The sequence below is a fragment of the Vidua chalybeata genome, chromosome 19 (assembly GCF_026979565.1).
Source record: "Vidua chalybeata isolate OUT-0048 chromosome 19, bVidCha1 merged haplotype, whole genome shotgun sequence".
Lineage (NCBI taxonomy): Eukaryota > Metazoa > Chordata > Aves > Passeriformes > Viduidae > Vidua > Vidua chalybeata.
This window is the reverse complement of record NC_071548.1, coordinates 7,162,421-7,296,008: the sequence shown is the minus strand read 5'-3', so window position 1 is coordinate 7,296,008 and position 133,588 is coordinate 7,162,421. Positions and strand designations below refer to the sequence as shown.

The window sequence follows — 133,588 nt, the reverse complement described above, 5'->3', positions numbered from 1 at the left end:
GTGGAATTAGATCCTTTTAGATCAATTTGTCATCACATAACAAGCTGTAAAAATTCCTTTGCTGCTCATCACTTTCTCCTTTTCGAGGTAGAGAAATTCCAAGAGCCCTTCCCTCCACAGGATCCAGATTCCACCCTTCTATTTTTATCCCGTTCGATTCTAGCTTTCTGGGAATCAGGGAGTCATTTCTCAGCAGCTTCTTGAGCCCTGGGACCAGGACCTGTGTGTGGACATGTTATCCTTGCTTTCAAAACCGAGGAATTTTAAGCAGCTCCCTGGATTGGTTGGGGGCTGTAACCAGGCCAGGTTCCTCTGTGCTCAGCCAGACCTGATTTCATGGAGTTCTCATGCTGGGAATACCAGGAAATGAGTCTTTGCAGTAGGACTCGTCTGCCACATGCATTTTCCTATCCCTGGGTCCTGCCCACTCACTTCACTCACTTTTGAGCCTTTCCAAAGCCTTTCCAACAGCTTCCAGCCTCTGAAACAGCTTCCATTCCCATGGCTCTACACCCAAATATGAACCTCAGCCAGGAGGAACTGGTTTTCCTGTTTCTCTCTGACATTTCTCTCCCTAACACGTGTCACTATGCTGAGCTTGGAATTCTGTGGGAATGCCGTGGGGAGCAGCCCCCTTGGATTTCCTGTGCTCACTGTCCCTCTGGTACTCTGTGCAGATTATCCTGTGGATTGGGCTGGGAATGCTGGTGATCAGCACCTACACCACCCTGTCTGCCACCGAGGACACCCCTGTGAGGACGGAAGCAGTGGGCTTGGAGCACCTGGACAGAGAGGAGAACAGAATTGACCAGGATTCGGTCAAACTTCCAGGTATGTGCTTGCTGGAGTTGGGTTTCCCAGCCCTGTTCCCAGGTCACCTCTTAAAAAGAAGAAGTTTGTTTTTTTTTTAAAGTGTGGCGGAAGCAGGGTCATTTCCAGGCAGCTCCATGCATCTTCCCAGCTTCCTGGGGCATTTTCCCAAGAAAAGCTGCACTTCTGTCAGCTGGAAAAGCCGCTGTGACCTCCAGTGGTACGTTGTGGGAGTTGTTCCTTTGGGAAGGGAAAGGTGCAGGCCTGTCATCCCCTGGAGGGACAGAGCAGGGATCCCTCTTTGGGATGAGCACAGTGCCCACCTGGCCCACGGGACTGTTCTCGCCCTGTGCCAGCCCAAGGACCAGCCATCCATCACCCTCGAAGGCAGGGAAATTTATGGGGACTGCCTCTTTTTTTTGGCGCCGAGGGTATAAATTTGGCCTCGGCTTTCGCTCTGACAAAGCCTGTGATTATGCCTCAGCTTTGTTTACTGGTTCTTGTTATTTATTATTTGTTTGCTGGGGCTGCTGATGGAATTACGGCCGCTCCTCCCTTTCCCAGCTGCTCCGGAGCAAGGCCGTGGCGCGCAGGTGCCGCCTGACCCCGCGCTGCCCCTCGGCCCTGTTCCTTCGCTTCAGTTTTGTTTCCTTCTGCTCTCCTGTGGGGTTTTTTTTATTTTTTTGTTCTTTGGAGGCCTTGAAATATCCTCGCAGAGATTGAGAGCGGAAGGGAGAAAGGGGCTGGCTCTTCTGGAGATTATCCTCCCTCCTGGTTCTTGGCTGGGTTCCTGCCCGGCAGCTTGGAGCGTCTCCCACACCGGTGCTGCTGCTGATAACATTCGCTCTGGGGTTGCTCCGTGGTGGAGTTTACTTGTGGTTTACTCGTGGCTTACTCAAGGCTGCGTGTGCCTTGCCGGGCACGCGGATGCCGGTGAACTCCGAGCAAAAGACGCTCCCAATCCCTTAATGGAGCCCTCAGCAGGGCCTGGAGGAGGGATGCGATTGAATTCTTCCGTCTTGGTTAATTTTGGAGCAGTAATGGCCAAAGAACAGCTGCTCCTTTCAGGAGGAATCGCTAATGACACGTGTTCTGACTGGGAAAATAAAAAATCCCATAAAACACGGTGTCTGCAGGAGTTTGCTGAATCTTCTCCCCTTCTCGGCGTGAGCCGGGGCGGTGGAGCGGGATGCCAGGCTCTGATCATCCGAGCGATCCCGGGGCCCGCCGGCAGCAGCTCTGAGTGCTGCTGGATTAAATAATCCCACCCGGGAGGAAGGCGGGCTTAGTGCTCCCGGGTCATAAACTTCCCCGGGAGGAGCCCTGCGGTTCCGAGGGAAAGCTCAGCTGTCCCCTGAGGTCCCTTTGCCAGTGGGGGCTCCCTCCCCGGGGAGGAGGAAGAGGGGGGGGGAGATGGAGCCGAGCAGAGAAGGGGGACAAGGACCTGCAGGGTGGACGTGGGGCTGCCCCGGGAGAGCCACCTCTGCGATTCCTTGGATCTGTGCCTCCCTGTGCCTTTGCAGGATGTCGGCTTGACTAGCAATGAGAGGCGTTAAATGGTGCCCTTCATCCCCCCGCCGCGGCTCCCCCTGGCCCGCCTTGTTTTGCAGAGCAGGAGCTGCCGCCTGGAACGCGCCGCAGCAGCTGCATCCTGTCCTTCCAGGGGCGCAGGATGCGGGCTGGGCCGCCCCCGGCACCTGGGTGCCCTCCGGATGGGCCGGATTCCGCGCCCGCCGCTGCAGCAGGATCCCACGGCTTCTCCCTGGGCAGCGCTGCCGGGAGCTCAGCCCCTTCCCCAGGGCACACGGTGCCTTGTGCCCCTTCCCTGGCTGCAGGGTGCTGCTCCAGGCTCCTTCCCTGGCTGGAGGGTGCTGCTCCCAGCCCTTTTCCTGGCTGGAGGGTTCTTCCAGACCCCCTTCTTCCAGGCACAAGGTGCATCTGTGCCTCTGGGTCAGAGGGTGCTCAGCCCCTTCCCTGGGCACAGGCTTGCTCCGTGCCCTTTCCCATGCTGCCCCATCCAAGGCAAACCACAGGGCCTTTCCCCAGCGCTGCCTTCCCCGTCTGCCTCCCGCCTGTCAGCGTGTGAGAGGAGTTTTATTGGCCTCTTTGATGTTGTGGAGCCCAGAACTGGAGAGACTTTCATTAAAGCCCTGCCCCGTGGGCCCAGGGATTATGAATATTAGAACATTGGCCTTTTATGTGAACACGTATTGACCAGCGGCCTCGGAATCGTGTTTTTCCTAACGACACCCAAGTGCCCATTACAGCCCCAGCCTGTGGTGCTGGAGGTTTTACTGTCAGCAGCTCTTCGGGAAAGGGATAAAAACCCCTTCCAGCCCCGTCCTGCCGCTCCGCGCCGCGGCTGCGCCTCTGTTAAAAGGTTGCTAAGCTGCCTCTGAAAGCTCAGGAAGGCAATTATCCATTAAAAAAAAAAAAAAAAGAAAAAAAAAAAAGAAAAAAAAAAGCTAATTAGGCAATTTCTCTCCGTATTTAAAGCACCCTCGAGGGTCTCGGGGGGGATTAAGATTTTGTAATATTTTTCAGCTCCTTACTTGATCGTTGCTGCTTCATCTTCTCCCTGCTGTTGTGCAACGTTGGGTAACAAAGCCCTGATCCAGGCTCCTTGTGCAAGAGCCCTTTTCCCAGTGTGCCGGGCCCCGTGCTCCGGCCATCCCGGTGTCCTGGGGCATGGGGTGGGCTCTGTTACTTCAACTGGGGCAAAATTTGGGGTTGTGTTTGGCGCGCGGCATCCCTGCACCCTCCACCCCTGCCATCCGTGTGCTTTGCCCCCCAGAAGGAACCTGCCCGAGGCAGGCTGGGTCCCCGCCGGCATTCCCAGCCCCGGAGATGTGTGGAACGTGGCTCCTGCATCCTGCAGGAACAGCTTGGCTCCGCGGCGGCTCTCCCTGGTGCTTTGTGCGAGCGAGCTTTTAATAGTGCCTGTGACACAGAAAAGGAACCAGCAGCCTCTGGTAATTTGGGTTGGTTTTTTACTGCTGGTGCGTCAGGAGACAACTGTGAACTAATTTCAGGGATGCCATTCCATAACCTTGTGAAATCTGGACCCGTTTCGGGGGGAGGGAGGGCTCCTGGAGGCGCAGCTGGGCTGGGGGCTCCCCGGGGAGGGCCTGGCTCCCGGTGCGGGGCTGCTCGGCACGTCCGAGGGCAGCGTTTGCCCCCGGCCCTCTGCCCCGCTTGTTGGGCTCCGTTTTCCTTGGCACAGGCTCCTGGATCTTGCTCCATATGGCGCGATGAAGGAATTTCGGCAGATCTGGAGCTGCACTGGCACAAGCAGGTCCTGAACCCCGTGTCCCTGGTCAGCCCTGGGGTGACACCCTGGAGTGGGAGGTGTGTCCTGGAGGTCCTTGTGCTGTCCCTAAGGCTCCCTCTGGAATGGGGGCGAGCACAGCAGGGCCCATCCCGCTGCCTCTGCCCAGGGCAGGGGCTGTGGAAGCACATTTCAACTCCGGGGCTGTGGAAGCACATTTCAACTCCGGGGCTGTGGAAGCATGTTTCGGCTCCGAGAGGCTGGAAAAACGCGTGAGGAGGGATTTAGTGCCTGCCTGGGACCATTGCAACGATCCGAACCAGGAGCAGGGGGAGAAGGGAAGCTTTTAGGTTGCTAATCATGAAATTTTATGGCAGCCTGGAGAGGCTGTTGCCAAACCACAACACACCCAGGCACGCACACACACAGAAATCAGCTGCAGGACGCCCCGGCTTCCCCTCATGTGAGCAGAGCTGCTGGAGAGCCTGGGGGTCAGAGCGAACCCTCTCGCTGCTGCCTCACACCCCGGCCTCTCCTTGGGAGCCAAAAAGCTTTTACAGCCTCTCAGACCTTGCCTGTGATGTCCAAGGCCACTCATAAAACACGACGAGGCGCAGCGTTACTGGAGGACGCTCCAAAGGGACCTGGAGGGCAAGAAGACAGGCAGAGCCCCAGCAAAACTCTTCCCTGCAAAGCAGCCGGAGCCCTGGATGGATTTCCAGGCAGCCTGAGAGGTTGTTAATTCACGCCCTGATGATGAACTTAATTTTGTCTCCCGCTGAGCAAATGATGGCTTCGAGGCAGCTTGGTCTTATTGCGGCGTGGAGACTTTTGGGCTTGTGTTTTGTTTGTGTTTTGGGCTTTTCCTGCATTGTTTGCAGAGCGGGGAACGTGCCTCTGCCTGATTTATGATGGAAGCTGCCAGGGACACTCCTGGAGCAGAGCAGGGCCTCCCCCGGCCCCTCGGGCTGCCCTGGGCCCGCGGGGGGTTCACCTGCTGCTCTGGGCAGGGGAACTGCTGCGTTTAACTCCTCCGCTTCCTGCTGGCAAGGAAAGCTTCCCCCAGTCTTCCTTCTTATTTCCTCCTCTCTTCCTTCTTATTTCCCCTCCTTCCTTCTTATTTCCTCCTCTCTTCCTTTTTATTTCCCCTACTTCCTTCTTATTTCCTCCTCTCTTCCTTTTTATTTCCCCTCCTTCCTTCTTATTTCCTCCTCTCTTCCTTTTTATTTCCCCTCCTTCCTTCTTATTTCCTCCTCTCTTCCTTTTTATTTCCCCTACTTCCTTCTTATTTCCTCCTCTCTTCCTTTTTATTTCCCCTCCTTCCTTCTTATTTCCTCCTCTCTTCCTTTTTATTTCCCCTACTTCCTTCTTATTTCCCCTCCTTATTTCCTCCTCTCTTCATTTTTATTTCCCCCTCCTTCCTTTTTATTTCCTCCTCTCTTCCTTTTTATTTCCCCCTGAACCTCATCTCGCTGCTCAGCTCATCGCTCCCATCCGCTGTGGGAACAGCCCTGCCTGTGTTGGATCCTCCGGTCCTCTCCGACCGGAGCCATCTCCCGCCTCCATGAACCAATTAACAAGAAAACTTTCCTCCAGTAGAGTAAATAATTTCTTGCACTGGGGCCAGGATTGAGCTGGGAACATCCGCAGCCGTGCCGAGCGCTCCCCTCCCCGGCCTCGGCCTCCCGCTTCCCAGGGCCCCTGGCCAGGGCTGGGCACTGGTTCCTGCAGCCCAGTTCTTCCTGCAAAGGAGGAGTGTCCTGCCCTGACTTGCTGAACCCTGGGAAGTCCCTCAATGGAGAGGGGGACCCTTGGGTACTAGACTCGAATTTCTCAGAAAATCCAAGTCCTTTTCCCCTCCCACCATCGCTCCCGAAGCGAAGGAACGTGGAAAGCCGGCCAGCCCCGCACACGTCCCTCCTCTGGGTGTGGAGCTCCGGGCTGGACTCCGGGTTTCTGGAGAGGCTCAAGGTCCTGCTGGCACAGATCCCTCTGGGCCAGGAGTTTGTACTTAATTTTTTGTGAATTTTTGTTGTTCCCCTCCCGCCTCTCCCCAGCTCAGGCAAGGCCCACGCAGCTGAAGTTGTGGCAATCCCTTCTTTCCCATGAGTTCATCTCGTAATAAATCGCACCAGCCCTGCGGAGGGGGAGGAGAAAATGGAAAGATGTTTATAGAATTAATTCCCCAAAGGAAATCACATGGGGGAGGGCAAAGGGGGAAAGAGTTGGGAATTTTTTTTTGTTACAGAAAGATAGATTTTTTTTTTTTTTTAAGAGTTTGTTGGATGGAAAAAAATCTGCAGAACAACTTCACTGCTGGGAAACAATTTGATTTCCTTCTCTGCTGCTCTCCAAAGGAAGAGTTCACTCCCTGTGTGGGTTTCTGCCATGCTGGGGGTGGAAGGGACCCTTCCCATCCCGTGGAATGTGCAAAAGATTCCATGTGGAATATGCTGGTCATAACAGTGCTGAGCACAGAGGCTGGTTTGACTGGGATGTGTCTTCCAAAAACATTCCATCTCTTTGAGGGCAAGGTGGGGGGAAACTCCCCCGTCTCCCTCAGGAGTTTCCCCTAATTAATGCCTGTTTAATCCTCCTCCGAGAGGCATCTGAAGGGCTGTGGGAACACTTGGGCACTAAAAAGCAGGAGGAAAAAATCAAAATAAAGGAGGTTTTAAGATGTTTCACAGCAAGCAGCAGCGGGGGGGTGGGAGCTGGGCTGGAGCCCAGCTCGGTTCTGGTGTTGGGGGGTTCGGGGCTGGATCACAGCTTTATCTCTTCCAGTGCCGGGGATCCGGGTCTGGATTCCAGCTCGGTCTCTCCCGGAGCTGGGGGTCTGGGGCAGGGAGCTGGGGGGATGCTACCATCTGGTGGTACTGGCTCGCAGCAGCAGCCCGTTCCATCCCTGCTCCATCTCCGCTCCATCCCGGCTCCATCCATGTTCCATCTGCGCTCCATCCCGGCTCTATCCCTGCTCCATCCCGGCTCCATCCCTGCTCCATCCATGCTCCATCTCCTCTCTATCCCAGTTCCATCCCTGCTCCATCCCTGCTCCATCCCTGCTCCATCCCCTCTCCATCCCTGCTCCATCCCGGCTCCATCCCTGCTCCATCCCTGCTCCATTCTTGCTCCATCCCGGCTCCATCCATGTTCCATCTGCGCTCCATCCCGGCTCTATCCCAGCTCCATCCCTGCTCCATCCCGGCTTCATCCCGGCTCCATCCCTGCTCCATCCATGCTCCATCTCCTCTCTATCCCAGCTCCATCCCTGCTCCATCCCTGCTCCATTCTTGCTCCATCCCAGCTCCATCCCTGCTCCATCTCCGCTCCATCCCGGCTCCATCCATGTTCCATCTGCGCTCCATCCCAGCTCCATCCCTGCTCCATCCCTGCTCCATTCTTCCTCCATCCCGGCTCCATCCCCTCTCCATCCCCTCTCCATCCTGGCTCCATCCCCTCTCCATCCTGGATCCATCCATGCTCCATCCCCTCTCCTTCCTCACTCCATCCCTGCTCCATCCCCTCTCCATCCTGGATCCATCACAGCCACGCTTCCCTGCCGGCAGCTCCATAAAAGCCCACAACAGGGAAAACAACAAAGTAACCCCAGAAGAAAATCTCCCCCAGCCCCACCATGCTAAGGCTGGAGGGAAATCAGCGGCTGGGCTGGGTGGGTGAAGGGGACTGGGACAGACACAGCAATTCCCAGATCCCACACCTCATCCCTGTCCCCATCCTGTGTTTGCAGAGCAGAACCCGGTGGTGGAGGAGCCCGAGGATGACCGTGACAAACCCAAAGTGCCTGAGGAGAAGGAGGAGATGGAGCAGCCACAGATCAAGGTGCCCGTGCAGGTGCCCAAGAGGGAGGAGGAGAGAGGAAAGGTGGAAGAGAAAGTGCAGCTGGACCGTCCTGATCAAGGTAAAGGTGATCCTGGGAAAGGGAGCTGGACTGGGAGCTGGGGGTGTGTGTTGTGGGACTCTGAGACAGAGATCCTGAACTCTTCTCTTTACCCTCCCCTCATCCACCGTGGTGGTAGTGGTGGATTGAAGGTGATTTAGTGTTTGATGCTCTGGAGGCTTGTTGGGACTGTGGCCACCAGATGAGGGAGAGAAGGCAGGACTGGACAAGGGCAGCATGGAGCTGGGTGTACTGGGTGTACTGGGAGCCTGCTGCCTCTGACCCTGCCTGTCTCCCCAGGGATTGCCCTGCCCGTGGGGGAGGCTCATCGCCACGAGCCCCCAGTCCCACATGATGAGGTGGTCGTGGACATGGGGCGGGAACGGGAGGAATCCAGCGAGAACAAAGCGGCTCCCGGAGGAGCCAACGACCATCTGCTGGAGGAGCCAGCCAGGCTGAAGCCCCAGAAGGAGGCACTGGGCCCAAAACAAGGGAAGGAAGTGGCTGCCGAGAACCAGCAGCGGGGAGGGACTGGTGGGCCCGTCCCAAATGTGGAGAAGGTCCCAGAGGCAGCGGTGCAGCAGGGGGGAAGGCCACCCTACAAGGAGCCAGGGGAAGCCAAGCTGGAAGCCAAGGCACCGGCGGCCGTGCTGGATGGTGACACTGCCGAGGGGGACAAGTCACAGCTCCAGCTCCCCAGGAAAGCAGAGGAGGCTGCAAAGTCCGTGGAGAAGGAAGCAGACCCTGGTAAGCTCCTTTCAGAGCAGCTCAACTGAGCAAGCTCTTCTGGGCCTGTAATGCCCCTCGAGGCGGGACAGTTTGGTCATTCCCATCCTCATCCTGGTGCTTCCTTTTAACTCCACGAGTGGAGCACGTGAGTGAGCACAGCCCCTCCGGCAGCTGCTGCGGGAAGGGAGGAATCTGGTGGCTTTGACAGCTACTGCAAGAGCTGTCAAACAGTTGTTCGCCACCCGCCAAAATGTCAGGTGCCGTGCTGTTCCTGTACGGCTCCCAAATCACCGGGGACACGGAGCCGGGAGATCTTGACAGGGAACACATTGCCAAGTGCCCGTCTAAAAGCCAGTTAGAGCTGTTCTTGCATGTTAATTGGCCGAGGTAGTTAGTGCTGGCTCGCTGCCACCAGGCATGGGATTGTTAAATATTGGGTTTATTACTTCCCTCGCAGCCGTCGGGTTGGATACAATCGGTGCTGGGACGACGTGGAGGCGTTTTAGGGAACATCTGCACTCACAGCAAAGCTCTGTCGTCCTTTGCAGGTGAAAAGCAGGAGCTGCCCCTCCCAGAGAAAGCAGAACTGCTGGAGAACCGGAACACTGAGGAGAAACAGGAGAAGGCAGGGGGTGAGTGTGTGTCCCCGGGGCGTGCGGGGATGGAGCCAGTTCTCCCCGGATCCCTCTCTGTGGGAGGACGGTGTCTTGAGGCCACGGCCCCTGCAGAGCATCAGGTGGTGCCTGTCCCGTCTCTGGCACACCTGGCAGGGCCACCTGGGGACCTGAGCCATGCTGGCACCTGGGCCTGGCTGCTCCCCGGTGTCAGAGCCCTGGGAAGAGGGAGACAGGAGTGAAACTGCTCCAGCAGCACGGCAGGAGGGCGTGGGCAGGGCACACAGAGACACCTGAACACATCACAGGGGAAGCTCCTTCCCCTCAAGGCCCCGGCTGCTCTGTCCCTGGGGCATCAGAGCTGGAGCTGCAAAGCCCTTCCCAGGCTGAGCTCCTCCCTCCAACCTCTGCCTGGCAAGGGAGGGTCAGAGCCTGAGCTTGGACTTGTGTGCAGGTCCCTTGCTCTCATCCCATCCTCTTCCAGCTTCCTTCTCTCTCTCTCCTGGCAGGGTTTGTGGAGTTGGATCTTCCTGCCAAGGAGAGCCCTTGCAGCCCATCCAGAGCTGACATGATTTCTGAGGGCTTTGGGTCACAGGGGTTTTATTTCCTCTGTCTTTTTCCCCTTTTCCAGAAGCAGGGCCAGCAAAACTGCTGGACCACAACGTGCTGCTGCAGGTGATCAAGGAGCAGCAGGTGCAGCACAAGCAGCTCCTGGACCAGCAGGCAAAGCTGCTGGCAGTGATCGAGGAGCAGCACAAGGAGATCCACCAGCAGCGGCAGGAGGAGGGGGCAGAGGAGAAGCCAAAGCCAGGTAAGGACGTGGCCAGGGAGCAGGACCCCTCCAGGCTCAGAGCAGCTCTAAAATCAAACTGGGAGCGATCTGAGCTCCTTTGGCACGTGGCAAAGTCCACTTGCACAGCCATTTCTGTGGGGATAACCCACAGCTCTGCTCTTCCTCCCGTGCGGCCTCGTCTCGTGTCCCACACAATGTGGTGGCAGGGGAAGGGAATGTCCTGATGAAACCTTTTCCATGTGGGTTTTGTCCTGCAGCAGAAGCGCAGCCGGAGCCTGCCATGCCCCTCTCCAGGAGCAGGGAGGACGAGGGCCTCGGAGCCAAGGGAGACACGGCCGGGAAGGTGCTGAGCAAGGAGCAGCTGGGGCAGCGCCCGGGCCAGCAGCCCCCCGATTCCACCAAGCAGCACAGGGACATCGTGGGGAAGCTGGAAGAGGCTGGGCAAAGGCGTGACATTCCTGTGGCTGCTCCCAAGGAGTGGAAGGTGCCGCTGCAAGAGAATGACAGAGCTGTTAAGAATCCCGTGGAGATCCGGGATCCCCTCCATGGGGATGCCCAGCGTGTTCCAGCAGCCAGAAACCACCTGGAGAAAAAGGCCTTGGCAGAGGATTTGGGAGGAGAACGTGAAGCCAAAGCTGGAAGAGATGTCCACCAGAAGAAGAATTTCCTGAAAGCTGTGGAAGCAGCTACAGCTCCCATCCAAAGAGAACAGCCGGGGGCTGCCAAAGTTCAGGGAGTAGCAGGAAAGAGTTTGGAAAGAGACTCAGGAACAGACCTTAAAGCCAAAACTCTGAGTCAGGTGGAGCCCAAGGACCTGGCAGTGGTGCCGGACTCTTCCAGTAACAGGAATGTGGCAGTGAGGGAGCAGCACCCCCGGGAGAGGGAGTGGCAGAGAGGGGCGCAGGCCGAGGGAGCGGGCGGGCGGCAGCGGGACCCGCCTGGCCTGGGGCACAGGAAGGAGGAGGATCCCCGGGAAGAGCCGGGGGGCCGGCAGGGCCACGGGGGTGGGGGTCCCTCCAACGGGGCCGAGAGGAAAGCCGGCCCTCAGGATGCTCCAGCAGGGAAGCCTGAGAACGGAGCGGCCGCCCCCAGGGATGCGCAGCAGCCGGAGCGCGACGTCAAACCCAACCGGGAGCTGAAGCTGCAGGGGGGGCTGGACCTGCGGCGCAGGAGACGGGACCTGCTGCCCCCCGACCAGGAGGAGGACGGGGAGGAGGAGGACGGGGAGGAGGAGGCGGCTGCAGCAGGAGCCGGGGGGGTCCTGATCGGCCTGAACCCCCTTCCCGATGTGAAGGTGAACGACCTGCGGAGCGCGCTGGAGACGCGGCTGAGCGGGGTGGCCGAGGGCGCGCAGCACCTGGGGCGCAGCCGCCACATCCAGCAGGTGACACAGGACAGGAGCCCGTGACGGGGCTGCGGCCGTGCTCCGCAGGGAAGGCTCGGCCTCACCGGAGATCCAAGCCACTCTGCTGGACGCGGTGCTCGGATCCACAGGATCTCCTTGGATCCCTGAGCGCCACCCTGGGGGCTTCCAGCAGCACCCCCAGCGTGTGCCGGCGGGTGGCCAAGGAGATGGTGGCACTGGGAGCGACATTCCTGCTGTCCCCTGCCTTCCAGAGCTGCCATCCACCTCGGCTCCCTGCCAGGCCACTGCTCCAAGGACCTTTTCCAGCATCTCATTCACATCAAATTGCCTTCTCCAACCATCTCCCAACTCCTCTCAGAACCAGGAAGGGGCTGTGCCGAGGGGACCTGGGATCCACACCTCGGGAAGGGCTTTACCCCAGAGAAGCCGTGAGCTGAGGACCAGCAGAGCCAGTGCTCCAGTGCTGGGTCGGGAGCAGAGCCTCATTTGTTTGGGACACAGTGGTGGTTCAGGAACCTCATTTAGTAGAAACGCTGCCTTAACCGGGCACAACTCCTGTTGTGCTGCCTCTCTCCCAGGGATGGGATTCCTTGGCCACTCACTGGGATCACACGGAGCTCTGCCCCCTCCACCCTCCCTGGGTGCTCCTCTCTGTGCTCTCCAGCTCCACTTCCCCTCTCAAAAGTGCATTAAGAGGCTCAACTTCCCCCCAGCCCTTCCCAACCCAGCTTGATTCCTCTGCCGGAGGTGGGAGAAAGCACGGCAGAGCCAGGTGGAGCCAGGGGTTCCACCTACCTCTTCCTGTGTTCCGTGTGCTCTTCCCAGCCTGCCCCAGCCCTGTTCTGCATCCAGACAGGTCCCTGCTCCACTGGGAATTTGTTTGGTGAGTGAGGAAGGGAAGAGCTTCCCCAAGAGCTCTGTGTTGTTTCAGGCTCCCAGTGATTCATCCCTTGGGGTTTTTTTTTGGGGGGTTTTGTGTTTTTACATCCAGACCTGCGAATGTACGGAATTCGATCCCAAAGTTCTCCCTAGAGCGGCTGAGAATTCCCAGCCTGGAGCCCTCAGACCTCATCACTGTGGTGGGTTTTATATTCCCGACCTCCAGATGTCTTTGGCGACCTCGAGTCTGTGTCCAGTGGGACCCTGCAGAGTTGGGACAGGGTGGGACTGTCCCTGCCTGGTGCTCCCGGGGTGTCACAACCCAGAGCGACAGGGAAGCGACCTCGGGAGTCCTTTGGGAAGACCCCCCCCGCGGAACACTGTGGCCTTAAACCCCCCTGAACCCAACGAGCTTCTCCATTAACGCTGTCGTCAAGCACAAGCACGGCGCCCCGGGGCCGCTCCGAGAGGCAGGGACGGGCTCTGGAGCACGGCTCCAGGGCTGCCCCGGGGACGGGGATCCGGGCTGTGGCACCAAGCAGCCTTCCCGAGGCGCCAGGGAGCCGGGTGGGCTCCTTCGTGCCCCGCGCTGCCGGCTCCGGCCCCTGTTGTTGTTCTCTGTGTGAACGGAAGGGACCAAAGATGCTCCTGGCATTCCTGCTCCTGGCATTCCTGCTCCTGGGAATGGCCCGGGCACCCCGAGCTGGGCTGGAAGCTGGCGGGAGCTGCCTTGTCCCGCCGGGAACGGCTCCCCCCGGGGGCGGGTGGAACGCTGGCACGGAGAGCCCGGAGCGCGGGCTGAGCCCATCAATAAAATAAGCTGAAGCATTCTGATCTGGATTCTTGTTTTAATAAATAAAAATAGATCTGTGACCTTCACGGGGCCGCACCTCCTCCAGGCCGGGGAGCGGGTGGGCAGCTCCGGGACCGGTGGGGTTCCGTCATTTGAGGACAAACCGGCGGCCCGAGGGTTTTGCTCCCCACGAGCATCTCCAGGCGGGGGCGGCTCCGGGGTCACTTCGGCGTCGCCTTTGCCTGCAAAGAGCCGCGGTCAGGACGGGCCGAGGCCGCCTCCCTCCGCCAGCACCGGGACCGGATCTGGCACGGGGACCGGGACAGCGCCGTACCGCCCGGGCGAAGCACTCCCGCAGCGCCTGGAACTCCCGCAGGCACGCGTCCCGCCGCAGCTCCGCCGGCCCCGCCGCCGCCGCCGCCACGCACCGCCCGTAGGCCGCGGCCTGCGGGAATCACACGGGACGGGAGCGGGGGCCGCCGGGACCCGCCCCGGCCCCGCGGCCGCCCCCCGGTGCCTCCCCCCCGGGCCCCACCTGGTCCCCGCAGGCCGCCAGCGCCGCCGGGAAGCGCCGCAGCCGCGCCCGCGCCCGCAGCCACGCTCCGCGCCCCGACATCGCCTCACCGCACGGGCGCCGCCATGCCCGGGCGGCCGCGATTGGCTGCCCGCCCCGCTCGTCACACGCCCGCGCTCTCCTATTGGGCGGGACCACGCCAAGCCACGCCCCTTCTGATTGGTTATTCAGCGCGGGCGGCTCTGATTGGTGAAAATGCCGGTTGTTTACTTCCCGCCTCCTTCAGGCGTCAACTCCACGGAGCGCTTCCGCCTGGAGTCCTGCCCTCTCTCTCCGATGATTGGTTAAGCAGGAGAGCTTTGCCCTCTCATTGGTGGAAAATAACTTCCGGGGGGCGGTTCCCTGACGCCGCCGGGGGACCGGGCAGGGCCGGTGCCGGCAGTGTCATGGCGGCGCCGCTGCGGGACCGGCTGAGTTTCCTGAGCCGGGTACGGACCGGGGCTTTTTGGGGGGTGGGCTGCCGGGGCGTGACGTCACTGCTTACCCGCGACGTCATCGCTGCACCCCCCACTCGCTTCTGCAGCGGCCTCGCACAGCCCTGGCCGGGCCGGGCCTGCCCCGGAGCCCCGGTCCGGTCCCCAGCACCGGGGTCCGGGGCGGGTCCGCTCCCTCTCACGCCGCCCCCTCCTCCTCCAGCTGCCGGTGTTGCTGCGGGGCACGGCCGACGACGACACCCCGTGCCCCGGGTACCTGTTCGAGGAGATCGCCAGTATCCTTCAGGGAGCCGGGGGGGCACGGGGCAGGGGGTTCCCCGGGACGGGGTGGGATCCCCGGGGCTGCTCCAGGCCGTGGTGGGCTCGGGAGGCCTGCGGGGCTGGCTGGGGGCAGCCGTGGGACTGTGGGCCCTGGCTGGGACCCTGTGGAGGGGCCGAATTCCTGGCACGGGGGGGCTGCTGCTGCCCTCCGATCCCGGCTGGATCCCGGCTGGATCCCTAACCCGTCCCTAGAGATCTCCCACGAGTCCCCCGGGAGCAGCCAGTGCCTGCTGGAGCATCTCCTCACACGGCTGCAGAGCAGCTCCTGCCACGTCAAGTTGAAGGTGGGAGCACTGGGGGGGGTGATGGGATGGAACCCCCCCCCCCTCTGCTCCAGGGAGGGCAGCTGTGACTTGTCCTTGTCCCCCGAGCCAGGTGCTGAAGATCCTGCTGCACACCTGCTCTCAGGGCTCCCCCCAGTTTGTCCTGCAGCTGAAGAGGAACGCCAGCTTCATCCGGGAGGCCGCGGGTAACGGCAGCAGCCCCATGGGGGGCTGGAGACCCCAGAAGGGCTCCTGCTGCCGGGGCTGTGCCAGGAGCAGGGTCCTACCCCGCCTGGGAGCGTCCCCCACCCTCCCCTCTGTGTGTCTGCAGTGTTCTCCGGGCCCCCAGACCCCCTCCACGGCAACAGCTTGAACCAGAAGGTGCGGGCGGCCGCACAGGTGGGTGCTGGAGGGACAGGGCAGCCCCCAGCCCCCTGCTCTGGGGACCCTGGGGTTCCCAGCACTGCCAACGCTCCTCTCTGTGTCTCAATCCCACAGGACCTGGCCAGCGTTCTGTTCTCGGATGCGCCGCTGCCGCAGCCCCTGGCGCTGCCCGCCCGGCCCCCGGCCCCCGCCGGTGAGCGCAGCCCCCCGGGCCGGGCCCTCGCCCGGGGGGGCAGGGACACAGCAGGAAAGGGGAGCCCTGAGCGCCTGAGCCCCCCCCTGACATTCCCTGTGCCTCCCCAGGGATGGGCTCCAGCCCCAGCCCCTGTGGCTCCCTGCAGGGATTCGGCTTCAGCAGTGACAGGAGCAGCCCCGGTGAGTCCTGGCCGGGCCCTCACCGGGTCCTTTCCTGCTGGGAGCCGGGGCAGGGCCACGGGGGTCGCTCTGTGCCTCGTCCTCTGAGCTCCCAGCGTTCCCTCACCCCCCCTTTCCCAGCCTGGAGCTCGGTGTTGGGGTGATCCCATGGGGCCGGGCTCCCAGGCTGCTCCCAACATCCGCGCCTCTGGCAGCTTCCCCGGGAGAGGCCCTGCTGAGCAGCCTCCAGCGGGCGGCCGAGGCCGTGGCCCAGGCCGTGCTCCCGGCGCCGGGGGGGCCCCGGCGGCTCCGTGGGGACCTCCCCGAGGACACCTACGAGCCCGTCCGAGCTCCGTCCCCGGCCGGCAGCCCGGCCGTGCCGCCCCCGACCCCTCCCGCGCCGCGCGCGTCCCGAGGTGGGTCCTGCCGGGGCAGTTTGGGGGGGTCCCCGCCCCGTCCTGGGGAGTGTGGGGACCCCATCTCAGCAGCGCTGTCCCTGCAGTGAGCCACCAGGCGGGGCTGGCCGGGGGCGGCTGGGAGGAGGCAGACAGCGGGCACAGCTCCCGGGAATCCTCGCAGGGCAACGAGCGGAGCCGCGCCTCCGACTCGGGCAGCAAATCCGGCAGCGACAGCCGCTCCGGGGCCAGCCGGGAGCTGAGCCACGGCGCCGACAGGTGAGAGGGGCCCGGGGGGCTCCCCTGCCCCCGGACTGTCCCGGGTGCATCCCCAGGAGCGCTGCCCTCATTTTCCACACCCGTGATCCAGAGTGCCCCGGCACTGCTGGCTGTGTTCCGCCCGGCGCCTTCGTCCTGCCAGCCGTGGGTGGGCAGAGCTGCTCAGGGTGGGGGGTCCCTGTCTGCCAGGGGGTGTGCAGGGACCCCGGGAGGAGTAAGCAGCTGGCTCCTGTCCCCATGAGGTGTGTCCCCAGCAGGGTGGACGCTGACAGCCCGGGCGACTGCCGGAGGGAGCTGAGCCTGGTGTCGGGACTGACGCGCGGGGCCAGGGTCTTCCTCACCAGGGAGGAAGCTCAGCACTTCCTCAAGGAGTAGGTGGCAGAGCGGGGTGCTCCCGGGGCAACCTGAGCCCTCCCCTGGCTGCCTGGGCCTGGACTCTGGGGATGGGAAGGCGCTGCAGGTGACTGTGACCCCCGTCCCTGCGCAGGTGTGGGCTCCTGAACTGTGAGGTGGTGCTGGAGCTGCTGGGCCGGGCGCTGGAGGATCCCAGTGACAGCGTGCGCATGGTGAGCACAGGGGGCTCCCCTGGGAGGGCTGGGGGGTGTCTGGGGGCCTGCCAGGCTCAGCTCCCCTTTCCCACAGAGGTCCATGTGTGCCATCTCTGCCCTCGGCTGCTCCGACCTGCTCTCCCCAGAGCAGATCTTTGCCGTGACCCGGCAGCGCCTGCAGCACCTCAGCCAAGGCAGCCCTGGGCCTGTGGCCAACCGAGCAACAAAGGTGACCCTGGGGACGTCCCTGTGCCCGGTCCCTCGGGTAGGGGCTCCTGGCACAGGTTTGACAGCCCTTGGGGACACGCAGCCCTTGGGAATGGCTCTGTGTATGTCCCAGAGGGGTGGTTTGGCTGCCTTCCCCGGGGCGGGGTGATGCTCCCTCCGAGCCCTGGGAGGCGACCTTGGGGACAGTCCCTGTGCCTGGGCAAAGGTGCCAGGGCCAAGCCCCTTTGCCGATGCCGCTCTCACTGTGCCCACCCCCTGTCCCAGATGCTGCGGCAGTTCGAGGCCCTGTGCCGGGCCCAGCCCTCCCCGAAGGCCCCGCGCCCACCCTCGGCCCCCTCGGCGGGCTCGGCCGGGGACCTGCTCATGGACATCCCGGCCGTGGCCAGCCAGAGCTTCCTGACCCCCCTGAGCCCGGCGCCGGCCCCCGCAGCCCCCGCTGAGGAGCCGGGGGTGGCAGCGGAGCCCCCCGGGCAGCCCGGGGCCGCGGTGCCGGCCTGTCCCTGCCAGCAGGACGGGGGGAGCAGGCTGGCAGGGGACACGGCGGCCCCCGGCCTGGCGCTGTTCGCCGGCATGGAGCTGGTGGCCTGGCCCGGCGCGGTGCTCCGGCCGCGCTCGCCGCCCGTGGAGCCGCCGGCCCGGCCCCAGGACGGGGGGACGGACACGGAGGGCGCCCTGCAGCCGTCGGCCTTCGCCTTCCTCAACATGTAGCTGCTGTCGGGCCCCGGGGGCTGCGGGGGCTCTGCCCCACTCCCTGCGGGGCCTGCGCTGTCCTGGTGCCTCGGGGGACACGGTCTGAAGTGGCCACAAGGGCCAGGGCTTCCAGCAGGTGACAGTGGCAAGTCCGTGGTGGTCCAGGGCAGGCAGAGGGACACGACCCCTTGCTCCTCTGAGCTGGACAGGGGTGTGGGAGCCGCTGGGTCTGAGCTGGGGCTGCTTTGGGGACCCCAGCATGGCCATGGGTGCTCGTGGGTGGCCCCCAGCTGCAGGCTGGGCTCTGTGGGGGTGGGTGGGAGCAGGCGCCGTCCCCATGGGGCCGGGACCCACCAATAAACCCCCACTCGGGTCTGGCAACGTGTGACTTCTTCCTGCGCCGCTGACGGAGCCTGGCCCGTGGCTCCTCCTGGCCCGCAGCCCCATATTTTCCTATAGCCCCACGCCCCCCCAAACAGCCCCAAAGCTTCGCCCCTGCCGCACTGCTCTCCTCCATGCTACAGCCCCCCTAATAGCCCCATGGTTCCCCCCCTTCCTCAGAGCTCACCCCCTGCCCCAGAACCCCCTGATAGCTCCCACTTTTTCCCATGCCCCCCAATAATCCCCAGCCTGCCCCCCCCCCCCAGAGCTATGACTCCCCCATCTTCCTCACGGCTCCCCTCATTCATAGCTCCCCAGCAGCCCCAGTCCCCTTCTCAGGTCCCCAAAATCCCCATTTTCCCCCCAAAAACCCCATGGGGACCCTGCCCACGTGGGCCAGGCCACGCCCCTTTCCCCGCCCTCAAAGCCGCGCCCATCTCAATACTCTCGTCCCATTGGTTCGCTCCTAATAAGCCGCGCCCCCGACGCGGCCACGCCTTCCTCCTCCATCCCTCCTTATTCCCGCCCCCTTCCTCCGCCTCAACCAATCGCGTCTCTTCCCCCCGCCCTCTTCTCCCTTCCCATTGGCCGCTCGCCGGCAGCCCCGCCCAATGGCTGTGGCCGGAGGTGAGGGGATGGGGGCGTTTAATGGCGGCTGAGGGGGTCCAGGGGAGCAGAGGGAGTTCCAGGGGGAGCGGGGGCAGGGCCAGGGCCCCACTCTCGACATCACCCCCGGGGCGCGGGGGTCTCACCCGCCTGTGGGTGCGTGGGGCCCATTACCGTGGTCGTGAGGGGTTGGGGTCTGGGCTGGGGGTCTGCGGGGATTGGGAGTTGGGGGTCCTGGAGGGATCTGGGTCATGAGGGCCTGGGTCATGGGCTGGGGTCATGGGGGGGCTTGGGACTGGGTTTTCTGGGCTTGGGGGCCACGGAGGATTTGGGGTTGGGTGCCCTGTGGCTCTTGGTGGGGGTCTGGGACTTGGGGGACTCGGGAGCCGGGGATGGGGGTCCTGGGGGGTCCTGGGGGCATCTGGGGACTGGGAGCTTGGGCTTGGAGCTGTGGCTGGGGTCCCGCACCTTGGGAGTGGGGGAATTTGAGGGGTCTGGGTTTTGGGAGCTTAGAGGAAGGTGTGGGACCTGGGTGATCCTGAGGGGCTCAGGGATTTGGGAGCTTCAGGCCAGGGCTTGTCTCTGGGTCATAATGGGGTTGGGGGCCATGGGGGCCTGGGGCTTCAGAGCTGAGGGGTCTGAGCTTCAGGGGTTTGAGGGGCTGGGAGCTCGGGGGGCTGTGCTGGCCTGTGCTCCTGAGCCTGTTTTCCTGCCCTGAGCCCAGCGGTTTCCATGAGAGCCGTTTGTTTCCCCGGGCTGTGGAGCCCGCGGCATTGCCAAGGGCTGTGGTGGAGCCCTGAGAGGGGAAGCCAGGGCTGCCGGGGGAGAGGGTTTAGGGACGGTGTGGGTAATAAATGTAAAGAGATAAAGGAATCTGGTCTTTTCCTGGATCAGCACTGGGGCTGGGAGGATGCAAAGGGGAAAAGGTGGGAATGTGCTGCCCCGAGCTGGGAGGGGGGCCCAGCTCTTCCTGTGACCCCTGAGAGGGCACGGACACTTCTGAAGGAACTCTTGGCAGGGGGAGGATCCCTCGGGAGCTGCTCAGGGGGTTCTTCAGCATCCCAGCCCCGTGTGGGATGTGGGGTGAGCTGAACCTCCAGCCTGCACAGATGGGGCCGTTCTGGGCCCGTGTGATCCTCTGGCAGCCACGGGCTGTGTCCAGTGAAGCCGCCTGGGATGGGGAGCAGGGCTTTTCCCTCCCTTTAGTCCTCTGCTGGAATCCCGGCCCATAAATGTGACAGCAGCCCGTGGGCAGCCGTAGGGTTGGGTGAAAGCAGTGAGGAGCTCTCCTGGAGCCTCTCCAGGGCCGTGCTGGGGTTGTTTGCCATGTGGCAATTCGGAGGAAGGTGTTTTGTCCTGCTGGGCAGCAGTTCCAGCTCCGAGTGCCGGTGTTTGCCGCGGCGCCTGGTTCCAGGCTGGCTGCTCCATGCCTTCCCCCCTCTCTGTGCTGTGCTTGCAGGGCTCCTTCCTGCTGCTCCAGCATGAAGAGCACGCGGAGCTGCTGCTCCGTCCAGAGCCCCGACGTGGCAGACCTGATCCTGACGGGGCTCCCGGCGCCGGTGTCGCGGCGCCCCGGCAGCGCCTCTCCTGCCAGGCTCGTGGCACGCTCCGTGTCCGTGGCTGCCGATGGTAAAGCCAAGAGGAACGCCCCGGTGAGCCCCTGTCCTTCCCCTCCTGTGCCTGGTAGATGGGATGGCTCCAGGCATGGCCACGTCCCTCTCACCCTGGTGAGCCCCTGTCCTTCCCTCCTGTGCCTGGCGTGTGGGATGGCTCCAGGCACAGCCACATCCCCCTCACCCTGGTGTGTCCCTGTCCTTCCCTCCTGTGCCTGGTAGATGGGATGGCTCCAGGCACGGCCACATCCCTCTCACCCTGGTGTGTCCCTGTCCTTCCCTCCTGTGCCTGGCTTGTGGGATGGCTCCAGGCACAGCCACATCCCTCTCACCCTGGTGTGTCCCTGTCCTTCCCTCCTGTGCCTGTTGATGGGATGGCTCCAGGCACGGCCATGTCCCTCTCACCCTGGTGAGCCCTGTCCTTCCCTCCTGTGCCTGGTAGATGGGATGGCTCCAGGCACAGCCACGTCCCTCTCGCCGTGGTTCCCCCAGCACCATCCCGGCTTTGTTCTGGCGCCTCCCTCAGCAATCACTGCTCGTGGCTCTCTGCTGGGTGCAGAAGAGCAAGCATCAGGATTGCCTCTTTTCCCTTCCTCGCCCTTCACCTCCCTGTGCCAGTTTCCATCTGGAAACTCCCGATTTCCTGGTGTCTCCTGCTGGGCTGTCAGGCCCAGCCTGCCCCTCATGGAGCACCCCCTGTTCCCACCGCGCCGGGGGCTCCGGAGTGGGGGTTCCACAGAGGCAGCGAGCCCCAGGTGCTTGCTGGGCTCTGTCAGGATCCAGCAGCAGACAGCCTGTGCTCCGTGCTGAGTAATCCCTTGGCAGCATTCCCACGCCCTTGTTCCCGGGAGCTGGTGCTAAGGAATGTGTTCCTGCTGGCTCAGCAGCGCCCGAGCGAGGTGTCATTGCCCGCTGCCTCAAGGAGAGCCTGGCAGCCCTGGGGTAGTGGGAACTCCGTGTCCCGCTGGCTGAGAGGGTGGGGGAGCCTGCCTGTGCTCCCCCTGAACGTGGCTGCTGGATTTATCCCTGCTCTCCACAGGAAGATGCGGGATCCCGGGCCATGAACAACCTGCGCAGGTCCAACAGCACCACCCAGGTGAACCAGCGGGCGAACAGCTCACACAGGTACAGCTCCCTGTGTCTGTCTGTCCTGTGCCTGGCACTGGGGGACACCCCACCCGTGTGTCCTGGTCCTGGGGGGGAACAGGAGCCTTTCCAAAATACCCTGAGCTCTGTCATGCACTTCAGGAGTTAAAACCTGGCCCTGGAAAACCAAGGTCTGGCACTTGGGTTATTTTTTTGAAGAGGAAGTCCCTTGTTTAGGGTTCCAAAGGATCACGCAACAGCCTGGCCTTAAAGTCCCATGCAGGATCACCTTCCACGAGACCAGGTTGCTCCAAGCCCCATCCAATCTGGCCTGGGACACTTCTCTGTCAGAGTATTGCCCAGATTCTGTGGGCAACATGTGCCAAGGCCTCTGCACCATCACAGGGAAGAATTTCTATTTGGGGAAATGGAGTGTGTTTCTGTGGCTGTGACAAAAAACATTCCATTTGATTCCAACAGCCCTCATGGACCCTCCAGGCCATAACTGGGCTGTGTGAGGAGACAAAGTTCTCTGTTCCCAGTGCCCTCTGAGTTGGGATTTTCCATTCTCCTGTTGGTCTGTGCCCGTCCCTATCACCACACACCAGCCTGGAACCCAAAGCTCTGAATCATTGGTGGATTTTGTGGCCATGTAACAATTCTCCAGCCCCTTTCTCCTGTGTCACACTGGAGTTTCCAAGTGCCCTGTGTAGCCAGAGTGTGTCCTGTGGCTGTGAGTTATTCCAGAACCTCTGTTCTCTCCTCTCTGCCTTCCCTGGGTCTGGATGAAGCTCGGAGCAGACAGGAGACTTCCTGGCCTTCTTTGAGGGCGATCCAGTAGGAAGGAAGAAACTGGCAGCTCTGAGCAAAACGTCCCCGGAAAAGAAAACCACATGGAATATCTTGGTGAGGATGGCAGGCTCTGGGAGTGGGTGGCTCTGTGCTCCTGGTGGTGTTTGAGGAGGTGGGTTTGGTGTCCTTACCCCTGCTGACTCCCTGGCAGGATGACCAGCCCCGAGTGTTCCCAGGCCCCTCTGGCTCCCACGGCCTCGAGCCGCCCGCGGGCATGAGGAGGAAGGAAGCCACGGTGCTCCTGGCTGCCAACTTCACCGCCAACAACAGGTAGGACAGAGGGTCCTGAAGGGGAGAGTGGGTGCAACTGCACGGAGAAAACACCTGGAGGGGGGAAGCTGCTGTTTCTGACGCTCCTGGTCTCCCCACACAAGGAGCAACAAAGGCGCAATGGGCAACTGCGTCACCACCATGGTGCACAACAACTACTCCACTGCTGAGAAGGGCCCTGCTCCTCCCAAGAGCTCCAACCAGGCTCCCAGTTCCCTCAAGTGAGTGTGGGGGTGTCCTGGCTCTGCAGCTGGGCTGGCCCCGGGGTCGTGTGTGGCGCAGGACAGGGCTGAGTGGCTTCATCTTCTGTCCCAGCAATGTTGTCAAAGCGGCCTCGAACGAGGACGGGGAAGGCAGCAGCAGCCTCGTGAAGTCTCAGAAGAATTTCTCCAGCAACAACATCATGACCCACAACAACAACAGCAGCAGCAGCAGCAGCAGTGTTCCCCGGAGGAGGGAGGTGACCGAGGAGGAGGCCGAGAGGTGAGGGAAGGAGCAGGAGGACGCTGCCAGGAGGTGTGAGGAGCTCCAGGGGAGCTTGTTCTTCTCCTGTGGGATTTCACACTGGGGAAAGGCCCCTGCAGGTCCTGGTGCTGTGGGGACGCCATCTGCTGCTCCTGGGGCTGTGCTGACCCTCCCTCCCTGTCCCCACAGGTTCATCCAGCAGGTGAACCTGGCTGCTGTCACCATCCAGCGCTGGTACCGGCGGCACGCGCAGCGGCACAGGACGGCGGCCGCGGCTCTGGGGCGCCTGATGGCTGCCAAGAGGGAGGTTGGTCCTGTCCCCTGCTCTGTAGCCCAGACCACCCGACACCCATGTCCCACTGGCCACCCAGTTGGGGTCCCTTTAGTCCCCAGACTTGAGCTGTCAAAGTCAAGGGGGTTCTGGCTTCACATCCAACCAGCCCCTCCATGGTCCAGAGAGCTGGGGAGGGTCCAGTTCCCTCAGAGTTGTGCTGGGATTTTTTTGAGATGAGTTGTGTGTGTTTTTTGAGATGAGTTGTGTGTCCAGGGATTAGCCTGGGCTGGGTTCCAGCAGGAGCTGAGACCCAAAGGCTCAGCACCACACGGCTCCAGTTCCCCCAGCCCCCTGACGGGGAGCAGTCAGACCCTGGCAGTAGCAGCACAAGTCTCCCTGAATTGCCACACTGGTGGCCAGAGGAGGGATGCCCCATATCGGCTCATCCTAATGAATCCCTAATGAGGTGGCTTGTTAGAGTGACGAGGTTTCACAGCTATTTGTGTTTCCTTGTGTTCAATTATTTATCCCAGTAATGAAAAGCTCCGTTGCTCTTGCATGTGAGTCTATTTTTAAGCCTTGTCTCCTCCGTGGTTGCAGACCCAGAGGATGAAATAATAATTATAATAATAATAATAATAACAATAATAATAATAATAATAATAATAATAATAATAGCAGCATTAAGAATCTGAAGAAAATGAGCTGCTCCAAAGTGGAGTTGTGCCGAGAGCTCCTCACCTGCACAGAGGAGAGGATGGAAAGCCTGGATATGGGGTGACCCAGGTGTGGGTGCCCCTCCCACTTCTTAGTGCTGGGTGCTGGAGAGCTCTCAGTAACATTTTTGACCCTCGTCTCTGGAAGGAAAGGCAGCAGCGGATGGAGGAGGGGAATATCCTGGATTTGCAGGAGAGGAAGGACGAGGAGCGACGGAAGATCCGAGAGGAGAAGGCGCGCCTGGCCCGGCACGCTGCCATCCAGGTAGGGCCAGGGCCAGGCCCGTGTGACACCATTTGTTGGCATCATCCAACAGCCTCTCTGCATCTCCAGAGCCTTGGCATGGGGCAGGGGCAGGGCCAGCCTTGGAAATGGAGTGTTCCCTCCGGAGATGGAAGCTCCACGGAGCAGTTTCCTGCTGCACTCCTGCCAAGCCTTGGCAGCTCATGCTGAGCTTGTGAAGACAGTGCTGGTTTCTGTGTAGTTCTCAGGAAAATGGTGACCACGTTGAGATAGGGAGACTCCAAGCTCTGTGGAATGGCCAAGGATGTCTGTGCCCTGGGAATGGAACTCTCCTCAGGAGCAGGGTCCCTCCAGAGAGGGCCGAGTACCGCTCCATGTCCCCTGGCAGGAAGCAACACGTCGTTGTCACCCTGCTCTTGCAGCTGGTGGTGCAGATGGGGTTGGCACAGGCTGCAGGAGTTGGCAGTAAAGCTGGGGATGTTTTAAACCCCAAATTTTCTTTGCCCTAATTGGAAACATGTTCCATCGGGGGAGGGGGTTGGGGGAAACAATCAGTGAGCAGCTGGAGGATGCAAAAACACTGCCACAGCCTTGCAAACACAGGCTTGTGCCTTTCCAAAGCTTCAGGACATCGATGGCTCCTCTGTCCCTGCAGGAGCTGCAGCAGAAAAGGGCCCAAAAGGCCTCGGAGGCGAAGCGCTCGGCAGAAGAGCAGGTGCTGGTGAAGGAGAGCAGGAGGGTGCCCAAGAAGAAGCCTGGTGCCAAACCTGCCTCAGCCAGGAATGCCAGCCCGGCCAGCAGCCTCACCAAAGCCAACAACACCGGTGAGTCCCTCTGGCGTGTCCCCAGAGCTGTGGGAGTGAGGGGTTTGCTCTGAGGAGCTGCTTCCCAGGGGCTGGCTGGGGCAAGTACCTGAGAACAGCCTGGTTCCTGCAGAGGCCAATTCCCCCTCGGCAGCCTCGGAGCCAGAAGGAAGCGGCCTGGGAGTTCTTGGCTCTGTGCCCTTGCAGGACCCTGGGGCAGAGGACAAACTGCAGGTGGGTCTGGCTGTGCTTCCTGAGGACCCTGGCAGCAGCTGCTCTGCCAGGGCGACATCAGAGCCTTTCCTGGCTTCGGGGGAGACCCAGAAAACTCTCTCTCATCTTCTCCCTTAGGATGTGAGCTCCAGGGAGACAGGTAACGAGGACCTGGAGACAGCAGTGGCTGCTGGCAGCAGGGCTCCATCCAAGGTCACGCTCAACGAGCTGCTGGACACGCTGCGGCTGCTGGAGGAGGAGCCGGAGCTGCTGCCCCCTCCCAAGCTCCTCAAGAAGGACAGACATGCCTGGATGGACAGGGTGAGCTGGGGAATGAGATTGCTGTGTGGGGAATGGCTGCCTGGTGAGAAACAGCCGGGCACTGCCAGGGAAGGTGGTGGAGGAGCTTGGAGTGGGTGATGGAGGAATTTGGAGCAGGAGGTGGAGGAGCGTGGAGGTGGTAGAGGAATTGTTTGGTGCTTTGAGGGCTTGGATGTTTGCAAGGAGCAGCAACCCATGCAAAGGCTGGTGGTGGGACAGGGTTTAGCCCAGAGGATCAGGCTGGGTGCAGTGGGAGGACTGGGCTCCAGTGATGGAGGCAAACCAGCACCTCTTCTCCCGAGCCTTTCCCTGGGTGCTCACTCACCACGGTGAATTCCCAGCAGGAGCCCAGCTCCAACTCCCTGACTGCTGATAACTTGGAGAAGTTTGGGAAGCTGAACCACCCTCCAGGGGTCCCAGAGGACGGGGCTCTGCTCTCGGAGGCCAAGCTCCAAAGCATCATCAGTTTCCTGGATGAGATGGAGAAGTCGGAGCAGGAGAGGCCCAGGTCGGCCGCCTCAGCCACGCAGCGGGAGGTGAGTCCACCTGTGGTGTGGGAATCCATTCCTGGTGGGAATCATCCCCCATCTCCCTGCCCTCATTCCAGGTGGTTCCACCTCCTTTTCATCATGTTTTTTCTGCTGTGGCAGGGCTTCCTTTTGGAAGAGGAGCTGGCTCACGTGGAGCAGGTGTCAGCGGTTGCTACAGAGGTGACAAGTTCCATGATGAGGCTGAAGCTGGAAGTGGAGGAGAAGAAGAGAGCCATCAGCCTGCTGCAGACTGCTCTGGTGTGTCAGCCTCACACGTGGTTCTTGGGACTATGAAGCACATGATCAGGACTATCCCTTGATTTTACAGAATCATGGAATTGTTTGGGTTGGAGGGGACCTTAAAGATCATCTAGCCGGGACCTGGGCTGAGCTCCCTTCTCCTCTGTCCTGGGGGGCTGGGTGTTCCTGCTGACAGGGGTGGGAGATGTGAGCACCAGGGCTTTGCTTTAGCTCTGTCCCTCGTTCTCCTGGCCTGATGGTGATTTCCATGTCGTGGCTGTTTGACCCCACAGACTCAGCAGCGGGAACTGACCGACCGACACATCAAACAGACCGAGCAGGAGCTTGGCCAGCAGCTCAGGCTGCAGAGGGAGCAGTATGAGGCAGCTATCCAGAGGCACCTGGCCTTCATTGACCAGGTAACCCCTCATCCCAGCTCCTGAAGGCAGAGGCTGAGGTGGCTGCACCTGCCTGATGCCGGCTCCTCGCTCTGCCCAGCTCCTCGATGACAAGAAGGTGCTGAGTGAGAAGTGTGAGGCCGTGGTGGCAGAGCTGAAACAAGTGGACCACAAGTACGGCCAGAAGATCACCCAGATGCAGGAGCAGCACGAGCTGGTGAGGGGGCAGGGAAGATGGGGGGACACGTGCGTGCTGATTTTGCTCAAATGGGGCCTCTGCCTGGAGCAGTACAGTCTCTGCCACCTCGGTGGGACCTGGACACTCCAAGGAGCTCTTCCCTGTGCACAGAAGGTCCCTGTGACCACAGAGCTTTGTCCTGGCTCCCCAAAAGGCTCCTGTTCTTTGCTGCTCAGGGCCGGGAGCATGGCACTGACCAAGGGACAGTGTAAGCTCCCAGGCTCTGCTTGGAGAGACCCTTCCCACACACCTGGCACAGGTTGCCCAGAGAAACTGTGGCTGCCCCATCCCTGGAAGTGTCCAAGGCCAGCTTGGACAGGACTTGGAGCAGCCTGGGATAGTGGAAGATGTCCCTGCTATGGGCAGGGGTTGGAACTGGATGAACTTTAAGGTCCCTTCCAACCCAAACCATTCTGTGATTCCATGATCCCCTTGAAGGCAGAGCTCTCCCAGGCTGGGGGTGCCCAGGGTGCAGTGCTGGCACAAACCCAAATGCCGTGGAGCAATTTTGCTTCTCCTGTGGATGGAGACAGCTCAGCTCGCCCTGTGCCAGGCCTGGCAGGAGGGCAGCACCACTGGGCTCATCCCAGCTCTGCTGTCCCAGTCCCTGCTTGTCCTTGACCTTGGAGCTGAGCTCATGCCTGGCCAGACCATGGGGGTCCCTTGGTGTCTGGAGCAGCTCCAACCACACAGGCTCCTGGCCAGTCCTTCAGTTTGTCCCCGTCCTTGTCCCTTGTGCTGTCTCCCCTTGCCCCCTTGGCCTCCTGCCCTGCCCGTGGCTCCCGCAGACACGCCTGTGTGGATTTGCCTCTTGCCCACCATTCCCCTTCTCTCTCCATCCCCTCCTTTCTTTCTCCCCAGGTCTGGCGCACTTTGGGCCCCTTTTGTGAGGTAAATGTGGTCTTTGCTCTCTTTTGTGCCTTGCCCTCTGCTCTCGTGCCCTGACCTGCTCTGGCCCTGCTCCACCCCCTGCCAGAGGGTTTTCCATGGCAGCGAGAGGGAAGGCTGGAGAGGAAAGCACCATCACACAGGGACAGATGGGCTGCCCTGCATGCAGAGACCCTCGGCAGCCCCCAGTTCCCCTTCCCTCTCCATCGGTGCTCTCGTGTCTTGGCAGTGAGCACTTTCCCAAGGGGATGGAGGAGAAGGCTCTGGGAGAGTGTGTGGCCACTTCTCTGGGCTGGAAGAGCACACCTGGCCAGGGCTGTGCGAGTATCCATGTGCAGCCCCACAGCTTCCTTCCCAACAGCCTGCCTCCCAGGGCTTTTCTCTCCCAGCTTCTCTGAGGTTTTCCCATTTGCTTCCAAACAGGAGATTAAGAAACTGAAGGAACTCATGAGCGCAACTGAGAAAATCCGGCGGGAGAAGTGGATTGAGGAGAAAACCAAAAAGATCAAAGAAATCACGGTGAAAGGTACGGGCAGGTTCCCTCAGCAGCAGCTGGAGCCAGGGCAGTGCCAGGCAGATTGGGAAGAGCTCCTTGGTGTGGGCGGCGTTTGCTCCCTGTTTCTGGTGGAGCAGATGCCAAAGGGCAAGAAAAACCCCTCTGTGCTCATCCCCCCCTTCCTGCCAGCCCCTTTGAGCCGGCCGAGGGCACCGGGTGGGATCCAGGCCGAGCCGTGCCCGTCCTTCCCGCTGTCCCAGGGCTGGAGCCGGAGATCCAGAAGCTCATGGCCAAGCACCGCGAGGACATCCGGCAGCTGAAGCTGCTGCACGAGGCCGAGCTGCTGCAGTCGGACGAGCGGGCGGCGCTGCACTACGGGCGGCAGGCGCAGGAGCTGCGGGGGCTGCTGGAGCGGGAGAAGGAGGAGCAGAGCCAGCGGGAGCGGGAGCGGGCCCGCCAGAGGTGCGTCACCCCGGGCTCGGCGCCGGCTTGGCGCTCACAGGTCTGGGGTGCTGTCCAGCACCAGTCTGCTGCTGGCATCCCAATATTTGCAGCTCCACGGGGAGCAGCCCCTTCCTCTCCACCGGCCTCAGGTGGGCGATGCTGCTGAGCTGGGAGCGTCCTCTGGCACCATGAAGGGCGGCGTGAAGAGGCCGAGTGCTCGAAGGCACATCCCTGGAGTGTCTGTGCCCCACAGGTGTGAGCAGCAGCTGGAGCAGGAGGAGCAGGCACTGGAGCTGCAGCGGCGCCGGCTCTATGCCGAGGTGGCCGAGGAGAAGGAGCGGCTGAGCCAGCAAGCAGCCAGGTGGGCAGGCTGGGGGCAGCCCTGAGCTGTGGGGCCGGGCTCCCTGGGCCAGATTTCCGTGGGAAGAGGGGCTGGTGTGGATGCTGGGAGCTGTGTCTGTGCAGGCAGCGAGCAGAGGCAGAGGAGCTGCGGCGGCAGCTGGAGGCCAACAGCTCGGCCCTCACCCGGGCGCTGCGGGACGACTATGCCAAGGAGAAGGAGGAGCAGGAGAGGCGGCACCAGGTCTGGTTCCCCCTCACCTCCAGCCCTTTGGGTGCTGGCACCACCAAGCCTTGGACCCCACAGGAGCAGCCCCAGCAGCTGCTCCCAGCCAGCACGGGAGAGTCCCAGGGCTGAGCTGTTGTTTTCCCTTCTCCTCACAGACAGAACTGAAGGTGCTGAAGGACCAGCTGGAGCTGGAGAAGCAGGCTTGGGAGGCCAACTACGTGAAGAAGGAGGTAATGGCAAGAGCTGTCCTCCAAAGATGCCGCCCATGGGCTCTAAGAGGAATTTGAGGCCACATTTGCTGTCTCCATTCCAGGAAGCCTGGCTGCTCTCTCGGGAGCGGGAGCTGCGGGAGGAGATGAGGAAGGAGAGGGACAAAGAGATCGAGCTGGTGATCCAGCGCCTGGAGGCCGACACGTCCTTGGCCAAGGAGGAGTGCGAGAGGGCAGCAGAGAACAGGTGAGGAGGAAAGGGAGGTCCCAGGTCCTCCAGAGGCTGGTCTGTTTTCCCTGTCCCCTGGGCATCTCTCCAGTGAGCTCTGGAGCAGTGGTAGTGCAGGAAGGAGCAGCTCACAGACACAAAGCTTACCTCTCACCTGAGGAAACAGCCCCAGGTCTCTTGTGGGGCAGCGCTGCCCTTGCTGCTGTGTCCTGATCCCTCCTGCAGCAGGAGTGGGGCTGGGATGAGCCAGGCAGCAGTGGGATGAGCCAGGCTGCCTGTCCTTCCTGCCCGTAGGATCAAGAGGATCCGAGACAAGTACGAGGTGGAGCTGCAGGAGCTGGAGCGGTCGGAGCGGAAGCTGCAGGAGCGCTGCAATGAGCTCAAGGGGCGGCTGGCCGAGCTGGAAGGGGACAGCATCCGGCTGCAGGGCCTGCTGAAGCACAAGGAGCAGGAGCTGGAGGAGATCCGGAAGGTGAGCGAGGAGCAGAGCCAGGGCCCTGCCTGGCCCATGCCTTGGGTGTGTGGGACCGGCTGTCCCAGGGGCACAGAGGCCTGACTGAGGTGATCTGGCAGGAGTTTGCCGACAGGCTGGTGGGGATGGAGGAGGAGAACGCGCGGCTGAAGGCAGAGATGGCGGAGCTGAGGGCCCGGCAGCACCTGGAGCTGGACAGGCTGGTGCGGGAGAAGGACCAGGAGCTGGAGGAGGTTCACAGGAGGTGAGGAGCCCAGGCAGAGTGCAGGAGCTCAGTGCTGCATCCTTGGGAATGGCTTCCAGCCCTGTCCAGGCAAACCAGGCAGAGGAGTCTTGTCTGAACTGACTGCTGCTCGGCCACCCTGAATCCTCTGTCCCTTGTCACTGCTGGCCTGCTCTGCGCCATCGTGCCCCCAGGGCTGCTCCTCTGCCTGCATGGAGGACACGAGTGCCAGGAGAGGCCAGTGGAGCACAGCTCTGTCTGCGTTCCTCCCTGGCAGGAGCCCTGGCCAGGATCACTGTCACCTCCTGGGGGCTCTCTGTGGCTCACACATGATACCTGTGACTGCAGCCACGTGATCTTCTCCAGAGGGACAGGGCCCAGGGTCAGGGCACAGCCACAGAGGCTGAGGGCAGCCGGGACATCCCCAAAATGCTATGATAATTAAACCTTAGGAAGCTAATGTGCCTTTCTTCCTGTAGACAAGTCAGTCCACACTACACAGCACCCACCAATGGGATAAAGGTGCTGCCAGCGTGTGATGGCACCTGGAGCCCAGCTGTGGCTGGGGAGAGGGGCTGAGCTCCCCCCTGGGGCAGGGCCCAGCCCCGTGTGGGGCACTGGGGTGCTCAGCCCCCCATGTCCGTGTCCAGGGTGAAGGCGGCGGTGCTGAGGAAGGAGGAGAGCATGAGCAGCCTGCGGAAGCAGTACGAGGTGAGTGAGGGCTCCTGGGCCTGCCCTGGCTGTGGCTGGGCGGGCACTGCGAGCTCCCTGTGCCCTGTGCTCGGTGCAGGCGGCCGTGCAGAGAGCCAGCCTGCTGGAATCGCTGCTGCAGCGGCAGCGGCAGCTGGCCGCGGAGTGACCGTCCTGCCGGGCAGGGAGCGGGGCTGGCGCCGGGCTCGGGCCCTCCCCTCCCTCCTCCCTCCTTCTCCACAGCCTGGGCCCAATGCCCTGGCCGTGCTGGGACACCTGGTGGCCTTTAGATGGTTGGGAGTTTTGTTCTGGTAATAAATCTCTGCTGGTTTCTACAGGTGTTTCTGTACTTGTGCACGTCCGTGCCAGAGCACTTCCACGAGGTCTGTGTCCACTCCCACCTTCCCAACCCCATTCCTGTATCCCTCCCTTTGCTCTGAGGGTGCCCAGCACCCCAATCCACGCCTTGCTTCCCATTCTAAACTGAAATATCCAGATGCAGGGAGGCAGAGCCAGGGCAGGATGTGATCCCACAGCCTCTGCTACCTGCAGATTCCTCAACACCCCCTGACAGGGCCGGGAAATGCCTGGGCTGGGCCGGTGGCATCTGTTTCCTCTGGGCCGGGGTGTGCAGCCGCTCTGGTCCCTCCCCCAGGCCGGGACTCGGAGCGGCAGCCGGCAGATGTTTTCTCAGCAGAGTCCCTGGTGTTTCCCCTCCGTCCTTCTGGTCCCTGTGCCGGGACAGGGACACAGAGGGTGGCTGGGCCCTGCACGGCGGAGCCGTGGCCGTGCCGGTCTCTGTTCCCCTCTCCCCACTGTGCCAGGCAGGAGAGCTCATCCCAGTGTGCCAGGAAAGGCCGGGCACGGCACTTGTTCCGCTGTTGTTTCTTTTCCTCAGGAGTTTCCTGAGCGCCGCTTCCGATTCCAGCTCTGCCCAGCCCCCGCTCGGGCCAGCGGCTCTGGGAATCTGCCGTGGGAGAAGGGGGCTCGGCCCCCTCGCTGCCCGGCCAGGGGGTCCTGTGCCTGTGCCCAGCCCTGCGGCTCCGGTGTAGGACCCCGAGCCCCGTGCGGCATCGCCGCTGTGCGGTGGGCACCCACCCACGGTCCCCGGCGTGTGCCCGGCCCTGCTCCCGCCGCTCCGCGGGGGCTCCCGGCATCGCCCGGGCTGATTTCTAGGCCAGTGCCCGGTTCAGGCATGAATAAATCAGCGCCGTTGCATAACGGGGATGCGGATTTTCACCGGCTGGCTGCCCGTGCCTGCGCCGGCGCCCCCCGCCCGCAGCCCGGGGGTCCCGCGGGACCGGCGGCCGCGTGGCAGGAGCGTGTCCCTGTCCCTGTCCCTGTCCCTGTCCCTGTCCCTGCCGAGCCCGGCGCTCAGCCACGCTGGCGGCGCTGCGGGCTCTGCCGAAGATCCCGCAGGTTCAGGAGCCCCTGTCCCCCCGGCTGCCCCGGGATTAGGCGGTGAGCGGAGCCCGCTGGCCGCCGCGGGGCCGGGAAGGAGGTCAGGAGCACAGGGGGCTTTGGCAGCCGCCGCGCGGGAATCGCGGCTCAATCTGGTGTCTGCCCGGGAGGGGATTAGCTGCAGCCCCAGACAAATCAGCCGAGAAGCCGGAGCAAGTGGCAGGATCCGAGCAGGGTAATCTCCCCTTGGGAAAGATCTGTAATCTCCCCTGCTAATTGACCGCGAGGGGATGTCAGGGGACCGGTGCCACCCCGTGCCTCTGCCGGGGTTGGACCAGCGTTGCCACAGCCCCGACCTCAGAGCTGCACCTGAGGGGCTCCCTGGGGCTTTGGCCCTCGATTCTCCTTTGGGTCTTTCCCTTTTACAGCCACGTTGGAAATCTGGTGGGAAGCGGGACAAGCGGCAGGGGGCACAGGGCAGGGGGTGGGTTTGGGTGGCCACAACAGAGCTCATCCCTCCTCCTGGATGTGTCAAATGGGGCTGCTGGGGGTGTCACCTGGGCACGGAGGGTGCTGGGGCATGGGGCTGCTGTGCTTGGTGTCCCAGCTGAGCTGGGGATTCCAGGTTTTCCCAAGGTGGGCAGGGTGGCACAGCGGGGCTGGGCTGGCACACATTCCTTTCTCATGACCCTAACCCATCCCTATCCCAGTGTCATCCCCAGTCCATCTCTGTCCTTGTCTTCTTTCCTGTCTCATTCTCACTTCCATCCCCTCCAGTCCTAATTCTCATCCCCATCCCATCCATCCTCATCCTCATTCTCCTCCCCATCCCACCCTTTCCCAGACACAGGAGGGAAGGGACACTGGGCACCGGGGCTGCCACCCCCAGCACAACACCGGGTGATTTTTATCGCCTCCCACTCACCGAAGCCCCCCTGCCTTTTCCCAGTGCCAGGAAGGCCTCAGCTCGTCCTTGTCCCACCCACTCTGGGACCAGCTGAGTGTGCTGGGGGTGGCTGGGCCCGGTGGGTGCCCGGTGTTGGTGGGTGGGTGCCCGGTGTGGGCTCGGCACAGCCGCCCACCCCATCCCACCTGGCTGTGACTCAGCCAGTGCCAGCTCAGCCGCACAGGGAGTGAGGCTGGCCCTGAAAACCACCCCGGTGGCAAGTGGCCACCCACTCCCACGGGACCATGGCTGGTCCAGAGGGCACCAATGGCACCAAAGCTCCGAGAGACTCCAAATGCTTCTGCACCAGGTGAATGTGACTGTACCAGGTCAGTGCCACCTTTGTTCAGCTGCTCTGAGGCCCAGGAAGGCTCATGGAGGAGCTCCGGGTGTCCCACATGTGGGGTCACGGCCATTTGCACATCCAGAAAGGACCAGGGACCCAGTGGGGAGGGGGACAATGGGAGCAATGGGGTGCCCATGAGCTGCACCCCAGCCAGGGGTCTCCAAAATGACTGATGGGGCATCAGCAGTCACCTGTTACCCCTGGCAGAGGGACTGGGGGTCCTGTGGGACAGAGCTGCTCCAGAGCAGAGAAATGTGGAGGCAAGGGAGAAGGGAGAAACTGGCTCCAACGTGTTTATTCTCCTAGCAGCCGGTAATTTTTCCAGGCCTGTATCTATTTGTGGCAGCGTGACATGTGCAGCGTGGTGCTGTTCTGTGCAGGCTTGAAGGCTTGTAAAAAATTAATCGTGTACGCAAAATTTGGCTTTAAATATTCAAACTGGCGGTGGGGATGTGCGAGCCCCGTGCTCAGAGCTGAGCCCAGCAAGGGCTGGGACAAGGGGGTTCCCAGGAAGGGGATGGGACAGGATGGGACAGGACTGTCCTGCCATGATCCTGAAGGAAAGTCCAGCCTGGTTCCCGGGTGGGCTCGGTGACCAGTGGCACCCAGAGCTTTGCCAGGGCCTGCCTGGGAGCTGCCAGGGGGTGTGGGTGAAGCTGTGGGATGTTCCCTGCCAAGGAATTGGGACTGTTGGGTTTTGGAGCATCCCGTGTTCGGAGGGCACTCTCCCGTGTGCCGGGGCTGTAGCGTCGAGCAGACCAGGCCGAGCCACGGCCCCACATGGGGCAGCCCCCCAGCCCAAGGGGACCCCCTGGCTGGGGCTGCTGGGGGGCTCCGCTCCCCCTCGGGATGGCACTGGGGGGCTGCAGGGTGAGGCTGCGCTGGGCCACGGGGGCAGAGATGGGGTGCGGGGTGTGTGTGTGAAGGGGGCCGGCGGGGGCTTGAGGGGCTGGCTGGGGGCACCGCTGCCCATCCCGTCCCTGTTTCCCATCCCTGGTCACGGGAAGCCGGCGGTGCCCGGGATGGGCCAGCGCCGGAGCAGTTCCTTACTCGTGGGGTGCCAGCCCCGCTCCCGGGGGATCCCGTCCCCGCTCTGGGGGGTGGCAGCCCCTGCGTGGCCCCGGCCCCGCTCCAGGGTGGCGGCTGCCCCTCGGGGGTCCCGTCCCCGTCCGGGGGTCCCCCACGGCCCCCACCCATCCCGGCGGGACCGCGCGGGGGCGGCGGCGGCGCATCCCTGGGGGGAGGACGCGGATCCCGGTGCGGTCCCGGGGCTGCGGCTCCGCCACCTGCCGCCCCCGCCCGCCCGGTCCCGCTGCTCGGCGGCGGCGCGGCCCCTCCCCGGGGCACGGGGCGCGGGGCCGCGGGGCCGCCATGGAGGAGGAGCCGCCGCCGCCGCCGCCGCCGCCGCCGCCGTGCCCAGCGCGGGGCCAGCGGCAGCCGGCGGCCGTGGGGCTCCCGCCGCCGCCGCGCCATGGGCCGCTTCCCCGCCGCCGCCGCTGCTATGGCGGCCGCCTTCCTCAGCCCCAGCCTCGCCTTCAGCTCCCACTTCGACCCCGGTAAGTGCCGCAGCCCCGGGGCTGACAGACCCGCACCCCCTCCCGCGCACCGAGCCTCCCCCGGTGCTCCGCCGTGTGCCCGGCTCAGCCCCGCACCGGCTGCCCGCGCTGCCCTCCCGGTGCACCGGGAACGAGCATCCCCGCATCGCGCTGCACCGCGAGCAGAGCATCCCCTCGCCCTCATCACCGGGAACGTCACTGTACGGGCTCGCGGCTCTGACAGCCGGACCCGACCCGCTGTGGCGGTGTGGCACCCCGGTGTGGTGCTGGGACACCGCGGTGTGGCCGTGGGACACCCCGGTGTGGTGCTGGGACACCGCGGTGTGGCCGTGGGACACCCCGGTGTGGTGCTGGGACACCCCTGCGTGGTGCTGGGACACCGCGGTGTGGCCGTGGGACACCCCGGTGTGGCGGGGGGACACCCCGGTGTGGCCGTGGGACACCGCGGTGTGGCGTTGGGACACCGCGGTGTGGCGTTGGGACACCCCGGTGTGGCGGGGGGACACCCCGGTGTGGCCGTGGGGCACCGCGGTGTGGCGGGGGGACACCCCGGTGTGGCCGTGGGGACACCGCGGTGTGGCGGGGGGACACCCCGGTGTGGCGGTGCGCTGTGCTCGCTGCCGCAGCCGGGCGGCATTTTGTTCCGCGGGATGGAGCGCGGAGGAATCCCGGGGCTGCGCTGCCTCTGAAGGCATCTCCGGGATTGGAACGGAATAATAACAACAGGGAGGATGGTGATGGTGAGAGGGAGGAAGACGGAACCGGGGCCGAGCCCCCGCCGCCTGAGACACGCGCCGGCCGGGGAGCCGGGGGCTGAGGGTCCGCCATGGGGCTGGGGGAGCCGGCGGGGCTCGGCGGGGTGCCGGGGCACGGCAGCGGCGTTTTGGGGCGCAGCCGTTATGTAAGCGCCGTGTTCCGGCCGCGGCGCAGCTGCAGGAAGATGCTGCAGCCGCGGAGCAGCGCGGGGCTGGCGACTGCGGTGCGCGTTTGGGGCTGCGGCCGCCGCAGCCGCCCCTCACCGCCGCCCCTCGCAGCCGCCTCGTGTCCCTCCCGGTGCGGGGCTGGCACCGCGCGGGCACCGGGACCCGTCGTGGGAGCGTCCGGCGGGCGCTCGGCTCCGGCCCTTTGTTTACCAGCCCGGGATAACGCGTGTCGGCTCCGGCAGCCGAGCAGTGCCGCGGCTCCCGGCGCCTCCTCCGGCACCGCGAAGGCGGCGAAACGGTGCCCGTGCCGGGCGCGGTGGTGCAGGAGGCTCCGGCTGTCGGTGCCGGGCTCCCGCATCCCTCTCCGCCGCCTTCCCGGTCCCTCCTTCCTCCGCCGCTCCCGCTCCCCCGGCTGCGCACGGTCGGAATCCATGGGGGGATTTGGAAATGAGCCGCACCAGGACTCACCGAACGGGGACTTTGTCCTCAGCCGCTCGTTATTTGCTTCTGAAATCTCATTATTTACACCCAAAATGCGGCAGTGCCGGGCCGGAGCCGTTTGCCCGGCTCAGCCCTTGAGGAGATTTTGCTTTGGTTTTTGGTGTGGCCCCGCTCCACGCGAATCCTGCCGGCCCGAGGGTTCTCAAGGCAGGTTTGGTTTCAAAACCCTTCAGCCCTGTTTCCATCCCTGCCTGTGCTGTGCTGCCAGGCCCAGGGCTCGGCGCTGCCGTGCAGCTGCCACCCACCAGCACCGGGAGAGGAATTAAAGGGGGGGAACAAACCACATTCTGGATTTCATGGCTTTGTGGATTTGGTCCATGTGGCAGCAGCTCCTGGCTGTGTGGCAGCGTGGCTGCCTGTGCCAGCCTGGCTCCCTGGGGGTGGCTTGTGCCAGTGAGGAGCCGAGGAAAGCAGTTTGTAGGGCACGTTGGCACCTCAGCTGGGGCAGGACGGAGAGGCCCAGGGGCTCTGGTGCTGCTGAGGGGAGCGTCTCCTCCTGGTCCTGCATTCCCTGGAAATGCACGGCTGGAAGTTGGGCCATAGGTGGCCTGGTGGCATGGAACGGTGACAGCAGTGTCACCTGGGATGGAGGTGCCACAGGGATGTGCCAGTGCAGCTGCCCGTGTTCCAGCCTCACCTGCTGGTTTTGCCTTGTCCCAACATCTGCGTCAGGCTGTGCCGGCTCTGCCAGGGATTCATTCCCTTCCAGGTGCTGGGGGCTCTGGGGGAGGGTCCCAGCCCTGCAGCCTCGTGGTTCCCTTCTCTCTTCACCCATTCCCGGGCCAGGCCTGGAGATGCTCCTGCACGGAGCACTGGAGCCACCAGCGGGGCACGACCCAGCGCTGTGTGCCCCAACATGCACCCCACATCTCCTGGGCTTCCAGGGGGAAATGGGTGCCCACTCCCCGCTCTGGGGACTCGAGGAAAAGGGAGGGCAGGGCGTCTCCCCAGCCCTGTGTTTTTGGGTCCACCTGGCACCTGCTGCCATCCAGTGCCCCAGTGACCCTCAGTGACAACAGCGTGGTGAGTGTTGGTGCTCTGTGTCCGGTGCCTCCGCCTGCTCCCGGCACAAGGATGGGAAAGGACTTGGGGGACCGTGGTGACAAAGGGGCCATAGCAGGCAGAAGGACCCTGGCAGCCCAAACCAGGGCCAGGCACGCTCTGGCACTTACCAGGCCATACAGGGGGGAAGGTGCTTTTGGGACTGGACGCACCGAGGGGATTTGGGGCAGGGCAGCGGGAACTCCTCGGCTGGGAGGTGACAGTGGTGGCAGCACCATGCCTGGTGTCCTGTCCTGCCACGTGTTTCCCACTGGGGAATGGCACTCCGGGCTGGAGGGCACCAGGAGCTGGGCACACAGGCAGGAGGTGACTCCCAGTGCCCACAGGGATGCCGAGGGCAGGCAGCGTGGGGGTGGCATGCGGCAAACCCCCTGTCCTGGCACAGGGAATGACATTGGCACAGCACAACAGGGCAGCCAGGCCCCACCTGGCTCAGTGAGGGGACAGAGCCAGGATCCTCTTCCCTGAGGGTGCCACTTTGCTCCCTCCTTCTCCTCTCCCTCCCTCCTGCCCCACGCACACGGGCGGGTGCGTTCTGGAACGTCGACACCGATCCCCGTCAAAGCCAATTAGCAGAAATTAATATGCCGGCGTTGAAAGGGCCCCGCGCTGCCGGGGGGCAGCGGGGCTGTGACTCACGGGCTCCCTGCCCGGCACTCCCAGCCCTGCTGGGACACCCTGTGCCAGGGCAGCCCGTGGCTCTGCCCTCCCTGGCACCGCGTCCTCCCGGCCAGAGCAGGGCTCCGGTGCCCCCCTTGCCGTGCGCCTCGAGCCGAGCCTCGGCACCCTGGTGACAGCGGGCAGCACTGGCACTGCCAGCGTGGTGCCAGCTGGGGGTTAAGCCAAGGGGTCCGCATCCAGCAGGGGTCTGTGTTCAGTGCTGAGTGTCTGCGGTCAGGCAGCGTCCCAGGTTTTGCCTCGGTGTGACGTCACCTCCTCACCATCCCACTGCTGGGCTGGAAAATCCCAGGATTTGGGTCAGAGGGGCAGTTGGGCTGCCCTGGTGCCATGGCTGAGCCTGTTCCCACCCTGTGCTGCTGCACTGATCCGGCAAGTGAAGAGGTGCTGGGGCCCACTGCCTGGGATGGTGTCATGGTGGGATGCAGGGGTGGTGGCATGGTGGGATCCAGGGGTGGTGGCCATGGTGGGATGCAGGGGTTGGTGGGATGCAGGGATAATGGTGCTGGCCAAGCACTGCTGCCACTCCAGGGCTCCCAGACACTCTCCTGCCCCAGTAAGAGGCCCCTCACACCCCCAGTGGGAATTTGCTCCCAGGGGTGGGCTGAGCCAGAGGGATGTGGGGCTGTGTCACAGGGCTGGCCCGGAGAGGAGCTGCTTGTGCTGACTCAGCGTGCCCACTGGCAGGAAAATAAATCTCCTGGGGGCATTAATCCCCCTGACAGCCCGGGAAGCGCCATCGGAGCACGGTGCAGCCGTCTCAGCGCTGCCACTGCCGTCGTTGCCATCGGCCAAGCTCCGAGAGCCGGCCCAGGCCCTGATGACCGGGGACACTGAGGGGACACGGAGCATCCTGGGATGCTCTGGAGCTGGCAGTGGGCTCGTGGTGGAGCTCAGGACCAGCCAAGGGACAGTGAGTATGTGGGGATCACGGGTTTGGGAGGGCTGAGCACTGGAGGAATGGGAATTTCGCAGGGTTTCCTGCAGAGCTGCTGTCCCACAGCCCAGACTGTTGGGGGGATCCCAATTCCTACCCCAGCCGTGCCCACGTCCTCCCTGCAGCCCGGTGCCAGCAGCGGGGTTAATGCCGTTTGTTTTAATTACTGGAGAGAAGGAAAATTCCAGTGTGGGCAAACGCAGTAAGTGGAACAGCACTGCCCTGGCTGGGCAGGGCATCCACCAGCTCCCAGGCTCCCATCCCAGCTGTGCCAGGGTGTCCTGCTGCTGGGCCACCATGTCGGCCACCACGGCCCTTCACCTTTCCAAAATACCTCTGTGGCTGTGTGCTGCTCACCCGCGCCCTGTGCCCACCCTCAGCCACCCCTGCGGCAAAGGAGGGATTTTCCAGTCGCCCTGGTCTGTGTGTTCCCGTGCCTGCAGGTGATTTGGGCACCAGGGGCTGACCCGAGGGGTGGGCATGGGGCAGGGAGGTGCCAGGCACGCCCCAGCTCCGTGTCCTGAGCATCCTCGATGCCGAGCTCCGCTCGAGGGCTGGGGCAGAGCCAGACCCCGAGCCCGGGCTCCTTCCTGTGCCACGGGGCACCCCTGCCCGCTCGCCCCCCGGCCTCCCCCTGCTCGGGCCGTGCCCCGGAGCCAGAGCTCTCGTTTCATAACAGCACTGAGCATTTTGGATATAAATAGGCCGCCCTGCTCGCGCTGCCGCTGTTACGTAAATGCTGCCGGGCTCTGCCAGGGCCTCGGCGTGCCCGGTGCCATGTGCCCGGCGTGGCACCGCTGCCGGCGTGGCACTGCCCCCGGCACGGCGCTCCCGGGCTCCGCGGAGGGATCCCTGCCCTGCCGGGAGGGCTGGATGCCCCCCGGACGCCGAGGGCCCTCCCAGTCCCTCGGGACAGCGGGTTTGTCTGGGCAGTGTGGGATGGGCTTCGCTCACTTGGAACACCCAGCACGAGAGTTCACTTTGAATAATCAATTTGAGCTTGCTTTGAATGCCCTTTATAGTGTTCCTTTTTATTATTATTATTATTGCAAGATATTATTAGAATCCTAATAATTCTATAATCTGGATAGACTGTATAATTATATATAAAAATACAATATATGTATTTCCATGTATAATTCTGTATATAATTCCATACACAATTCTAATATCCTATATATAATAATAATATAGTATTGCTATATATTATTATAATACATAGTATTATTAGAATTACATTATAATAATGATGTTATCATAATAACATTGCTATTATTTTCTGTGGAAACAGAGGGAATTGTTGGCTCTTGGCTCTGCATCAGGGCGGGCTTTGATGGAGGAACTTGATTTTTTGTCCCTAATCAGGCTGACACGCGTGGTGTGTGCGCAGCAACGCCAGAGCCCGGCCTGTCCCTAGCACAGTCCTTGTTTTTATTTTGTTGCTTCAGAAAATGATGGATGATTTTCTGTTATTTTCCACCTATTTATTTTTTGCTGCTGCTTCAGCCCGAGATGGCAAAACCAGAATTAAAGGGCAGAATCAATCCTTTTGGTGAAATACGCCACGTTAAAAGATACAGAAGGAGAAGGGATTAGCCAGGCGTGCCTGGAATTCACAATTCAGGGATCTATTAATCACCAGAGAGGCTGCTCCAATGGCTCTGGCTCTTCCTGGTGGGAAAAGGTCTCCAGCAATGGGGATCAAGGGTGCTGCTCCCTGCTCCTGCTTTCGGTGAGGGGATGCCTGGGCCCTGCAGGAGCCTGCTGGGTACCACTGCGAGGGATGCCAGGATCCTGAGGGGAGGATGCTGTGGGTACCAGCTGCATGCCAGGCTCCTGGCTGGCACCGTGGCTACTGCCAGCCCCGGCCCCGCTCCATGGCTGCTCCCATGGCAGGGGCTTCCAGGCTCAGGGGCGCAGCTCGGGGTGGCCATCCCAGTTCCTGCTGGTGCCTCAGTTTCCCCCAGAGCTGCACAGCCCCCCAGGCCCAGCCCGTGCTCACACCCCAAACGGCAGCGGGGGTTTTGTGCGTGTGGGTGAGCAGAGCGTGTCCTGTGGGCTGTGAAATTGCTTCCCTGGAAGCTGCCCATGGGCACAGGGATTAACGGGATGCCAGGGAGAGTGGATGGGGCTGGGAGCGAGCAGCCCGTGGCCAGAGGGGCTGAGGGACATCAGTGTTGGATCCTGCCCAAATCCCATCCCAATCCTGCCCCAGTCCTGCCCTGCTCCCTGTCCAAATCCTGCCCTGCTTCTGTCCAAATCCTGCCCCAATCCTGCCCCATTTCCTGCCCCAATCTCGCGTTGCTTCCTACCCATATCCTGCCCAAATCCAACCCTGCCCAAATCCAACCTTTCCCAGCAGGATCTGGCATGTTTCCAGGCTGGAATCCGCGGTGGGCGGCGAGAGGGAAGGGGGGATGTATGGACCATGCTCCCAAGGCGCCAGAGCATCCATCCCTTCCCGGATGACCCTGCGAGCCCTCCCAGGGCAGCTGGGAATCACCAGTGGGGAAACTGAGGCACGGGCTGTCTTGCGGTAGGTCCTGCAGCGAGGGGCCCGGTGGGAGCGGGGCTCGGGGCGTGCCGTGCCCGGAGCCTGGGGCAGTGCCTGTGCCCGGGCCGGGAGCCCCGAGCTGCCGCCGGCTCTGCGGGAGCCCCGGCTCGGCCCTTCCGCACACGTCAGCCGCCGCTGGCCGGGCGGGCTCCGCCGGGATCGCCGGGATCGCCGGGCGGCCGCGGCATCGCCCCGCCGGCGGCGGAGGCAGCGGGGCCATGGCCGGCCCGGCGGCCGCGGCAGCCCCGGGGACGTGAGTCAGCACAGGCGGCGGGAGGGACGGCCGCGCTCCGGGCGGAGCGGCACCGGCACCGGCACCGGCACCGCACCGGGACGCTCCGGCCTCTGCCCGTCCCCGCTCGGAGCCGGCGGTGGGGCCGCGACCTGCGCTGGGTGGGCGACGCAACAGGCGGGGGGGGCAGCGCTCGGGGCTGCGCCTGCCGCGGGTGTGCGGTGGCTTCCGTGGGCGGGGAGGGCGACTGCTGCACCCCACTGCACCCCGCTGCACCCCATTACACCCAACTGCACCCCACTGCACCGTACTGCACCCTACTGCACCCCATTGCACCCAACTGCGCCCCACTGCACCCCATTACACCCCAGTGAACCTCACGGCATCCGGCATCCCCCCTCTTCCCCCGCGTCCCTTCTGCTCCCGTTTGCCAGGGCTGGGTGTGAGGCTGGGGCGGGTGCCCCTGGAGCTGTGGCCTGTCTGCTGCCACCAGCCCCACGGCCACCAGCACTGGGCCGTGCCCTGCCGCGGGGCTGGCCGGGGCAGGGCGGGGGTCCCTGGCTCCGGGGTCGCGGGGTGGAGGGGCTGCGAGTGGCGCCGCGGTTCTGGGGGATGCACGGAGCCGTTCTCAGCCTGACCCCTGCGGTGAGGAAGGCCAGGGCAGGGCATGGCTTCTGTGCCAGGGGAACCTCACCCCTGCTGGCAGAGTGGGAGGCAGAGCCTGGGAATGGAGGGCAGGATGTGCTGGGGGCCCTGGTTTCTCTTGAGGGTCCTGGGGTACTTCAGAGGTACCTTCAGCTCCTTCAGGCTGCACTCAGCCAGCCCTGTGCCCCAGTGTCCCTTGTGTCCCTCGTGTCCTGGTGCCTCCCGTGTCCTGGTGCTCCCTGCACTCCAGCAGCTGCTGCTGCAGGTGCATCTGACCTGGTTTCGGGATAATTTGGCATCTGAGATTATGCCACACTTCCCATCACTGTTGCTCTGGGAGGGAAGGTGCCAGTGGGTCACAGCAGTGGTGGTGCCCCTGCCCAGTCTGGGCTGGTCACGGCTCCCAGGTCTCTGGCTGTGCAGGTGGGGAAACCGAGGCAGGACCAGCTGGATCTCACTGGCCTGTTGTCTTCTTTGGGAACCTCCAGTTCCCGAGCTGAGGGGCAGCTCAGCTGACGGTCCCCTCGGACGGGCTCCTGTCCCCGTGCTCTGCTCCCCGTTGCCATTCAAAGGCTCTTTTCAGTGAGTCATTTTCTCTTTTGCTGTCCCACTATCCAGGGAAAATGGTGACGTTGGCGGCACAAAGTGTGTTCACCATGGAAACCAGCTGGAAGGGGGGGGGGCACGCCGCCCCCCGCTCCTCCCAGGTTCGGCTTTGCATCCTGAGCCTCAGAAGATGGCTCTGGAGCTCCTTCCCTGCTCCCTGGCACGGCTGGGCTGTGCCAAGGCCCGTGGGGCCGCTCACTGCCACACCGGGAGCCAGGGTGCCCTGTGCCCACCCCGCGTGGTGCCGGGCAGTGCCCGGGGGGCAGCGGGCGCTGCCGGTGCCCACCAGGGCAGCAGAACCTTTCCCCAGCCCTGGTGCCCTTCAGGTGCCAGTCTCAAGGGCACAGAGGAGCCGTGCTGGAGCTCCAGAGCAGGGCAGCCAGGCCAGGGCACAGGGACAGGGATGCTCCGTGGGCCACGTGCTGGAGGCACGTGTGTGCCACGAGCATCCCTGGCACCGGCTTGGTGACCCAGGGAGGGACCACGGCACCGGCGGGGGTCTGTGCCAGGCTCATGGTTGAGCACAGGGCACTGGTCCTGGCTGGGCACCGCGGGGCTGTGGGGGTCTCCGGTGACCGGCTCCGCTGGCAGTGCCACGACCTTCCGGCTGCTCCCACCACAACGGCGCCGGTTGTTTGGGCAGGCTCCGGGTAGAATAGTAATGTGGCAGCTGCAGCTGGCAGCGGGGCCTGCTGGGGATGGGCAGCTGCGACGTGGCCACCTCCGCTGCCACCGTGGCCACCGTGTGCCCTGCCACCCCACGGGACGCTGCACAGCTGGAGCGGGGTGGCAGGTGCGGGGTTTGGGGTGTGCTGGTGCCCAGAGGATGCGGTGCCCAGCCAGTGCAGCCGTGTTCCTTCCCCACGCCCCGTGACCCCTCCCCGGTGCCCCCAGCCCTGACCACCTCGTGTCCCCACAGACGGCACCCCCCTTAGTGAGCTCTCCTGGTCCTCCTCGCTGGCCGTCGTGGCCGTTTCCTTCTCGGGGCTCTTCACCTTCATCTTCCTCATGTTGGCCTGTCTGTGCTGCAAGAAGGGGGACATTGGCTTCAAGGTGAGCTGAGGGGCCGGGGGGGGGTTCCCAGGCCAGGGTGGGGGGTTCTTCCCAGGGACCCAGAGAGGGATGGAGGTGTCTGGAGGTTCCTGGTGCAGAATTCTCCGCCCCAGCGCCAGGGCTGGATGTGTCCTGGCTCAGGACAGCGGTGCTTGGAGCGAGGGATTCAGCCCCTCGCTGCCTGCTGGGGCTGCGGGGCTCAGCACACTGGGGGCTGGATCCTGGATCCCAGCTCCACAGAGCGTGGATCTGCGGGATTCAGGATCCTTGGGGTCGTATCCTGACCCACCCGTGCTCCCGGCTCCGTGCGGGGCCAGGCCACGCCATGGTTAAGGGCCCGGTCCCACCCGCACGCCCCCGAGGGTGGGAGGCACCCTGACCTCACAGGCACAGAATGTGCCGAGAAAACGCTTTTTCCCTAATTGCTGAGATTTTTGTGGAGGCTTGTGGCGCCCGCGGCGGGAGGGGGTCAGGCTGGGGGGGGACACGCCGGGTGTTGTGTAACGTCCCACACCGCCGGAGCACCTCGCCGTGCCGGGGGGGGGACAGTGACCCCCTGGTGCCCCCACACCGGTATTTATGGGCGAGCGGCCGGGCCGGTGTCCGCGCATGGCCCGCGGTGGCACATGGCACACGCTGCAGTGCTGGGGGTGTCGGCAGCGCCATGAGGCACAGCCTGGCAGGGCGAGATGCTCACCGTCGCCTACCTGCTCGCCCGGGCGGCTTTTGGGAGCCAGGGGCTGCCGGGATGGCACAGACAGGTAATGGGATGGCTGGTGGGGAGGCTGTGCCTTCCCCGTGTGCAGGCAGGGTTGTGTGTGTGGGGGGGTATTTCTGGGCCCCCATGAGCCTGTCGGGGCAGAGGGGTGTGCGGGGCACCAGAGCAGTGGGGAGCCCACCGGGTCAGTTGTCCCTGCTCGGTTTGTCACCCCCCTGCACCCTGAACCAGGAGTTTGAGAACGCCGAGGGGGACGACTACGTGACAGAGCTGTCGGCCCAGGGCTCGCCTGCCCCCCAGCATGGCCCCGAGGTCTATGTCCTGCCCCTCACCAAGGTGTCCCTGCCCATGGCCAAGCAGCCGGGACGCTCAGGTAAGCCAGGGCGGGGCAGCACCCCTGCATGCCGCGGCTGGGGGTCTCTCATCACTGGGCACGGGGTGACGTGGGGATGCTGGGTCTCTCCTGCGGTGGAGGGACAGCTCCAGCAGAGCCCTGGCGAGGGACAGGCAGCCGAGGTCCCTGGGGAGCGCTGCAGGGTCCCCCTGTGTGAGGGTCCCTTGTCCCTGTCTCCAGGCACTTGCGTGTGCCAGCCCAGGGGAGCAGCACCGGGGTGGGACAGGACACGGCCACCCTGAACGGTGACATCCACGAGTCCTGCTCCCATGTAAACAAGCCCCTGAGTGGGAGAGGAATGTGGGGGGCGCCTGGCTGTGCCCCCTCCTGCCCCGTGTCACTCCCTGCCCAAAGAATGGCTACAGTGAGGGGGGGGCAGAAAGGACCAACAATGGTCCCATTGCTGCCTGCCCTTGGCACGGGCTGCCGAGGGGCTGGACTGTGCCGGGGGGGCCGGCAAGGGGCTAAATGCCAGCGCTGTGCCGGGCTCAGCTCTGCACTCCCTGCGGAGGAGAAGGGGCAGGGAGCCAGCTCTGCTGCCATCCCGCTTGGGGACACTGGCACCCCACGGTCCCCTGATCGTGGGAGGATGCCTGGAGACGAGGATGCCTGGGATGCAGGATTCCTGGGGATGGATGCTCCGGAGCATCCTGGGGTGGCAGAAGGCCTGGCACCGGGTGGCACGGTGAGGACAGCAGGGCTCGGCTGGGACTGGTGGGGAGCGCAGGCAGATGGGCAGGGGGATGTGTGGGCAGGGGGACAGGGGGACACGCGGGCAGCTGGACGGGCTCTGTTACAGTGCAGCTCCTCAAGTCGGCGGACCTGGGGCGGCAGAGCCTGCTGTACCTGAAGGAGATCGGGCATGGCTGGTTTGGCAAGGTGAGCCCAGGGCCAGGGACCCCTGGACCCCCCACCCCGCTGGGACATGGGGCCCCGGCTGTGCCAGGGGCGTTTGGGGTGTGGATGGAGGGACGAGCCTGTCCCTCGCCCCAGGTGTTCCTGGGGGAGGTGAACTCGGGCATCAGCAGCACCCAGGTGGTGGTGAAGGAGCTGAAGGCGAGTGCCAGTGTGCAGGACCAGATGCAGTTCCTGGAAGAAGCACAGCCCTACAGGTACCCCTGGGATCACTCCACAGTGCTGGGAGCGGGGATGCTGTGGTGTAGGGGCAGATCCACTCGGTGCCACCTTCAGCTGCCGGGCAGAGCCGAGGCTGCCCCTTGCTCTGGGGCAGCACAGTTCCATCCCTACATTGTGGCAGCACCGGGGCTGTGTGGGGCCACTGGCATGGGGCAGCAGTGAGATCATGGGCAGAGCTGGGCAAGCAGGGGGGGCACGGGGCTGCTCCTGCCCCAGCACAGCTGAACAAATGTCCCTTTGTGACACGTCCCGGGCGCTGGGACGTGCTGGTACCCGCTCCCGGCAGCCCCGGCGCAGGCAGGACGATGGCTCCTGGGGGACTGCTGCCATCCCCCCGGTGGGAAGGGTTCCCGGGGGGCTGCCACCGACCCTCCCACGCCAGTCCCAGCACAGGCAGGGCGGTGGTGCACAAACGCCCCCGTTGCTGTGCCCACGCAGAGCCCTCCAGCACACCAACCTGCTGCAGTGCCTGGCCCAGTGCGCCGAGGTCACCCCGTACCTGCTGGTGATGGAGTTCTGCCCGCTGGTGAGTCCCTGTGCCCCGCTCCCCGCGGTGCCCCCGTGGGTGCCGGGCACGGAGGGTGACAGTGGCACTGCCCGCAGGGTGACCTGAAGGGGTACCTGCGGAGCTGCCGGGGGGCCGAGGCCATGACCCCGGACCTGCTGACCCTGCAGAGGATGGCGTGCGAGGTGGCCTGCGGCGTCCTGCACCTGCACAGGAACAACTACATCCACAGGTAGGCTGTCCTGCGTTCTGGGGGGGAGCTGGGGAGCAATGTGGGGTCGGGATGTGGGGGTTCCCAAGGTGCCAGCGCTCCTGCCCCACCGCTGCTCCTCCTGCCCAACAATATCCTGGTGCTGAGTGAGTTGCAGACGGAGACTCCAGCATCAGTGATTTTGTTGAGGAGGGGGCGCGCTGCCATCAGGGGCCACCGGAGTGTCCCCACCCGAGCCTGGCTCTGCAGGTGGGTCCCCACGAGCTGTGGGAGGGGGACATGGGGCCCCCAGCTGTGCTGGAGAGGGACTCCCTTTCGGGCAGCCCAGCCTCGGTGGTCCGTGCTGCAGCAGGGCTCTCGCCTGTGCCCCGGCTGTATGACCCGCCCAGTGCCCGAGCAGCCGCCCGGGAGCCCGGCCCCATGCCAGGGCTCAGGTTGCCCGGGAACAGCCGCCTTCTGCTTGGCTCGGCGTGTGACGGATGGACGGACGGACAGCGGCGCGGCTGGGGCCGAGCAGGCATTCCTGCTGTGCACTGAGAGCCGCGTTATGGGCACGCCCGGAGCCGGGCGGGGAACGGCCCCGCCGCCGCACGGCCGCCCCAGCCGGGTCCCCGGTGGCTGCCCCCGGAGCTCTCGGTGCCGGTGACAGCTCCGGGTTTGCTTGGCAGCGACCTGGCCCTGCGGAACTGCCTCCTCACCGCCGACCTCACCGTGAAGATCGGGGACTACGGGCTCTCGCACTGCAAGTACAAAGTAAGGCTGGTTGGAGGGAGGAGGGGGCTGGGGCTGCGCGCTGGGATCCCGTGGTACCCCCACGTACACCCACCCTGGCACAGACCCGACTGACCCTTCCCCCCACCCTCACGCACACATCCCCCCTCCCAGCGGTGTCGGGGCACCCCTGCGTTTGCTGGGGTGCAGGGGGGTTCAGACCACCCTGTGAGGGACCCTTAGTGCCGCCCGGTGTGCTCCAGCACCCACCCAATGGGGTGGCACTGCCTGGGCTGGTCCAGATGTGCCCCTCTGCCAGGCACAGGAGCCTGCAGGCAGCTGCCAGCACAGCCTGGCGTTGCCCACCCGTCCATTTGTGTCTCTCTCCTGCTCCAGTTTGCCCACAACTCCTGCAGAGCTGGGATTGCTGGATTGGGGGTCACAGGGGCTCGGGTGGGCGAGCAGAGGGGCAGAGCGGGGAAGGAGGGGTGGCAACAAGGGACAGCAGGTGCCAGGAGCAGAGTAGGACAGATGTGGGGGAACAAGGGGCACGGGGGGCAGCGGTGGAGGGTGGGGAGGCAGGGGCCGGTCCCTGACGCCATGGATTGACGTTCTCTTCTCGTACTGACCCTGCACACTTGGCAGGACGACTACTTCGTGACGGCCGACCAGCTGTGGGTGCCGCTGCGCTGGATCGCGCCCGAGCTCATCGACGAGGTGCACGGCAACCTGCTCGTGGTGGACCAGACCAAGGCCAGCAACGTCTGGTGAGCGGCTCTGGGGGGCACAGGGGGCTGCAGCCTCACGGCACGCACCGGGGTGGTTTTGGGGCCGACGTTCAGGGGCGGGGTGGGGGGGGTCTCCCTGCAGCCCCAGCATGGCGCCATGCCCGCAGGTCGCTGGGCGTCACCATCTGGGAGCTGTTTGAGCTGGGCAGCCAGCCCTACGACCACTACTCTGACCGCCAAGTGCTGGCCTACGCCATCAAGGAGCAGCAGCTGAAGCTGCCCAAGCCCCAGCTGAAGCTGTCGCTGTCGGAGCGCTGGTGAGGAGCCCGAGCCGCCCCCTCCCCTGCCCCGTGGCACGGGCGGGGGCCGGGCTGACGCCGGCCGCTCCCCACGGCAGGTACGAGGTGATGCAGTTCTGCTGGCTGCAGCCCGAGCAGCGCCCCACGGCCGAGGAGGTGCACCTGCTGCTGTCCTACCTGTGCGCCAAGGGGGCCACGGAGGCCGAGGAGGACTTCGAGAAGCGCTGGAATTCCATGAAGCCCAACGGCAGCGCCAGCGGCAGCCACCACGGCCCCGAGCTCTCGTCCTTCCCGCTGCTGGAGCAGTTCTCGGCCGACGGGTTCCCCTCAGACGGGGACGACATCCTCACCGTCATGGAGACCAGCCACGGCCTCAACTTCGAGTACAAGTGGGAGCACACCAAGACCGAGCACTTCCAGGCCCCCCTGGGGTCCCTGAGCCCCAGCAGCGCCGCCCGCTACCACGACCTCTATTACCCGGCCACGACGGCGGGGCTCAGCCTGGGGGTGTCCCCGTCCTGCTACGAGTGCAAGGCATCCGGCTGCCCCGGCGTGCCGGCGCCCGGCGTGGTGCCCATCCTGGGCGCCCACAGCCCCTCGCTGGGCAGCGAGTACTACATCCGCATCGAGGGCCCCGGCGAGGGCGGCGCCGAGCTGGACTACGCCATGTGCACCTACAGCCCGGTGGGCGAGCGGGGGGCCCTGCGGCCCCCGGCCTGCTGGAGAGCCCAGGGCGGCCGCAGCGGCGGCACCTACGACTCGGACTCGGGCAGCCCCACGGTGTCCCTGAGCATGGAGCCGCTGCTGGGCCACGCGCCCGCGGCCGAGGGCTCCTGGGAGTGCGCCGAGTACTACCCCTACCCCTGCCCCGGGCAGGAGCCGCGGGGCTACGAGCCGTCCCCCAGCCACGGCGCCGAGGGGTACCTGCTGGAGGAGGAGCCCCCCCAGCCGGGCAGCCGGGACTGGCCCGTCCCCGCCTTCCAGCCCGGTGTCTTTGCCGACCCGCTGGGCGTGTCGCCGTCGGGGAACTGTGCCTACAGCCCCCCGGGGTACGGGGGGACAGCGGGCCCGAGCGGGGCCCCGCCGGACTGCGTGGCGCTGGAGCTGGGCGAGGACAGCCCCCCCAGCGCCCCCCACCCGGCCGGTGCCAGCCCCCCGCCTCAGCGCCACCCGTGGGCCTCCAACAGCTCCTCCAACAACAACATCGGCAGCGGCAGCCCCCGCGAGCCCCCGGCCGGCGACAGCTGGTGCTACCGCCGCATGATCACCTTCCGCGGGCTCATGGCCAAGCCGCTGGGCACGGTGCCCCGCGGCCAGCCCCAGCTCGGGGGGTCCCCGCCGGGACACGACTTCCTCCGCCCGCGGCAGGATCAGCCCCCCGCCATGGCCGGCGGCTCCTCCTCCCCGTGCCGCTCGCCCTCCCCGCGGCGGCAGGCCTGGCACGGCCGTGACTCATCACCCTGCGGCCCCGCGCAGCCCGGCACGCTGGCGGAGAGCCCCGCCGCGCCCTGGGGCCCCGCCGCGGCCCCGCCACCTGCGCCGGGGGCCCCGCGCGATGCCCACCCCGAGCAGAGCTCGGCCGGGGGAAGCCCTGCCCGCGGCCCGCTGCCCCCCGCCGCCGCGGGGCCGGGGGAGGCCGCCCCCGCCGCGGCTGGCACGGCCGCCCCGAGCCCCGGCGAGCCCGGCGCGGACGGCGCCCAGCCCGCGGCGGAGCCCGCCGAGGCGCCCGCGGGGGCCGTGGCCGAGAGCGGCGCCCGCGCCGCCGGCGACGCCGACCGGACGCCGGACAAGACCTTCTCCAGCAGCAGCTTCCCCAGCGCGGACGAGGGCAGCGACGAGGACACGGCCGAGCTGACCTCCGGCGTCTTCACCGACTTCTCCGGGGAATACGCGGAGCGGGCGGAGGCGGCCCCGGCGCTCAGGTCCCTGCAGAAGCAGGTGGGGACGCCGGACTCGCTGGAGTCGCTGGACATCCCCTCCGCGGCCAGCTCCTGCGAGGTGCTCAGCCCCGGCGCCTTCGCGCCCGCCGGCCAGGCCCGGGCCCTCGACAGCGGCTACGACACCGAGAACAACGAGTCCCCCGAGTTCGTCCTGAAGGAGCCCCACGAGCCCCGAGAGCCCGAGGCCTTCAGCCAGCTGGGGAAGCCGCCCCCGGGGCTGCCGGGGGGCGAGGGCGAGGCGGCGGCCCCCGAAACGCGGGTGCCCAGCGCCCCGGGGGCCGAGCTGCCCGGCCTGGCCGAGAAGAGCCCCTACCGCGACTCTGCCTATTTCTCCGACTGCGACGCCGAGGCCGAGCGCGGCCACAAGGACGAGGGGGACAGCGATGGGTCCCGCACCCCGGAGGCAGAGGAGGGTCCCCGCTCCCCTTTGCAGGACGCAGGGCGAGGAGAGGACCCGCTGCACCCGCCGGGGGCACCCGGCAGCCCCCCGGCGGCACCTGGCGTCGCGGTGGCGGTGCCCACGCCAGCGGCGGTGGCTTTGGAGGGGGACTGGGTGGGGACAGGGGCCGGGAGCTCACCGGAGCAGGCGCCTGGCACCGAGCAGAGCCCCGCTGGCACGGGGCTGGTGCCGGGCAGCCCCCCGCGCCCTGACACAGACACCTGTCCCCCGGGCTCTGTGACCCCCAAGACTTTCCTCTTGACCCCGGTGCCGCTGAGCCCTGGGGAGCCATCAGCTGTTGGAGGGACCTGCGTGCCCGAGGGTGTCCCTGGACTTGGGGGGGCCACAGCGGGGGACAAACAGACTGTGACCCCCGTGCCGGGGCTTGGGGAGCAGCGGCTGCTCCTGGAGGGGCCCGGGGCGGGCGATGCGCCGGGGGGTCCCAGCACGGTGCTCCCCGGGGGCGAATCACCGCCGGGTCTCTCCCCGGCCCCGGCTGCCCCCGAGCGCCGCGACGAGCCAGAGGAGGAGGAGGAGGACACGGAAGACAGCGACGAGTCGGATGAGGAGCTGCGCTGCTACAACATCCAGGAGCAGAGCGAGGAGAGCGAGGAGGAGCCGGCGGCTGTGCCCATCGTGGTGGCTGAGAGCCAGAGCGGCCGGAACCTGCGCAGCCTCCTCAAGATGCCCAGCCTGCTGTCCGAGTCCTTCTGCGAGGACCTGGAGCGCAAGAAAAAGGCCGTCTCCTTCTACGATGATGTGACCATCTACCTCTTCGACCAGGTGGGTGCCCTGGGGGACAGAGCCGGGTACTGGGCACAGCTTCATGCCATTTTGGTGGTGGGAGCCGTCTCCAGCCGAGCCCCAGTGAGGTTCCTTCCTGCTGTTTCCCCATCCCCAGGAAAGCCCCACGCGGGAGCTGGCTGAGCAGAGCTTCCCAGAGCCCACCCTGCCTTCGGGGCAGCCCCCCTCGCCTTCGGGGCAGCCCCCTGCCAGTGGCAGTCCCCCCAGCCCCACGGACAGGCTCGGAGCCTCCGACGACTCTTCGGATGGCAACGCCTCGGAAGAGAGTAAGAGACCAGGAGCTCACGGCGCTGGGTGATTGTGGGGTGGTGGGAGGGCAGCGGTTATGGGAGCACGGGGAGGCAGTTACAGGGTCACGGGGACAGCGGTTATGGGATGATGGAGGGCCGTTTATGGGGTGATGGGGTTAGAGGTTACGGTGGAGCCCTCACAGTGGGCTCAGCCCCTTCCCTATGCGTCCCAGGTGGTGGCTTCGAGTGGGACGACGACTTCCCACTGATGCCAGTGAAGCCGTCCCTGGTGGCCTCGCTGCCGGGGACGCCGGCGGAGCCCCCCGCGGCCGTGCCCGCCCTGGCGCCGGCGCAGAAACAGGTGCTGCCCATCCAGTTCTCCCGGTTCACGGTCTCACCTGCCCCGGTGTCCCGGTTCTCCATCACCCACGTCTCCGACTCGGACATGGACTCCATAGGAGGTGAGTCCCTCTCGGGACGCTGCTCTGTGGGCGCACAGGACTGTCCCTGCCGGGAGCGGCCGTGTCCCAGCGCCACCCACGCTGTGAGCCACAGCGAAGGGCCGGGCGTCCCGCGGGGGTCCGGGACCCTCTCACGGCTCTCTCTGCTCGTTGCAGGCAGCAGCGAAGACGGTGACCGGGAGTGAGCCCGCCGGGACGCAGCCGGCATTGCCCTGGCAGCGGGGCGGCGCAGGCCGGCGGGGCCGGCGCGGGGGCCGCCCGTGGGCTCCCAGACCCCGCTCGGCAGTTTTTAGGCAGATTTTATCGCAAGGAACTCGTTTGCTGTTTGGAGTGGGAGCGGGGCCGGCGCGGCCCCCGCGGGGCCAGGCGGTGGGTGACGGTGACGCCGTGCGCGGGTGGCTGTGAGCGTGCGTGTAAAATAGACACTTATATATATATATATATACACATATATATATATAAATTATAGCGTTTCAAGGGTAGTGCCCTGACCTTGCTAACATTTGCGGAGTGTCCTCCCCAGTGAAGTTCCCCCTTGGCTTCTTGCCCACATGTGCTCCCCGAGGCGGTTTGTCCCCACATCCCCTTCTCCCCCGGGCTGTCCCCTCCCTGTGCCGTGTGCTCAGTCTTGCACCTTGTGGCAGCTTGGCTGTCCCACAGCTGTCCCACAGCGGCCCCACAGCTGCCCCACGGCTGCCCCAGAGGCACTCCACGACATTCCTGACCGAGGGGCCACTGGCTGCTGCCACTCTGGATGTCACTCCCTGTGCCAGGGGTGCCACCGGCTACCCAGAGTGGTCCCCGTGGCTTTGGAGCTCCCCTCCCTTGGTTTGCAGGGATCAGTCCCAGCTGGGGACCCTGAGGACTGCTGGGACCCTTGCCCGTCGTGGCGGGGAGCAACACGTGGAGGGCTGGTTGTGGAGGGAGTATCCCCCACCGGGACCCACCAACCTGACTATTTTTGTATTTAAACAAAATTATTAAAAAACCCCAACCCCAAACCCACCCCAAAACCAAAACTTGCTGTTGACTGAACCCACATTGATGCGATTTTAAGTTATTGCTGCCAAAGAGACTTATTGGGGAGGGGGGGGAGGGGGGCGCGCTCGTGGTTCTTTGTTCTGTTTTGGTTTTTTTGTTTGTTTGTTTGTTTCTTTTTTTTTTTTTTTTTTTTTTTTTTTTTTAAATTCATTCGAGGCTTAGGATAATTGTGCAATTCCAGCTTCCGGAAGGAAATAGAAGTAAGCGGAGCTGAGCGAAACCTTGAATTCAGGGCTGGTTCCTTTTGGGGTCTATAGACCAAACCCTGAGGTGAGAAATGTCCCCCCCTGAGCCCCCGCCCCTGTCTTGGCTCCTGTGCAGGGGGATGAGGGCACAACGGGTGTGCCCGTGCAGGGACACGGCACAGACAGCACCCACGTGGGATGGGGCTGGTGCCAGGGGCTCTGCTCCGTGCCACAGCATGGTCCCACCCTGGGCTGGACGCAGCTCTGGCACCAGGACCTGTGGGATGAGCCCGTCCCCACCCCAGCCTGGCACCGCCATGGGTCCCAGTGCTGGCAGAGGTGTCCCCATCGTCACCCACCCTTTTCCCAGCCCCCCCCCCCCCACGGCCAGCCCAGCCTGGAGCTGTATCCCAGCTGGAGTGCCCTCGGTGCTCAGGAAGCTGTTTTGGGGGCCAGGGGCTGTTCCCCAGTCCAGGTCACAGCCAGGACCCTGTGGGACCTCAGCATCAGCCCCAGGGTGGCCATGCCACCCCATACCCCCACTGCTGGTTCCTCCCCCCTACTAAGCAATTAGTGCTTATTTAAGTGTTTTATTTAAGCCCCCACCTGACCTGTAACCCCCCCTACCCAAATTCTCCCAAGCTTTTTTCTTTATCCTTTACAAGAGGGGCCCACCCCCTGCCCTGACCGGGGGTGCAGCACCCAGGGCTTGCTCCCGGGATTCCCTTCCTGCAGCACCCACCCTCCTACCCCCTGATCCCCCCTTCCCTGCACCCCCCAACACCATTGGGAGGGGATTTGCTGAGCCCCTGGCACCCAGGGGTGCTGGCCCAGCCCCCACCCCACACCCCACACCTCGGGTTTGGTCTATGGCGCCGCAGGTCCCGGCCCCGGAGGGCAGATGAGGACAGAGCTGTGGCTTGGGTAACTTTTTTAATAGAAAGGCTCTTCTTACATGGTCTATTTTCTCAATACGGGTCATAATTGCTGTATTTTTTATCAGTGCTGATTTCCATACAGCTCCCAGCATGTGTGTCAAATCTCATCGGGCCAATAATAAAGTTTTTAAAATATCTTAAGCCGTTTGCTGCCCCGATCATTGCCCAGCACCCAGGATGGAGCCAGCTCGGGAGGGCCCCGGCCACGCTCCAGGGCCAGGCAGGAGCCTCTGGCCAGGGAAAACGCTGCAGGAGGGAGGGCTGGGGGAGGTTGAATTGCTCATAAATTACGTTTTCTCATAAAAAATTATTTCAGGTTACGTCTTCCAGGTGCCACCGAGCCAGGAGGTGCAGCGAAGCCCCCGGGGGCTGGCTGGAGCCAGGGTGGCAGCTTGGGGGGCCCGGGGGACAGCCCCTGGCACGGGGGTGGAAGAGGACACCGCAGTGGCTGAGGGGGACCCCAGGCCTGTCCCCACCCCGGGCTGTGACCACCAGCCCTCTCCCACCCACTGCCCCAGCCCCCTGCAGAGCCCTTTCCCTCACCCCTGCCCTGTCTGGCCCCCACCCATCTGCTCCAGCCCTGGGAGAGGAAGAGGAGGCACAGGAGAGGAAGAGGAGGCACATCATGGAGCTGGGAACCCTCGTGCAGAGCTGGAGCCTGGGTGGCCAGAGGAGAAGCTGTTTTCCTGCAGTGGAGCTGGAAAACCCACCAGAGGGGACACGGGAGAGATGAGCCACCGTGTCCGACTGGGACCGAGCCCCCTGGGCTGGGGACACTGTGCCCTGCCCAGTGCCCAGCCAAGCAGCCACTGCCCGGGCTGTGGGGTCCAGGACTGATCAGAAAGTGCAAAAGGAGAAATGCAACGGAAAAAGCAAAAGCTCTGTTTCAAGCCCTCATCCATGGGAGACACAGTTCCTGCCTGGAAACCCTCTTCTCCCCGTTTTTGGAGCAAGGATGTGACCCTGGTCACTCAGGAGCTGCGGGAAGGGCTGCGGGAGCCACCTAACTCGTGGGCACCCCCAGCAGTAAGCTTAGCAAGTGTGTGTATATATATATTTTTATATATATTTATCTCTATCTATCTCTCTCTCTCATGCAGCCCTAGGAATAGAGCAAGAGCAAACAGCCAAGCAAGAGGTCCGGATGGGAGCTCCTGTCTGCAGGGAGCAGGGGCACCCCAAGGCTCACTCGCACACTGCCCTCGCCTCCACGAGTGGTTTTTTCCTAGCTTATATTTTACAGCAGTACCGTAATTCCCTACAGTATCCCGAGCCCTGGCGCAGCAGGAGCTGTGGGACCGGAGCTGGCCCCGTCCCAGTGGGGTCTGCAGTGCTGGCACCCACTGCCCTGTCCCAGCCTGGAGCATGGGGTGGGCACCCGGGCTCTGGTGGGAGCCTGGGAGCTGCCTGTGCCACCCACCGTGCCTTGGCTTGCCCGGCGTGTCCCTGCCTGGCCTGGGGGACCCTCCCGACTGGGCAGGGAGAGCAGGGGGACCGTGTCCTCTCTGCCTTGCTGTCCCCCTGGAGCACTGTGAGCCCACGGAGAGCTGTTCTCCAGCTGAGCCCGTTTCCCCACCCGCAGCAAGCTGCTGCTGGGCCTGGGATCCACCCCAGCTCCGGGACATGCTGCTCTGACTCCGGGAAGTGCCACCGCGCTCCTTAGCACAGGCAGAGGACAGGTGACATGGCAGCGCTGTGACCCCCTGCCACCGAGGGAGTCTAGAGAAGAGAGAACTAGGGCACTAGCTTTTGGCTTTCAAAGCAGCAGGATTAATAAATTCCGCCTAAAAATGGAGTCCTGGGAAGCTGGACATGCAGCAGCGAGGAGGAGGATGAGGAGGACGAGGAGGTGGCGAGTGCCACGTGGGCGCCAGCGCTCCCGGATCAGCTGATGAGCGGAGCCGAGCGGTCGTTTGTCACCGTTGGCTTCAGCTGGACGTTGGCAAAGGGGTTCCTGTGGAGGAAGAGGAAGAGGAAGGAAGAGTTAACAGGGTGTGGAGGCCTGGGAGAGGACAGGGCACCGGCACAGCGAGCAGCAGCTGGCGAGACCCCAGGACCAGCAACGTTTGGGAAGGGCTTAAACTGGAAAAGCTCTGCCTTGCGGAGCCCCTGGCCCAGCTGCCCCACTTCTGGAGCTGCCCCCAATCCTGGAGCTGCCCCCACTCCTGGAGCTGCCCCCACTCCTGGAGCTGCCCCCACTCCTGGAGCTGCCCCCAATCCTGGAGCTGCTCCCACTCCTGGAGCTGCCCCACTCCTGGAGCTGCCCCCACTCCTGGAGCTGCCCCCAATCCTGGAGCTGCCCCCACTCCTGGAGCTGCCCCCACTCCTGGAGCTGCCCCCAATCCTGGAGCTGCTCCCACTCCTGGAGCTGCCCCCACTCCTGGAGCTGCCCCACTCCTCAGCTGCTCTCCCAGCTAAGCCGTGGTGGGTCAGAGATGAGCTGAGTGCCGCTGCAGGGGGATGTTCTCCTGCCCTGCTCTCCTTCAGCCTAAAGCTGGGGATGCCACTGGGGGCCAGGGCTGGTGAAGCTGCTCCTGCCTCCTCCCAGGCTGGACTCCAACAGTTCCCACAGACAGGAGCACTGCAGGATCACGCAGCCCTGGAGCAGGGAGTTATGGCTTCATCTCCTGGCCAAGGGCAGAGCTGGCAGCTCCCTCAAGAGCCCTTGTGCTGCCTTTGGGGAAGTTACTATCCAAGAGGAAGAGTGTGGGAGACTAAGGACACCTAGATGAGCTTGCCAAGAGTCCAGAGCCCAGACAGGCTGACCTTGGGTTTCACCTACCTGGGGTGTCCCCAGCACCCTCCTGCTGCCATGGTCACCTGGCCAGGACAGGGTGCAAGGACTGCCTAGGCACGGGCAGCATCCTTACCCCTTCTCCAGGAGGTCCCCTCTGTCCTCTCCCAGCAGGAGTTAATTCTCGGGAGCTGTGGGCAGCTCTGGGGGTCCCTCTGGCTGCCTGGGGAGCCACCAAGCACCCCCTGTTCTCCCTGCAGTCCCTCTGTCCTGTCTGCCCACTGCTCCCAGCCCTCTCCAGGAGCCACACAATCCTGTCCCCAGTGGGAGCAATGGCCACAGCCCCCCACGCCAGGTCCCACAGCTGGGCCTCTGGCTGGTCACCCACCGTGGGGGCACAGCCCTGCCAGCCCTGACGTGGGTTCAGGTAAAGTGCTGTGGTTACCATGTGCACCTGCACCGAGCACCTTTGGGATGTCCCCAGAAGCTTTGGGATGTCCCCAGCCATCTCCCAGAGCAGAAAGGAAGATGCTGGGACCTGCACCCTTCTGGGACAGGGTCTCACTGTCAGCCCCAGGCCCCCTCTCTGCCATCCCTCACCTCTCCACATTCGCTTTTTCTTTCCTTAAAAGATAAATTACTTTTGCTTAAAAATAGGGTAATTAATTTCACACCTAATTAATGCAGCTGCTTAGATCACTTTCCCTCCCAAGATGCCAAAATAGATTCTCAGGACTGGAGGGAGAGGAAAAGTTGCTTTGATGAGTCACCCGGGGCTCATTTAACTCTTTCTGTACTGGCAGAGAAGAGCCACTGGGATGGAGCCTGCAGCTCCAGGGAAAGCAGCTCATGGATCAAAGAGAAATGGGGAAGGAGCTCTCCAGGCTCTGCAGTGCCACCGAGGAGGGTCTCGACTCCTGGCGAGGCTCCTGCATCCCGTCCCTGGGGCCAGGACCAGGAGGCTCCTGGGACGAGTCTACAACAAAAAAAAAAAGCTGCTCAAAAAAAACCTGCGGTTAGTGCGGACGTGCCCCGCGCCGCTGGACGGGGCTGGGGCCAGCGGACACCTACAACCAAAGGGCTGGTTACGGGGAGCGGGGCAGCAGCAGCAGCTCAGCATCCCGGCAAGCGCAGCCGCGGCAGCGGGGCGAGCAGCACAGGCAGCCGGGGAGCCGCCAGCGGGACGGGGACAAGCGGTGGCGGAGGGAGGGGACGCGCTCGGCCGGCGCAGCGGGAAGCAGAGCGGTGGCACCGTCCCCGCGCAGCCCCGCGGCGTCACCCGCTGCCCAGCGCACCCAGGGCTCGGCCCCGCGACGCCGTCACTTACTAACTACGGGCAGGGGCACCTCAAAACCTGGCCACTTCAACATCGGGGCTGCAAGGGAAACAGAAGGCAGGTTGGAGGACGCCGGGACGCTTGATGGGAACAGAAGGTCGTGGTTAAGGAGAGACTTAAGGCCACGAGCCGGCCGGTGGCCACCTGGCCCGACAGCCCGCTGGCCACCCCGCACGCAGCGCCGGCGGGCAGAGGAAACAGGAGGAAAAAGAAGAAAAAGGAGGAAAAGTGGTGTTTATAGAGTCGCTGGTGCTGTGAGGAGGGGAAGGAAGGGCACGGCCAGCCGGGAGCTGTGGGAGTGCAGCGGCCGGGCACGGCGGGGGCTGCGGAAGGGAGGGGGCGGCTTCCTTCCCCCCCGTGCCGGCCATCGCCACTTTCCCACCGCCGGGAAAGCGCAGCCGGAGCCTTGGCATGCGGGAGCAGGAGCAGCATCACCCCTCAGATGCTCAGGGAGGGGGACCCGGCCCTAAAGCAGCTGTCGCTGCTCCCGCTCAGCGAAGCTGTTTAGTGCCGGCGGGGCTGAGCGCACAGGCAGCGTCCCCGGGGACGGAGCAGGGAACAAAAACACGGCCTGGGAATGCGCGGTGGGCGATGCAGGCGGTGAGGGCAGCACGCAGGCACGGCAGCCGAAAAAGACACCGAGGCCCAGCTCAATGCAATAAATAAAACTTTTATTCAAACAATAACTCAGTACAGGGCACAATTCTCTCTGGCTTTTAAAAAAAGGTTTTTCAGCACTTGACAATCTCCACACAGGCTTTGCTAGGCTGGGTTTGTGGTTTGTTTTGTTTTTTTTTTTCCCCCTCTACATTCAGCCATTCATCGTGAAATATCCTGGGTTAAAAATCCTTAGCAAAATTCGGACATCGATGCAGGAGGGGCTCAGAACAGTGTGCCGCCCGTAGGCAAGGAGATAACCCAAAAACTGGTTGGGGGCGGGGGGGTCTATTGCCAGCAATGTCCCAGTAAACAGGCAATGTCAGAGGTCTTAAAAATCACATCAGAAAAAAGCGTGAACAGCTTTGCAGTGGAGACGGCCACGGGCACTGGGAGGGCTACGGCCGGGCTAGTGCGGGAGCGGGACCCCCAGTGCGGGGTGGGAGCCCCCCGGGCACTGCCTCGCTCAAGCCGGGTTTGGGCACGCGAGCAGCCCTCGGAGCCCCAGCCCTAACGTGAGGTAACAATACCTTGCTACAAAAAATATATATATATATATATATTTATAAAACAACCAGGAGTAACCCTTCCGGGGGGGTTCCCACGGCCGGCGGGACCCCAGCCCAGAAGCAGCCCTTTCCCCGGGGCGGGAGCTCTGTGCCATCCGCTTCTCCCAAAGCCACCACGGCGGGATGGAAGCGGATCGGGCCGAGGGGGAGGCGCGGGGACGCTGCCCCCCCCTCCAGGAATGGCATCCCGGGCACGGGCATCCCGGATGCTCAGTAACAGTACGGACACCAGAGGCCATGCATATGTGATCCAGTCTGGGAGTTTGGTCCAGGCTCGTGCGGGGCGGCCGGCGCGGCCCCTTGGGGGGGACAGGGCACTGCTAACATCACACGGGAGGACAAACACCGGGTCCCACTGAGTGACAACTGCACCTGGGCTGTGAGCACAGACCTGGCAGCAGTTTCTGCTCCAAAAAGGCTTCAGAAACAAGGGCACTGTGAACACCAGGGAGGGGTGAGAAGCACCATGGTTTCCTTGAAGATCACAAGAGTTTCAAATCCAAAAGAAGTAGAGAAAGAGAAACGAAAGGGAAGGAAAAAAAAGGGGGGGGTGGGGGAAAGAAGCAGAAAGCTCTTCCAAGCAGCAAGGGGCCGCTGCGAGCCCAGGTGTCCTCACACCGTTGATACCAAACTGCCACTGCCGCTGCGGAACAAAGCACAGAGATGCCAGAGTGGCCGCGGGGCAGCAGCGAGCCGGGAGCGAGCCCAGCTCCCCTCGCGGCACCGTGGGACCCACCACGGCCGGGCGGCGAGCTCCACCCAGCCACGGGCTCGGGCTCAGCCCCAGGAGCGAGACGGGGCAGCTCCGAGGCAGAGGGGATGGAGGAAAGGCCCCGGAGCGTGGGCTCTCCGTGGCTTCCCTATCCAGGCGTGAGCCTGGAGGAGGGCGGGAGACGCGACTCTCTGGAGGAGCACGAGCTTGGGGACACCAGGCTGGCGCTGGGACCTGCCCTCCCTGCGTCCCCCCCCCCTCTCACAGATGAGACCTGGCCCCATCCCAGCCAGTGCCAGTCCCCGGGGAGCCCATGCAGGGACCCCTGTGGGGTCACAGCCCCACGGCTTTGCCCACAGCCAACACCAACAGCTCGCAGGGAATGTGACGGGAAGGTGACATCTTACCTGTTGACGGACCTCGTCCCGTAGTCGTCGAGACCCTGTGGAGAAGAGGGAAGGAAGCAGAGTGAGGGCTGTGCCTGCTCAAGTGCCACCGGAGGGTCACATGAACAAACCAAAGTGCATCAAGACCCTGATGCATTTGGAGAGGAACGGAAGATATGGAGATGATTGGAGTGGGATTCAGACAGCAGGGACTGAAGTTCCACCACTCCCTGTAGGATTTATCTGGCCAGACATGGAAAAGCGACTGCTGGGAGAGCCCTGCTCTGCTCTGCCCAGCCCCTCTGAGGAACAGAGCTCTGGCTGCTGCTGAGATGCTGAGACTGTTGGAAAAGGGCTGCACGACTGAGACACCAGTGAAATGTTCTGTGCAAAGAGGGGCTGCCTGTATTCACTCCCACCAGAAACCCACAGGGTTTTGGACCATTTTCTCCTTTAGCCGGTGCTGAGCAGGCTTTGCAGGGAGGGACCGAGGGGCAGGTGGGGACCAGGCCTGGAGAACATCCCTCAAGGACATCTCTCCTTGAGCAAGGGCCTGCCCTGGGATACGACTGGAGCAGCTCTGCTCTCCATGACAAACATGGAGAAAACTGCAGGAAAGAGGGAGAGTCTCTGGCCTTCGAGCTGGCCATGCACCAGCAACCAGAGACCCACATTCCCACCTTCCCAGGAATGTTCCCAGTCCCAAAATACCAACCCCAGCAGCAAATCCTGCTGAGAAACCCCAGCAAAACAGCAAGAAGTGGGGCTGTGCTTCCACCCCACTCCCTGCAGAGAGGACCAGATCCCAGCTGACGTGCCCTGTGGAAGGGTCGGTGCTGACTGCCCTTCTCTCTCCCTCCTCGTCCTCTCCCCATCTGCCAGCACATGATGCCAGCATGGCTCATCCCACTGTGCTCATTGTGGTAGGAGAGCTCCCCTACACCAGTAGCTCCTGGGTTAGGCTGATCCCATCTGCTGTGCATCCTCTCCCTGGCTTGTTATCCAAGAAGCCCTGGGCTTGCTTTGGACACTCTGGAATCCTGTCCAGGATCTGCCCCAGTGTCCCCACGGGACTGTCACCGGCTTGAAGTGGCACATGCCAGAGAAAACACTTCCAGCTGCCTGTGAGCAGCCTGTTTCTGGTGGGAGACTCCCATGGAGTCGGCAAGTGTTGTCCTTTGGGGGTTTACGGGGCCATTTTGTGCCACTGCTCCCCGTGCCTTGCCCGTTTCTCCCCATCCATGGGCTCCCTGCATCCCTTCACCCCAGCAGAGGTGCTGGGCAGGAGCAGGGCCCAGGCAAGGCACGCGGATCACCAGGCACAAAACAGCCAAATTTCCATAAATCCCAAGGGAAACATTGCAAGCGTCAGACTTACAGCTGTCGACCTAGCGTAAGGCTTGTAGTGAGCGGAGGGTGCTTGGCAGAGGCCACTGGAATAGTCTTTAATTGCACACCCATAGGGCATTAGGTAGTCCTAAAACAACGAACAGAGGTTGGAGAGCCGCCCTCGGCACCCCCACGCATCCGCAGCACGCTGGGACGGGGACCGGGAACGCTCCCGCTCGTCCCATCCCAGTGGGACAGGGAGCTGCAGAGCCCTGGCCAGCGCAGCAGGGACTGTGCCCAGGGATCTGCTCCAGCATCCCCCAGTGCTCAAACGCCCCCCCGGAGCGGGAGAAGCCGGCGGGAGAAGCTCACCTGGGAGAAGGCGGGCACGGCCACGCTGTACGGCCGCTGCTTGAAGGTGTTGCCGCCCTGTGCCGGGAAGGCCTGGGAGGCCATGCCATAGTCTGGCGGCGGGATGGAGATGTCGTCCTTGTCCAGCAGGTTGCCAGTGCTGCTGCTCTTCCCTTGCTGCAGGCTGGGGGGCCCAGAGCAGAGGCGTCAGCTCCGTGCGGGGACCCCCAGGCCACCCACCCGCTCGTGGCAAAAGCCACCCAGAGCCAGCAACCACCCCGCTGTGCTGCTGTTCCTAAGGAGAATTCCAAAGGAATTCCTAAGTCCCACCCCAAGGACACAGACTCGCTGTCACCCCACACCACGCTCCTACCTGGTGTGGACCCGCTCGCTGCCATCATTGTCAAGGACCCGTGTGTAGGAGAAAGGAAACCAGCCCCTCCTGAAAGGCAAAGGCGGGGATGAAGCCAAACCCAGGTTTGTCCACGGAGACGAGGCTGCTCCCGAGGACACCCAGCACACTCACATTTTGGTTTTCTCGCTCTCTCCGTAGTGCCAGCCGTCCCGGGCCTCGGGCACCAGCAGTGTGATGAGGTCCCCCTCCTTGAAGCTCAGGAGGGTGCTGTTATCCCCGGCAGCGTGCGAGAAAATCGCCTGCACCCTCGTCCGGCCGTTCCTCTCGAGCCCGGCGGCCATGGAGCTGGAGCGTGGCAGTGTCTTGTTTTCAGCTGGGGGAACAGACACCAGTGGGTGCCCCAAATCCTTCACCCCAAGGCCATCCCCAGGCACAGGACAGGTCCCAACCCCTCCTTGTTTCAGCCCAGGTTGTACTACAGCCTTCAGTGTGACTCACACCTTCCCCCTCAACAAGCAGGATCAGGCTCTCGGCATCACCCACCAGCCACGGCAAAGGGAGCAGGTTCCCCGTGCCAGATTCCACAAGATTTTCCTCCTGGAAATCCCTGGGAGACCCCAGGGCAGAGCCCAGCTCCAGCATTTCCTAACGTCCAGGAGGCACAAGCAGCACTTGACGCTGCAGGGATGCTGTGGTCACTGTCCCCTCACCACCAGCACCCCCAGCAACCATCCCCACCCGGTCCCCTGGACCTCTCCTGCGGGCACCGTCCGGCAGAGCCGGCGCCAGGGCCCCCGGCAGCGGGGCCGGGGCCTCACCTGAGGCGTAGCTGTTTTTCGGTGGCACGTTTTTGCGAACTGGGAGTGTATTGGAGTAAGAGTCACTCAGCTGCTTCTGAGGCTGGGGAGGAGATAAAGATTTGGGCTGTGCTGGCTTCATCTCAGACCAGTGGTTGTACCCGTCGCTGTCAGAGCCTGAGACTCCGTTCATCACTGGCATGGCCTCCTGCGCCGACATGCGCTACGAGAGAGGAGGGGAGGGGGACACCGAGTGGCTTCGTTAGGGCACCCCCTGCAGCTCCAGGGCCATCCCACTGCAGCTCCCCAGTGGGACACAGCTCCAGGGAGAGAGGCAAATCGGAGCTTCGTCCTGTTGGGTTTAGTTCCCAGCCAAACCAAGCTGCTCTGGGTGGAGCAGTGGGGTCACCTCTGTGGTATCTTACTGCTCTGAGCTCCCCAAAATCTGACAATTCCCTGCTGAGTGCTATGCTCAGCTCGTGTCACCACATCAGTGGGACACTCTCTTCTGAAGGGTCCTTCATCCCACAGGTCACTCCAGGCCTTTCTCCTGCCGTTACTGGGGTACCTGGGTTCAGTCCCACAGCTCGGGGACCGGCCTGGACAGGCAGGTCCAGCCCGTGGGCTCCTCAAACAGCGCCTGGCTCTGCCAGAGCTCAGTGACTCTGCTGGGATGGGGTGGGACAGGCTGCCCGTCCCCAGGTCAAGCTCCTCCCCACATCCCAGGATGGCCCAGCACGGGGCTGCCCATCCCTGCCATCAGTGACAGTCCATCCGAGGGCAACTTGCCGAGGACAGCGGTGACACCGGCCTGGCCTCATCCCTCCGGCTTTGCTCAGAAGGGCAGGACAGCTTCCACCAGAGATACTTACTCCTACAAAAGGTGCCAGCTCCGGGGGGACAGGGAGAGGTTTGGCACCAGGGATGGGATCAGAGATGATGAGGTTGGACTTGGATGTGGACAGAGGGCTGGGCATAATGGTGCCATTGCTGCTGGCAGCCATCTGCTGCATCAGCTGTATGGCGCGGTCCGGGATCTTGTTGGGGTCCGAGCAGGATTGCTGCCACAGCGGCAGCTTCTGCGTCAGCATCTCCTTCCCCTGCAAGAGCAAAACGAGGCGTGAGGGCACAGGGGTGCAGGTGGTCTGCCCCCCTTCCCTGGGCAGCACCACACGGATCCGGGGCTGAGCCGGTCTGGGATTGATCAATGGCTCCGTGCATGGCACAGGCAAGATAACACACAGGGACATCCTGCTTCCAGGCTCCGATGGCAGCAGAGCCAGGCAGGTGTCATGAAAAATGGGAATGAGGGAAGGAAAAGGTAATCCATCTCCCCAGTTTATTCCAAGATATCCTGTGTGCAGCGTCTCCAGGCTGCAGGGAGCTGGGCAGGGAGCTGGGCCCCACGTGGAACAGAGAAATAAAACTGACCCAAAAGCTTGGCAGGGCACAGCCCGTGCTCCAGGCTGTCCCCACATCCCGAGGGATGAGCTGCTTCCTTTGGGTGCTCAGCCCCAACGGCCTCCAGGCCCCTGTGCTGCATGCAAGCCCCACTGCTCCATGCCTGCAGGACTGGCAGCCAATTGTTCCAAGGGGGAAATAAATGGGAGCCAAACTTGTCCTTATTCACCCAGAATGTACGAGCATCCCCTTGTGTGACTCAGAGGGGGAAGATGTCCCAACCCCCTCGAGGTCACTCCCCAATACAGCCAAAGGTGACCCTATGTCTCTGCTCTGCCTCATCTGGAGACAAAATGTGGTTCTGCATATCAAAATCCCCCTCTAAATGCAATTTCAAAATCCCTGCACATTTCCCCAACACCAGCCAGCAGGTCCAGCCTCATGAGCATCCTGCAGGAGCCACGGGCAGCAGCACAACGGAGTTTTTAGCAGGACACACACCACGCTCTGGACAAGCCACTGGCCAAGTCCCTCCTGCAATATCAGCCTCTGCGTGCTGCTGCAGCAAGGTTTTGGTTCGTTCCTGCTGACCGCCAGCCCTGGGGGGTGTTTTTTCCCCTCCTGCACTCCACTCGCCAAGCCAAGCGTGGATCCATGCTGTGGATGTGCCAGGACAGAGCTGACTAATCCCAACTCCCTCTCCTGCTCCAGTGCCAAGCGTGGCAGTGACAGATGGCTGCTGTGAGCCACGGAGGTGGTGGGGAACAACCAGAACGGGAGAACGAGGCTGCAGGAGCAGCACCAGCCCTCGTCTGGATGGATGGATTCTGCTCCAGACCCATGCAGGTGCTGCAGCTTCCCAGGCGGGCAGGGGGCAGCTCCAGCCCTGGTGCAGGACATGGGGGCAGCCATGGGCAGGAGGGATGTGGAGCTCTCACGGGCAAGAGGGATTTGCAGCAGCTGCTCCTACTGGGGGCACCTTCCCTGGAGTCACCCCCTCGGGTCCCTGAGCTGCAGGGGCTGCACCAGCTGTGCCTTTTGGGATATCAGGCTGTTCTACGGGACGCAGCTTGAGCTGGGAGCCTCCACCCAGTGCCAGGGCAGCCAGGACTGGCTCCGGCGGGTGCCACTCACCTTGGCGTGGTAGGTGATGGCGCTCTTGGCCACCGCGCACTGTTTCTCTACCAGGAAGCAGAACCGTCTCCTCTCTTCCGTCAGGGCTGTCTTGTAGCCATCGGAGACGTAGTTTTCCAGCTCCCCTTGCTTGTTGCTGATGGCTTCGATGTACTGGAACAGGGAGAGGAGCAGGGAGGGGGCTGCCGGCAGCGCCGCGGGGCAGGCGGTGCCGCGGCAGCCGCGGAGAAGGGGCGGGCGGCGCGGGCGGGACCCCGGCACGGGACACACACAGGGACACACACGTGTGCCTGCACAGCCCCCAGCCCGCCCTTACTCATCGGAGCCCCCCACGCAGAGGCGCTGACTCAGCCCGTGGGCTGCACGGGACGAGCTGTACCCAGCGGCCGCCCGCTCACCACCCGGGCTCGGAGGCGCTGCCGGGGGCCGGGGGCTGCCCTGGCGGCCCCAGGACTGGCAGCGGCCCCCGCAGCCCCCGGGCTGTGCCGAGTCCCTGCCCGCTGCCGAGGGATGGCACAGGGACCCTGCCACACACAGGGCCGCCAGCGCTTCTGAAACTCCCGGCAGCGCCGTCACTCCGTATTTACCACAGGGGACACAGAGGTGGTGCCGGGGCAGTGCCACACCCTGGCACAGGACGCCCTGGCTGTTCCCTGGTGCCACACCCTGGACTGGCAGACACTGTGGCCCTGCCAGGAGCAGCTGGAGGCTCCTCCTCTGGCTCCTGCTCTCCCGACGTGATGGGTGCCAGCACGGCTGTGCCACGCTGGGCTCTGCCAGCACCACAAGGGCTGGGCTGGGGAAACCCGGCTGCTTTGCCCTGTGTGATGGAGAGGTGGCACAGGGGACTCCAGGGACCACCAGCCTCCCTGAATACAGAACACACGAGGTGCCCGCAGCTCCCTGACCCGGCCACTTCCTCCTCCCTTCATCCCTTTGGATGCTCCCAGCTTCCACCTGCCACGTGGCACCAGGGGAGCAGCCACCGAGGCTCTGAGAGCAGCACCTCTTGCCCATCACTGTCCCACACTGACACCTCCTTGCCACCACCTCTTCCCTAGCACAGTGGGACCACGACACTGGAAAGCCACAACACCCCCAGCCCAGGCAGGGCTGGACCTGCTTCAGGCAGCCCAAGCTTCTCTGAGATGGGAATTAAACTGGAAATTCAGGGCCCGAAGCAGCTTTGCTGCTTCTTCACGGTTATCAGTTATTTTTAGCATGTTACAATATTTATTAAGAGATACATAAAATGGAGCAAACCAACAAAAGCAGCAAGATTCAGTGACATTCCAGACTTCAAAGGGGGATTATTTTGGGGCTGGACCTGCTCCTGGCTCCCACCCTGCTCCAAGCACCCCCTGAGAGCAAAACCCAGCGCAGGGCTCGTGCTGTAGCCAGCAGGTTTTGGGTCTCCCCACATTGCACCAACCTGGGTGAAGGAAAGCGTGTCAGGGAGAAACGGATTAAAAACCCATTTTGCAACCAACAACCCTATTTCAAAGAGAATTTTTTCCTCCAGAATGAGAAAATCCAGTGCAAACGCCTGCGGCCATGAGGAGGAATAAGCAGAGGGAGCTGAGCTGATGCCACTGGGCACACAGGCGGAAGGGATGGAGGTTTTGGCATCACCCCGAGGCAGAGACACGGGGCACAGCCGGGCTGTGCCAGCACAGAGGCGCTGGGGCAGCGTGGCACAGGAGGAGGCAGCAGCAAATCTTGGCACACAAAGCCCCCGGAGGAGCGATGCAGGCACCAGAGGAGGAGGAGGAGGAGGAGGAGGATGCGCTGGGGAAGGCACCGCTCCTGCCGTGGGCTCGGGCCGGCAGCACGCCGCCTCCTCCTGGGTATTATTAGCCTGGGAACAGCGCAGGGACAGAGCCCAGAGGCAGCAGCCTGGCAGCGGTGATGGGAGCTGGGGAATGGATGCCCCAGTGCCAGCCTGAAGAGCCCCCAGCCCCTCCAGCACAGCTACACCCAGGACGGGCAGAGCGTGATGCCCACACTCCTCCACACCACGGGCAGCTCCACAAGACGTTTCTACCCCAGGGGAAGGGGCAGGACAACGCTCCCCCTCCTGCAGAGCCCCATTTCTGGAAGGAAAGCGCAACCCTGACGGCACCTGAAATAGCAGGAGAGCAGGAGCACACACAGACCCCGATCCCCATTAATTTAATTAAATTTAATTTTCCCCCCATCATCCTGCTTAATTTACTAACTGGGCCATCAAGAAGGAGAAGGTGAGGAGTGAAAAGAGCTCAGCTCCAGCTAATTTGGCTCAGTAGCACGAGGCCCATCCCGCCACGATTCCCTGCAGGATCCCCATGGCTGGGTCAGGCACGGCGGGCGGGCACGGCTCCAGCCCAGGCACACCACAACACAGGGAGCAACCCTGATCCTAGCAGCGTGAGAGCTCCAGCTTTCAGCAGGATTTAAATACGCAGGTACAAGCCTTATTTACACCCCTGCTCTCAGGCTGGTTTTGCAAGGCTCCTGCTAATTCCTGTGCTGAGGAAAGGCTTGTCTCAGCCAGTCGGAACACGCCGCTCCGCGAGCGCAGAGCCCACGCTCTAAACTTAGTACTCAGAGCTTTATATACTTTATGTAAATATGCTCCGTGTGCCATTGATTTATCCACAGCCTTGATTTTACACGTTATTCCATCACAAAATGGCGAGCGACACTCCTTGTTCACGAGGTGGTTTTCAGTTTGGGTTTGCTCAGAATGACAGTGGGCTTTCAGATAACGCCCAGAAAGGCAAATTTAAATGAAAAGCCTGTTAAGTATGCCAGATGCACGGGGGAAAAGTAACACACAAAGCACAGTGTAAGATCTCGGGACTGCACTCCAAGGAGAAGCTCTGCCTTACCCAGGAGTGAGGCTTCACCTGCAGCCAGGTGCCCACCAGGACCCTCAGGGCTGCTGCTCTCGTCTCCATTCCCCAGAAAAGGGGGAAATCTCAGCCACCCCACACTCTGAACCACAGCCAAACACCTTTCTCAGCTTGGCATGACCTGATGCCCTGTAAGGGCAAGGTGCTTCCCTGCCAGGTTCAGCAGCTTCCCCAGGACCCCACTGACAAGCACAAACCACTCAAGCACTGCACTGTAAACTGAGACCTTGACTGATCGAGGTTGTCAGCTTCAAATTCACGGGTTAAGAATCGTCTAAATAAAATTCCCAGTTTGAAGGAGGAGAAAGAAATCCCATCTGTGATGCGAGCAGGCAGGGAGGCAGCCGGGGCGGCGGTCGCGCCCAAAGCCAGGGCCACACACCAGAGCCACCCAACAGCTCCAGAAAATCTTTTCTGGGTTTCTAGGTTGGAGAGGCCTCAAATAACTCCCCCGTGCCGCGCCCCCCCGCCTCCCGCATCCACTTCCAATTCACCGGGAGCCGCTGACCTAATTAGCAGTGTCAGCACGTGGCGGCGCCGGGCAGAGGCTTTGCCTGCTGGGATTCTTCCAGGATGCTGCCGTGGGGCCGGGCTGGCTCCTGCCCGCTCCTGGGGCACCCCCGGCTGCGGGGGCCCCGCCAGGGAACCCCCGGAGTGGGCACAGGAGCGGGGCTGGAGCCAGGGCGGGCAGCGGCACAGCCAGAGCCAAAGCGAGTCACCCCGCGGGTCAGCCGGGGAACTGGGAGCACGAGCAGATGAAAAGGGAACGAGCTGAAAAGGGAACGAGCTGCTGCCAAGTGCCAGCTCGAGCAGCCGCTGTCGTCCCGCACAGGGCACGCAGCCCTGCCGCCTCCCCAACGCCACGGCGACAGCTTCCTCGGGGAGGTGGGGATCAAAGAGCAGCTGAGGAGTGTCAGGGCCGGAGCTGCGAGGAGCACGCGCTGCTGTCGGCGCAGGTGGAGCAGCAGCGAGCTCCAGCCGAGCCTTTGATAACCACAGCCTCGCTGGGAAATGAGTTCAGACCTCCCATCCCAGCCTGGAACGTGCAAACACAGGGAAAACGAGCCAAGGGCAGCGCTGAGCTCCACCACCACAGAAATCATCACTCCAGATCCTTCTCAGTGTGTTTGGCACCGACCAGGCTGAGCCAAGGGCTGGCTCCAGGGACAAGAGGGGACCCCCCAGCAGGCAGGAGCTGCCTTGGGGTCACCAGCACAGCACAGGCATGAATTCTGGGGCCAGAAAGCCAAGGGGAGCACGTGGCAGACACGCTTCCACCCAGCACCAGGAGGGATGCAGAGCAGGGAGGGGTTGTGCCAGCTCCAGCTCTCATCCCAAGGAGGGATCGGTCAGGACCAGCAGCACAGAGCAGTGGGAGAAGAGAAAGGAAAGGTCAGGGAAGAGAGAGGACTGTGCTGGATCGATGCAGCAGGCTGAAATACCTGGAAGGAGTAAACATGGAGAGGAGGGAGGATTTGCTTAGGCAATCATGAGGGAGAACAGCTAGAAATTGGACAGGATAAAAAAGAAGTTAGGTTGATTAGCAGGGCAAGAGCATCTGAGCTGGGGAACAGACTCAAGGCAAACCTGCTGAAACCCCACCACAGCACAGAGGCAAAACGAGCAGAGCAAGCAGCCAGGCGTCCTCAGCCCGGACAGCTTTTCCTCATTCCCAGAAACTGCTGCTTGTGAGGCAGCTGGCAGACCCTGGAGCGGCCTCGGGGGAGGCACTGTCCCCTCCTGTCCCCTCCTGCAGCCCCCCCCAGCCCCGTGTGCCACCGAGGGAGGCTGGCTGGTGTGTCCAGCCAGGCACGACCCCCTGGATCCCAGCCCGGGGATATCCCAGGCTCTTCCACAGCCAGGAAGGAGAGCAGAGCTCAGGATGAGCCCTGACCCATCCTCTCCTGCAATATGGCAAATAAAACAAGGAATGGCCACCACTGGCCACCACAGGAGCCCAAAGCCATTTCCCTGCCTTCTGCGGGGACACTGAGCCTGCGGGAGCCCCCCAGAACCACAGCAGAGCCCTGCAGGTCTCCCAGGGTGGGGACAACCCCCCCCTGCCCCGCACAGCACCCGCACCCCCAGGCAGGAGAAGGGGAGACCTGGCCCTGCTGTGCTGCCCAGCAGCCCGGCTGCAGCCAAAGCTCCGTGGGGATCACAGCTGGGCCAGGGCTGCTGCTGCTTATCTGAGGTGATGGGAAAGGCAGAGCGGATCCTGGGGAGCCAGCCCCAGGGCCGGGGGCGCCGGGCTGCCCCCCTCCCCCGGGAAGGGCTGTCTCCCCTCGTTTTGTCACATCTGCAGCAGCCCCAGCCCTGCCCTGCTGCCACATCGGTGTTACATAAAATCCAGAGAGCAGAGCAGCAGGGGGATGCTGGCTGCACCTTCTCCTGCCTAGAACGTTCCTCAGGGCAGGATCAGCAGCTCCCTGCACAGATTTGGTGCCCGAGTGCTCACGACCCAGCCCTGAGCTGCACAGGCACTTCCAGGATGTGCCCCACCCAGGGATGGGGCAGCCACAGCTTCCCTGGACACCCTCTGCCAGGGCCTCATCCCCTCACAGGGAAGAATTTCTCCCCCAGTTTCCCATCTAACCCTGCCCTCTGACAGTGGGAAGCCATTGCCCCTGTCCTGTCACTCCAGGCCTTGTCCAAAGTCCCTCTCTTGGAGCCTCTTTAGATGCTGGAAGGGGCTTCTCTTCTCTTGCTGGGTTTGGGCACATGTCCTCGCTCAGCCTAAACCCCAGTGAAAGCTGGACAGAGTCACCTGGAGCCGCTGAGCTCGGAGTCCTTCCCTGTTTGACTTTCACATAAACCTCGTAGCCTGGTTTGTGCAAGCTCCGTGTCATTTGGAGCTTCCTGACCTACACCTAAAATTATTTCTCCTGATGGGAATATCCAAATGAGGTTTCAATGACAAAAGTTGATAAAAGCCCACAGGTTATTTGGCACAGTGGTATTTAATGTTTAGAACATTCCCATGGGAGCAGGGGTGGGTGAAGGCAGAGGCTGAGCTCAGCCCCCACTGTCACCTGGGTCAGGCACAGCCTTTCAGGACAAACACCCAGCCCCAGCATTGCTATTTAGGCTGAATTACAGCCAGTTTTGTCTCAGCCCCATGCAGAAATCCAATTGCTCACAGTGCTAATATGATTTGATAAATACTTTGAACCAACATAACTTCATTGCTGAGCTGCTGATTCAATCCAGGTCCCAAACCCATCATGACCTTGATTTCATGGCCTGATCACAACCAGCCTTTAATGAAATTACAGCACTTGAGCTTCCTTGGCAATTGTTTAATCTTAATATTGTTTTCATTCTTCTTCATCAGAGATGTGAAGTGAATGGGATTGGTTTGCTCTCCCGGTTTTCAACACAGGTCAAGCCCCATCTCAGTCACTCCACGAGGAAGATGAGGCACGAGAGGCTCTCAGCCCTCTCTCCTTGCGTGGAGCAGCAGCTCGGGACTGATTCACAAGGAATAAAAGCCTGGCTTAATGTGACACTGAGCAGCAACAGCCCCCAAGCACAGCATTGCTCCTGACCAGGACAGGGGCTGGGAAACCACTCCTGCAGCCTGGTGCCCCTTGGAGCTGGTTTAGAGCTACGTGAGCCTGGGCTGCAGACCACGAGGTGTGTTAACTCCCCAGCCACTTCATGCTGCAACACTCATCCTCAGCTGGAAACCTGCACAAAACCAGCAGGAGGCAGGGGTCAGGTGATGTGGGACTCGCAGACCAGCCTGGAGCAGCTCTCTTCCATGCAACAAGGGGCTGGTGCAGCTCAGGAGAAGCCTCCTGCAAGAGTCTGTGATCATCACACCCCCTCAGCCCCCTGCTCCAAAGCTTCTGCTCCCCAGCCTTTGCTGTGTGCAGTCCCTGCTGAGCCCCAGTATTTATTTCTGCTTTATAAAAGGGGAACAGCTGAATGGAACAGGCGAGATGTCTGGGCTGTTGTGATTGATTTAGCCAAGGGCTGTCCTCTGCCAAAAGCAGGGCCTGGGTGGCCCCAAACCCACTCTCACTCTGAGAAGTGTTACATAAACCCCGAGGTCCCTGCAGGACAGTCCTGCTGCTGCCACCACGTGTCTCAGCCACCCATCTCACTGGCAGGTGATGACAAGATGTGGTCACTGCACGAGTGGTGAGGAGGCAGAAAGGAGCACTTCTGCTTCCTGGAGCATTAAATATGAAGGAAGATGATGACAGAGCATCAGACTCCTGGCTGGCGGCTGCTCCAGCAGCTTCACGGGGACCAGCCTTCAGAAGAGCAAGATGTTGTTGCTGCCTCCAAGGAGGTGACACTTGCATCAACAGCAGCTTCTCCCACGAGGAGAGAAGGAACCAGCCACAGCCCATCAGGAGACTCCAGCCAGCCCTGGCTGATGGGTCTGTGGTCCCCAGGCACCAGCCTGGCGCAGCTGTCAGCATCCCAAAACCATCCCCAGGTGCTTGAGCGGCTCCGAGGAGACCACCAGAGGTTTGGCAAGTGGCCACAGGGGTGGCTTTGGGCCAGCTCAACAAACCAGGCTGCCTGTGGCTCTGCTTTAACCAGGCTGAGGAAAGCAAAGCCCCACACAGCTCTGTAGATGCTCCCGATCCACTCAAACCTGGTTTCACCTCCCCAAAGCCCAGTTCCAGCTCCCCAAAGCCCCAAACAAGGCTCTCTCCTCAGGCCAGCACCAACACCCACACAGTTCCAGGCTGGACCCCACTTACTGCAGTCCCCCCTCTCTCCAATGCCCAGGCAGAGCTAAAACAGCGTCGAGGGTTTTAACCCAAAACCTTTTTCTGCTGAGGAAACACCAGCTCTGCAGTCAGCAGAGAAGAGAGGGGAAGTGCCCTCTTGGCTGCATTCAGCAATTTTAACTTTGTGTTTAGATCTAAGGCAAAGCAAACCCCCGCCGAGTGCAGCAGAGCAGCCACGGAATCACAGAAAACTCTGAGCTGGAAGGGTCTCGTAGCTCTGTAAGCTCAAAAGCCATCATAAAGCTTTTTTGGAGATAAGCACTTCCTAAATACTTACTGCTGAAAGATTAAAGGCAAAGAGCTCTGATCCTGTTTCCCTGCCCCGAGAGCTGTGCTAACAGGAGTGCCCCATCCCTGAACATCACAGCAGGAGGCTCAGCCCACCCTCCATCCCAGCTGGGATGCCTTCCCTCCTCCTCCTGTGGGATGGGGATCCCTGCCTGGGCTTTGGCAGGACGGGGCTGCCGCTGGCAGCAGCTCTCACAGGTGGGGGTGACAGAGGTTTGATCCCCCCACGCTGGGCTCAGGGCCTGAGAGGGCTTTTCTTACTCAGCAGGAATTGCAAAGCTGGGACTTGTGGAGACACCACGCTCAGGAGTGGTTTCAGCTGCTCTGGAGAACAGCAGAGCCTCCACCACAGCGGGCTGGACACGGGGGAGTGTGCTGGCACCCCCCAGTCCTGCTCCAGCACCCCCCAGTCCTGCTCCAGCACCTCCCAGTGCTCCAGCACCTCCCAGTCCTGCTCCAGCACCTCCCAGTGCTCCAGGACCTCCCAGTGCTGCTCCAGCACCTCCCAGTCCTGCTCCAGCACCTCCCAGAGCTCCAGCACCCCCCAGTCCTGCTCCAGCACCTCCCAGCCCTGCTCCAGCAGCTCCCAGTGCTCCAGCACCTCCCAGTCCTGCTCCAGCAGCTCCCAGTGCTCCAGCACCTCCCAGTCCTGCTCCAGCACCTCCCAGTGCTCCAGCACCTCCCAGTGCTGCTCCAGCACCTCCCAGCCCTGCTCCAGCACCTCCCAGTCCTGCTCCAGCACCTCCAGCACCCCCAGTCCTGCTCCAGCACCTCCCAGCCCTGCTCCAGCACCTCCCAGTCCTGCTCCAGCACCTCCAGCACCCCCAGTCCTGCTCCAGCACCTCCCAGCCCTGCTCCAGCACCTCCCAGTCCTGCTCCAGCACCTCCAGCACCCCCAGCCCTGCTCCAGCACCTCCAGCACCCCCAGCCCTGCTCCAGCACCTCCCCGAGCTCTGGCCCCACACAGGACCCACAGGCTGAGCCACAGCAGACGATGGTGGCTGCATTCTTCTCCTTCAGTGCTTGCTCTGATTCACACCAGCATTTCCCAAATTTCAGTGCAATTAAGGGTGTCACTTCCCCAGCACAAACCTCACTGTAACGCTCTGCTGGAGACTAAATGCCACTAAATGCCATCAAATTCACCCCCACGAGCAAAGTGCCACCACCAGTGTGCAGGTCCCCTCCAGCAGACGCAGATCTCTGACACGGGAAGAAACAGACCCTGGTCCCAACACAACCTGCCTTGGAGACAATTCCTGGCTTCAGGAATTCATCTTCCACCACGGTTCTGTGGCTGCAGCTCGCTGCCAGCTGCACTTGGTGCATCAGCAATCCCTGAACATCCCAGCACGGGCCCGAGCTGCCGGTGGAGGCTGCAGAGGGCACAAACTCCTGCTGCGGATCCATCGGAGAGCCGAGGGGAACCCAGCGGTGCCACAGCCCCCCGGCACTGCCCGGACGTGCCAGGGGGTGCCCCTCAGCCCGGCTCCCCCTCTGTGGGGAGCTCTGCCTCCCCCCCGTGCCCACCCCCATCACACATCACACCGCTCTGATTCACCGCGGCCGCCCCCGGCATCGCCCCCGCGGGCGGGGGAAGGGGCACAGGCACAGAAAACACACAAGAAAAAGCCCCTCCCGGGCAGGATGGAGCAGGCACGGCAGGAATTCAGGGGCCATCCCTGAAGGCAAAGGGTGACAGAGGTGTCTGGAGCAGGGGCGGGCAGCTCCAGCCCCACTCTGCTCTGTGGTTGTGGGAACAGCCCGTGCCAGCGCTGGCTGCCACCCCCTCCCCCAGCCAAATCCTCACCCAGGGCTTTGCCACAGCCCCACCACCCCCAGGGGCAGCACTGAATGCCCCCTCGTGTGCCCCCCAGCCCTACCTGCAGCTCCTTGTCCGAGTACTTCTGCGGGTTCTTGCTGCCCTGGCTCTTCTTGCGAAGTTTCTTCAGCTCTGCCTGGCACTTGTCCAGGGAGTCCCCCTTGCTCCTCTGCTCCGTCTGGTATTTCTTCAGCGCAGCCTGGATGCCACAGGAGAAAGCTCTGAGCCTTGGCCGCAGCTCCTGCCGCCAAGGGGGGGCAGAAACAGGCAGAGCCCCCGGGACAGCGGGACCCCCAGGGCCCAGGGAGCAGAGAGGGGACAAGGCTGTCCTGTGCACGGTGACACGAGCGACACCGGGGAGCTCCTGCAAGCAGGGGCAGGAGCTGTGGCACGGCACGACGTGCCCCAGCAGGGAGCAGGGGATGGGGGAGCCCCGGGGAGCCCGGGCTGTGCAGACTCACACACACGTAACTCACACTCAGGTACCGGGAGTCCAGCTCCACCTTCTGCTCCAGCTGCGTCAGGAGCTCGTTGTGGAAGGACTTGAGCTGCAGGGAGAGAGGAAACGCACAGTGCTTGGCAGAGCCCGCCTGGGGAGCAGTGGATGGCACCAGAGCGGGGCTGCACGGGCTGAGAGCAGCGAGGGACAGACTCAGAGAGGCCCAGAGGGGCTGAAGAGGATGCCCAAGCAATGCAGACCCTCTGGAGCTTAGCAGATCCACGGCAGCGGGGCTGGACAAGGCATGGAAAAGCATTTTCCGCTGCCAGGGACCCCGGCACGCCAGGCTGGGCACTCACCATCTCCTCCAGCTGGTTCTGGATCTGCCTGTGTACCTCTGCCATCTGGAAGAGCACGTCCCCTGCAGAGACAGGACAGGGAGGCTTTGAGGCACCGAGCTCAGGGGACACCCCAGGACCCCAGGGCTGGGGCAGGCAGCACCCTGCTGGCAAGGAGGGGTCCCCAGCCAGACCCGGGGGGCTCCTGGAGTACCCCCGTGCCCACCTTTGGGCAGCTGCAGTGAGCCCGTGCTCACCTGAGACACGGGGACAAACAGCTCAGCCCTGTGAGACGGGGGGGGGGAGACAAGGAGGAGCAGCAGGACCCCAAGCCCAGGGGCAGCCCTTGCTCCCCTGGGCCAGCACAGGGACAGACACGGCCCTGGCACTCAGAGCAGGGCACAGGACACGGGGCTGAGCCCTGGGATCCCCACTGCAGCCAAGGAATCCCAGCTCTGTTCTGCCACTTCCTTGAATTTTTCTGTTCCAGTGCAGGGCTGGCTCAGCTGGCTCAGCTCAGTGTCCTGGCTCAGCAGGAGCCCCAGCGTGAGACACACACACGGCAGCATCTCTTAGGAACAGAGCCAGCCCTGAGAGCCCTGGATCACAGCGAGCTTGGGGACAGCCCAGCTCTGTCAGCTCTTCTCAGGGCTGGCTTTGGAAGCTTTTCCTTCCAGCGTGGCAGGCTGCAGCTTCCCGAGAAGCTGTGGAGCTGTCTGTCCATGAAAGCCAGCATCTCACCGGGGCAAGGGCACGCGTGGGAGCTGGGCCAGCCCCAGCCTGTCCCTGGGCACGTGGGCCATGTGGGGGTCCACACCCCCAGCTGACCAGGAGCAACCTGCCTCAGCACTGCCGTGCTCTCCTGGCTGGAGCAATTCGTACTTTGCACCGCACGCCGCGTCCCAAAGCCTCCTGCAAACATCAAAACCCGACCCTGGGCAGGCACTGGCCCCTCTGCTGCGGTGCCAGAGCAGGCTGTGGCACTGCCTGTGCCACCACACACGTCTGCAGGGCCACACGTGAGCAGCGAGGGCCAGGCAAGGGGTCAGCCCCGCAGGAAGTCGCTCCTGCTCGGGCTGCGGCAGCTCAATGGTGGGAAGTGCCAAATTCCCACTGCAAGCAGCCCTGACGTCACACCGAGGTGCCTTTGTCAGGGGGATCAATGCAAGGGTGGCTCTCTCATTATTCCCAGAGCTTGCACCACCCCCTGTCCCTCTCCCTTCCCGTTTGGCTGCGGTGGAAATCCCGGGAGCGCTGGCATGGGGCTCTGGCCACCATCACAGAGCTCCTGGCTATCATCACAGAGCTCCTGGCCACCATCACGGAGCTCCTGGCCACCATCACAGAGCTCCTGGCTATCATCACAGAGCTCCTGGCCACCATCACAGAGCTCCTGGCCACCCTCACAGAGCTCCTGGCTATCATCACAGAGCTCCTGGCCACCATCACAGAGCTCTTGCCCCACCATCACAGAGCTCCTGGCCACCATCACAGAGCTCTTGCCCCACCATCACAGAGCTCCTGGCCACCATCACAGAGCTCCTGGCCACCATCACAGAGCTCTTGCCCCACCATCACGGAGCTCCTGGCCCACCCGAGAGCAGGACTGGGGCAGAAATGTCCCAGTCCCATGGGACATCCCCAAGTGCAGCCCTGCTTTGGGGCCAGAGGGCTCTGCCCCCGTCCCACATTGCTCCCCAGGGAACTGGCCCGTTCCCAGCCGCCGGGGTGGCTCCTGGAGCTCTCTCAGCGCTGCTATCCATCGTTGGGTTCAGCTTTCCCCTGCACCCCCTGGCTCCTGCCGGGGCGTTGCAGCCCCACATCAAAGCCAGCAGCACACGGAGCCTTTCCCACAGCGCAGCCTCGCTCAGGGCACTCTGCTGTCCCCCCCCCAGGCAGCACCACGAGTGGCAGGAAGGCAGCTGGACCTGCCCAGAGCCTCGTGAGCTGCCCCAGAGCCCGTCCCCAGCTGCCTCTGAAGGAGCCAGCCCAGGCTTCCCGCCGCCACTGGAGCCCAGCTGGGCAGCGGGATTTGAACTGAACCCCCTAAAAGCAGCAGCAGCAGGGTGTGAATCCCCACACAGGGCGCCTCTGTCACCCCGACACTGGCACGCTGTGAGCTGCTCCACAAAACCCTACAGACCGTGGGAGACCGGCAGACACCTCACCCCAAAGCCACCCCAGAGCCATGGGGACGAGGTTAAACCGTGACTAAGGGGACAGCACGGCAGCTGCAAGGCCTAAAGAGCCCAAAATCCCGCTTGGAAAAGAACCTGTGGCACCGTGCCAGGGGCAGCATGGTGGAATTGTGAATTTGCCACCCCACGGAGCCCGGGTGGCAGGGCTGGGACCGTGGCACACGCCCTGGCAGCAGCAGAGCCGCCCACGCCAGGGGAGCTCTGCATCAGCTGCCGGAGGGATTTGTAGATGAAGCAGCCGAGCTCCCACTGGGCAGCAGGACAGGAGCTCAGGTCCCCGTGTGAGGCGCAGCCAGCTGCCAAAACACACACCCTGCAGGTGGAGAGCCCCCGGCTGAGGCATCTCAGCTACACCCAGGGTACAAGGGCAGGAGGCAGAGCCGGGGCTGCCGAGGCACGGGGAGGGAAGGAGGAGCTGCTGCTCACGGTGACTCACAGTATCGTTCTGGGAGAAGAACTATAGGAGCTATTGTGGGCCCTTCCCTTCCACACCCAGCCCACAACAGGCAAACAGGTTGTTCCACATCCCTCCCGTCCCTGCTGGCACGGCGGCAGCCAGCTGCCCCTCCAGAAGGTGAAGCAGTGGGAGCCCAGCTCTCAAGGGTTTGCTTCGGAGCCGTCAGAGACTCAAGGTTATTTTTTGACTCCCCCTCTGAAAGAGGGATGTGGTCCATTTCTAATAAAAACACCGACGATGCATTAATCAAGGAGCAGAACTGCTCAGAGGCAGAACGCGGGCAGGGCTGTAGCAGCCCAGGCTGTCCTGCAGGGGTGGCAGGAGATGGTGGCCACTGGCCAGGGGGGACCAGCTCCCACCAGCAGCATCGTGGCTGCCCCAGCTCCTGGGGTCAGGCCTTGGGCACATCCCCTAAAAACCAGGCAGCAGTAACCCTGCTCACACAACACCGCGGTGCTGAAGAGCTGACGCAGCCAAATTTGAGGTGCAGGCAGAGGTGGCACCTGGGGGCACGGTTTAATGGTGGGCTCAGTGGTCCTCAGGGCTTTTCCAGCCTGAGCAATCCCACTGAAAACTTCTGCAGGGCATTCTCCTCTTCCCTCGGAGCAGCAGGGTCTGGCCCAGGCTCGCAGACCCGGCACAGAGCAGCTCCCCAGGGCCAGGGAGCACTTCCAGCCCAGCCCAGGCTCTGACTCCAAGCTGCCCGTGGCAGCTGCAGGATCCCTGTGCAGGGGGAAGGAGACGAGCGTGGGGAAACAATCGGCTTGGGGAAACAATCAGCTTCTCCACGCTGACTCATCCCTTTCCTCTCCACAACGGTTTCACTTCTGCCAGCCCCAGAGGACTGGGCGATGTGCTGATAATTCATCAGCGCTGCTCCAGCCCCGCCTGGCACTGCTCGAGGCATTTCTCCTTTGTTTTTAAAGAGACCAGGTAAAAGGAACAGCAGAAGCTTCCCAAGGCACCCCGGCTTGGGTTCCCAGGTCCCAGTAACTGGCCCCCTCAGGCTGGGCAGTAGCCACGGACCCTTTCAGCAGGGATCCATCACAGCCTGGGATGTTCCGTGCTCCCCACAGCCCCCCTGGATGGGGCCAATCCTGGCTCTGCAGCAGGATGCAGCGAGTCCCCAGTGCTGTGGCAGGAGCTGTACTGGTGGCACTGGTTAATCAAGCACCCTCACATTGCCCAGCCTGGCCCCGTGTGATCCCATCCCTCCTCCCTGCACGCTGGCAGCTCCAGAGGGGGAGCAAACACCTCCAGGAGCTGGAGCTGGCCAAAACCCCTCCTCAGGCCTGCCAAGCTCCCCCCCGCTGCTGAGGGATGGCAGACCCCAGCCCTGGCCACACACAGCACCCCCTCCACCCCCCAAAAGGAGGGAGCACCCCTGCAGGATCCTCCCCAGCACAGAGCCGGGGCACGCGGCGGGTGGGAAGCCTGGAAGGTGTCACCATCACCAGGGAAGGTGGAACCCAGACGTTGCACACATCTGCCACACGCTGGGAGCCCCAGCCAGGCCACATGGACCTCACAGATGCTCATTTTCAACCCTCCTCCACCACCACGGACCAAACACAGGTTGGTGAGAGCGAGCCTTGGCCGTCTGCTCCTCGTGGCAGGGATGGAGGCAGTGGAAAAGCCCCATCCCGAGGCAGCAGAAGGCTTTCAGAGGCTGTCTCGTGTTTCTGCACCCTCAGCAAGCCCGTTCCTGCAGCTCCCTTTCCTGTTAGGTGCGTTGTGAAGCCCGAATTTAAAGGGTCGCCCAAAAGGTCTCGGCTCCCAGCCAGGAGCTCCCCTCCACTGCAGGGAGGCTGCCACGAATCACAGGAAAACACTTCCTGGAGCTCTGTGTCCCCCTGAACACTGCTCTGGCTGGTTCCCAGTGGACACCGAACCACAGGCAGCCACCAGCAGCCCCAGCAGTGCCCGGTCCCCCTCGGGGCTGCGCGGTGACCTTGGGCACCTGCGGGATCCAAAGCCACAGCTCTGCCGGGCAGGAAGCACCTACCCAAAACAACCCCAAAGCCAATTAACAGATTCAGCCCTGCTCCCAGAGGGTCCGGTGCAGCACAAAGCCTCCGAAGCGCCGGGAGCCGGGACAGACCCCGGAGCTGCGGGGGAGAGAGAGCCGGAGCCCAGGGGTGCCCCTGGAAGTGTCCAGGGCCAAGGACAGGGCTTGGAGCGAGCCGGGATAGTGGAAGGTGTCCCTGCCCATGGCAGGGGTGGGGCTGGACGAGCTGTAAAATCTCACCCAAGCCATTCAGGTGCCACATCCCGACTTTACTGTGGAAATAAGAAGCCATTATGTGCCAGGTGGCTCCTTTCAGCTCAACAATGGTTGAGTAATTACTGCCTGTGCTGCCCTTTCACAGCCCGGTGTGTCACACCCTCGCTCATCCAAGGGACCTTCCAGAAACAAGGGCTGAGCAAAATGCACCTCCAGCCCTGGAGGTGCTTCCTGCAGGTGCTGCTCAGCCCCAGCGTCCCGGGGGAAATGCCTCCAGCTCCGCTCAGCAGGAGAAGAAAACCCCTTCCCGTGGCTTTGCCATGGCCTCGTTTTCAAGAAGGACAAAAGAAATGACATTTTGAGCAGCATCCAAGGGACCTAGGCAGGAGCTGGACAAGGGCCAAAGTCACCTGAGGACTCGGGCACGAGGCTGGAGCTTTTGGAAGGGGCTGCACACCTTCCCTGGCCAGACACGGGCTGCTCAGTGCAGCTCCTCTTCCCTAAAGCCACCGCCACAACCACCAAAGGGGGTGAAGAACAGCCCGGGGAGCCTCTCTCAGGGGCACCTGTGGGCACAGACCCAGTCCCAAATGCCAGGGCCTGGCCAGCAGGGCACTGCACAGAGCAGACTGACTCTTGTGCTGCTGTGGCACAGCACCACTGGGGTTAGGAACACCCCAAAGCCCCGGGGTTAGCAAGACCCCAAAGCCCTGTGGGGTTAGCAACACCCCAAAGCTCTGTGGAGTTAACAACACCCCAAAGCCCTGTGGGGTTAGCAACACCCCAAAGCCCTGTGGGGTTAGGAACACCCCAAAGCCCTGTGGAGTTAGGAACACCCCAAAGCCCCGGGGTTAGCAACACCCCAAAGCCCCGGGGTTAGCAACACCCCAAAGCCCTGTGGGGTTAGCAACACCCCAAAGCTCTGTGGGGTTAGCAACACCCCAAAGCCCTGTGGGGTTAGGAGCACCCCAAAGCCCTGTGGGGTTAGCAACACCCCAAAGCCCTGTGGGGTTAGGAATACCCCAAAGCCCTGTGGGGTTAGCAACACCCCAAAGCTCTGTGGGGTTAACAACACCCCAAAGCCCTGTGGGGTTAGCAACACCCCAAAGCCCTGTGGGGTTAGCAACACCCCAAAGCCCTGTGGGGTTAACAACACCCCAAAGCCCTGGCTCTGCCCACCCCAAACCTCAGCAGTGGGGTTCAGACAGCCCCAGCAGACCTGAGAACTGAGCCCCCCCCCGAGCCAATTACAGCTCAAGGGCATCATTGTTGTCATTGCTGCCGCTTTTCCTTTCCCACGTGGGATTATCCTGTCTGCACACAGCTCCTAAAATCCGATGGGGAATTCAGGGGAAACGCAGCGTGCTGGGCAGCCCCGGGAGCTGAGCCCAGAGCTGTGCTCCAGAGGGCTCCCTGTTCCAGGAGACAAACCTGCAGCACCCCTGCCTCACGGGGCTGGGGTTGGGACACCAGGAAAAAGCACCCAGGTTAGGAAAAAGAGGGTTTTGGAGAAAAAAATAATTATCTCAGATTTTTCTCCATGGAGGCTGGGAACATGAGCTGCAATCCTGACCATGGCTGACATCTTGAAGCAGTTTTCCCCATAAACTCATGGAAGAAAATCCCACTCAGGGCAGGAGCTGGGGACACAACATTAATGGAAGCAGCAATTGAGAGAATTCCTGTTTGCTGTTCTAAAATGAATTCCCTGTCCCTGGCAGTGCCCAAGGCCAGGCTGGACCAGGCTTGGAGCAGCCTGGGACAGTGGGAGGTGTCCCTGCCATGGCAGGGGTGGCACTGGGTGGGCTTTAAGGTCCCTTGCAGCCCAAACCAGTCTGGGATGCTGTGAAATAACCCAGAGCCCCTTTCTGGCACTATCAGCACTGCCAGCCCAGGGAGTGACAAGGCAAAGGTGTTCCCAGGAAAAGCTGCAGCTCTGGGCAGCACAGCCCTGGCCCAGAGCAGCTCTCAGGCCCTGTTTACACATCTGCTGGGAGGGGGCTGTGTCCCAGCTGTTATCGGCTCCGCTGAGCTGCAGCCAGAAATTTTATCTGCACTTTCTCCTGCCCGCAGCAGCTGCCACGGCAAATATCAGCAGGATCAGCAGAGCACGAGGCTCAGGAGCAGCCAGGAGCCTCCCTGGGAGGTGTCCACACCAGGAGGGGAAGGAGCAGTGATTTGGAAACACTCTACACCCCAAAATACTCGAGCCACACATGGGGAGAGGGCACCAAGGACATCAAACCCTTGTCCTTGGGTGAGGAACCAGGGCCAGAAGTCCCCAAATCCAGCTTTGGAGCTGGAGCTGCTCTGCAGAGCCGGCAGGGTGGGGTTCCCCAAGCTCCTGCCCTCTGCTCAGGCTGCCCCAAGCTCCCTTGCAGGAGGGCAGAGCTGGGTGTCCTCAGCCCCAGAGAGGCAGTGGCAGCTCCTCCAGGCTCCGCAGCACACAGGGCTCTTTGTTTTATTTATTAAACAGAAGCAGATTGCTCCAGGCAGCTTTAATCCACGACTCGGTTTCCATAGACACTTACTGCTTTCCCAGCACCATTCCCAGGCAGCAGCAGGGCTGGGGGAGTGGGGTCTGACACCAAATCCAGAGCCCAGGGGCTGCTCCCCGACTCCTTCCGCCTTTAGAGTCGTTTCAGCTCAACCTCTCTATTAATTGCCTGCCCCGGAGAGATGCTTTAATGAGCATCGAGCTGCGGGAGGGATGGAGGGGGAGGAGGAGGAGGAGGAGGAGGAGGAGGAGGAGGGGTTCACCTGGGACCACACGGACACCAGACCAGGGCCCATCTCACTCCATGAGAGCCTTAACAAGGTGCAGCCTCCCAGGGGGAGCTGGGAGAGTCACCCCAAACCATGGGGGGAGCTGGGAGGGTCACCTCAAACCATGGGGGGAGCTGGGACAGTGACCCCAAACCATGGGGGGAGCTGGGAGAGTCACCCCAAACCATGGGGGGAGCTGGGACAGTCACCCCAAACCATGGGGGGAGCTGGGACAGTCACCTCAGACCATGGGGGGAGCTGGGACAGTGACCCCAAACCATGGGGGGAGCTGGGACAGTCACCCCAAACCATGGTGGGGACCTGGCAGGGTCACCCCAAACCATGGGGGGAGCTGGGAGGGTCACCTCAGACCATGGGGGGAGCTGGGACAGTGACCCCAAACCATGGTGGGGAGCTGGCAGGGTCACCCCAAACCATGGGGGGAGCTGGCAGGGTCACCTCAGACCAGGGCTGTGAGGAGGGAGGACTCAGGAGGATGTCTGGGCAATAGGAGGCTGGAAAAGCAGCTCCCCTTTAAAGGATTTGCTGGGAAATAAGTGTGAGAAAGGGGAAGCAGGCAGCAGGCGTCACAGCTCGTGATGTTTGCCATCGATTGGGCAAACACGAGTCCCTGGCAGTGGGCACAGGGAGGCTCCAGCAGGACAGAGCTGCTGCAGCCAGGGCACAACCCCAGCCCCAGCAGCACAGGGTGACCTCCACCAGCACAGCCCACCTGCCCCTTCCTCTCCTGAGGTCAGCTCAGCCCCAGCTCCCTGGCCAAAATCTGCTGCTTCTCCTTCTCCAAGTGAGAAAAAAACCACCACAAAGCTGCTCTCCACAAACACCACGAGCCAAAGCCCTGACACTCAGAGTATCAGGGGGTTTTCCAAGCTGCATTAGCAGTAAATGGAGACACTGCTACCACTGAGACACGGCAGGATCAGCTCCACACTGAGCTTGTTCTCCCCAGCAGCACCAAAGAGCTGTTCCATTCCTGGGCTGGGGATCTCCAGAAATTTCCATTGAGCAGCAAAGTGGGGACTTACCCAATTCTTTCGATCCTTGGCTCTCACTGGCCAACTCTCCCATCTTCACCAGAGCATCAAAGTACCCCTTTGCTGCGTATGTCATGCCTAAAAAGCACCAAAAAAAAAATAGAGGTTAGGTTCTCCTTAATGGCTGTTAAATTTCTGGGGCACTGAGGAGACTCTGGACTCTAAAATAGGCATTACCTCAAAGGGCTTAACCCCACGGGGAGGGAGCACACAGCAAACAGAGCAAAAGCAGCAAAGAAAGCTGGAGCAGTGAGATTAGAGGGTAATTTAGGATTAAAAAAGGTACGTGCAGGACTGTGGTGGTTTTCATTGCAGTGCAAGCATCAGGCTGCTAATGCTGCTCGGAGAAATCACTGCAGAATAATTGAATATCACAGACTTTCATTATAGTTCAGCCTTGTTTGTTGACATTCCAGCTCCACACTTGACTCTAATCAGATAAGCAGGGGGTTTCCTCTAATCACAGAACACGCTGTACAGCCCCAGCTCCAGCCTTCCAACGCTGCCTCTGCTCTGCCTCCTGGGCTCTGCACTTCCTCAGCTCGGGGATCCGAGGGGAAGGATGACCCAAGCCAAGTTAAAAATCACAGGAAGATCCTTGGCTCCACAGCGGGGATGTGGGAGAAGCACAAAGGCAGTGATCACACTGGTTATCCCAAAGTGCTGGGGTAGGACAGCACGGGATAAGCAGATCCACCTCCCAGGCAGTTAAATATCAGGAGAATATTTCAGAAGAATGACTAAAAACCACAGTCACAAGGGTCAGCAGCTCTTCCCCCTCTCAGACCCTGCACCTCTGCTCCCTGGAGGGAACCAGCAGGGAAAAGCAGCCCCAAATCGTGAACCCCACTCTGCTGGCATCCCCAGGAAGTTCTGGGAGAGCTGCTGCTTGTGAGGAGGGTGCCCTGTGCCCCTTCCCCGGGGCTCAGAGGCCACAGCCCCTGTGCAGTGGACCGGGCTGGACCGGCCCTGCCGCGTCATGGCTGGGTGAGCCATTAAATCCCAGCTTAAACCCCAGCTTAAACCAGTGCCCGGGGCTGGCAGGACATCCGAGGCACCTGGCAACAGGGGGAGGGCTCAGAAATCCTCATGGGAACAGCCCGGAGCCTCACCTGACTTGTGGGAAAGAAAAGGTGCTGCAGGCAGGGAGCAGGAGCAGGATCCTCCCCAAAGGTCGGCTCCCAAACCCCGGCACTTCAGAGACGCCAAAGGGATTTTCCCCCCCTGGCTGAAGGTGATGACAGACTCTGCCCCACGGGTCCTTTCACTGGGATTATTCAAAAATAAAATCCAGGAGACACGTGCAGCTCTGAAGGGAGAAGAGCCCTCCCTGGAAAAACACAGCTCTGGGTTGAGCAAAGCTTAAACCTCCTTAAAACCCAGCTGAGGAGAGCCAGTTTAAGTCAAAATAGTCCATTTTGGGGTTTAATCAATTCCTAGCTCCCTTTTGATCACTTAAATTTACACCTCCCTAATGGCTCCCAATAGGACCCTGCATTCCCAATCGAGAGCTGCCATCAAGACTTTGAGGCTTTTCCCTTCCCTTCCTTCTTCTGGGCAATTTAAACATTTCAATAGCACCTCTTTAAACGGAGCTTAAAATCTCAATTCTCAATACTTTAAACAAACATTTAAAGATGAACTGTCTGCAGATGTGCTTTGTTATCCTGCTGCCCCCCCAGCATTTTCTCCCTGGAATCCCTCCTGCATCCATGGCCTTGCACATCCCAACACCCCCTCCCAGTTCCTTCCCCATGGGAACAAGGAACTTTTCAACAAAAACCCAAAGATTTTCAACAAAAACCAAAGGTTTTGCAGCTTTCCCCCTCCCCAGCCCGGCAGCCCCAGCATCACTTACTTGCTAAGGCTTTTTCATAGGTCTTCCCCATAGAAATGAAATTCCTGAGGCTGGGATTGAACTGCTCCATGATCGTCTGGAGGGAAGAGAACATGGCTGGGATTAGCAGGGATGATGGGAAGGGGAGTGAACAGCTCCGTGCTCAGCCCTGTCCTGATAAACACAAAAAGAGAGCAAAAAGAAAAAAAAATCCTCCCAGCATCCTCCCTCATCCTGCAGCTTCATAGAGGAAGCCCACGCTGGCTTTGAGCACACGAGGGACAAGAACGAGGGGGCTCTGCAGTGCCCCAGCAGCAGATGCTTCCCAGGAGAGGAAGGTGAATGCCCCAGGCAGAAAGTTATCAGATAATAGCAAAAAATAACCCCAATAGCAACTGTAAGTGGGTGTTTGGGGCAGCACCAGCGCTCAGACCGACCGGGGAGGTGCCCCAAGACCTGGGGATGGTGGCAGATATTGTCCCACTCCCGGGATGGCCGCGGAGAGCAGCTCCAGCCCAGCCCATCACGGACGAGCAGGAAGGGCTGAAGAGCAGAACCCCAAAATGTGCAGCCAGGATGAGGCAGAGCAGAGCCTCCAGCACCCCCTGAGCTGTGCCAGGAGTGGCACCGGGGTCCCTCGGGGGCACTGCCCACCTGCCCAGGGCTGGGGGTGGGCATGGGCAGCGCTGCCTGAGCTTTTCCTGCCTCGCCCCAAGGCCCCCAGCTCGGATGGGGGGAGGAATAATCGGATCAGGGAGGAGAAGAAGAAGAAGGGCTCTTTGTGTGCTTGGCCCCCAGGCACAGCCCTCCCTGCCAGGGCCCTCACCCCCACACCAATCCCAGAGGCACAGCCCCATTCCCTCCCGGGGATCCTCTGGATCAAGCCCAGAGCTGGTGCCGAGCCCCTGCCCCACCTTGGGGACACCCTCCCACCCAGGTGCCCCCAGGAAATGGAGCTCAGAGCCTGAATGCCCCTGAGGGGGGGATGCACCACGGGCATTCCTGCTGGGAACGGGGGCTCTGCACCCCCGGGCTGCTGGCAGAGCCCCAGCCCGGGCAGGGGAGGGAAGGCAGGCAGACACTTACGGGAATAAGCTGATTAAGCATCTGTCACCTCATCTGAAGCTGCCCGAACACTATAAAGCTCATTTTCTGCCTGAAGCATTTTTATCCCGGTTCCTGCTGCCCGGCCCTTGAGTCTGACAGCTGAATTTTCTCCCCACGTCTTCAGCCAGAGCCCTCCTGGCTCCAGACAGCCCTTTCAGGGCTCCTCTGGGCAGGACCTGCCAGAGGGGTGGCATCACCCCAGTGCTGCTATTTCAGGAGAAATCTGTTCATCCTTCCAGGCTGAGGATGGCTGCAATGTCCCCAGAGCCTGTCCCCTCACAGCACCAGCCACAACTGCGAAGGGCAGAAGATGATTGACGAGGCTAATGAGGAGCTGCCCCGCTAATTAAGGCTGCAGGCCAGCAACAGGGCCCCTTGGAAGGTGTTTTGGGGCAGCTCAGAGCAGTTTGGTGGATGTGCTCAGCGTGAAAGGAGAAAATGAACCTGTAGCAACAAGCCAGGTGTTCTCCAGCGTGTAGGAGACGATTGCACAGCAGTTAATTACCACTGGTGAGGATTGCTCCATCCTGCCCACATCACGGTTAACTCCACTCCAAAATCCACCTGGGCCATCCCACAGAGCAGCCAGAGGTTGGGATCACTGCCCGTGGCAGGGACAGGGGCACAGACACAGCCCCCACCCCGCTCAAGCTCAGCCTGAGCACTCTGAGGCTCAGCAATAGTTAAGCAGCAGAATTGTTGGCAGAAGTTCTGCAGGGAGGAGATTTTTCAGCGCTTTGCAGGTTCAGGGCAGTGTTTGTGTACGGGGACGTGCACGGGGATATGTAAATAGTGTGATTTTCTCAGCAGTGCCCGTGTAAACACATCGTCCTGAGCACGAAACCCAGGGAACTGAGGATGGAACAGGATCCCCAGACAAAGCACGGTCCAAAATTCAGCACATCTTGCCCAAAGCAGAGGGAATCAAAGCACAGCCCAGCCCCGGCACTGCTCAGGGCAGGTCCTGCTCCCCCCACTGATCCACAAGAGACGTTTTAAAGCAACAAAAATAAAGAGATAAAAGCCCCCAAAGGATCTCATGGAGCGGCCGAAGGAGCGGGAAGGTGACTCCGTGCTGGCCAAATAAAATTCACCAACCCCCAGGAGGAAGTTTGCTGAAAGTGAATGTTTTTAAAACATTGTCTGGAGCCTCCAACGAAAACAGCCTGGCAGGATGAGAGCTCCTCACTCCAGAGATAAAAATAGCCTTTTCCAAGCCTTCCTCTCACTCCCAGGGTGGGAAGGGAAGGTGACTCCACTTCACACCCCCCTCCAGGTGAGCCCGAGGCCTGCCAAGGAGAAATGGTGGGAAAGGAACAGATTTGTGCCATGGAATGGCTCAAGAGCATCACCCCTCACACCCAGGGATGTGCTGGAGCTGCTCCCCTGGCAACACAGGGCTCATCCCCTCCGTGGGGGGACCAGGGGCTCTGGCAGGGCTGTCCCCCACAGGAGAGGTGAATCCAGGTTTGCAGGACCCCAACAGCAAAGCAAATATTCAGTAACTCTGTGGCAGTGAAAGCAAATCTCCTTCTCCCCAGATTTTGCCCCCTCAGCAGCACCCACAAGTTGTTTGCCTTCCATGGGCTGCCTGGGCAGAGTTCAGAAAAACACAGACACAAAACCTGGCAGCCAAGGCTTGAAAGGGCTTTGCTTTGTTCCACTGTGCTGAATTCCCTGGGTAATACCACTCAGCTCTCCGGGATTGGCACGGCTTTATTCAGCTGCCAAAAATGAAACTAATGCAAAGCACAAGGTCTCCAGGACACAGCCCCGCTCCGTTTGGTGGGGGAAGAGGCAACAGAAACATGGTCCCTTTTCTCCCCTCTGAGCACACTCCAGCTACAGCCAGGATGCTCCAAGCCCAGAAGGAAAAGTTCAGAATCATGGGAAAGAATAAAACATCCCGAGCTGGAAGGAGCCCGCAAGGATCACGGAATTCCAGCTCCTAAATCCTAAATTTAAGTCCTGCTCAAGCTGGACGTGGCTCAGGCTTCTCCTGCTCAACAGCTGAAGGGCAACGTTCCCAACACATCCCTGGGAGGGCTCAGAACCCACATGGATGTGGCACCTGGGGATGTTCCCAACACATCCCTGGGAGGGCTCAAAACCCACATGGATGTGGCACCTGGGGACGTTCCCAGCACATCCCTGGGAGGGCTCAGAACCCACATGGATGTGGCACCTGGGGATGTTCCCAGCACATCCCTGGGAGGGCTCAAAACCCACATGGATGTGGCACCTGGGGACGTGGCTCAGTGGCCACGGCAGTGCTGAGGGAATGGTTGGACGTGATGGACTCAGAGGGCTTTTCCAGCCTTCCTCAGGACTTTGTGGCTCCCTGCAGGACCAGCCCTGCACAGGGCCCTGGGCCCAGCCGTGGATTCCCTGGGGGACCATGAGGAGCAGGCTGGAGGAACAGCACCAGGGGACTCTCCACCGCCACTGTCACACTGCAGAAGCAGCTCAGCCCTAAGGAAGTTTTGTGCCTAAATGGGTCAGCCCTGCTCCAGGAGCACTTTCATCATTTTGCTATCAATATTTAATGCCCAGCAAAGCCCAGTGCTGCCTCCTCCATCACAGCTTGTCCTGCCTGGCACCATCAGGAGCGGCCCTGGGGGTTTCGAGAGCCAAGTTTCTGTCAAGAAGGAGCCCAGGGAAAATCAGGGGGAAAAGTCAGGGGAAAAAACCAGTCCCCATCTAAAGGCATTTAGTTTCTCCTGGCTGTCATGCCAGAGGACGAGGGGACCCAAGTCTCAGGGCAAGAGCTCTGAACACCTTTGTTTGAGGAGAGCTGGGATGAGGATCCACACGGGGCACAGAGCACCCAGCGCTCTGGGAACACCCCTCAGCACCCACCGGTGGCCAGCCTCCACTCCTGGGGGCAGGGATCTCCCCTGAGGAGCCAGAAGGGTCCCCACAGAGGTGGCACCGAGGGGCTGAGCCCCAGGCTGTGGCCAGAGGAGCTCTTTGCCCTGTGCCCTGCCCTGCAACACGAGCAGCAGCACTGAAACCTTAACCACGGGCAGGCTGGGCACAACAAGCACCGAGGGCAGAGCAGCACCCGGGGAGCAGCACCCAGCTCCAGCAGCTGTGGGACACCCCTGGCAAGGCAGGAGCTGCTGCTCCCCGACACCTCGGAGCCCAGGTGCCTGCAGGTGTCCCATTCCAGGGAGGCCAGGAGGGCTCTCCCAGCCTGGGAGGGATGGAGGGATGGAGGGATGGAGGGATGGAGGGATGGAGGGATGGAGGGATGGAGGGATGGAGGGATGGAGGGATGGAGGGATGGAGGGAGCAGCATTCCCAGCTCAGAGCCCTGGCAGTGCCAGAGCCCAGCCCACCACGGAGCCTTGGTGCCACCGAGCCCTGGGGTGCTCAGAGCCCACAGATCTCCCATGGCTGGGCTGCAGGAAGCCTCAAGGCAGGGAGCACAAGGACGCAGAATTTGGGGTGCCACACGCTGGCTCCTTCCTCCTGTGCCACACTCATCATGCCTCCACTCCAAGCACACCAAACCAGCCAGAGTTTCCCTCCTGAACCACCCGAGGAAGGACCGCTCCCATCCCTCTGGGCATGAGGAGAGGCCGTGATAACATCGACTACAGCTGATGGGGAGCTAAGGACCCTCAGGAATTCTGTCCACCTTTCTGCACGACAATTCAGCTTCTCCACAATTCAGCTTCTCGAGTTCAGGGTGTTGTTAGGCAAGCACCTCTTCGAAGGCAGAGCTACTCGCACACCATTGCAAACCCATCTTCCGCATGAAAAAAAAAAAAAAAAGGCTTTAAAGCGAAATGGAGGTTGGGCTGTAAACGGCAATAATCTCATCTGGCAGGAGGAGACAGATCTGTCTTCGGGGGGAAGGAAGATTTGCCAGTCCCTGCTTTCTGCAAAAAGACAATCCGGAGCAGGGGATGAGCGGGGAGGGAGCAGAGGCAGCTGCCCCATCCTCACAGGCCGGCCCTGGGCTCCCGGCAGAGCCCAGCCCGGCAGCTGTGCCGCTACGCCGGGGTCCTGGCAGTGAATCAGCACCAGGAAAGGTGGGATTACGTTGGCGGAAGGTGCCAGCAGCCTCCGTCTCCCTCTGTAATTACTCCCCGTGTGTAGGCAGCTGCCTGTAGTGGCAGCATCGGCCCGGGGGCGGCTGACAGCTCCTCCAGCAGATCATTAGCACAGTCACTCCGAGGGTGAGCGCTGCTTCTGGAAAACCATGACAATGGGCTTCCCGAGCAGAGCGCCTCGGGGAAGCCTGCGCGGGAGCGGGAGCCTGGCACGGGGAGCTGCTGCTCCCGCTGCCAAACCCGCCGCCACGGGCAGGAGGCAAAGCAGGGGTCGGTCACCCAGCCTGGGGCTCGGTGGCATCGTCCCCCTCCTGGGGATTGTCTCCTCCTGCCCGTGGCAACGCTCTGGCTCCTGCACAGGCCAAAAAAAAAAAAAAAACCCACCCGGGTAACGGGGATTGGAGCATTGGGACTGGTTTTGGATTCGGAGACTCCAAAGCTTAAGGAGGTCCAGCAGACCCCGAGCCCCCAGCTGGCCCGCTGGGCTCGGGGGTGGCTGAAGTCCTCAGTGGAACAGGGACACGGCGGGTTCTCGCAGGCACCACATGGCACACATCTCCAGAGGCCAAGAAAAGCGCTGCTGCCTTCAGAGCAGCCTCTGCTCACGGCAGGAACGCAACCAGAGCCGGGACCACCCTCCTCCAGCTCCCAGCAGCGAGACACCGATTTTGGGCGAACCCACGAGATCTTCAGCAGCTCCATCTCCTCATCCCCTGCATCTGCCTGCTCCCGCCGGCACCCCAAGGAGCTGAGGCGTTCACTGGCTGTTGGAGACCTGCGGGCTCCCCCCAACCTGGCTCTGGGCACCCCGCGCACCCTCTGCCGAGGGCTCTGCCCCGGCCGCGGCCAGGAACAGCCCGGCCAGCACTCGCCCCTCAGCCCTGGCTCCCTGCGGGATGGGCTCCACGCGTGTCGGGACAGCACGGACTGCCCTGCGCGCTGCCCAGGGGCCGGGCCCGGGGAGACGGTGACCTGCTCCCCAAACCTGTCATTAGCCCCGTGCTTCGAGGACTACACACCTCAAACAACAACTGAGTCACGGCCGGGGCTGCTCCCGGCCCCAGCAGTGCCAAGGCACAAACGCTGGGAACAGCCCGGGTGCCAGCTCTGCCCCAAAGCAAGGACAGCCTGCACGGGGGCAAGCCCGGGCACACGAGCTGCCTGCCAGGGTGGGAGGGAGCCCCAGGGACCACAGCAAAATGTCACCAAGGTTCAGAGCGACCAAGATTTCGGGTGCCACAGCTCTGCCTGAACAGCAGTTACACCCCAGAACCTCCAAGACTTCACAACTTCACTGCCTCGGTACTTTTTGTACTACATTCTTCTATCTTTTTTCTTTTTTTTTTTTTTTTTTTCCCGGCTCTGTGCTCCCAGGTAACTCAATCCAAGCCCTTAAATCACAGGAAATCGTGCAAGCTTCCCAGTTTAACAAACGACATCCTGCGTTACACGTTAGGCTACAGCAGTTTTATTAGTCTTGGTCTCAAGACCCAGCAGAGCAGAAACCGCTTCCTTCGGGGGGAAACCAAACCACATAAATTGTTGCATTTTCTCAGGACACCGGGAGCACAGCAGAAAGGGAAAACTGAGAGATTCCCGAGCTCCAGGGGATGGGGAAGGCTCGGACGGCTCTGGCTTGTGGCGGAGCAGCGAGTGCCGGCGGCGCGGGGCTGCCCCGCTCGGGGGTGACGCGGGGACAGCGCTGCCCACCCCGGCACTGGACATCCCCACGCGGCTCCCCCCCGGCAAGGCTGGGGGTGCCCGGGGAAGGCTCGGGGGTGCCCCTCGCCCCCGTGCTCCGTGCCGGCGAGGCTCCGGCGGCCGCTGCCGGCCCGGCCGAGCGGCTCCGGGCACATCCCAGGGGCGGCCCCGGCGGCGCCTCCGCCCGCGCGTCCCGGGGAGGGGAAACGCACTAACTCAAACCGCTGAAAAGAACAGCAAAACGGCCGGACGCGGCGCCGGGCACCTGTTGCGGACCCACCTTGTAGACATTCTCGGTGAGGCGGTGCACCTCCTCGGAGCGGGCCATGCCGGGCGGGCCGGGCAGCACCATGGGCGGCGGCGGTGCGGGGCGAGCGGGCGGGCGGAGCCGGGCGCGGGCGCGGGGAAAGCGCGGAGCGGCGGCCGCGGGGCCTTTTATCAGCTCCAGGAGGCCGTGCCCGCCCCGAACCGCCCCGGCCAGCCCCGCACCGCCCCGCGAGGAGGAGCCGGGCCGGGCTGTGCCCCGGCCGTGCGGGGCTGGGAGTAACGAGAGGAGTACGGACATCGCCGGGGGAGGGAGGGATGCACCGCGCTGTGCCCCCCGTGCGGGATCCCATCCCCATTCCCCATCCCCACTCCCCACGCCGCACCCCATCCCACGGCCCGTTCACATTCCATACCCCTCCTCCAGCCATTCCCCGTCCCACACCCCATCACCTACCCTACACTCCTGCCGTGCCTCACCCCATGGCCCACGACCCCACACTATCCTCCAGCTTTACCCCACCCCGTAGCTCTCGCTGTGCCCCACATCCCTGAGCTGTCCCACCCTCCAGCCCCTGCTGTACCCCCACCCGTGCTGCGCCCCCCACTCTGGGGCTGTGCTCCATCCCCAGCTGTGCCCTGGGGAGCAGCCCGTGGTTCGTGGGGTGTTGGGAAAGAGGGTGCACATTGTCCAGGGAGGCCGGGAGAGCAGAGGTGGGATGAGCCATCGCCACGACTGCGGCTCGGGATGCTCAGCCCAAGGGAGACCAGCCCCTGCCTGCCACCTCGCTGTCCCCAGGCTGTCCCGCCACCTGGCCAGCCAGGAGAGCCAGGATTCCCATGGGAGGCTCCTGCCAGAGCTCCTGGCTGTCAGGTCCCTGTGGGACACCCAGCGCCTGTCCTTCCCATGCCTTGGGCAGCGGATTTTGCCCAGGTGCTGAGGGACACGAGGAGCAGGCCCGTGCCCTAGAGCCAGTGTCCCCATGCCTGTGCCCCATCCCTGTGCCCCATCCCTGTGCCCCATCCCTGTGCCCCATCCCTGTGCCCCATGCCTGTGCCCCATCGCTGTGCCCCATCCCTGTGCCCCATCCCTGTGCCCCATGCCTGTGCCCCATCGCTGTGCCCCATCCCTGTGCCCCATCCCTGTGCCCCATCCCTGTGCCCCATCCCTGTGCCCCATCGCTGTGCCCCATCCCTGTGCCCCATCCCTGTGCCCCATCCCTGTGCCCCATCCCTGTGCCCCATGCCTGTGCCCCATCGCTGTGCCCCATCCCTGTGCCCCATCCCTGTGCCCCATCCCTGTGCCCCATCCCTGTGCCCCATGCCTGTGCCCCATCCCTGTGCCCCATCCCTGTGCCCCATCCCTGTGCCCCATCCCTGTGCCCCATCGCTGTGCCCCATCCCTGTGCCCCATCCCTGTGCCCCATCCCTGTGCCCTGCCTCGCCGTCCTCCCCGCGGGGACGGCCGCTCTCTGCAGGGTGAGCTGTGCTTAAACGGAGCCCCACGGCCAGGCCGTGCCCATGGGCCGAGCCTTCCTCTCCCTCCTCTCTGCTGTGAGAAGCAGTGAAACAGTTCAGCAGCTGAGCATGTTATTTTCCCTCGCATCCATCAATTCTGAGAACAGGAGCCCAGGTGGGTACCTTGGTCCCAAACCTCCCGTTGCTGTTCCCCTTCCTGCTCTCCCTCCCGGCCCTGGCAAGGACCAGGAGGGTCCCGACAGCAGCAGCTCCCTCCAGCTGTGTTTGGGTCCCATTTTGGCTTCTGCCTCAGAGGTTCCACACTCCGAGCACAGCGAAGAATTTACAGCCTCTGAGAAGGATTTTTCTTGTGTTTCTGGAGTGACCAGTTAACCCTTTCCCACTGGGGCTGAGGAAAGGGAGCAGCTGTGGGACCAGGACTGCCCTGGGAGATGTTCCTGGCTGCCTGCGTGGCTGCTGGGACACCACGGTGCCACTTTCCATCCCACGTGGGCAGACACAGTCGGCTCCCTCAGCCAGACACCAGCACCCCGCTGGCTTTCCAGCGTCGGTGAAGGATTCAGGATCAAGCACCCAGGAGTAGAGTGCCTCTCTCTGCATCTCCATCACCTTATTTTTAGTTACGTTATGTAAGTTCTTCGCTACGTCATGGATGTGGGGGGTTCTTGCATCTAATTCCAGTGTGACAGCCCAGCAATTCAAACAAGCTGTTCCTCTGGTGAGGAAGATAAAAGGATTTGTAATTTCTCATAATAAAAGAGGCCTTCTGGGATGGCCCTCAGAGATTCTCTTCCATCTAGGCCTGCTCGCAGACAGCCGCTCCACTTTCTTCCCATGCTCTGCTTCTCCTTATCCCCTGAAATTTGAGTGCTGAAAACCTTTCTCCCTCACATCTCCCTGCTCCCGGAGCAGCTCCGTGGCTGGAAGCAGCCAGGGAGTTCATTTCCCCACAGTCAGAGCCACATGGAGCAAATTATCCTCGTCTCTGGCTCTTGCCATGTCCCCACCTCCCGGCTGGCAGCGGCGGCCGGGGCTGCCCGTGCTGCCCACGGCCCGGGAGCGGTGCCCGAGCCCGAGGCAGCGCTGCCACCCCGCAGCCTCCCGCAGCACCCTGGGAATTCTCAGCAGGAAAAACCTGCCGCTGCCTCGTGCCGTAGCGTTTGCTTTGATTGCCTTTTATTTATTTATTTTTTTAATTTTTTTTTTTTTTTTTCCTGGTTGCTGCTGACTGCCTTTTTGTCAGGGTGATTCACTCCCCGGGGCTCGGCGGCAGCTGGAGCGTGCCCAGGGTAACCATGGTGCCAGAGTCCCGTGGGTTACCTGAATCCCCGCGGCGCCTTCTCCGTGTGCCCGTGGGAAGGCGGGACCGTCCACGGCGGGGGGGTGGGTGCAGCGTGGGGAACCACCACGCCAGACTGGGAACAGCAGTGGGACGAGCAGGCAGCAGCCCCGGGGCTGGCAGCAGCCCCATCCCCAGCGATCCCTCCCCGGGGTGACGGCGCCGCGGCACACGCGGCACCGGCCACCTCCAGCCCCGGGTGGAGCGGAGTTGCTGTGGCAACAATAACTTATGTAATCCACCCCGCTCGGCTGCAGGTGTGGGGAGGAAATTGTGCTATTTTCGAAGTTTCATTAGGTTCCTTTCTTAATTACCAGCGTGGCATCGCGCCAGCGCTCCCGGCCGGGTCACGCGCCCCGCACAGGGACAGAGGGTGGGGACGGGGCAGCGATGGCCAGGGCAGTGGCAGCTGTGACAGTGGCAGTCGAGGGCAGTGACAACCAGGGCAGTGATGCCCAGGGCAGTGGCAGCTGTGACAGTGGCAGTCGAGGGCAGTGACAACTGCCCAGTGATGGCCTGGGCAGCAGTGGTGTCCGAGGGCAGTGACAGCAGCTGCACCAAGGGACAGTTCTGGCCCCGCCGTGTTCCCAGCTTGGGGACGCTCTCCCTGCTCCTGAAATGCCACCCTGGTGGCTGCCAGGGAGGGACAGGGGAGGGAGGTGCTGCAGGGCAGCATTACAGCCCAGGGAGGGGAACGTGGCACTGCGGGGTCACCGAGAGCTGCCACATCCTCAGCGACTTGGGAAGCCTCCGGTGACATGGAGAGAGGAGAAATAAAGGTGGATTGGAATCCCTGAGGCGTTTGAGTGGGATGTGGCACTGGCCAGCACAGAGAAGAGGAAGCAGAGGGACCATCATGGCACCAGTGCTGGTTTTTGTCACAGCCCCTGAGAAAATGCTCGAAGTTTCCCAAGGAAGATGGAGCCCCAGCTGCTCCAGGTGGTCACGGGGTTCTCCTGGCACTGCCAGGGCAGGAGAGACCAGGCAGGGAACTGGACCAGGCCACAGAAACCGCCTCCATCTCCATCTCCCCTTTGCCCACTCAGTCCTGCTGGCTCTGTGGCAGCCCCTGGCTCTCTGTTCCTCCTTTTCAGTGCGTGCTGAAGGGGAAGGCTGAGCCCCCCCAGCCCCCGGTGCCCTGCACAGCCCGAGGGGCAGGTGTGTGCCCGAGTGTCACCGTGCTAATGAGGTTCCCAGGAACTGCCTGTCCCGTGTGTCCTGGGCAGATGTCTTCTCCATCGGAGCCCTGACATCACTGCGAGCCCTCCCTGTGCTGTGTCAGGAAGTTTTTATTTCTAAAATAATCTAAACGTGATTTTTCTGACATCTGGGGTTCACTGGGGAATCGGCCAGGTGGGTTTGAGCCAAACCAACGCCCCGCGAGCAGAGGACGTGTTTTCCCTGAACACCTCACTCAGTTCTGTCCCCTGCCCTCCTCGGGGGCCCCTCCTCAACCCCAGGCTGTCCCCCCACTTCCTTTTGAGCACCTCATTAAGGAGCTGGGCCAGCAAACCCCACACCAGCACCCAGGTCTTGGAGCACCCTCCCAGTCTCAGCCTCCCCTCTGCAGCGCAGCCGGTGCTCACCAGGATTCCAGCAGGTGCCTCGAACTGGCAGTGGGTAGGTTTAGGTTAAATATTGGGAATAAATTCCTCCCTGTGAGGGTGGGCAGGCCCTGGCACAGGTTTCCCAGAGAAGCTGTGGCTGCCCCATCGCTGGAAGTGTTCCAGGCCAAGTTGGACAGGGCTTGGGGCAACCTGGTCTAGCAGAACGTCCCATGAGCTTTAAGGTCCCTTCCAGCTGTCTGAGTTTGAAAAGCCAGGTGTCTGCTAAGGAAGGCAGGAGCCTCCTGTGAAATGGAAAATACAAACCCCCTCCCTCCAAATCATTATGATTTTGAAATTAAGGGGCTGTCAGGCAAAGATATGGGAATAGGAATAACAGTTCTTTACTAGGGAAATTAAAAATACAAATGTAATAGTACAAACAAACAAAAAAAAACCACTGGCAGAGTCAGAGCAGGCCCTGGCAGGCTGTGGGTCAGGGTGGTGGCAGCAGTGCCATTCCATGGGGGCTCAGCCCTCCTGCAGTGCCAGCTGTGCTTCTGCTGGAGCAGGATCCTGGACAAGGCTGGAGTTTTCCTCTGGAGCTCCAGGGCTGCTGGAGATGGGCCTGGGCTTCCTCTGGGAATGCAGTGGGGCAGAAAGCTGCTCCTCTGGGAACGCAGTGGGGAAGAAAGCTGCTCCTCTGGGAATGCAGTGGGGCAGAGAGCTGTCTATGTTGTTTAAATCTCTGATTCGATCCAGGTAGGAATCCTTGGCTCCTCCGCCTCGAGCATCTCCCCTTGGGATGATGGAATTTTATCAGCCATGCAGGGACACTCGCTGGCCCATTAACAGAAGATAATTAATAATTAATGGCCCATTAACAGAAGAGATCTCCTGGATGGAGGATTGGTTGTGGAAGAGACAAAGAAAACTGCCCAATTGACAGCAGATAACTGCCCCACCTTTGAGGGATGGGAATTGAACACACACCCAGCTACACCTGAGACACAACCCAGCCCATTCCATGACTCTGCCACTGCTGTGCCGGTGGGAGCTGGTCCCTGAACCATCCAGGGGTCAGGACTCAGAAGCTGTCCCTGGAGATGTGCCAGCAGCTCCCAGCAGTTAAATCCTGCCGAGCAAACCCAGCAAAGCCATTTACCGGGGATTAGGCAAGGATGAGCAAGCCAGGCCCTTACTCTGCAGGCTGGAAGCTGCAGTGCTGGGCCCAGCCACTCCAGCTCCCGCCTCACGCTTGGGCGAGTGGGACTCACAAAGTTTCACCAAGGGGAAACTGAGGCACGACAAAGTACCTGGCCTCTCATCACCCCAGGGTTTCCCCAAATCCCGTTGGAAGCAGCAGCTGAGCAAGACTCCCAGCGGTGCAAGCTGCCGTGCCCAGGGATTTGATTTGGGGGCACTTCTGCTCCCCGGTGTGACACACGTGTCCCTCTCTGCCCCGGAGCACCTGGCCCTGCCCATGGCGAGGGCCGCAGAGCCCGGGGGCTGGGTGCCATCCCTGGGGGCACCGATGGCAATCCCCAGAGGGACCCCAGCACCAGTCCCCCGTGGCCGTGGGCTGCAGGCAGCCGGGCGGGGCTGGCACACTCCTGGTGCCGGCAGCGTCCCCCTGGCTGCCCGGGGCCCTGCCGAGGGGACAGCCCTGCCGAGGGGACAGCCCTGCCGGGGGGACAGCCCTGCCGGGGGGACAGCCCTGCCGGGGGGACAGCCTCGTGTCCCCTGCGTGTCCCCCGTGCCCTGCCAGGGCTCAGCGAGCGCGGCCGCAGCAGCCTCGGCTCTGCCCGGAGGCTCCCGGGGAGCGCAGGCACAGGGAGGAGCCGGGATGACGGAGGAAACGGGGAGTGGGTGGGAGAACAAAGCGCTGCGGATGCTGCGCCGGGCCTGGGAAGATGGAGGCGCCGAGTGGGAATGAGGGATGCAGGGAGGCTCCGGCTGCTGCACGAGGGGAAGGGGCAGCGGGGCTGGCACGGGCACTGACACATCCCTGCTGCCACCCCTGGGGACTTGGGAGGGCTCCACAGCAAACCCAACCCCTGCCGTGCCCCTGGGGGCTGGGGGAGCGGAGCTGTGTGTTCTGGGGGAGCCCCAAAACGCGCCGGGTCCCCCTCGCTGCCGGGCTGGGGCACAGCCCGAGCCCTGTCCCTCCTCACCTGCCCCAGCGCCTGTTCCACGAGTGAGTAATGCTGAATTACAGCGCTAAGGAGCTCTCTGGGGATCCTTGGGAATAACAGGAATAGTTTATGCGATTTGCATAATTGGTATGATGGGATTTTGCATCACGTTGCTGAGCTCGGGGAAGCGTCGGGGCAGAGCCGAGGGTGCTGCTGGGGGCTCCGGGCACCCTGGGGGGCTGTGGGCACTTTCGGGGGCTGCCTCCCCCCTGCCCAGCCCTGCCTGGGAAGGACCAGCCGGTCACAGAGAGGTGGCAGAAGGGACAGGTTCAGGTCCCGCTGCCATCCCCTGCCCGTGTCCTCCCTTCTGTCCCTCAAGCTGGCACTGGGCTGGTCACAGCCCCACAGCCCCCTCGGGCACGTTTGCCTGTCCCATGGCCACTTCTGATGGCTGTGGGTGCCCCATGCCAGCTCCGGGGAGCAGCAAAACGCTGGATCTCGGGCCTGAAGGATGCGGTGCCAAATTCCCCCTGCTCCCGTTCCAGCCCCAAGGCCACCCAGCTCCCTGCACGGCATCTCCAGGGACGCGGCTCCTCCTGCTCCAAAGCACAGCCCAGCCCTGGGAGCGCTCTCCTCTCATTTCCTCTCTCGCTAATTAATCACGGTGCCAGCCCCGGAGCAGCGTGGCACGGGCTCTGCCGTGCTGCCTGAGTGGCAGCCACAGGCTGGGGACACAGGCTGGGGACACAGGCTGGGGACACAGGCTGGGGACACCCATCACGTGGCAGCGCTGGCCCTCGGGGACACCCGGCGTGGCCACGGCTTCACCCACGACTTGAGGAGCCACATTCCATGGCAGGGCAGGGCAGGGCAGCAAAAGTGGTGACACGGGGACAAGTGCCACCTCCCAGTGCTCCTTCCACCCATCCACCATGGGTCCCGCGTCCCCCGGCAGGAGGAATTCTGGCTCCCCCCTGTCAGAGCGGGCCCTGCCGAGGCATTTGAGCCCTGCCAAGGCATCCCAGCTCCGTCTGGCACCGGGAGCCAGCAAAGGTCACATTCCCGGCCGCGGCCGCGCCGCGCTCGGACAGACCCGCTTTGTTCCCAGCGCTGCTCTAATTAGGAAATTGCGCTGATTTTTTTTTTTTTTTTTTTTTTCCCCCCCACAGTTGAACTATCAAAACTTGGGCTCGTTCCCTGCCAAAGCCTCTTCTACTCTGCCGGTGACTCAGCGTGACACCAGGGCACTGGAAATATGGGAGAGGGAAAGGGAAGGAGCCAGGGGTTGGCTCCCAGCGTGTCCCAGTGGGCAGCTGGGACGGGGGGCTGGCACTGCAGGGTTTGGGTGCAGAGTGCAGCCCCCCGGCAGTGCCCCCAAGTGTGGGAAGCACCTGAACCCCCGGAACCCCACACAGGGCAGGGCAGGCTCAGGGCGTGGATAATAAAGAGGAGGAGGAGGATAATGAAAGATCCACCAAACTGTGCCTGGTTCTGAGTCAGGGTTTGCCAGGGAGAGTGGGGGACAAGGGACACTGCGAGTTCATTCCCCTGGGGTGGGAGCTGAGGGCTGCTGAGGGGGGACAGCGAGAGCCCCCAGGACCTCTGAGCCCCTCATGCCAAAAAGCAGCAGAGCCCAGGTGAGAGCAGAGCCCAGATCCGACACCTCCGGGGTTCTCAGCTCTGCTTTGTTTTTCCATGGGTGCTCCAGGAAACATCGGAGGCAGCGGAGCATGCCGGCGTGTCAGGGGTGCAGCTGTGTTAGGGGGTGCAGCTGTTTTGGGGCTGTGCAGCTGTTCTGGGGGTGGGCTGGCAGCCCCCCCTCCCTCCCCTGGCTGGCAGCGCTGCCATCCAGCTGTGTTGGCATAGAAACTGCCACCGCCTCCCGTTACACAATTCCCTGCCAGCCCAGGGAAGAGGCTGCTGAGGAGGGGAGGCAGCTGCCGGCCTTTGGCCCAAAGCAGCTCCGTGTCAGCTGCGGGCTCACCGAGGGGGTAGGACCCAGTCCCAGGGAGCCGTGCTGGTGCCCAGCTGCCTCCTGGACAACAGGGAATCCCTGCTCCCCCGGTCTCAGACCTCGCTCGGGGCGGGGGACGAAGGCTCTGCGGGCGGCACTCCCAGCCGGGCACATCCCATGGGATGGGGCAGTGTCCCCATGGAACAGGGACCGTTCCTTATGGGGGGAGCAGGGAAAGGGCAGCAACATCTCCCAGCAGAGCTCCTCGCTGCCCCCCTCCCCTGCATGGGAACCCCACAGAGCCACACCAGCTGCTGGGAATAGCGCCCAGATCCAGCAGGAGTGGCTGCTCCTGGGAATGCTGCATTCCCTGTCACTGTCACACGTGCTGTGCCTGCCCTGGGCATTGTCCAGTGGCCAGAACCTCTCCAGAGCCTCAGCAGAGGGGCCAGGGCCGTGCCAGGGCCGTGCCAGGGCCGTGCCAGGCCGGGGGCTCCGGGGAGGGCTCCGGGCGCTGCGGGGGCAGCCGAGGCAGCAGCGAGAGGTTGGTTCCTGTTCTCCAGGGTTTAATTAACAACGAGCAGCGCTGCCTCCGCGCTCCTCTCGCTCAACATCTGGCCAACTCAAACACAGCTGGAAGAGCTCCGTGCGCAGCCCTCCCGGCGGGAGCTGGCTCCCACCCCGCTGCCGCAGCTGAGGGGCACGGGGAGCGCTAATTAAACACTGCAAACTCGGCACAGCTGCTTTCCCAGGGCCCGGCAGGACGGGCCGGGGGGGCTGAGCCACCCCGAGGGTCCGGCTGGCGCAGGCAGGGGGGTCCGGGGGCAGCCCGCTGCTCCCAGCAGCAGGAGAGACGTAAATCCAGAGTAAATCCAGAGTAAGGAGGGAGAAGGGGGTGTCCCCAGCCCCTGTGCCCGTTCCAAACCGGGGACAGTCACACACAGGGGCTCGGTGGTGGCTGGATGGACAACTCCAAAGGGATGGAAGCACCAAGTCCTACAGAGGGAGGCAAAAGGGGATGGGACAGTGTGGTCCCTCAGGAGGGAGCCACACGTCCACGTGAGCCCAGAGTCACGGCGCGGAGCGGCCGTGGATCAGTTTGACAATTCCAGAGTAATTCTTACAAATCCCCTAATTTGGCCTTGCTGTAAACCCAGGGAGGGGAGGGCAGTGGCCGAGGCTCTCAAAAATCCCAGCCACACCAGGGCCGTGCCAGGACTGTCCCAGCACTGTCACTTCCCGGGGCCATCCAGGGCTGTTTGTGTCACACACGGAGCCTCCTCTGAAATTTCCTGCCCACATCTCTCCCAGGAGCAGGGAGCAAGGAGGGCAGGGAGGAGGAAGGCAACTCCTGCTCATCCAAAACACTCCCTGTGCAAACACGAGGCTGGAAGAGGAGTCGGAGGAGCCACTGGAGCCACTTTATTGTCACAGCACAGCACTGAGGTCACAGCCCGCTCCCGGCCCTTCCTCCCGAGGAGACCCGGCAGGAGCTGTTGGGGCAGGGATTAGCAGAGGAAGCTGAGGCCAATCTGCTCCCAACTTTCCTGCTGGATCAGTAAATGGCCTCTCCACTGTGGCAAGGAGGAATGGAAGGAGCTGCATTAACCCCTTCAGCACCAGCCCCGCTCCCTCTCCACACCCACAGGGAGAGCAGCCACCAGGACCCGGCCCGGCCTGGCACAGCATCCCTGGGGAGGGCTGGCTCATCTCTCCTGCTGCCAGGACGTTCACCAGAGAGGAAACCCGAGCAGAGGGACTGCAGCACACCCTCCCCAGGCCTCTCCCGTGGCGATGCCAATCCCAGGGAACAGTTTTCCCAAAGCTGCACTCCCAGGACAGATCCCTTCCTGGGAGTGCCCCACAGATGAAGCAGGGGCACGTTCAACAGCCCAGCAGTCGGCTGGCACCGGGCTGAAGGAGGCCTGAAGGAAAAGCACTGCCCAGAAATGCTCCTGCCAGCGCGGCACTGGTGAATCCAAGGCTCTCTCTGGTGGGAACGGGCTGCGTTGCAGCACCGTGTTGGTGTCAAACACAGGGCCAGGGACTGGGGGGTTGCTATGGAACATTAGTGAGGGCACAGCAGTGGGAGTGGAAATGGGGTGCTTCCAAGGCACTCACTGCCTTGGGGACACACGAGGAGGACCAGGATGCCCTGGCCAGTCTTTGGAACACAACAGAGAGGACATGGAGAGCACAACTCCACCCAGAGCTGCTGCTGGCCCAGCACCACAGGGGAGCTCCCCAGTCCCTGGGATCACTTTTTGTCTAGCACCAGATCCCACAAGCCCAACGACAGCCCCACAAAGTCTCCAAGGACCCTCTGGTCCTTCTGCTGTTGCAGAAATGCAGGTTGAGGGTTGTGGCTTCAAGAAAGTAACAAATAAAGATCTGCAGTGTCCTGAAGAGCATCTGCAAGCTGGCAGGTGAGCTCGTTCCAAGAGCAGCCAAATCTGCCACCACCTGGCTGCCAGCAGCGTTCCAGACCCTTCAGCATCCGAGTGAGTCCTCAGAGGGGTTGGGGCTCCCTGGAGCTGCTCCCAGAGCACTTTGGAGTGGTGATTTCTGGAGCTTCAGGCCCCATGGCCGGAGCAGCACAAGCCCAAGGAAACACATCTGAGTCCCTGAGGAGAGTCCAGCAGGAGCTCTGGAGCAGAGTCCATCAGTCCATCCCAGGCAAAGGAGAACTCTGACGCTGGAGCAGAGCCACGAGGGAGGAATCCTGGCTCCGTGCTGGCATGGCAGGAGATTTCTGCCAGCCCAGGGCTGCTCAGCTCCGCAGGGCTCCGGGGCCAGGGCTGGACCGTGCCCGGCTCCTCAGCTCACAGCAGGTCAGGCTTTGCTGGGCCAGAGCCGCTGCAGCAGGAGCAGGGCTGAGCAGCCAGCATCAAACCAAAGCCCCTGGGGCTGGTTCTGCACGAGCCAGAGCTCCAGCACTGCCCGAGTGCAGCAGGACAGGGACACGGCCACCCCTGCACAGATGGAACCAGAGAGAGAAGGGACAGAGGGACAGGGACAGCAGAGTGTGCTCACCCAGCCCACGCCCAGCACTCTGAGCATGGCATTTCCTGGGATTTGGCCAGAGCAAAGGCAGACTGGCCACCAGAATCAAACCTACAGAGAAAAATTTGGCTTTGGATGATTTAGAGTTGCTGTTTAATCCCGAGACAGCGCAGCTGAGTGAGTTTGGAATTTAAGTTACAAAAAAAGAAAGCACTAGAAAACAATCTTGATACAAGAGCGATAATCAGCTGAGGTTCCCCACCCTGTGCAGGGAATCCTGCTCCACAATCCACCCAGCACAGCTGGGATGCTGCCAGGGCATTGCCTGTTCCCAGCACACTGGGAGGAGGGCAAACTGTCCAGGGTGAAAGTTTGGTGGGGGAATCCCCAGCACTGGGAGTTAAGATGCTGCCACCAGCTCTGGCTTTGGCCTGTTCTTGATGGGTGACACTTCTGTGGAAGGAAAAGAAACTTGTTACAGAATCAGGGAATGCAAATATCCTGCAGCCATTTCCTGAGGAGGATCCAGGGCTCAGAGTCCACTCTGCAGGGCAGCAAACCTGAACTAGGAGAAATTGGTTATAAATAATGCCACATTCCCACGTGGAAATGCCCCCTTTTCACAGCACTGAAGAATTACAGACTTGCAGAACATGCCCAGCCCAGCCAAGCTCCCAGTCCAGGGACAGATCCTGGGCAGGAGCAGGAGCAGGAGCAGGAGCAGGAGCAGGAGCAGGAGCAGGAGCAGGAGCAGGAGCAGGGCCAGCTCTGCCCTCACCCCTGGGCTGTGTTTTGTTTGGCCTCAGTGCTGACACCTGTTTAGGAGTAAACAAGCTGCAAGGAAACCAGCCCCATTCCCCACATCCCAAATTGCTCCTGGGCAGATTCCACACAGGGAAATGGCTTCTTCCAGCTGCTCTTTGCACAAGCAGGGAGGTCCAGCTCCTGTGAGCGACAGCTCAGGGCTCTGCTGTCCCAGGAGAAGAGTCTTCACCAGTCTGAGTTTTCAGCTCCTTAGCACAGACACCTGATGAATCCCAGTGGGCTCCTTCCCTGCCAGGCAGGGCCACCAGGGCCTGCTTGGTCACCTTCTTAGTCAGCTCTCCCACTTCCCAGCTCCATTCCCACACAAATCCATCCAGTGAGGCTTCGGATCGCTCAGGAACACCCAGGGAACCTTCAGCTGTGTGGAGCTCATGCTCTGACAAGCCTGGAACCGTGGGACTCCAGTGATCCTCATCCAGCTGCTTCCAAGTCACTGGGAGGCGAGGTGGGAAGAGCTCCAAGTCATTTCCCAAGGAAATCCAGTGCTGTGCAGGGTGAATCCAGCATCCACAAAACACCCGTCCCTGCGCTGCGACGACGGGACCGGCCCGGGGCTGTGGGAGGAAGCCTTGCCTGCCTCAGGCAAGGGGGGAGCTCCTCATGGAGCCTCCCGATGAATGAGGTGTCTCAGGGCAGGAGGTGGCCTCAGAGCAGGTACAGGATGTGACAAGAACAGCAGGGGTCACACAGGGAGCTGCCCAAGGCCATGCCCAGGTGTTGATGGAACAGCGAGCGGAGCCTCGGGTCCTGCTGGAGCGAGGGCTCAGCTGGGCCTGTCCCTGCTCCAGGAGCTGCTGCCCCCTCCCATTTCCCAAGGCACCTACACTGGGAGAGGGTCTCAGAGCACAGGAGCACGAGAAGGCAGAGCTGTGCAAGGAGAACATACCTGGGATCTTCTCCGGGAGCGGCTCCGAAGGAACTTCTGGAAGCTCCAACTGTTCCTGCGAGGACGTTAAAGACAAAGTGTCACACGTGTCACAGAGCACAACTGTGGGCCAACACCAGGGTGGCCATGTCCCAGATCTGCCCCCAGACTGAGCTCTGAGAGCAGCAAAAAGGCACTTTTAACTGCTATTAAAAACAGCTTCCTAAAAATACTGATTTTAAGCACAAGAACACGAACCCCACCTGAGTAATAGCATTTAATTCTTCTAGGATGGCATCTTCGTCCTCCTCAGTCAGGCTGCCAGCCAGGAGCTCGTCTATTTGCTGTGGGAGAGAGGCAAGGACATTACATCCCAGCCTGGTGGCTCTGGGATGCAGTGCCCACCCCAGCAGCTCTGTGGCTGCTCCCAGCTCCTTGTGCACGCACCCTCTGGTACTCTACAGCATCCTGGGTTTCTCCTATTATCCTTTCCACTTCCTCTATGGACATAACCTGAAGGGCAGAGCCAAAATCCAGGTGTGGGAGGGGGCCTGCAGGGAGGCAGCTCCAGGCAGGCCCCTCTGAAGTGCCCCAGGTACCTGGTGCATTTTGTTCAGACACTCGTTGCCTATTTTCAGGCCCTCGATGACCTTCATTTCAATCTGGGTGAATTCAATGTCCTGGACCTGCAGTGGCAAGGAGAAAGGGAAGAGCCTGTCACACTTTGGCCAGGCACTGGCACAGGCTGCCCTGTGAGCCCTGCAGGGATTTAGCAGAAATGGGGATGTGGCAGCAGTGGGAGTGCTGGGGAGCGACTGGGCTCAGAGGGCTCTTCCCACCCAAATCATTCCATGCTTGCCACTCTTAGGCAGACACAGGCAGCCAGGACCACCAGAGAAGCTGCAAGGAGGAATCAGTGGAGCCCTCCCTGTCCTGCCAGGGCCACCAGCAGCAGGGGACATCCACACAAAAAGCTCAGCAAAGGCAGCTGCACCAGCAGGTCCGACAGCCCCCGAGGGGATTTCACCGGATCTTCCAGCTGCCAGTCCCAACTGAGACCTCCCCAAACCCAAACACATCCAGCCCTGAAATGACAGGGCTGACACAAGCCAGTGCAGCCACCCCCACCTGTGAGTAAGGTTCCAGCAATTTCCCAAACCACACATTTAGCAGGGAACCTGCAGGTTCCAGACACGCCACTCCGTGTCTCCAGGGAAAATCGTGGCACACGCACAATTTTGGAGACGTTTGCCCTCGGACAGAGGGCTGGACACCTGCCAGGGCCTGCCAGCTGGAATGGAATGGAATTCCAGGGCATCCCAGGGGAGCCCCAGCCCAGAACAGCCCCGGGCCCGGCTCACCATCCGCTCCAGGTTGCTGATCTGGTTCTCTGTTTTATCCAGCAGCTGCTCCTGGTACCGTTTCTTCTTCAGCAGGAGCAGGGCTTTCCTGAGGGACACACAGGGAGGGACACAGGGGGTGAAGAGGCTGAAGCCCAAAGGAGCCCCATCAAAGCCACGCTTGTTCTGTGCTTCTGCTAAAAGGGGACAACTTGTGTGCAGCTCAGCTGAGCCTGCACCAGCATGAGCAAACTGGGAACTGGGAATAAATCCTGCCCTGGGAGAGAGGAGAGGCCCTGGCACAGGTGCCCAGAGCAGCTGTGGCTGCCCCTGGATCCCTGGCAGTGCCCAAGGCCGGGCTGGGCAGGGCTGGGAGCAGCCTGGCACAGGGGAAGGTGTCCCTGCCGTGGCAGGGGTGGCACTGGATGGGCTTTGAGGTCCCTCCCAACCCAAAGCGTTGCGGGATCCCCATTCCCACAGGCCAGCGGCAGCCTGGCGATGGCACTGCCGCCCCCCGGCCCAGCCCCCGGCCCAGCCCCCGGCCCAGCCCCTCACTCTTTCTTGCCGTCCCGCAGCAGCTGCCGGGCCAGCGCCCGCTCCCGCTCCAGCCCCAGGCTCAGCCGCTTCTGGTACTGCCGCAGCTTGTCCCGCTGCTGCTTCAGTTGCTGCGGGACAGACGGACACGGGGAACGCGGGGACGGACAGGGGGACAGGGGGATGGACAGGGGGATGGGCAGAGAGACATAGGGACGGACAGGGGGATGGACAGCGGGACAGGGGGATGGGCAGAGAGACATAGGGACGGACAGGGGGATGGACAGGGGGATGGACAGGGGGACAGAGGGATGGACAGAGGGACAGGAGGATGGACAGAGGGACATAGGGATGGACAGGGGGATGGGCAGAGAGACATAGGGACGGACAGGGGGATGGACAGGGGGATGGACAGAGGAACATAGGGATGGACAGGGGGATGGACAGGGGGACAGGGGAACGGACAGGGGGACATAGGGATGGACAGAGGGACAGGGGGATGGACAGAGGGATGGACAGAGATGGAGAGGGGGATGGACAGAGGGATGGACATAGGGATGGACAGAGGGACGGACAGAGGGACATAAGGATGGACAGAGGGATGGACAGAGATGGAGAGGGGGATGGACAGAGGGACGGACAGAGGGACGGACAAGGGTCAGCGCTCAGCCCTGACAGCTCCAGCGCCCCCTCAAGCAGCGCCGCTCCCCAGCCCGGTTTGTCCCCGCCGTGTCACCGACAGCACCGGGGCTCGCTCAGGCCCAGCCGCTCCAGCCCGTCCCCCCCGCTCCCCGGCCCGGCCCGGCCCGCTCCGAGCCCCGCTCACCAGCACGGCCCGGTCCTGCTCCGTGACGCGGCTCCGCCGTTTCCGCCCGAACAGGTTCCCCATGGCCGCTCCTGCCCGGCCCGGCCCGGCCCGCCCCCGACGGCGGCCGCGAGGGGCCCGGCCCCGCACAACGCGCAGCGAGCGCCGCAGCGGCGGCAGCGCGCCGCTGGGGGGCGCGCTGGGGACGGGGATACCGGGAATGGGAATTAATTAAAAATATCGGGAATGGGGATGAATTAAAAATATCGGGAATGGGGATTGGATAATAATATCGGGAATGGGGATAAAAATATCGGGAATGGGGGTAATACCAGGAATGGAGATAAAAATATCGGGAATAGGGGTAATAATATCACGAATGGGAATTAAAATATCGGGAATGGGGATAAAATATTGGGAATGGGGATTAAAATATCGGGATTGGGGATAATGATATCGGGAATGGGGATTAAAATATCGGGAATGGGGGTAATACCAGGAATGGAGATAAAAATATCGGGAATAGGGGTAATGATACCGGGAGTAGGGATAATGATATCGGGAATGGGAATTAAAATATCGGGAATGGGGATAAAATATTGGGAATGGGGATTAAAATATCGGGATTTGGGATAATAATATCGGGAATAACATAGGGAATAGGAATAACTGGGAATGGGAATAATAGTATTGGGAATGGGGATAAAAATATCGGGAATGGGGATAATACCAGGAATGGAGACAAAAATATCGGGAATAGGGGTAATGATATCGGGAATAGGGATAAAAATATCGGGAATGGGGACAATAATGTCAGGAATAAGGATAAAATAGGGAATGGGGATAATAATATTGGGAATAACATAGGGAATAGGAATAACCGGGGATGGGGATAACTGGGAATGGGGATAATTGGGAATGGGGATAACCAGGAATGGGAATGATAATGTAGGGGATGGGGATAATTGGGAATGGGGATAACCGGGAATGGGGATAACTGGGAATGGGGATGATAATGCAGGGGATGGGGATAATTGGGAATGGGGATAATTGGGAATGGGGATAACTGGGAATGGGGATGATAATGTAGGGGATGGGGATAATTGGGAATGGGGATAATTGGGAATGGGGATAACCGGGAATGGGAATGATAATGTAGGGGATGGGGATAACTGGGAATGGGGATAATTGGGAATGGGGATAACTGGGAATGGGGATAACTGGGAATGGGGATAATTGGGAATGGGGATAACTGGGAATGGGGATGATAATGTAGGGGATGGGGATAATTGGGAATGGGGATAACTGAGAATGGGGATAACTGGGAATGGGGATAACTGGGAATGGGAATGATAATGCAGGGGATGGGGATAACTGGGAATGGGGATAATTGGGAATGGGGATAACTGGGAATGGGGATGATAATGCCGGGAATGGGGATAACACAGGCAGTGGATACAGGGAATAGGATGCAGGGCACGGGAGGGAGGCTGTAGGGGCTGGGGTTACGGGGACAACACCCAGACCCGTTCCCAGAGCGATGGAATCGTTTGGGGTGGAAGAGCCCCGAGCCCATCGCGCGCCCGGATCCGCGGAGCCCTCGGGGCTGCAGCCAGTGCTCCAGGGCTGCATCTGCACCTCGGGATTGGCATTCCTGCCGCTCCACCGGGCTGGCACGCGCCTCTGCCACCAACACCCCCCCTGCCACCGGCCACACCCCGAGCCCTGCACCCCAAATCCCCCCTGGCTCCCTCCCGGGCCACGGCTGCCCCCGGCCCCACAGAAGGATCCTCACACCGGGAAGTGTTTCTGCATTTATTTTTTATTAACCATTTATTTGTCTGTAATCGTTTTACTCTCACATTACAATCGTGTGGGGGGGGGGGTTTATATATTTTTTTTGTTTTAAACTTTATTTTTTTGTAAAATAAATAGAGATAAGTGAACTTTTAAGGTAGGACGCTCTCCAGATCCCTTGGTTAAACTCTGTGATCCCATGATTGAATCTCTGCATCAGACCTGTGGAAGCACAGCCCACACACGCTCAGGTAAAAGCCCAACAGCCCAAATTCCTTAAAATCCCCCGTCCTGGACGCGGGGCTGCACGGGAGCCAGGCGGGAGCAGCAGCTCCCACCACGCCAGGAATGTCCTGTTCCTTTCACAAACACACTGATACCAGTTAAAAATCTATTGTTCTCGAAGCTGTGAGTGTTAAGGGGTTACGTGAGATCCCAAACTCTGGTTCCACCCCGACGGGCAGCCTGGGAGTGGGGTCGGGAAGAGGTACAGCTCTGTTAGACCATAATTAACTCTGGGTAACTCAGAAGTGGGGTTTTAGGTAGTCTTCTTAAGTTTAAAGCCTTTGATTCGTTATCCTGGGATGTGATCCCCGACGGGGACGGTGCTCGGGGCACCCGAGGTGGGCTCCACCTCGCCGGGGCAGAGTCCCCACCGGCCCATGGCACCTCGGGGTGGCACACGGGGACACGGGGCCAGGGGCAGCAGCAGCAGGGTGGGCACGGGGCAGAGGTGCAGCCAGGGCCAGCACAGGGACACAGGGGTTCTGAGCCGTGCACTCCCTCAGCACAGCTGGTGGTTTTTTGCTCCCAGAAGGTTCTGGGCCCTTCCCTGGCCGTGCTCTGGGCTGGAGCCTGTGGATCCCGTGGCACAGGCTGGAGCAACACTGGGAATTCCTGCAGTGAGTCCTGCACCTCTGGAAGGAAGCCTGTCCTTCGGCTGTGCTCTCCCTTCCCACACCCATCTCCAGCCCCAGGACGGATCCCAGGGGACAAAACATTCATTATTCAGACGTGGAAGGTGCAGAAGACGGGGCAGGACAGCCGGGACGAGGGAGCTGCCTTCCTCCTCCTCCTCCTCAGCCATTCTCCGCGCCCAGGTGCTCCCGTGCCTGGTTCCACAGGGGCAGGTGAGCCCCAGCCGTGGAGTGCAGCTCCAAGTGCCCAAATCCCAGCCTCTCCTGGGTGCCCACAGAGCCCGGGATGGGCCCTGGGCAGAGCTCCGTGCCTGTGGAGCTCCCGGGGGCACAGGGACAGTGGCAGCAGGAGGGGCAGTGCCTGAGGTGCCCCCAGCTCCCCACGGGCTTGGGTGGAACGTGGTGACCCCAGTGATGTGCTCCAGGCTCGTTGGAGACCTTTGTTCTCTTCCTTCCCTCATCTTCCTCACACGCAGCTTTGTGGTGTGGGACATCCTGCCCTGCCCTTGTCATCTCCCCGAGCCCCTTCCCGAGGATCCCTGCCTGCCCAGGCCACCAGCTCCCGTCTGTCCTTGCTTCCAGTGGAGAGGAGGCTGCAGGGAGGAGGAGGAGGAGGAGGTTCATGCAGAGGAGACGCTGCCCTGCCTCCCTGGCAGCCACGTCCCATGCTCTGGCCCAGGAGTTGGGTTTGGCACAGGGGTGGCAGCAGCTGGAGAGTCCCGTGGAGCTGTTGGTGAGTCCTGACAGTCCCTGAAGAACCCACACTGCAGCCAAACAAGGAGCAAAGACTAAAACAAGACCCTTCTCAAGGGCGTTGCCTCATCCAAGTCCTTCCAAGCTCAGAAGCCGTGTTTCTGACAGAGAAGCCAACCACTGGAAACAAAAATAAATGTTCCTTTTCTGTAGCTTTTAGAGGATATAGCTGGAAAACAAAACAAAACAAAACCAGGAGATTGTCTCTTCCCCTTGTCAAACCCATCAGTAGCTAAGTCAGAAGAACGAATGTTCAAGTTATGGGGTGCAGCAGCAGCCAACACGAAACATTCAAGTCGATGATTTCTCTATGTACAGGAGGCCCTGCCCTGAGCCGCTCCGGGCCGTCATCTGATCCTCTTCTCCACCGAGTACACCGAGATGTAGAAGTCATTGCTGCCGACGGCCAGGTGGGGCTGCGGGAGAGCACAGCGACAAACAGGCACAGTCACACTCAGCCGGCCTGGGAGAGCCCCCGAGATCGCCCAGAACCACCTGAGACCCAGCCCTGTCGGAAGCCAAGGTGTCCCTCAGACACTCTTGGATGTTCTGGGTCAGGGCAGAAGCCTCTGAGACCCTGGCAGGCAGCCAGAAACCCCTGTGGCTTTGAGTTTGACCCATGGAACAATTTACCAACCTTGCAGGAAGAACAAGAAATCACAAAAGTTTAGATATTATAGTAGAAGTAATCACAAAGTAAAAGGTAGGATTTTTGAGTGCTGTACAGGGGGGTTTTAGGCCTTGTACAGAGGGGTCTGAGTTTTGTACACGGGGGTCAGAAGTTCTAAGATGGAGGGATTTGGGCGTGCCCTGTCCTCCTTCTTTCTCCTTCCTATTCCCCATGTTCTTGGTGATGTTGGCACTCACAGATTGGTTTAGAGCAGAAAGCCACTGTTCAATATAGGTGATAGGCATTGGGGAAAAACTATAAACATTTAATAGGTAATGTGTGATATAAAAGATGGCACCAGCCCCTTGGGCAGGAGAGAAGGATAGGGAGAAGGAATCAGGGACAATGTCAGGGAGTCTGTGTGCCTTGAGATTATTGCAATAAACTGCCTTGAGATCAGACGACTGAAGACTGCTGAGTCTTTCTTTGAAGGCACGGGTTGGAGGAGAGACTTTACCACCACCTGGGGTCACCCCAATCTGGGGGAGATTCCGGCACATCCCCACCTTGTCTGTCCAGCCCTTCCTGGGACACCTCCAGGGATGGGGATCCAACCCTCCCTGGGCAGTGCCAATCCCTGAGCCCCCTTTCCATGGGGAAATTCCTGCTGGTGCCCACCCTGAGCCTGCCCAGCCCAGCCTGAGGCCGTTCCCTCTCCTCCTGTCCCTGTTCCCTGGAGCAGATCTGGCTGTCCCCTCCTGGCAGGAGCTGTGCAGAGCCACAAGGTCCCCCCTGAGCCTCCTTTTCTCCAGGCTCAGCCCCTTCCCAGCTCCCTCAGCCTCTCCTGGAGCTCCAGCCCCTTCCCAGCTCCCTCAGCCACTGCTCCTGTGACCGACTCCAAGGTCCAGGTTGTTTCTTTGATTTTATGCCTTTTGATACGGATATTTTTGCTGAACAATGGCTTCATGGTAATTCCTTATCCTTTGGCATAAACAGTTTACCAATATTTGGAAGCTCTTCTGGCTTCTTTAATAATTAGCAGATTTTGATAATCCTTCATAATTGTATTTTGCAACTATGTTAGCTTAATTCCCCTAACACAGTATACAGACTTCCATAAGCAACTTTTGTGGTAGCCAAGTTGCCAACTTTTTAACTTATGGTAGCCAAGTATGACTTTCCAACTGGTTCTGTACAACACTAAGCCCTGCATTTGCTCCCGATGAACAAAATTTGTGCTGTCTGCTGTGTTGCTTTTAGTGTTTTGGTTTTCCTCAGCCTCTAATAATGCAGAGCTAAAAACATCTATGCCTCTACCCATTGCCTGGCAATCAGCTGAGAAATCAGAGAAGCCTTTTGACTCAACTGGCTTAACTGCTTACAATACTGACTTTAACCTTAGGCAGGAGCAGTGACAGGCACAGGTGACAGTGACATCCAGCAGGGACACCCAGCTGCTCCACAGCTCTGCAGGAGTTATAGGCCCTTTCCAGCCACAGGGAAAAATTATGGGCACTATTAGTTGCCAACTGCCAACATAATTTCTCTAAATGACTGCGAATCTGCTCGTTAGCAGCCATGCCTGGGCTGAAAATGAGCATTTCCTGCAGTGAGGGGACCTGGCCCCGTGGACAGGGCTTTGCTTTGCTTGTTTAAAGAGCAAACTGCTCTTCCCATTACATACTAAATATCTGTGAGCTGATCTGCAGGTTTCTTAAATAACTCTTGTAACTCCCTCCCGTTTTCCCATCCATTCATTGTTTTCTCAGGTTTTCCAGCTCCTCCACTTATTCTCCTCCCTGGGTGAGCAAAATCCACCACCCAGATGGGACCTCCCTCCTCCCTGGGCAGCAACCAGGTTCCCTGTGTAACCACTGCAGAGCCCCTCAGCTGTGACAGACTCCAAAACCTCCTTTTGCTCTGCCTCATTCCAGCTGTGACAGAACTCCAAAACCTCCTTTTTGCTCTGCCTCATTCCAGCTGTGTCAGAACTCCAAAACCTCCTTTTGCTCTGCCTCATTCCAGCTGTGTCAGAACTCCAAAACCTCCTTTTGCTCTGCCTCATTCCAGCTGTGTCAGAACTCCAAAACCTCCTTTTGCTCTGCCTCATTCCAGCTGTGTCAGAACTCCAAAATCTCCTTTTGCTCTGCCTCATTCCAGCTGTGTCAGAACTCCAAAACCTCCTTTTGCTCTGCCTCATTCCAGCTGTGACAGAACTCCAAAACCTCCTTTTGCTCTGCCTCATTCCAGCTGTGACAGAACTCCAAAACCTCCTTTTGCTCTGCCTCATTCCAGCCTGTATCAGCTCGTGCCTTTAATTTTTGCAGCTCTCCCGTTTTCCTGAGGTGCACCCTTTGCCTGCACAGCACCAGCCCCACGTGAGAGCAGCCCCAGCGAGCCACGGCAGGGAGGGAACAAGCCCAGGAATTTGGGAGTGTGAGCCTGCACTGCTCCTGGCACCAAGGACAGCTCCTGTGCCGGGAGGCAGGGCTGGGATGGGAGCTGCAGCTCCAGAACCCTGCGGAGCTGGGCTGAAGAACCCACACTGCAGGAAAACAAGGAGCAAAGACTAAAACAAGACCCTTCTCAAGGGCGTTGCCTCATCCAAGTCCTTCCAAGCTCAGGAGCCGTGTTTGTGACAGAGAAGCCAACCACTGGAACCAAAAATAAATGTTCCTGGGAGTCCTATAAGATTATAATCTAATATGAATGAATGGCTGGGAGTCAGCTGAGAGCCCCGGGCTGGGACAGCCCCCGTGGTCTCTGTGCCAGCCCCGAGTGCCACAGGGATACAGACCCAGTGAGGATGGAAGGCCAGGCAGCTGATGGCTCCCACTCGCTGTCCCATGAAGCCGTCGTAGTATTTGATGTTGTTGATCAGCTCCCCGTTCCCGTTGTAGATGGCAGTGAACTGGTTCATGGAGCCACTGGAAGGGAAGGGGCAGAACACGGAGTCACTGGGAATGCTGGCAGGGCACAAAATTGCTGCTGCAGCCCCTGGCTGAGCTGTGTGCCAGGCCCCTCAGCGGGACAGCATTAACTGGTGGCCAGAACCACAGGGAGCTGTGGTCACCTGGCACAGGGGAACACGGGGAGCTGATGCCCAAACACACCCAGTGCACCCCAAACAGGCTCCAGGCCACGTGGCTGTGGAGCAGCTCCTGGTCCCCACGCAGGGCCCAGAAACACAGACACTGAACAGGGACCCAGTGTCCAGGGCTCACTGATGGATAAAAAAAGGGGAAAAGCTCCCGAGCAGCAAAACACAGGAAAGAAGCTGCACTGCTGGGGTGGGGTTAAAAACAGTAGAGTCAACAGCACCCCATGAATGATGTCTGTGGAGACAAATCATCCTCTCCAGGGATCGTGGAATCATGGAATGGTTGGGGTTGAGAGGGACCCTAAAGCCCACCTTGTTCCACCCCCTGCCATGGCAGGGACACCTCCCACTGTCCCAGGCTGCTCCAAGCCCCATCCAACCTGGCCTGGGACACTGCCAGGGATCCAGGAGCAGCCACAGCTCCTCTGGGCACCCTGTGCCAGGGCCTCCCCACCCTCCCAGAAAGAATTTCCCCCCAGTATCCCACGTAACCCTGCCCTCTGGCAGCGGGAAGCCATTCCCCCTCATTCCACACTCCAGGCCCCGCTCCCTCCCTCTGCTCACCCTGGTGCCTCCTGCGGGCTCTCTCCAGAGCTCCCTGTGCTGCAGGGAGGGCAGCAGGACTCACCATGCAAAGAGGTTGGCCTGGGGGTGGATGTCGAGGGCCGTGAGCCCCTTGACGATCTGCAGCACCTTCATGGACTCGGGCATGCGGGGGTCGAAGAACCGCACGTCGCCGTTGACACTGCCAAGACAGAGCCACGGGCTCAGCCCCACCCAGAGCCCAGGAAATGCAGCTGCAGGGGCCCAGGAAATGCAGCTCCAGGGGCTCAGGAAATGCAGCTCCAGGGGCTCAGGAAATGCAGCTGCAGGGGCCCAGGAAATGCAGCTGCAGGAGCCCAGGAAATGCAGCTGCAGGGGCTCAGGAAATGCAGCTCCAGGGGCTCAGGAAATGCAGCTCCAGGGGCTCAGGAAATGCAGCTGCAGGAGCCCAGGAAATGCAGCTCCAGGGGCTCAGGAAATGCAGCTGCAGGAGCCCAGGAAATGCAGCTCCAGGGGCCCAGGAAATGCAGCTGCAGGGGTCCAGGAAATGCAGCTGCAGGAGCCCAGGAAATGCAGCTGCAGGGGTCCAGGAAATGCAGCTGCAGGAGCCCAGGAAATGCAGCTGCAGGGGTCCAGGAAATGCAGCTGCAGGAGCCCAGGAGCCAGCCCCTCCATGGGCACTGGGACAGGGAACACACAGCTGAGCTCCCACCAGCACCACGATTTCATCCCACCCACAGCAGTTCTGTGCTGAGGGAACAGCTGGGAGTGATCCCACAGTGCTGATCCCAAATTTCTGATCCCTCACTGCTAATCAATCACTGCTGATCCCAAATTTCTGATCCCTCACTGCTGATCAATCACTGCTGATCCCAAATTTCTGATCCCTCGCTGCTGATCCCAAATTTCTGATCCCACACTGCTGATCCCACACAGCCTCTCTCACTCCCAGCCCATTGCTGAGTGTGCCCTCCCTGTCCTGGCACACCCAATACACCCAGCCCCAAATCCCTGCTGCTTTGCACAGCAGGAAATCGCCTCGGAAACCTGCGAGCAGAGGGGATGTGCTGGTGCCATCCTTTACCCCAGGTGTCTGGACACCTGTGTCCCTGTGTCCTGACATTTGTTTTCCTTGGATTTTGCTGCCAGCTGGAGCAGAGGGAGCTGGGGGGAACTGGAAGGGAGCTCCACAGCTTGAGCTCCTCTAGGAAGAACCCAGACCTTTTGAAGCCCAAAATTCCCTCAGAGCTCTGCAGCCCCACGAGCAGCTCCCAGGCTGGAAGGGCTCTGAGGAGAGGGGACTACCAGCCCTCAGCCCTGGGCACAGGGACCTGACCCCTGGAGCTGCTGGAGGAGCTTATGGAGAGGAAGATTAAAAACTCCAATATGGGAGCTCGACAAATCTGGCAGCTGCATCACATAATCCCCTGTTTGAAAATCTTAATACATTTTTGCTGGCCCATCCCCCACCTCAGGAATGTTCTGAATCCCAGAAAATTATGTTTTGTTTCCATTTTCTAATCAAGAGAAAGAGGCTCTTTGTGTGCAAACGGTGGCTTTGTGACAATAAATTCTGTTCTGCTGTTCCTTAATGGCCCAATCAGTACCTGCTGCTCTGGCTGCAGTATTTCCCAGGCAGCAGGGATGGATTTAGGGAATTGCACAGGAACGTGCCTGCCAGATGCACCAGCCACCTTCCTCCTCTTGCCTCTCCCAGGTGTCCCCATGGAGATGTTGGCAGCGAGACCCCCTCACCACGAGATATTGGGTCCCTTCCCCTCACACACCTGGTGGTTCCAGCCCAAACCACACCGGAGCCTTCCAAGGAGAGCTCCACATCCCTTCTGCCTCCTCTCCACCGAGTTTGGAGCAGGAGTCAATTACTGAAGCAAATGTTCAAACTCCAGACTTTGCTGGAACAGCGGGGCCGGGGTTTGGGAGGCAAAACCAAACGGTGAGCGTGGCAAGCAGCCCCAGGAGAGCAAGCCCTGTACCTGACGCTCATGATGTTGCCCTCGGGGTGCTTCTGCAGGTAGGCCTTCACCACCCAGGCCGTGTGCTCCCGGTAGGTCATGACGCGGCTGGGGACAGAGGGACACGGGTGAGGAGAGGCGAGGAGAGGCGAGGGGGACAGGGAGGGCCCGGGCAGGACGGGAGTTACCATTCACTGAGGGCCATCCTCCTGTCGAAGACGCGGATGGAGCCGTCGCCCAGCCCCGCCACGATCAGCGAGCGGTGCGAGTCGCAGGACAGGCTGGTGACACAGCTGTCAGCTCCCGTGGGAATGTCCTGTGAGACAACACACGCAGCAGGGGTGTTGGTCACGGCTCTGGAGACAGGCTGGGCACGCTGACATCAGGCGGCAACAGCCGGTGCTCCTTGGTGGCCGCCCCCTTCCGCAGGGGGCTCAAAGTCCTCCTGCTGGAACGCTTGACTGGTGGGGCTCCCAGCACTGCTCAGCTCACTGGCTGCTGGATGCCTGCATCAACGGGACTGGCTGGGGCTGCTTGTTTGGCTTCCAGCCTAACCTACCGTTGTCTTACCCGGGGACTCGTTTGCTTCTGTTTTTTTAATGAGCTAGGCTGGGAGCTGGGGTCTGTCATGGCCAATTTTACCTGTTCAGCTTACAGAGCAGCTGTAGCTGTGACACACCACGGCCTGGCTCCAGGGCACTTCACTCAGGGCCCTGAACCAAGGTCCTGCCCCATCCCCATCCTGACACGGAGCAGGGTGAGGCAGCTCCCATGCCTCTGATCCCCACCAGGGACACTTTGGCCGCTGGCACAGCCCCAGAGCAAGCCAGGCAGTGCTGTGCCTCCTCCTGTCCCTGCTGTGGCACCTGTGACAGGGACACCCAGAGCATCTCATGAGAGATGTGTGCTGGGAAAGGGACACAGAAAAGGCAGCTGGAGCTGCAGGGACAGCTGTGCTGGGAACACTCCGGGCACCCACGCTGCCACTTGCCCCTTTTTACTTCTGGAGGCAAAAGAATTGCTCAGAACAATCCCTGTGCCTGCTGGGAGGAAAAAAAACCACTGCGTTAAAACCAAAAAAAGCCGAGCAGCGCTGCGAAAGCGGGAACGACAGCGATGGAACGGTCTGGGCTGGGAGGGACCTGAAAACCCTTCTGGGCTGGGAGGGACCTGAAAGCCCTTCTGGGCTGGGAGGGACCTGAAAGCCCTTCTGGGCTGGGAGGGACCTGAAAGCCCTTCTCATCCCACCCCTGCCCTGGGCACAGCTTCCACAGCCCGGGCTGCTCCAGGCCCCGCACAGGAGCTGCAGGAGCTCATCCCACACCTCAGTCACTGCTCCAGCCGGGGCTGAGCGGAGAGAGGCACCAGGCCTGGGGCTGCTGCAGACTCTGCCCACCCCCAGCTCCTCCTTTGAAGCAGCAACACTCAGCAGAAGTGCAAATGAGGCACTTGTTCCTCCAGCTCCAGCCCAGAGGTGTGGGTTTCTGGAGTTGAAAGAGGGAGGCACCTTTATCTGCCTCGATTATTGCTGCTCTTTGTGCTGATTCTCACTTTCCCAGTTACTGACTCAGGAAGTTCCAATCACTTGAATTTCAGCACCCAATCTTTGCAATTAAAAAAAGAAACAACATGTTTTTAGATACTTTCGATGCAATCATTAATCATCATCATTTAAAAGCTTTTCGCCTCCTGAATTTTGCTGCTCCCTAATTTGCATAGAAAAAAATAATATGTGAAAGTAATTAAGATGAACAGAGGCTTAATTATCCTGCATTGCAGGGTCAAAGTGTCGCAATTAATGTTCATCCAAGGGTAATTAATTTCGAGAAGCTTTGAAAACTCCGCTTCCTTTTTATTCCAGCATGGTGCCTCCCTTCTCACCGACCACCTGCTTCTCCTTGGAATTTCTGAGAAACTCCCACGTGATTGTGGAACACGGGCTCTGGCAGGGCCTTTCCCCCTCCCACGGCACAGGGAGGGCTGTGTGCTTTCACAGGCCTTTACACTGCCCCAGGTACCTGTTCATGTGAAATCCAACTGCATCCCAGAGCCTGCCTCAGCATCCCAGAGCCTGCCTCAGCATCCCAGAGCCCTCCTCTGCATCCCAGAGCCCTCCTCTGCATCCCAGAGCCTGCCCCTGCATCCCAGAGCCTCCCTTCATATCCCAGAGCCTGCCTTCATATCCCAGAGCCTGCCTCAGCATCCCAGAGCCTGCCCCTGCATCCCAGAGCCTCCCTTCATATCCCAGAGCCTGCCTTCATATCCCAGAGCCTGCCCCTGCATCCCAGAGCCTGCCTCAGCATCCCAGAGCCCTCCTCTGCATCCCAGAGCCTGCCTTCACATCCCAGAGCCCTCTTCTGCATCCCAGAGCCTGCCCCTGCATCCCAGTGCCTGCCTTCATATCCCAGAGCCTGCCTTTGGATTCCACAGCCTCAGCTTCCCCAAACATTGCTGCCCAGCCAGAACAGCACAGCAGCTTGCAGCAGAGCCCTGACACACTCCCAGAGTATCTGCGTGGTTTTACTGACCTGGGAACGTGACCCTGGGGCAGGGGAGCAGGGGAGCAGGAGCTCCAGGAGCTGGCAGCCCCTCACAGAGCAGTCCCAGGTGCTCTGGGGCACCGGGCCCATGGGAGGGGCTCTGGGAGGGAAAGGTGCTGGGACGAGCAGGCAGGTGTTACCTGTACTTTCATTTCCCGGTCCGTGTCCCAGATCCGGATTATCCTCACGTCTCCCGAGGTCATCAGGAGCCCGGTTTCTTGTTCCCAGTCCACCACCATCCCCGCTCCTGAGACACAACAGGGCAGGGGTGCCAGTCAGTGCCAGCCCGGGCAGAGCTGCACTCCTGGGAGCATTCAGCTCTCCCGGGCTCGTGTTGGGACCCTGTCAGCGCCACACCCTGTGTGTGAAATCACACCCAGCCACCGGTGGGACTGAATCAGCTGCTCCTGGATCTCGGTCCAAACGCTGCTTTGCCCCCTGGTGTGAGAGCTCAGAGAAGCCAGCGCGGGGTCCCTGTGGGAGGGGAGCATGGCCGGGGCCAGAGCAGTGCCCAGCACGTCCCGAGAACATTAAACGCTGACTGAAGAGACCCAGCTGGTGCCACAGTACCCAAGAGCTCCTGGACTGATTCCTCCTTCTGCCAGAAGGATGTGGGAGATGTTCCTGGCCAAGTCAGGGCTGCAATAGAGTGAATTTAACAGCTGGTGGGAGCACAAACCAGTCTCGCTGCATGACTGGTGAGGAGGGGAACACCCCGCAGTGACAGCAGCTCAAACACCCTCACAGAGCTTCTGCTCCTCATCCCTGAGGGCACAGACCGATGTCCAGGGGAAGTTCAGCACAAGGTCCCATCCACGCTGCTTTAAAAACACAAACAAAAACCCCGGGGGCACCACAGGAGGGAACCAGAGGAGAACTCCAGGTTTGGTGTCTGTTTCCAGGAGGGCAGGGACAGCAGCAGAATTCCTGCCCCAGAGCAGTTGTCCACCCTCTCCTCCATGCCAGACCGAGTCCCTGGTGCTGAGCAGTGTTTCATAACCACACAGAACTGGAGTCAGAACCCTCTGCAATGCATCAGGACTGCAGCTGCTGCCCCAAGCACTCTCAGTGCCTTCAGCACCATCCCCGTGTCTCCACTCCACGACGTGCTTGCCCACGAGGTAAAAACGTGCATTTGTCTGGATCTGCTGCCAGGAATCATCCCCAGCAGGAAACCTAAGCCTGCCCTGACGTGCTCTTTTGTCACCAAAGAGCCACAAGTACCTTGTACCAGAACATCCCCGGTTACAGAGCACAAAGGAAGCAGCAGACACATCCTGTGAACACCGAGTTCTCCCCCAGCACGATGGAATGACCTTGTTTTGCACACCTTCAGAGGAAACATTCTGCCCCTCTCCCCTTCCTGAGCATCACATCCGAGCCGATTCCTGGTCCTGCCCCATGCATGGAGGAGGTCACTGATGTTTACTGGCAGTCCCTCCCCTCACTGCAGGAAACTGGGGACTCTGGGCTGACCTGGGAGCCTGGATCCTTATCCTTAGTCAAATGGATTGTTCCTTCAGACTGGCAGCTCACAGGGCTGGAGAGGCAGGAGATGATAAACAGCACTGAAGTGTTTGCATTTGTCATCTCTTTAGGGCCCCTGAGACAGGATAAACCTGGCAGCTGAGATGGATCTGGCCATTTCCATCCCCCATGGAGTTCAGCAGGCAAAGAGCTCCCAGGCAGCTCCAAAGCTCCCAGTTTCCCAGGAACATTGCCCAGCTTGGAGAAAAGGTTTCTTTCTGAGCAGCACCACGTCCTGGCCAGCTGTGGTTCCAGGGGCTGCTCTGTGGAGGGCACAGGGAAGGTGAGCTTGGGGCAGAGTTGGCATTTTGGTGCCTCTCTTGGTGTGCCTGTCAGGAGTTTGTCACTGAGGATATTCAGCAAGGACACCCAGGGAAAGTCTCACTGAGGGAAGAGGCTCCAGAGGGATTACACAAAGGTTGCCACGAGAGACAAGCAGATGGAAAGGACAAGGGTTCACTCCCAACCAGGCTGGAAAAAAAGAGGGAGATGATCACAGAACTCTGGAATGGTTTGGGCTGGAAAGGACCTTAACAACCACCTCATTCCACCCCTGCCATGGCAGGGACACCTCCCACTACCCCAGGCAGCTCCAACCTGGCCTTGGACACTTCCAGGGATGATGCTGGCTGTGGTGTGGCTCGAGGCCTTGCAGCTCCTGCCTTTCTTATCTTACTTAAATAGTTCAGCTCAGGGATAACTGCTGCTTCCTGGAAGAGGCAAGAGCAGGATTTGGATCATCCCAAAGCATGGATCTGCCTGGAGCTGGTGGGTCCAGGCTGCAAAGGTGCCTGTGCTGAGCCCTGGGCTGGGGCTCTGCTCCTGCTGCACCCCAGTGGTGCCCTGGGCAAAAAGGGGATGCAACTGGGAATGCTGAACCAGAATTCCAGAACTCCAACCTGTCTGAAGAGCAGAAAAGCCCTCATAGAGGAATGTCACTCACTTGGAAGTGTGTGAGGGGAAGGAGAGCTTCCTCTGACTGTGAAATGTTCCATCCAGAGCTGGCACTCACAGTATGGAATGAGACAGAAATAGCTGAACTATTTCTATGTACAAGCATGGCAGAGATGATCCAGGATTGGCTCATGTTTCCATGCTCAACTCGGAGCATTTTGGGATGAGGAGCGAACGTGGGATTGAATACTAATGATCATTTCCTTTTTAATTAACAGAGGTCCTACTCCAGGATGTTACAACTGAGCCTTGCAGCCCACCCACAGGGCTTTGGCTCCTGGCCTTGGCACCTGAGCTGCTCCTCACCCAGCCCCTCCTGCCCCCAGGTGCTGCTCTGAACACCTGAGCTGCTCTGAACACCTGAGCTGCTCCTCACCCAGCCCCTCCTGCTCCCCAGGTGCTGCTCTGAGCACCTGCACAGCCCCGGAGCTGGCTCTGCCTGACCTGTCACACCTCCTGGGAGGAGCACACAGGGACAGAGCTGGCACAGCCCCTGGCACAGCCCCTGGCACAGGGCAGTGCTGGAATGCTGGGGCTCCCAGAATCCACGAGCTGCAGGAACCAGCCCTGCACTGCTGCAATGCATCAGGAGCCAAGAGCACAATTTTCCCCCTAAGGGATATTATGTTCTTAGATAATGAGCAGCAAATCTTCCACAGCTCAGGGAAAGGAATTTTTAAACGTCTGTGGTGGAGGTGCTGTTTTTTGGTTTGGGGTATTTTTTTTGTTGTTGTTGTTTTTGAGCCTTTTAAAGCCAGCACTGGCAGGTCTGTAAGGCTGAGTTTATCCACACCAGCAGCTGCTCCTGAAGGTAGAACTTGCCATGGCTGTTCCCTCAGGACTGCCCCTGAGCCAGAGATATTTGCCTGGATGGGACAATTGCATGGATAAATTCCAGTACTGCCGTGGTGAAAGCAGCTGCATCCCCAACATCTGCACTGCCCTGGAACATCATGGAAGGCAGCCAGGCTGTCCTTGGCATTTCAGTGGAATCAGGAATACCTCCATGGAACACAGCACAAAAGCATGCTGGACTCTGATCATTTTTTAATCACGGGCCCTCCTGGTCGAGCAGTGAAGCACATCCCTGCTTTAATTTCCAGGAAGCAGTGGGAGGGTTGGATGACCTCACTCACCATTAATTTCTACAACATCCTCTCAAAAAGTGTCACCCTCCTCCTGCCAAGGACTCTGCAGTGAGGGACAGCAGGAGCTGGGATGCTGGGGATTCAATTAAAAGAACACAAACCCCTGGAGCCATTTCTCCAGTGATTTTGATTTTTTTTTTTTTTTCTGACCAGAGCTGTGTCAGCCCTCACTGCTGATGTGGGCTCCTGGGAGGTGTGGGAAGCCCCCCTGCCCTTCCCTCTGCTCCTTGCTCTGCAGGATCAGCCTGAGGCTGGTGCCTTGAGCAGCTCCTGGTGCAGGCTGGAGCTGTGCCCCTGCTCCCAGCCCCATCCAGCCTGGCCTGGGACACTCCCAGGGCTGGGGCAGTATCCAAGCACTGCTGCTGTACTTTGCTGCCAGGAGAGCACCAGTTCCATACATTTCTTACAGCTCTCCAGAGGGAAGGGGGAATGCTGGCACTGCCTTTGTCACCAGGAGAGCAGAGGCAGCTGGAGAAGGCTTGTTGGAACCCAAGGTGTCCCTCAGACACTCTTGGATGTTCCAGGTCCAGGGCAGAAGCCTCTGAGACCCTGGCAGGCAGCTGGAAACCCCTGTGGCTTTGGGTTTGACCCATGGAACAATTTACCAACCTTGCAGGAAGAACAAGAAATCACAAAAGTTTAGATATTATAATAGAAGTAATCACAAAGTAAAAGGAAGGATTTTTGAGTGCTGTACAGGGGGGTTTTAGGCCTTGTACAGAGGGGTCTGAGTTTTGTACATGGGGGTCAGAGGTTCTAAGATGGAGGGATTTGGGCGTGCCCTGTCCTCCTTCTTTCTCCTTCCTATCCCCCATGTTCTTGGTGGTGTTGGCACTTACAGATTGGTTTAGAGTAGAAAGTCACTGTTCAATATAGGTGATAGGCATTGGGGAAAAACCATAAACATTAAATAGGTGATGTGTGATATAAAAGATGGCACCAGCCCTTGGGCAGGAGAGAAGGAGAGGGAGAAGGAGTCAGGGGCAATGTCAGGGAGTCTGTGTGCCTTGAGATTATTGCAATAAACTGCCTTGAGACAGGACAACTGAAGACTGCTGAGTCTTTCTTTGAAGGCACGGGTTGGAGGAGAGACTTTACCAGCACCCGGGGTCACCCCAGTCTGGGGGAGATTCCAGCAAAGGCTTTCATGGCCCTGCCCTGCCCTGAGCAGGGGCTGCCCTGGCCCGGCAGCAGCGGCATCGATCGGCTCTGGGATTCCCTGACTCCTGCCCAGGGATTCCCTGCAGCCAAGCCCTGCTAATTTTAGCCTTGGCTGGGGGATTCCACAGCCAGGCAGCAGCAGCAGCCACACATCAGCTCTGCTCGCTCCTGCCCCAGCTCCCACAGCCACGGGGATCTGCTGAGCTCCACTAACAAGCTCTGAATCAGCCCCTGCCAGGAGCCTGGGTGATTAATCAGTACAGACAGAGCCAGCTCTGATCAGTCAGCAAATATCAATAATTGATGAACATCCTGAGGTGACACCTCCACGGCGAGCAGCCCGGATGGGCCCCGGGATGCCCTGACACATCAACCATCTGCTCCCCGCCCCCGAGGTAAAGGAGTCAGGATCCAGAGCCTCACAGACCCTGCACATTCTGTGGGAGAAACCTGGGCACTTCCTTCAGCTCCCCTCCATGCAGCAGAGTGGAATTTGGGACATTTATTAGAGTCCTGGAATCCCAGAAGGATTTGGGTTGGGCACAGCCCGTCCAGGGCCACCCCTGCCGTGGCAGGGACACTTCCACTGTCCCAGGCTGCTCCCAGCCCTGTCCAGCCTGGCCTTGGGCATTTCCAGGGATCCAGGGGCAGCCCCAGCTGCTCTGGGCACCTGTGCCAGGGCCTGCCCACCCTCACAGGGAAGGATTCCTCCCATGGGTCCAACCTGAATTTCCCCTCTTTCCTCTCTGGCTTATCTCTGCCAAGGGTCCACAATTCTGAGGCTGCTGGGGAAGACCCCCCAGCACCTCCTTTCCACAGGATCTCCACAGCCCAGGTGTGTTACAAATCGACCCCAGCCAAACCCACAGCAGCTTTATGCTGGCTCCATTTGGAACCCCCCTCTCAAACCCTTCTGGCCCAGGGATGCTTTGAAATGCCCCTGGAAAAGAGAGACTCCCAAATCCCCCCCAGCCTCCTGTGGCTGAGGGAGCTCAGAGAGGCTGCCAGGAAGATTCCCTTACCCCAGCAGGGCCCGTGCCTGCCCAGGGAGCACAGATCCCTCCCTGCACTCCTCACTGTGCCGGGCACGGCAGAGCTGGAGGCAAAGCTTGCCAGGAGCCACAGCGACCCAGAGATCCCTCAAACCACACCAAAACCCCAACCAAGCACCCCGAGGAGCTCCTGCCCACCCCCCTGAGCACGGGGAACAGGAGCAGCACTCACCTCCCTGCTTGCTTCTGTCCAGGTAGATGGACACCCTCCGGGCCAGACCTGTGGGGAGACAGGGATCAGGGCGTGCTGCTCAGGGTCAGCCAGCCAGAGCAAAACCCAGCCTAAGGCAGGGACTGGAAACAGCAGCTCAGATGGAGGAATGTGGAAGAAGCAGCAGCACCCAGAGCAGCACATGCCTCCCTCAGCCACTGCAGCACAGCGTTTTTGGGAGGGCAGCAGCACAGGGCTGACAGCACTGCAGGCACCAGGAGCCCTCCTGTCCCAGCTGGGCCCTGCCCTCAGCACAGCCAGGACAGACAGACAGACAGACAGACAGACATGCAAGGGGCTCCTGGCATCTGCACAAAGCCGTGGGAGCTCGGGGCTCCTGCCACAGATCAGGGTTTGTGTGCCCACAGCTCGAGGGCAGGCAGGGAACCAGCTGTGCCAGCTCGGCTCTGCCCTCCCAGGAAATGTGCAAGTTCTGAGCCTGCCCTGGGCTGCTCCCCCTCTCAGGCAGCCCCTGAGCATGTCACTGTCCATCTCAGACAACCCAGGCTGCTTCCCAAGCTTCCCAAGGATGTGTTCAGGTATTGCACGTTCCTCCCTCCTTCTCCAAGTGTGGAAATGGCCCTGAAATTCAAGTTCTGGCTGTTCTCAAGTGCATTTCAGAAGTGAGTGTGACATTATGGCGCAGGGGAAAAGCTGGGAGAGGAGGGAAGGAAATCAATAGTGGGAGCAAACAAACTCCAGTAAAACTCCTGAGCTCTGCAGCTTCAAAATGCATCCTCAGTTTTGTGAGGCAGTGCTGGACCACAGCTGTGGTCCTGGCAGCAGATGACTCTGAAGACTCTCATCTCCACGGGGACTTGCTCCACTTAGCTCTTTTGAAGTGGCTACATTTATTTCCCTCTCCACAAACAGATCTGTCCTTCTCTACTGCCCAATATGCTGGGAAGGTGGAAGGCAAAGAAGGCCCCAGACTGCTCCACTCCACAAGGGAAAGAAAAAGCCAAGGGAAAAAAAAAAAAAAAAAACAACCAAAAAACCCAATCGTAAAGAGAACAGATTTAAACGTTTCCCCAGTCCTGTTTGGGCAAATGGAACCACCCAGCTCTCAGAGCTCTCTGAGCAGTGTCAGACACTGAAAATCCTTTCTGGGTGTTAAATCCTGTCCAGAGTGAGGCACAAGCAGCAGAGGCTCTGCCCTGGCACGGTGCACGTGGAAGGGAAGGCAGGACAGTGGGGCTGGGCTGGGGGAGCTCCAGTCCAGCACCCTCCCTGCCCAGGGCCAGGGCAGCCCGGGGGCACTCCCAGCTCCAAGGAACCAGATCCTGAATCCAGGGATGGGAAACAGCCAGGAAAGCTGCTGTTTGTTGGCACAGAACTACAGAGCGACGGCACAAAGGGCGACTTGTCTCCGCTCCTGGGCTCCTTGTGCCCGAGCAGGGCCAGGCCCTGCCTGCTCACAGCAGCCCCTCCTGCTCCTGCTGCCACCTTGGAAAGGGCAGGTTCTGCCATTTGCACAGCAGGCTCTGAATTCCAGCTGCTCCTCATCAGTCCTGGGCAGAGCCTCTGTTCCCTGAGACACAGGGGAGGGGTCAGGGGAAAGCAACACGCACGAGGCAGCCCCAGGAAATCCAATGAACAGCTGAAAGAGCTGTGTCAGGCTCCTGGGATGAACCACATCAGCTCAGAAATGAGAACTGTCAGCTTTTAAGGTCAGGATGAATGATGATGGTCATCTCATCTGACCCCCTGCACAGCACGGGCCAGGCAGCCTCATCCAGCACTTCCTCATCAATCCCACAAAGTGCTGATTGAGCCACAGCTCACACAGGAAAACCTGCAGCCTTGATTAGAAATATTCAAGTGACACAGAATTGCCATTAGAGCATTAGCACCTGATGGGGTCTGGGGAGGAGGGAACATCCACCTCCTGGAATGCTGCAAAACCTCTTCTAATATCCTAAAACCTCCCTTAATATCCCAAAACCTCCTTTAACATCCTAAAACCTCCTTTAATGTCCTAAAACCTCCTTTAATGTCCTAAAACCTCCTTTAACGTCCTAAAGCCTCCTGTAATGTCCTAAAACCTCCTGTAATGTCCTAATACATCCTTTAATGTCCTAAAACCTCCTTTAACATCCTAAAACCTCCTGTAACGTCCTAAAACAGATTTCAGGGTTACACAAACTGGTTTTCTGGCTTCATCCCACGTGTGGCTGGATGCCAGTGCTCCTTTTTACACCCTTTTCTGCCCAGCTTTCCTAACATTCCAAGCAGGCCAATGTCTCACTGTGCTGTCCTTCTGCATGTGCCAGATTTAGACCACACGTTCCTCTGCCACCTCCTGACCCACAATAAACAGGGAAGAACAAGAGCCAAAATTGGAGCTGGGGCTAAAGGAGGTCACAGGTGCCACCCACAAAGCTGCTCAAAGGCTGATTTTCACCTTCCCCATAAAAACCTCAGTGGCACCCACCTCGTGTGGTTGGCAGCATGTCTGACAGCCCCTGCCAGGCTGTCACCATCTCCGGGTTCTTCTCCAGGTCTGCAAAGTTCTTCCACACTCTGATGGCACCATCGTCTTGGGGAGCACAGAGAGAGAGAACACAAAGCAAAGTCACTGCTGCTGCAGCTCCTGCAGCTCCTTGTGCTCGAGGGAGAAGAGGAGAAGCAGAACTGAAGTCACACAGACCCCGAATCCCAGAGTGTCACTTGAACACTTTCTGTTGGAGTTGTTTTCCCTCTCTCATTTACATCCATGAAACCTAAGGCTTTGTTCTACAGGAGCTGTTCTGGAAGAGCTTTTCTCCTCCCTTGAACAACAGCTGACATTCAATGTCTCTCCATTTCCTTGACATTCATTTTCTCCAGGATTCATCTCTGGATTGGTGCCGAGGGCCACACAAGTACCCACTCAAAACAAAACAGCCCCACCGAGGCAGCAGCATCAAAGCCCAGCCCATCAGCAGCAAACCTTTCAAGAACATTGTGTATTTTTTTCAATTTGCTCCCCATCTGTGAAACTTTTGTGCAAAGAATCAATAAATTGAAAGAAATATGTCCTAAAGGCTCTCTCAGCTCCCCTTCCCCCTCCCTTAATTACACCCAACCTGTACAGCGGAGCAGGAAGCTGGAGAAGCTGTTGAAAACACTCTGAGTGCCAGGTTTGGAATGGTTCCTTGGGAGAGGAGCAGATCTGACTCACAGCTTTACAGACCAGAGACTGGGCAAGATCTCCTCATGCAGGCCCTGCTCAGGTGAGATATGGACTAGAGAGAAACTCAGACCCACCTGAGGGGTTTGGTGCTGAGGCTGAGCCCTGCCTGCTCTACGTGAACACAGCACAAGGAGCAGAAGTGCAGTTCCTGTATTTTGGCTGCTGCACAATTTCAGCTCTGGAAGCAGCTTTACCCAACTGAAATCACCTTTCCCCAGGTGTACCACAGGAGGGGGTGACCACAACCTTGCAATGACAAGCAAAGACTCCGATGGGAATGGCTTCAGCAAGTGTCGGACCGGTCAGTCCTTGGAAAGTCTGCCTGAGAGATTCCAGTACTGCCAGGTAGAAGCTGCAAGTCTGAGCCTGGAAATGCCTCCTGAGCTGAGAGCAGGCAGCTCAGTGCAGGGGGGTGTGGATATTCCCAGTTCAGTCAGAGAGAAAAAGAGAAAGATTTCTGCCAGGCTAAGCCTGGGAAAAAGTCTGAGAGGAATGTGAACAATCCGTTATCTCGTGTTCTGTTCACATTGTTTATAGATGTGTTCTACCACTCTGACCTGAGCCCAGTGCACCAATCAGGTGAAATGTTTTTACTTTCAGACCGATGGAATGAACGTTCATGATGTTCTCTATAAAAGAGAGAAGTGCTTTTGGATAAAGGCTCGTTTTGCCTCCTGAAATCCTGCGAGTCATTTCGCTCGTCCCTGGCTCAGCAGTGTCGGGGGAGGAAGACTGAGCTGGGACCAATCCATGGAGGGGAGAGAACAGGCTCCAGATCAGCTCACCTGGACTGGCACCGTGCCAGGCTCCCCTGGTGGGACACAGTGTCCTTTACCTGTGGCAGTGAGCAGCAGGGAGCAGTCCTGGCCGTTCAGGTACTCCATGGCCGTGATCCGCGTGTACCGAGGGTTCCCGTTGTGGAAATAGTCCAGCTTCTCCCCCTTCTCCCAGTCCCAAAAACTGTGGGAGGAGGAAAAGCACGTGAGCTGTCAGTTCTCTGTGCCAGCTGTAGGGAGATGCACTCGTTACCCAGTTTGGGATTTCTCCTTTGGAGTCTGCCATCATTTCATT

At 61.1% G+C, this 133,588-nt stretch overlaps 8 protein-coding genes across 29 annotated transcripts in view; 4 read left to right on the top strand and 4 right to left on the bottom strand.

The window, feature by feature from the left end:
• Nucleotides 1-13,191, top strand: part of SLC38A10 (solute carrier family 38 member 10) — a 30,994-nt gene extending 17,803 nt beyond the window's left edge. The window contains exons 11-16 of one of the 2 annotated variants that reach the window (XM_053959987.1): nt 678-831; nt 7,827-7,997; nt 8,277-8,723; nt 9,254-9,337; nt 9,951-10,130; nt 10,373-13,191. In XM_053959987.1, coding sequence (XP_053815962.1) covers nt 678-831; nt 7,827-7,997; nt 8,277-8,723; nt 9,254-9,337; nt 9,951-10,130; nt 10,373-11,520 — 2,184 coding nt within the window. In that variant the 3' untranslated portion in view covers nt 11,521-13,191. Of the gene's footprint in view, nt 1-677; nt 832-7,826; nt 7,998-8,276; nt 8,724-9,253; nt 9,338-9,950; nt 10,131-10,369 lie in introns of both variants that reach the window. The other variant, XM_053959985.1, reaches the window with a different exon arrangement.
• On the bottom strand, nt 13,192-13,790 carry NDUFAF8 (NADH:ubiquinone oxidoreductase complex assembly factor 8). Its single transcript, XM_053960001.1, has 3 exons — nt 13,686-13,790; nt 13,485-13,595; nt 13,192-13,392 (listed from the first exon to the last, which is right to left on the bottom strand). The coding sequence occupies exons 1-3, from the start codon at nt 13,764-13,766 to the stop codon at nt 13,372-13,374; spliced, it is 213 nt and encodes a 70-aa protein (XP_053815976.1). The 5' UTR covers nt 13,767-13,790; the 3' UTR covers nt 13,192-13,371.
• A 283-nt stretch (nt 13,791-14,073) lies between these two features.
• On the top strand, nt 14,074-17,993 carry TEPSIN (TEPSIN adaptor related protein complex 4 accessory protein). Of its 2 annotated transcripts, none has more exons than XM_053960000.1 (13): nt 14,074-14,152; nt 14,361-14,433; nt 14,672-14,763; nt 14,855-14,948; nt 15,074-15,141; nt 15,241-15,319; nt 15,430-15,501; nt 15,696-15,896; nt 15,983-16,154; nt 16,412-16,525; nt 16,642-16,720; nt 16,797-16,931; nt 17,195-17,993. In XM_053960000.1, the coding sequence occupies exons 1-13, from the start codon at nt 14,111-14,113 to the stop codon at nt 17,636-17,638; spliced, it is 1,665 nt and encodes a 554-aa protein (XP_053815975.1). In that variant the 5' UTR covers nt 14,074-14,110; the 3' UTR covers nt 17,639-17,993. The 2 variants fall into 2 exon arrangements, with proteins under 2 accessions (XP_053815975.1, XP_053815974.1); XM_053959999.1 differs by having other exon boundaries at nt 16,409-16,525.
• Nucleotides 17,994-18,609: 616 nt separating this feature from the next.
• CEP131 (centrosomal protein 131) lies at nt 18,610-31,426 on the top strand. Of its 10 annotated transcripts, none has more exons than XM_053959990.1 (27): nt 18,610-18,628; nt 20,067-20,259; nt 21,260-21,345; nt 22,098-22,212; nt 22,310-22,428; nt 22,533-22,649; nt 22,744-22,911; nt 23,083-23,200; nt 24,032-24,148; nt 24,783-24,951; nt 25,064-25,164; nt 25,282-25,464; nt 25,806-26,000; nt 26,115-26,252; nt 26,528-26,653; nt 26,733-26,849; nt 27,732-27,761; nt 28,182-28,284; nt 28,515-28,716; nt 28,952-29,059; nt 29,164-29,281; nt 29,422-29,496; nt 29,580-29,722; nt 29,999-30,176; nt 30,292-30,420; nt 31,050-31,110; nt 31,190-31,426. In XM_053959990.1, the coding sequence occupies exons 2-27, from the start codon at nt 20,089-20,091 to the stop codon at nt 31,402-31,404; spliced, it is 3,402 nt and encodes a 1,133-aa protein (XP_053815965.1). In that variant the 5' UTR covers nt 18,610-18,628; nt 20,067-20,088; the 3' UTR covers nt 31,405-31,426. The 10 variants fall into 10 exon arrangements, with proteins under 10 accessions (XP_053815965.1, XP_053815964.1, XP_053815966.1 ...); XM_053959989.1 differs by lacking the exon at nt 18,610-18,628 and adding an exon at nt 18,707-18,763; XM_053959991.1 differs by lacking the exon at nt 18,610-18,628 and adding an exon at nt 19,356-19,690 and having other exon boundaries at nt 25,809-26,000.
• Nucleotides 31,427-35,208: 3,782 nt separating this feature from the next.
• On the top strand, nt 35,209-55,411 carry AATK (apoptosis associated tyrosine kinase). Of its 4 annotated transcripts, XR_008434152.1 has the most exons (15): nt 35,209-35,338; nt 44,396-44,529; nt 45,479-45,620; nt 46,441-46,520; nt 46,635-46,753; nt 47,217-47,304; nt 47,382-47,515; nt 48,163-48,247; nt 48,851-48,972; nt 49,101-49,250; nt 49,331-52,394; nt 52,513-52,681; nt 52,879-53,106; nt 53,263-53,475; nt 54,329-55,411. XR_008434152.1 is itself a non-coding variant. In XM_053960049.1 (14 exons), exons 1-14 carry the CDS (start codon nt 35,254-35,256, stop codon nt 53,289-53,291), a joined length of 4,629 nt encoding a protein of 1,542 aa, XP_053816024.1. In that variant the 5' UTR covers nt 35,209-35,253; the 3' UTR covers nt 53,292-55,411. The 4 variants fall into 4 exon arrangements, 3 of the variants coding, with proteins under 3 accessions (XP_053816024.1, XP_053816025.1, XP_053816026.1); XM_053960049.1 differs by having other exon boundaries at nt 53,263-55,411; XM_053960050.1 differs by lacking the exon at nt 35,209-35,338 and adding an exon at nt 41,909-41,975 and having other exon boundaries at nt 53,263-55,411.
• Nucleotides 55,412-56,100: 689 nt separating this feature from the next.
• BAIAP2 (BAR/IMD domain containing adaptor protein 2) lies at nt 56,101-95,356 on the bottom strand. 8 transcript variants are annotated; one of them, XM_053960054.1, is made up of 16 exons: nt 95,250-95,356; nt 88,122-88,197; nt 86,255-86,341; nt 77,585-77,646; nt 77,263-77,334; nt 76,848-76,985; nt 67,032-67,184; nt 65,369-65,596; nt 64,518-64,719; nt 63,871-64,072; nt 63,718-63,786; nt 63,366-63,528; nt 63,043-63,141; nt 61,686-61,720; nt 59,332-59,379; nt 56,101-57,224 (listed from the first exon to the last, which is right to left on the bottom strand). In XM_053960054.1, exons 1-15 carry the CDS (start codon nt 95,319-95,321, stop codon nt 59,352-59,354), a joined length of 1,686 nt encoding a protein of 561 aa, XP_053816029.1. In that variant the 5' UTR covers nt 95,322-95,356; the 3' UTR covers nt 56,101-57,224; nt 59,332-59,351. The 8 variants fall into 8 exon arrangements, with proteins under 8 accessions (XP_053816029.1, XP_053816027.1, XP_053816033.1 ...); XM_053960052.1 differs by lacking the exon at nt 59,332-59,379; XM_053960058.1 differs by lacking the exon at nt 63,043-63,141.
• Nucleotides 95,357-106,823: 11,467 nt separating this feature from the next.
• Nucleotides 106,824-111,164, bottom strand: CHMP6 (charged multivesicular body protein 6). Its single transcript, XM_053960671.1, has 8 exons — nt 111,078-111,164; nt 110,273-110,382; nt 109,739-109,826; nt 108,977-109,063; nt 108,825-108,890; nt 108,641-108,721; nt 108,399-108,453; nt 106,824-107,140 (listed from the first exon to the last, which is right to left on the bottom strand). The coding sequence occupies exons 1-8, from the start codon at nt 111,138-111,140 to the stop codon at nt 107,088-107,090; spliced, it is 603 nt and encodes a 200-aa protein (XP_053816646.1). The 5' UTR covers nt 111,141-111,164; the 3' UTR covers nt 106,824-107,087.
• A 1,693-nt stretch (nt 111,165-112,857) lies between these two features.
• Nucleotides 112,858-133,588, bottom strand: part of RPTOR (regulatory associated protein of MTOR complex 1) — a 101,453-nt gene continuing 80,722 nt past the window's right edge. Inside the window, exons 27-35 of the mRNA XM_053960242.1 lie at nt 133,353-133,477; nt 131,777-131,881; nt 129,304-129,351; nt 123,430-123,536; nt 120,938-121,065; nt 120,771-120,857; nt 118,862-118,978; nt 117,931-118,060; nt 112,858-114,939 (exon numbers count right to left, since the gene is read on the bottom strand). Of these exons, the coding sequence (XP_053816217.1) occupies nt 114,871-114,939; nt 117,931-118,060; nt 118,862-118,978; nt 120,771-120,857; nt 120,938-121,065; nt 123,430-123,536; nt 129,304-129,351; nt 131,777-131,881; nt 133,353-133,477 (916 nt within the window). The 3' untranslated portion in view covers nt 112,858-114,870. The remainder of the gene's footprint in view (nt 114,940-117,930; nt 118,061-118,861; nt 118,979-120,770; nt 120,858-120,937; nt 121,066-123,429; nt 123,537-129,303; nt 129,352-131,776; nt 131,882-133,352; nt 133,478-133,588) is intronic.

Bases quoted from the DNA above. Each gene is read 5' to 3' on its own strand.
- AATK (XM_053960049.1), top strand. From the start codon at position 35,254: ATGGGCCGCTTCCCCGCCGCCGCCGCTGCTATGGCGGCCGCCTTCCTC. The intron at 35,339-44,395 runs GTAAGTGCCGCA...GTGTCCCCACAG, and splicing joins CAGCTCCCACTTCGACCCCG to ACGGCACCCCCCTTAGTGAG. The intron at 52,682-52,878 runs GTAAGAGACCAG...TATGCGTCCCAG, and splicing joins TGGCAACGCCTCGGAAGAGA to GTGGTGGCTTCGAGTGGGAC.
- CHMP6 (XM_053960671.1), bottom strand. From the start codon at position 111,140: ATGGGGAACCTGTTCGGGCGGAAACGGCGGAGCCGCGTCACGGAGCAG. The intron at 110,383-111,077 runs GTGAGCGGGGCT...TCTGTCCCGCAG, and splicing joins AGCAGGACCGGGCCGTGCTG to CAACTGAAGCAGCAGCGGGA. The intron at 108,722-108,824 runs GTGCGTGCACAA...TCTCTCCCACAG, and splicing joins ATGCTGTAGAGTACCAGAGG to CAAATAGACGAGCTCCTGGC.
- BAIAP2 (XM_053960052.1), bottom strand. From the start codon at position 95,321: ATGGTGCTGCCCGGCCCGCCCGGCATGGCCCGCTCCGAGGAGGTGCAC. The intron at 88,198-95,249 runs GTGGGTCCGCAA...TCTTCCCTCCAG, and splicing joins TCACCGAGAATGTCTACAAG to ACGATCATGGAGCAGTTCAA. The intron at 77,335-77,584 runs GTGAGTGCCCAG...CTCTCCCTGCAG, and splicing joins AGAACCAGCTGGAGGAGATG to CTCAAGTCCTTCCACAACGA.
- NDUFAF8 (XM_053960001.1), bottom strand. From the start codon at position 13,766: ATGTCGGGGCGCGGAGCGTGGCTGCGGGCGCGGGCGCGGCTGCGGCGC. The intron at 13,596-13,685 runs GTGGGGCCCGGG...TGATTCCCGCAG, and splicing joins TGGCGGCCTGCGGGGACCAG to GCCGCGGCCTACGGGCGGTG. The intron at 13,393-13,484 runs GTACGGCGCTGT...GGCTCTTTGCAG, and splicing joins GGGAGTGCTTCGCCCGGGCG to GCAAAGGCGACGCCGAAGTG.
- TEPSIN (XM_053959999.1), top strand. From the start codon at position 14,111: ATGGCGGCGCCGCTGCGGGACCGGCTGAGTTTCCTGAGCCGG. The intron at 15,142-15,240 runs GTGGGTGCTGGA...TCAATCCCACAG, and splicing joins AGGTGCGGGCGGCCGCACAG to GACCTGGCCAGCGTTCTGTT. The intron at 16,155-16,408 runs GTGAGAGGGGCC...GTGTGTCCCCAG, and splicing joins CTGAGCCACGGCGCCGACAG to CAGGGTGGACGCTGACAGCC.
- CEP131 (XM_053959990.1), top strand. From the start codon at position 20,089: ATGAAGAGCACGCGGAGCTGCTGCTCCGTCCAGAGCCCCGACGTGGCA. The intron at 20,260-21,259 runs GTGAGCCCCTGT...TGCTCTCCACAG, and splicing joins AAGCCAAGAGGAACGCCCCG to GAAGATGCGGGATCCCGGGC. The intron at 26,654-26,732 runs GTAACCCCTCAT...CGCTCTGCCCAG, and splicing joins ACCTGGCCTTCATTGACCAG to CTCCTCGATGACAAGAAGGT.